Source organism: Poecile atricapillus, chromosome Z, assembly GCF_030490865.1.
Source record: "Poecile atricapillus isolate bPoeAtr1 chromosome Z, bPoeAtr1.hap1, whole genome shotgun sequence".
Taxonomy (NCBI): Eukaryota; Metazoa; Chordata; class Aves; order Passeriformes; family Paridae; genus Poecile; species Poecile atricapillus.
Window position 1 is genome coordinate 98,504,742 of NC_081289.1, and position 122,134 is coordinate 98,626,875.

Below are 122,134 nucleotides of genomic sequence, written 5' to 3' on the forward strand. Positions count from 1 at the left end.
TCAGCTGCACCTCTCAGCTTCGGGTCATCTGCAAACCTGCACTTAATGCCACTGCCATTGTTGAAGACATTTAACAGCACTGATCCCAGTACAGACTCCTGGGAGACACCACTTTTTCACTGATGTCCCTCTGGACATCGGGCAGTTGACCACTACCCTCTGGATGTGACCATCTGGTCAATTCCTAAATCAGCAATCAAATTCGTCTCTCTCCAATTTAACGAGGAGGATGTGGTGGGGGACTGTGTCAAAGGCCTTACAGAAGTCCAGATAGATGATATCTGTAGCTCTTCTCTTGTCACTCCAGCAGAGAAAGCCACTGGGTTGGGCAGACAGGATTTGCCCCTGGTGAAGCTGTGCTGGCTGTTTAAAATCATCTCCCTGTTCTTGTGTGCCTTAATACACACAGCTTCCAGGACATCTGTCTTCCCAGGCATAGAAGTCAGCCCTCACCACCATCCACTCTCCCTGTGCCAGACCCTGAAATGTAATTTGTGGTTCACAGCTGGTGGTTCTTTGCATTGGTGTGATCTTTTCTGTGAATCCTGTAGGATCCTACAAGACAATCACAGGAGACTGGAAGAAGGGGAGTACTTCCAGGACTGAGTGGCTCCTGTGTGGTCGTGGTCATTCTGTTACAGTAGTGCCTGCAAGCAAGAAGATATTCTGCCTCCCAGGCAAAACAGGCAGGATCTCCAAGTTGCAGTCAAGTCAATTACCACATACAAAAGAGTATTTGCCATTTACTTGGGATGAATTAAAAGACACCCTTGAATGCTTAATCAGTATTTATGTTTTCATTTCCAATCTCATTACAGCTGCTACTGCAGACAGACTGTGTGAAAAGGCTCTAGACAGGTCCCACACACCTTCTGTACAATCTTGCCTTAATCTGAAGGCCCAGACCTGAGCTGAAAAAATGCTCACACAGATGAGGTGAAGAACTGGAGGGGAGAGGGGTGTGAAGGAAGGCTGCTCAGGTTCCTCACTCTCTTTCCATGCACTCTCCCTTCCCAGCAAGGGCTGTTACTACGTCTCCTAGAGATCTGCATCGGAAGGCTGAGTTGCTGGGAGTTGTAAGGGGCCACAGATTCTCTAGACAGGCAAAGTATGGCTGCATGCAAATTGCTCTATTGTAAAGAAAAAAAAAAATCCCCTCCCGAAAATCCCATTAATCACTGTTAACCTAACAGACTCATTTAGAAGAGAGACAGCCGTGTGCTGAAAATGTCATTCCATTACAACACTGCCACCTCTTGTTCTTCTGCTGGTTACGTTTTTGCCCAGCTCCAATCGGTGGGGGATCCACCGCCAGCAGAAAGGCATAAAGTCTCCATTGCTTTTGTTAAACTGAAACCTTACAAGGAAGAGCAACTGGCTGGATGCAATGTCATGTACTTCTGTACAAGTTGTGAAAAAGTAGAAGGCTTGAAAACATCCACATATTCTATCAATGAGTGTTGATTAGTGTGTAACTATTTTCTCTGCTAACTCAAAGAAGAAAGTCCTGAAAGAAATGGGGCGGGGAAAGCGGGGGGAACAAACCCACCTTAGGAGAAAATGTCATGGGATTTGTCCAGCATAAGTGAAATACATTTTATTCATGCAATGTTACCTCCAAACTCTGTGACTTCTGATGTGTACCTCAGTTTTCCTCTCAGTACTTGTGCAATTTTTCATGGTGTCTCCCATGTTTCAGTCTTCATGTGCAGAGTAGCTCAAAGCAGGGCTAATGTTTTAGCCAGATGCAAGTGCCTGGTACCTGCCAGGAGCCTCCAAAACTGGTGAATAACCCAGGCACACAGCACTGATTCCCTGGGCTGTGGGGCCAACTGAAACTGCTGGTCAGCCCACCACACGGTAGGAAATGACCTGACAACCAGCCCTCCAGTTTCAGTTTTCACATCTCATTCTAGCTGGAAGATCCAGTCAAAAAGAAAAATTTGTTCTTCAAATGGAGTTGGCAGGAGGCAAGCAGAATTACTGTGGTTGATTTCTAATGCAACAGGACTTGAAGCAGCTGGGTTTTTCTACTTCATACTCAGTAAACACATTAATTCTGAACCACAGTTATTGATTCCAGACTTTCTTGCAACCCTCTCTGGTGTTCAAATCCACTCAAGATGAACACTCAAAATCCGTTCTTCTTGTTTTGGACATGTTGTGTGTAGGGCCCACCTTGGAAGTGTTAGCAAGGTGAAACCAGGAGATATTTTAAAACTAAAAATTGTGTCATTTCATGTAATTGATTTCAGGAGTGAAAAATACACAAATGCCAATTCTATCCTGACTCTAACAGCAGAAGTTTCTCTCCTCACCTACTGTTTTTTTTAATCTCTACAACAGAAATATCTGTAATGTCATGTAAGTGGTCATGTGTATAATCAACATGCTGAGAGCCCTCAGGTTAGTGCACACAATATTGCAGAGAGTATTGTCATAGTGCCAGTATCATGAAAGTAAACCCGAAATCCTGATTCCTTAAGTTAGGTTTTAAATTTATCTAAACCTCCTTTATAATTTCGAGTGCTATAATCAGGCAGAACAAGAACTAGAAAGTCAGCACATAAGCTGAATAGTTCTTGATATATTTTAGTCCAATATTTTATGGTTAGGTCCTATTCTGTGTAAATATATCTTCAATAAATGCTACATGTGGAGTCAATCTACACGAGCAATTCATTTAGATGACTGTGGTTCTTGGGGCTGGACACAGTGCTGATGGGACCATCAAACAGCCAGAGTATAAAAAATACCAAAATATAAGTCCTTATTAAGGACTTAATTAGTAAGTTATTGTTTGTATGGAAACCAAACGGAGATGCTACAAAAATGATTTCATTATTCCTTGAGAGATTATGGATTTCTACAATATCTCTGGGAAATACCATAAAAACATCCACAAGCAGCTACAAGTTTACAAAACCTGACACTTGGCTCCAGCCCTGCGAATGCACAATCACACCTCTCCCCCACAGGCATTACTCACCCAGTCACAAAAGTTGCATGCAGAGCTGGCTGCCACCCCTGACTGTGCTATTCCCGCTCACTACATATCCATTTCTCTCTGTCAAGTCCTCCCTGAACAGTATTCCCACCAAATGCACCATGGCTCTTGCTTTAATTTACCCCTCCCCTCCTGACTCCCCCACATACACAGTCCCCCACCCCAAAATACTCTCTTGCCTATGAATGGCGTAATTCAGTCTCGTGGCCCCACCTGTTAAAACAGCTTTCCCACTCTGGGTGTTTTCAGCTACCCTTTCCTTTGTCCTTCTCCAGGCTAAGAAGAGCTCATTCCAGTCCTGGAGAATAATAACTAACAACAACAATAAACCCCAGCAACTACAGCAATAATAACAGTAGTAATGCTGCTAGCAAAATGAGCAGTGGTGAGTCTCTTTTTGAAGTCAGCTTCTCTGTATCTCAGTCAGAATTGCTTATGTGCTCTTACTGTTTAGGAGTAAAGCAAATGCCTTACAGAAGTCTTTTCGCACAAAACTCTGGGTTTCTCACCTAGACTGGTGCTCTCTTCAGCAAGAAATATGAAATTTCCTTGTATGTCTTTCCCCTTTGTCTGTCTTGGCTCATGCAGCCCATCATCTCCATGCCGATAGAATTAAGAGCTGGTTCTTGCAAGGACCAGACACACAGATGAATTGTGACAAAGGAGAGGCAAGAAGTTCCTTCAGTGATCCATCCTTTAAGGGAATCAAAATAACACAGATGGTCCAGCTCATGTTGGTTGCCCTCCATACACTGCCTCCCCAGACAAGTCCCTGCAGCTGAGATACACCCTGTCCTCTCCCAAAGAAAAACCTGTGGTCCTAAGCCTCTGTGTTTGTCACAGTCCTTCTGGGTGTCTGTGGGGAGGCAGCAGACATCAGCTGAGCAGCACCAGAGGGATGTTATCCTTGGTTTCTAGTCCAGTGCTGACCTGGCTGACAGCCTGGCTAAAGCATACAGTAATTTGCAGTAGTTTTGGAGATATCCTTAGCCTCTCCCTCTGAGTGCTAGGGATTCCCACGTGTGAATTTAAACACCCCAAACACCGTCATCAGAACACTGACTTTATTAATAGAGACAAACAAAGGATTAAAACACGTCATGAGTTTGCTGAAATACACAGTGTACCTGTGGAGAACAGACATATTTATATACATCAGTTCACTGTAGAAATGTGAGCCGTTTGGTCTAGGTGACTTGGATATCCCCAGGTAGTTTGCAACGAATCCAGACAGCTTTCTCTCCGTGGTGGCCCTGGTAAAGCAACCGATTTCCCCCCAGCCCCACCCCAGCCAGGCTAGTGCCGGACCCTCTGCACACCGTCAGTGTCTCTTGCCGGACTTTCGACGGCACAGGGTGAGCGAAGCTGGGGCTTGGCCTGAGGCCAACGGTGCGGGTGAACCCCATCGAAGGCTGCGGGCTGCTTGCTCTGGGGTGTGCCGACCTGGGCCCTTTCAGCGGGGAAGCAAGAGGGAGTGGGCCAGGGTGATCTGGACACAGCCGCATCCCGTCCCTGTCCCCGCTACCCCCACCCATCCCAGGGGAATCCCCTGGCCCCAGCTCCTCCAGCCGGCAGGGGGTGGATGTTTCCCGCCCGAGGAAGGAGCCGGACAGCCCGGGGCACGGCACGGGGCCGGTACCGCTTCCCGGCATGGCTCGGTATTACTCGGGTCCGCGCTGGGACGGCACTGCAGCTCCCGGGACCGGCACCTCTACTCCCAAGGCACGGCCCGGGATTTTCCTGGACGGACAAAAACAAGCAGGGGAGGAGGGGAGGGAAAGGACGGGGTGGGGGGGGGGAGAGAAAGAAAACAGCTCCACGGATGTCGGATGTCACGGACGGCGTTACACGGGCGACGCGGGGGCTTCTCGCTGCGTCTCTCGGGCGGAGAAGCTGCGGGAAGTCGCCGGCACGTCGGGGCGGCCAGAAGTCAGTGCCGGCGCTCCCGGCGGCTTGTCCCGGGGCGCCTCTGCTTACAGGCACTTGAGGAGGAAGGAATTGCACGACGTCCCCCGGGGGCAGTCGCAGAGCTTCCCGATGCGAGCCCCCTTCCTCACGGCGCACTGCTCCCCGGCGTCGCACTGCGGGCGGAGGCCGGCGGTGAGTGAGACCGCCACCAGCGGCAGCCAAATAGTCCCGTCCCGTCTAGCCTAGTCCTATTCCCTCCCGTGTGGTCCCGTCCCGTCTAGACTAGTCCCATTCTGCCCCTTCCCTTCCCTTCCCTTCCCTTCCCTTCCCTTCCCTTCCCTTCCCTTCCCTTCCCTTCCCTTCCCTTCCCTTCCCTTCCCTTCCCTTCCCTTCCCTTCCCTTCCCTTCCCTTCCCTTCCCTTCCCTTCCCTTCCCTTCCCCGTCCCAGACCCCATTCCGTCCCCATTCCGTCCCCATTCTATCCCTTTACCATTCCACCCCTTCCCGTCCCTTTACCATTCCATCCCGTCCCGCCTCGTTCTGCTCTGCCCCCTTCCCCTTCCTTTTCACTCCCTTCCCAGTCCCGTCCAGACCCGTCTCCTCGGGATACCCACCATGGGCACCTGCCCGAACTTCTTCTCGTAGTGCGGTCCTCTCTTGCTCTTGAGCTTCTCCAGCACCTCCTGCAGCGCCTCGATCTGCCGAGAGACCACAGAGCCGCCGTCAGACCGCGCCCGCCCCGGCGGCTCCCCCGCTCCCGGCCCCGGCCCCTCCGCACCAGCTCCTTCTCCCGGGAAGCGCCGCCGCCGCCGCCGGGCGGTCCCAGGTCGCGGGCGCGGCGCGGCGGGGTCGATCCGTGCCCGCGGGCGCTCAGCAGCAGCGCGGCGGCCACGGCGCACAGCGCCAGCGCCCGGCAGCTCTCCATGGTGCTGCCGCCCCGCCGCCGCCGCCGCCGCCTTTATAGCGCCGTGCCCGCCCCGCCGTGCGTCAGCGCCCACCGCACGGCACGGCTGGGCTCCGCGCCCCCCACCTCCCCACGGCCCCAAACCGCGCCCCAAAGCGCCCGCCGTCCCTGGCCCGCGGGCCGAGCAGCGGATCCATCTCTGAGGGGGACCCAGGGGAAGGCGACCAGCCCAGCCGCACCCTGCCCGCACTTCCCTGTGCTCCTCCACTGCCGAGGGCTGCGAGCGGAGTGGGAAACTATGTCCTCGCCCCGAGGCGCTGGGATGGTTGAGGGAGAGGGTGGACATTGGACACACAGAGATGAAAGTGGAAGTTGGGCTTGCAGACTACGGAGACTAGGCTTGGAAGTCAACACAGGGATCTGACAGGAGGGAGAGTAAGTACCCCGTGGGCTAAGGAAAAACACGATGTGCTGGAAGGAAGAGCCATGTGGGAGGATTAGCCTGAAGGGGTAGGGGGATGGTGGGATAGTGATGATCTGTAACAAGCTGTTGAAGATGTGAATGCTTGAATAAGGACAGGTGGGAACCAACCGTGTGGGGAGGGCCCACTGAGAGCAAGGTTAGAAGCAGAATCAAAAGGCCCAGGATAAAAGTAACTGCTGGTACATCAAGCAGAGCTGTGAATGGTGCTTGAGGTCAAATATCATACCACTGTGCAGGTTCTTGGGGAGCATCATGCACCCTGTGTGTGAAATGAGGCCACCTCCATTTTGGGAGAGAAAAACTGCAGTTGCCAAAGGGAGACCTAGCATTAGTGAGCACATGCCATTCAGACCTTCCCATTGACATTCGATTCTGAAAACCCAGTGTCCTTGTGTCCATGAATACTCTCAGTGAAAAGATCCCTGTCAGGTCAAACCTGCCCAGGCTTCATGGCCATGGTGGTGGCAGGGGAAGCTCTTCCCATTAAGAAAAGCAGTGGCGTGCCAAGAAGAGCATGCAAGATGAAGGACAGTGCTCAGCCTTCTCCAGCCTCCTGCGGGCCAAGGCTAGGGTAAAACAGGGTCTCTGAGCAGCAGATTGTTGGCATGAGACCTTTGGCCATCTGGTTGTTGGGACAAGGAGGCAGCGAGCTGGGTCTGCCTGTGAGGAGGTCTGACATCAAGCTCATGGCTCTGAAGTGGCTATGGGGATGCTCCTAACTGCAAGTCAACAGCAGCAGAAACTGGGTTGTGTTTCCTCAGGTGAAGGGAGGATCATTTGGAGAAGGAGGACACTGGGAAAGCTTGTTAACAAAACTCTCCCAGCTTGTTAACAAACTCTTAACAGCTGGTCATTTGTAGGGAAACTACGAAGGGGAGCTAGGAACAGCTTGAAAAGGCAGTACAATGTGAACACACACACAAAGTTGTTTAAAGAAAAATTAAACACGTCCAGGCATGTATTTTTCCAAGCAGGCAGGCATTTTTTTCAAGGGAACAAAAGGAGAGTGGTTTAACAAGTAATTTTCAACAGCAGCATTTTGTTTGAGGCAATAAAAAGGTTCTGATCCCTCTATCACGCTGCTTGCCTCCAGTGCTGCATGTTCACCTCTTGCTGTTACCTCCTCCCACACACTCCTATTGATCATCACATCCAGCAAAAGTCTCATTTATAATTGCTGGTCAGAGTATGGATCCTCTGTCTGCATGGATCCTCCAGTTCCATTTAGCCACAGGGAAGACTAAGATTTCAGATGTCACACTGGTGGTAAACCACTCATAGCAAAATCCAAGCTTTGTTCCCAGGCTGGAGCAAAACCACAACCATGCGCAGTACTGAAAATGATGGGTGTGCCAAAACAAAGTTTCTTAGAACAGAAAAATAACCCAGGCTATGAAAAATGCAACACTTCATACAGAGAGGCAGATATATGGCCTATTCAACTTTAAAAGCAGCATCTGTGAAGCCTGACCAAAAATTCAAACCATATTTTATAGTATGAGGATTACTCATGCAGTGTTGAACACACCAGAGATGCTCAGAAAACATCACTGTTTTCTGTCTAACTTGCATTCCAGTAAAAGGCTGAATTTAATGTTAGTTACTCCAGTAAAATTATTGTTGAGTGTGGAGACAACTACAAATTTCTCTTTCCAAAAGTCATTGTATTTGTCTGGCTACAGAAACTCACAGAACTGTACAAGATTCTGTGCCTGTTACTGTCTGCATCACACTGTCTCTGCAGACATCACTTGTCCCTTGTTCCCCATTCAGCCATTCTTGTACACTTGGTCTCCAGCACTTGGTGATAAAAAGTCAGCAGGATTAATATCAGCAGGATAGCTGAATATTAAGTAAGTGTCAGAAGTACCAGGTCAAGGAGTAGAAAAGGGTCAAGGTACAAAACCACTGTTTTACAATTACAAAAAGGTACTTTCCAACAGTATCAGTAGCCAGTCATAAGACAGCTGGCTATGGAATGAGGGGAGCCTGTGGCACTTCAGAGCTCAGCTCTGGGTAATCCACATGAAATGTAATCACACCCTGGGGATGGATAGCTCTGTTGTACCTAAGCACTAATTCAAGTTTCTCAAAGCTAACTTTCTCTATGCAAATTTGATTGCACACAAGGTACAAACAGAACACTACTAATGTGCATTAGCACTTGTATATCGAATAGATAATTTTGAAAGTCACACATGCTTTTCATAATCACACTCTTCCATCTTGATCAATTAATTAAGTGTACTTGTAAAAGTGGGGGGAAAATGGAGGTTTATGTTGATGCTGGTGAACAGTTCTGAGGCATTTGTGTGTGTTCTAGTTTTGCCTTGGCATAGACATGGAGTTGGATGGATTTTAGGACCACTAGACTGTAGAGCTTAGTGTCAAGCATTTGAACAAGTGCTCTACTGAATCAGAGACATGAAAATGGACACCTGACTCTAAGTGGATGCTTTAAGGCTTTGCAGGAAAACAGCAGGCTTTTATAACTGCCTTGTTAAATTGCCTTAATTTATAAACCACAGTTAAAAAAAAAAAAAATACCATCATTGGTTTTCTGAGTCAAGACTTTTTTTTTTACTGAAACCTTGAACAGTGAGGAAAATCTAAGATAAATCAGAGTTCTGCCGCACTTGAAGTAATAAGAGTCCAGAGGCATATTTGAAAGACATCTATTTCAGCAGGAGATAGCAATCCGTCTTGATGAGTAATAGATTGGAAAAAAGCCATTTAAATAAAAGATGGGTTCTCAGAACAACAGTACATAGACCAATGCCCACACAAACAGTGAAGCTACAAACTCCCCAATAAACCAATGCCACATGGGTGGACGAGCAGTAGCAACAGGTCCCCAATGGCTTCTCCATTTCTGCAGGCAAGTTATCACAGAGACTGTGCACTATTCACATCTCATTTCAGCCCTAGAAGCAAGCTTTTAAGGATTGTGTTCCTGAGGCTCTACCTCGATGTTTGTTAAAGAAACTGCCACCAATTTTGATTGAAGACCAAATTGTAGCTCCCAGGTTCCCAGCACCTTCCTAGCTGCTATGAAAATAAAAAGGAAAATGGCAATGGGTACATTTTTAGAATCCATTCTGAATTCACCATCTCAGCAGAGGTAATTTGAGAAGGAAACTCTTGGTTACTGCAACAGTCTCTAGAGACATGAAGGAAGCTTAGCCCACCTCCTTCATGGTTTCCCATTTCCTTCTGTAGCGGTTCCTGAAAACACCCTCAAGGTCACAGTATTGACACTTTTAAATTCCTTGCAGTCAAGTATGAACCTCTTATTAAAGAAACTATGTCTAACTATCACCTAGAAACAGAACCAGATAACCTCTTAGCCTCCCCTCTTCTCAGGGGCTGGAGGGATGCACATAGCTCAGAACAGCTATGCCCAAGGCAGGACTAGCTAGAAGCAAAGGTTCTCAGGAGGTCTAGAGCAACCAGTGTGATGTCCTGGTCCATCACAGCTTGTGTGCTTGATATGGCACAGCTATTTCCCTTGTTCCCCAACCGCCATTTGAAAAGTCAGTGTCATCCCAAGTACCACCCTTTCCAGCAAGGAAACAGATTAGTGGCAGTGAGCTGCTTCAATACTACAGTGAAGAGGTTACATGTACCAGTGACAAGTAGGAGAAGTCTTGAAATAGTCACCCACAGCTTTTACATTGTGTCTGCCATCATGAATATTATGTTCTTACAGGGGAAACTACCTTTAATTAAGGTTTATTTAAAATTTCCTTTCATTCCAAGAGAGATTCTACTGGTAGCACAATGCCAATGAAAACTGAACATTACTGTTGTAATGGCATCCATGTTAAACCTAAAAAGAAGCTGCTACTGCAAAAGCATGAGACTCCTGGTGGCAGACAAAATATGAGAGCTCTGGGTGATTATTTTGAGACAGCATGAATATATCTACCAATATCATCAAATGCGGTACAAGCATGGGGTCCAACTCCTCACTCCTGCAGACTCCACAGAAAACAGTGTTTTTCAGCAAACCTTTGGGCAGCAAGAGACAAGCTCAGCGATGAGAACACCATCACACGAGGGGCACTGCATACCCCTCACAACTAGTGCCCCATACAGAAAGCAGCACAGTAACATACAAAAGCTTTTCCAAAATAGCTGTGTAGTGGAGGAGTGAGAACCACCAGTGGCTCTCTGAAGTGCTGCTCTGAAGATCCTGCTCGGTAGCGACTGCTAACCAGACCACACTGATAGGATGCTAAACCTGTGATGATTGATTTCATTTGCTTAACATGTTTCCAAAGCTAAGTATTATTAAGGCAGAACACTCCTATTTATCAGACATGTGTTTTGTCTTTGCTTGCACACGTATTCAGAAGAAGAAATTTTGACAAATGTAAAGAACTGTCTTTTCAAATGTAACAAGCAACAGGGAATTACCATTCTCAGAAACATCTTTCCAAACATACCTGCTTCTATCACCTGTATCCCAGGATTAGTTGTTACTGTCTCCAACTTGTCATGATTTAATTACCAGTGTAATTGAAAGAATATATTCACAACAAAAATATTACTAAGAAGAAATCAGACTTCTTAGCAGAAACAGGAAGTACTCCTCATGGCTTTGGAAGTGACAGGCAAAAGTGACCCCTGTAATTAAGAACAGAAAGTCAAGTGCCTAACTGATTATTTAACTGGAGTAGAAGAAAAATACAATGCATTTCTTCTTAATGGTCCAGAACTCTCTTTCTCCTTCCTTATATTATATATACATATATATACATATAATAAATCTGTATTTAAAAGTAGGGTATTTTAAAATGCATTTCTGAAGCCTACTAACCATAAATAATTTCACTTTACTTTCAGGATCAAGAAATCTTGGGTCTATGCCAAACATTCACAAATGTGTGTAGTGAGACAAGTGACTCAAAAGCACAGCTAGTGCCTAGTTGGCAGTATTTCATATTGTAATTCTGTTAAATATTTATTTAACATACTAAGAGCAAGCATGAGAGTGCAGACCTACAGAAGTAATCTTTCTAGTCGTGCAGAACACACCAGGCTTTGGATACATTTCATCTCAGTAAAAACAGAGGGAAAACTGCTCTTTTAGTGCAATATGGAAGTGCACCAGAGACCACACAGCTCAACATATACTAGGCTGTCTACATTGTCTATATCCTACATTGAAGATCCACATTCCAAACAATTATTTCACGTTATCTTTTGCATCTGTCTGAGACACAACTGGAAAGGCTGGTAGGTAGCAGACCTTCAATCCTCCTCCTGGATCCAAGGAGAACTCCACTCCACACAAGCCTAGGAAGATTACAGCTAGCACCTAACCCCAGGTGATCATTCCTCTTAGCAGTCTTTCCCCACAGGCCAGCACAGGATAGGAACTCTATTCATGTACACTGTCTCTTCTTGGATTTGACTCTCAATAAAGGATTTCTAGCAATGGCTATCTGCGCACCTGTAGAGCAAGCTAGATAAAATAAAATCACCTTCTTGTTCCCAGCTAGAACAGTATGTTGTTTCTACAAGATGCAATGTTGCCAAAGAGAACAAATTAAATGACAGACACTGAACTATTGAAAAACTTTACACTCCCAGCAAATAAATAAATCAGAATAACCAAAGCACTCTACCATCTTAAAATTTCTTAAGTCAGTGGATTTCAGGCTTCTGCTCTAAGCGAAGCATTGATCCTTGTGGAAAAAACACTCTGTCTTTGTGAAACCAAAATTACCAGAAGGACCTCATGCCAAGATGTTTAAACACCTTTGCAGTCCTCACACATGCTCTCAGCAATCTGCTGATTTCACAGATACCAGGGCACACCTCCCCTCTCTTCCAGAAAATATGCACCCCTCAGGTTCAATAGTTGTTTTGACTTCAGGGAACCACACAGGAAAGCTTCTTATTTTTGGATGAAAGCCAGAGACAGAACAAGATGACAACAACTGCATGAAATCTGCAATTTCATGCTGTGTTGAAATCCCTGGCTGCCCTTACAGCACTTCCCTTTCACAAAAATTATTTATTAGCAAATGTGGGTTTTCTTTGTTGGACTGCAAAAGTACTTTGCATTTATAGGAGACATACAAAAAAGAATTAAACACAGGAGCTGATAAGCACCAAATATATAGCTTATTTTGCACATTTATTTATATAAGACATAGCATCACTTGTTTCTTGTCAAACATGAAGTATAATGCTAGAACCTGCAATTTATTAAAGCAATGCAGTAATATAAGCACTTAAATGACTAATATCAAATCACCATGAAAAAACTGAAGCACTTTGTGACAATTACAATCAGTGAAAATAATGATGAAAATTTCATTAAAAATACCATCTTACAAATCTTTATTTTTAATCACCACAATATTGTAGTTAGTGTGCTGCCCAGCCCCAAATCAAATACACAGAGGTAATTGTGATGATCACTTGTTTAAGTTTACATCCTGAAAACTCCAAATTCTGTCTTCTTCGTGGGTGCATTTAGTGCTGCGCTGAGACTGAGGCCCAAAACCAGTCTTGTATCAGCTGGATCAATAATTCCGTCATCCCATAACCTAGAGCAAAACCAAAAATATAACAAACCAAAACATTAAAGGAAATCAACAAATCAACATATACAGCTGGTATACTTTCACACCCATGAGACTGGAAATGCTCCATATTAAAGAAAGAGGAGTAAAGAGCTAAATTATACTTTAAAAAAAATGGAGTCAATTCACACTCTTCTTCAATGCAATATACTGGTGTGCATTCCTCCATGGAATTGTCTTCTAGAACAACATATACATCTTAGGTAAGTGAAGAATGTCAGACATTTATTTTTAATAGATTCTTCACACTTAATCATCTTCTTCAAGAAAAAAAGCCCTCTTTGCTTGTTAATGTTCACATGGAGAATGACCATCTGTCAATGACCTAATTCTATTAAGAATGCTTGCACTTTAAGGATTATATCACATCATTATTTACACTACTCAGGTTAATTCAACTGCCAGATGAGGATGATACAAGTGTTTATTCTATTGCCATTAAAAAGCCTGAATAAATGTCAAGTATTTTCATTACTTCTGTGGTGAGTTAACCTTTGTTGGATTCCAGGTGCCCATGGGGCTCTCCTCATTCTGAGCCAGACAGAGGAGAAGAAATAAGATGGAAAACAATAGGTTGGGATAAGACAGATTACTAAAGTGTAAGTTTGCATGTGCACAAAGAGAAAAAAAAGTTAGCAAATTTATTCTCTACTTCCCATCAGCAAGCCATGTCCAGTCACTTACCAAGAAGCAGGGCTTCAGCATGAACAGCATTTGCTTGCAAAAGCAAACACTGTAAATAACCAATGTTCCAACTTCCTCCTTCTTTCCTTAGCTTTTGGAACTAAGCTGAAGTCATATGCTATGGGATATTCCTTTTGTTAATTTGTACCAGCAGACCTAGTTGTGTCCCCTCCCAGGATCTTGCCCACCCCAGAATAGTGATGGGGGAAAATGTTGGAGAAAGAGAGGCTGGTGCTGTGACAGCACTGCTCAGTCAAGACAACACCGCTGTGCTGTCAACACCTTTCCAGATACTAATGTAAGGCACAGCAGTATGAAGGCTGCTCTGGGAAGATGAACTCCACCTCAACAGGACCCAATACAATTTCTTTCATTTATTTTATCATTAAGTTCATTTCTAGACAACTGGAAGATCCTACCCTCCTTTACCCAGGCCTGAAGGCAATTAAATTATAAATGAGAAATTGTCAAATTCCCAGTTACCCAAAATCACCAACAGTTGTAAATTGTCTCTTTGATATTATGCAAAAATTAAGGTCTTAGTGGCATCAGTTCTCAATGACAGTTCCATCCTACCTAAATTAAAATCCATGTTGAAATTTCCAGCAGGCCATGAAACTGTAAATACTGTTATTTTCCCAGCAAGATATTTAAACAAGATACCACACTGCTCATTGAAAAACAGTCTCACTTAAACAAACACATACTTTAAGCAGCATCTGCAGAATAAATGCACAGTATCTTTGGTTAAGAGAGGGATGCTCCTCCTCCACCCCATCTTTCCCTACAGAGACTTATTTTGCATTCTTTGTGAACTTACTTCAGTGTTGGCTAATGCTTAATTCTTTGTGGAAAATTTAAAAATACAGCAACAGTGAATAGGGAGCAAAGACTGACTCTACCAAGAGAAGAAATAGCCCTTCCCTTCTAATTGAAGTTCCATCTGCAGATTTTCTGTTGTTTGGAGATAAATTTAGCAAAATCTATTAGACAGGAAACAAGACATTTTGCACTCTACTTTCAATCCTAAATGTGCCAACCTCATCCCCAAGAGCACTGCAAACTGTACATAAATACATGCTGATAAACTCAAGGCAGCAGCAGACACTTGAATGTTTTCCATATTTGCTTTATTTTGCCATTTGCTGTGAAAGCAATATTGATCAAATCAGACAAATATACTAAGAGACTGAGAATGTATGCTTTTTATTTTACAAGGTGTATCTATTCTAAGATGCACAAAATTAATTGCAGCAGAAGACACCTTTAACAAGACCAGGCACAGGGGTTCAGGTGCAGCTGTAGGAGCATGCTTTCTAACTATTGAATAGAGGAGGAATAGGACACCTAGCTCAGACAGAATACTCTACTATAAAAAGATCTTATCATGGTGCAGCTTCCCAAGCAGGAGACTGTTAAACTAAATGGGGCACAAGAGCAAGACTGAATTACAGAAGAAGAAAGGGTTTGGAGAAGGGAAGACTTTGTGCTAACTAGGCAAAATCAGGCTCTTTCTTTTTTGGGAGTGAAAACCAAATTTTGATTTAAGAAGTCTTGCACCACAGTAGTTGTGGCACTCACTGACCTGGCTATCAGTTCCCAAAAAGCAGAGAACGAATTCTGGACAAATGAAAGAATCATAAAATGGTTTGGGTTGGAAGGGACCTTAAAGATCATCTAGTTCCAATCCCCTCACTATGGGCAAGGACAACTTCCACTAGACCAGGTTGCTCAGAGCCCCATCCAACCTGACACTGAACACTTCCAGGGACGGGGCAGAGGATTGATTCTCTGGGCAACCTCTTCCAGTGCCTCTCCACCCTCGTAGTAAAGAATTTCCTCAAATGTAAAAAGGAGAAAAACTTCTGGCATGGCAAAAAAACCCCAAAACAACTCTGCTATAAACCCAAACCACTAATATAGGAAAACTGTAGCTCTGTCTAACTTCTCATTTTAGGATTCTCAGTCAGTATCTCCCTTCTAGTGGGCTACTAACTCAAGGACTGGAATATTCTAACAGTGACACTCGCACCTGCATGGAAGTTACTAACAGCAAATTCTGTTTCAAGTGACACAAGAGCTATCTGTATTGTAATGTGGATAAAGTGCAAGGTCTAAGCTCCTGTTGTCTGACTCCTGTGAGTAACTTCTTTCCTAACTGTATCTTTAGATATTAAGTAGTAACTCATTAAAATATTTGAGCTTATTTGGGCAATACTCCACTGAAAATACTCAGAGAAAGTGCATCTTACCATACAAAAGCAAAAGCAGTTAGAACCTTTTTTTTTTTGTTCAAAATAGCTGAAGAAAAATGTAATTTGGTTTTACAGAGACTTACTTAAGACATGTGTGAATTTTCTTTATTTTTCTCAAGACAGTGGTTGTAGCTCTTGATATAATCTGTGATGACAGAATGGCCAAGAGAGTATTTTTTATACTTTCAGCTTCAGAGAGTATGCATTACCAAAATTTAATGCATATGCTTTTTTTTCCTTCACCTTGTATTTATATTTTGATTTAGTTATGATGAATATAGTCAAATTAATCTGACAAAGGAACAGAGAAGATCCTCCTTAATAATGAAGATAAAAGTAGTTTTGTGAGGTGAAATCAATCCCAACCTTCTGTTTTCCTTAGACTATGAAAAAAACCCCCAATTTTATGAACAATCTCATTTTTTATGAACGATCTCTATTTTTAAGCAAATTTTTGGGTTTTTTGACTGCTACAAGTTTGTTTGCTCTTCATATCAACTCTTTTTTTCTTCAGTAAATACCTGCAATTAACTTTCTTACTTATGAAACACACTGAAACAGAATGAGAGAATTCATAATACCTAAAATGTTCAACACATTTGCTCAAGGCCTGGAAATGGCAGGGATAGACTGACTCCAAAAGAATCACCAACTTAGTGCAGTACCTTGCAAGTTGCAACTTCATAGTGATTACTGCTGTAATAAATATCCAAACATGAAGCACATTTTAATGTCAGATTTAGGGTTAGTTGTTTTTTTGTAACAACACGATTTATATTGACAACTGTAGAGATTTTACGTTGCATGGAAGTCAAGCTGCTTTCATATGGCCACTCCTGGCTTCTACATCTCTTTGTTTAAAGAAAACTGCATTCTCTACTGGGATGTAACATCAATAATTAAACTATCTATTAAAGCCCCATTGCAGGAACATGAGTCACACTACACTCATAAAGTATCTGCAACTGAGATCGTGTGAGTAAAAGAAATGAAGTTGCCTAAAGTAAAATGCTCGTGTAATTTGTTAAGATGCAAACCATTGAAATCTTTGAAGAAACCTGTGAGCAGATTAATATAACTCATTAAAAAGGGTGCTGCCTAATGACTGCCATTAATTAAGACTGCTCATTGTGAAAGGTTCTAATCAAAAAATTGGTTAAAGTCTGATTAGAAAACACAACTGCAGGGAACAGTATTGACATCCTGTATGTATATCAAGTTATCACTTATAAGCAAAATCATATAACAGAATAAACAGGGATATTTTCTTGTCTTTAAGATTGTTAGGGCATTTTCCTTTTCTCTCCTTATTACTGCTAAAAGCTTGATTCAAAGCCTAATGAAGTCAAGTGGAAGGGTCACATCAATCTCAATGGCTATTAAGGGTGAGGCAGACATTAGGCAGGAGGACAGCATGAGGAAGCCTCCAAACCAGCTGCACACAAGCAGCAACAAAGACACAAAATCTTTATGCCATCTATCATTTCTGTTCTTTCAGTTTCCTTGTTGACCTGTTTGGTGGAGGGATCTTACAAAACAAAGGCTGTCTGGATTCAGTTTCAGTGTCCTGACATCTGTTTGACAATGAACTGGGCTTTTACCATGCTTGGAGCCACACAGGAATGGGCTGCAAAAGGGACAGGTTACTCCTCCCTGAATTACAGCAAATGCTTCTCATAAGCAGCTGCTGATGCTGGCTGAGGAAAAGGCTGTCTATAAGGTGCAAGGTGAATGGTACATCCTTCCCCCTGACTACAATTGCTGCAAAGACTGTAATCCATTTAATCTCATTGTTTCTGCTTGGACAGCCTATTCCACAGTAATGAAAACTTCTGTACTATTGATCTGACATCTTGCTTAGGAATTAGTTAATTCAAAGCATGAAAGGGCAGGAAACATGAGTATATCCACTGAAATACCCAATTAACTCTACAAGAGAGCAATTAAAAGCTCCTAGACAATGCAGACTGCACCTACTTGAACTGAAAAGCGAGAGAAACCAGCCAGGACTGCTTTGACCTGAGCCACTCACACACTGTTGTCAAAAGCACTCCTTTGTGAAAAGAGGCATTTCACCTTCATTGCTTATAGCCAGATAAGCCTCAGAGGGATTTCAGCTCTGACATTTGACTTCATACCTCAGCTTATTATCTTGAGTGTGGCGTCACATGAACACAACTACATGCAATCCAGACCCACGCTAGTTCTCAGCCAACTCACATCTGTGCTCGTCACGTTTCCTTTCCAAGAGGACACAGTAAGAAGTGCATAACTACCCTGCTTTTGCAAATAAATGACACACCACCTAGCACTAAAAGCACTTGCTAAGGCCTAGGCTGGGAGAATTCACGCTATTTGCTGGGGTGACTACTAGATTTGCAACTTAACTTCACAAAATGGCCAGATATTCTGAAAACGTAAACTGCTAAAAGTTGCTCATCAGAGAGCACAAAGTTGGTATTAAACACTCAGGTTTCATGTCTAAAAATCAGACATTACTGAAGATTTTAAATGTGGTATTTTTTAATGCTAGTTTTAACTTTACATGTAAAACTGCTTTCTTACAGATTAGTAACTTACTGTTGTAAATACTGACAATCATCAGTCAGTTTTTGGGAAAGGATAATTTTTTTATTGCTAATATATCTAAAGTATTGAATGCTAAATAAACCATGAGTAAAAGAGTCTGACTGTTTCCAGTGAACATATGAAAGAAAATGTAAAAAAAAAAAGCATATTATTCATCTTCTCTGGGGTAGAGATTAACTTTAAATACAGACAGTTTGACTCATTTTTTTAACATTATTATATAAATGGATTATTTTTCTCCTTAAAATCCAGTAATAAAAAGTGATACTTTTTTTTTTTTTTCATTTTTCCTTCTTGCCTTAGAGCACAAGGTCAGCTATTAAAGGTCAGCTGTTAAAAACTTTTGTACTATTTACTACCCTTTAAAGATCAAGCCTGATGAAGGTATTAATTTGATGAAACATCAGAATTAATAACAATTTCCCAGGTATAAGTATCTCAGTTAAGTATATTCCATTATCCCTACAGAAGAGAGTAAAAGTTAACAGTAATCTCATATCTTCTAATCACAAAGAAGGAGCTCTTCCCAGGTTACCTGTCCCTGCTTCCACAGTGAGGACCTTTCCTTCTTACTCCTCAGTTTGAGGAGAAAATCCTTGCTCAGCCACACCAGTTTCCAGCCTGCCAAGCCAAATTTCCTACACATAGGAATAAAGAGCTCTTGTGCTCTAAGGGAAGTTCCTTTAAAGAATTGCCAGCTCTAATCAGCTCCTCTGTCCTTAAGGAGTTTCCCAGGTGATCTCATCCACCAACCCTTTAAACAACTGGAGGTTCACTCTTCCAAGTTTTAGGGTCTGGAGTTTCTCTTTGCCACCTCGTGTTCCTTGAGATCCTGAACTCAACCAGGGCGTGCTCTCTACAGCCCTGGCTGTTTCCAACCAGCACCTCTTTAATGAGCCCCTCTGCACTCGTGAGCACCAGGAATGCCTCACCTCTGGCTGATACCTGGACCACGAAGTTGTTTTCTACCTATGCCAGGAGTCTCCTGGGTTGTTCACTGCCAGCTCTGCTGCTTTCACAGTTGACATCTGGGTCACTGAAATATGCTACTCTCCACCATCATTAGCAGCTGAGAGCCTGTGGAAAATTAGCTTTTGGATACCACAGAAACATATACAGCAGAAACTTTAGCACTGGCAGGATGAAACTAATGTAGAATAACCATCCAAAGGCCAAGAAAGCCCCCAGACCACTTTCCAGATGTATCTGGATCACTTCACGGTGCCACCTTGTTTCATTAGCCTAACTAGTTCCTAGCCATTTACTATGATTCCATCAGCCTGAGCATGAAATGCTGCAAAGGACTTCTCAGCAACCATGAGTATGCTGCACCCACCAGCTAAAGCTCTACACTGTCACTGCTACCATCCAATACAATTACCTATCATGACCATGACCTGAAATTTGCCAATGGCTACAGGTCTTTTTCAAACTGCTACCTGCAGATACTACACTGAGGAGAATGACACAAAACCTATCCAGAATAAAACACATCACATAGAAGCTCCATGCTACTATATAATTTTTACAGAACCAGCAAAGTAATTGCTGAAAGTGCATGCAGTCTTCTGAAACAGTTCATGGTACCAGGTCCCAGAGATAAGACAGACAAGACATTGGTTTGATTGCAAATCAAACACAATTTTTGATTCTGATTGCTCTGTTCCGCTGTTCTTTGATACTAAGAGTTAGATGTCAAGTCTTGTGATTGCAATTAAGTTTTAGAATAGTTATTTGCATGTTACCTTGCACTGGAATAGTAAGGGTTTCCTTCCTCCTCGAACCGCCTAATGATTGGCTCCTTCAAAGCTGCTTCATCTGCTTCAGACAACTACAAAACGACATGAAATATTCTTTAAAATCTTCTTCTCCAATGACAGCAGAGCTTATATACAGCATCAACCTGAAGAAAGTGCCTAAAGTATCTGCCCAAAGTCTTTTTTACTCTTTTAGCACACAATTGTCAATTTTACATGTTTGACATCAAAATTAAAATAGCACTTTCCAAATCAAGTGTGTAGAAACACAGGAGGACAAACATATACTTAACTGAAGGCAAGAGTAATTGGTGACTAGCACTTGACAAATTACTGAAGCTAGTGTATTGGAAAAAAAAATCTGGGTTGCCTTTGGCAAGATTTTTTAATAAAGTAAGTCTGTGCTATTCTAAGACTGGATTTCTCTATGATCCAGACTGGACACAGTAATTCAAAAAACTTTCAAGTTTGACTGACATTTAACTACCACTGATTATTGTTCTTGAACTTCTTTCTGGGTGTCATGGATCTGGGAATTTAAGGCAGACAGAGATAAGGGTGAGTATGTTCTACCCACAGAAATAAACAAGTGTTGAAAAGTAATGACATTGAGAAAACATGTTCATACTGCTTCATTATTCTGATTAACTATTCCTGACAAATATGAACAATTTTAAGACATCACAATAAAACCAATTTGTATCGGATCAAGGCAGTAGTATAACCATAAACTTTGCAGTTAAAAAAAAAACAACTCAGCAGGAAAGTGTGCGCAGTGAAACTACAAAATATTATTATAAGATTTAATAAACTATGTTTATTATATAAACAATATACCTCTAATTTTCAATTAAAATTTTGAAATGAGAAGGAACTTTTCCAAACCACTCCAGACTTCTGCTGTTACAAGCTTCGTAATTCTTAATCAGTGAATCATCTGAAGATCAGCTTTCTCTAAAACTGCTACCTTAATAATAATTGGAAAGACACTTTATCCTGTCATATTCCTTTTCATACTCCCAAACCAAGGAGGATTCCCGGTTGCTCATCTTGGGTAGAACTAATAAGTTGGTGCACAAAGCACAAAAATACAATGGTGTATGAAATACTCCTCTTTTTAAGCAAAGATATGAAATGTTATGAATGATCTTCACATTTCAAAGAAGTAAGCAGTAACATTTCACAAATTCATGTTTGTCAGTGCCCAGTGGCACTGGGCTAGTTCACTGGTGTCTCACTCTCTTCCTCCCCTTCCTAGCTCACAACATGACCAACTCCAGTGAAAGAGTAAGGGATAAAATAATAGATATGAAAGAAGAAAGGCATACCTGTTTTCCCTCCCTTGCTTTTTGGTCCTTAGCTATTGTAGCTAGAACAGTTGCAGCTTGTTCCCCTCCCATCACTGATATGCGAGCATTTGGCCACATATATAGAAATCTTGGACTGAAAAAATACATATTAAACACTAAGGTAAGTCATATTTCCTGGTGAAGAACTAATTCTCACTCAACTAAGAATATGTTTTTATGCATGACAATTTTACAATATATCTTTTTTTAAAAGGTACATTAACATACTTCAATGCTTGCAGCATTGCATTTGAAAATGTAAAAATTCTGTTAATTTCCATTATTCAAACACCTCTTTTTTAAAAATCTCTCTTTCTTGAGTCTCTTCAGCTCACATTCCCAACACACGGGAGTTTTTCTCCTAAACATCCTAAATAACTTAAATAGTATCAGGAACCTAGAAAAATAAAATTAGAAAAAAACACATAAGCTATGTCCAAAGGGTCAACAAAAAAATCTTTAGGGGTTATACAAACCTTACTCATAAAAACAGGCTGATTGAAGTGAATAAGGCGTTTTTACACAAGCTGATATATTCTCCCTAAGAATGCAGAGTAAAGGACCAGACTATCTTGCCCAATGGTTGTTTAAGACTTCACAATTTTTCCACCAAGAATTGAAATGGGTGAAAAGAATGTAAACAGGTTTACTACAGGTTTACTTTGCTAGAAGGTCTCCTCTGTCACCTAATTCAAGGTGAACCATGAGCCTTACCAGTCTCTACATATTTCAGGCGATTATTTACTTATGAACATACTCATTAAGAACTCTTTTCTAAACAGCACAACTTCTTCAAGAGTTCAGGTGATTCTTCAGAATGGTACTTCAAATTATTATGGCTCTCAAAGTATTTCAGTCTGCTATCAGTCTGAAGCAACACTTACCTATATGCTCTTCCACACATCCCATAGTTTCCAGCTCCATAAGAGCCACCAATAATGACAGTTATTTTAGGTACACTGGCACAAGCTACAGCAGTTACCATCTTGGCACCATCTTTTGCTATCCCTCCAGCCTCATATTCTCTGCCAACCATGAAACCTAAAGAAATACAACATGAACAAAAGGCTCACCAGCTTTATATTATAATACTGTGCCATATGTCATACTATGTGCTTCACAGCACATGCAGAAAGAACTGAATCATAAGACAAATCGTACGTCAAGGCCTTCACCAGATGCTGACAGGCTGATTTCCAAGCAGGCTGGAGATGTAGGTACTACAAAGCCCACAAGAAGCTGTCTAGAACACAGCCTCAACAAACAGCAAAGTCTACAACAAAGTGGTATCTCAAAAACTCGATCTCACTCACCTGTAATATTTTGCAAAAACACAATGGGAATATTTCTCTGGCAACACAACTGGATAAAATGTGTACCCTGTGGAGAGATAAAAAAGAAAAGAGTAAGCCATTAAAATCTGGACAAGTTAAGCTATCCCTACCAGCATTCTGAAGTCTGTGCTAAATCCTTCCACTGAAGTCCACCAAAGTATTTCCACCAGGAAGTGCTATACTATCTCTCCTTCACCCAAAATTAACTGCAAAACATGAAATCACCGTAGCAGAAGTAAGAGACCTCCAAAGATGTGTGAAACCATGGGTAAAACAGAAATAATATCCTTAAAAAGCATTCTACTAACACTGAAAAGCCCAACTGCTGTGACTCGGCCAATATGCAGCTAAGCCATGGACAGTGCCAGTGTAGCATGTGACACTGAGTTTGGCAAGACTCTGTTAGAGAAATCTAGACAATCTTCCCAAAAAACATCTCTCCATTTACTGTACAAAAGAAAAGCATCCTCTAAAACTGGGAAAGGCCCCTATACATAATTTACTCATGGCCCTGCCAATTGCTGTAACATTTTGTCCCTTTTCTGAAGGCAGATGCCCTCTCCCTATTTACTAGCAAAAGACCAATTTCCTAGCAAAGTTACAAATAGTAGATTCCAAGCATCTGTTTCAACCAACTAAATCAATTAAGTTCCTTGGCTTATTTAGACACTTGTAGATAAACAAAAAAAACCAAGGTTATGAAGCACAACAACTATTGAAAAACATCTAACCTCTTGATTATATAAAACCTGCAAAGGTTATAAACAGAAAAAGAAGAGAAAAATAGTTAAGTATAGTCCTCTTAAGAGAAACACATGAATAGCAAGGGGATGGTCGTGGGAAAAATGTGCACTAACACATTACGAAAATGCAAAGGAAAAAAACGAGTATTGCTAAGGTATGTTGCTTATGGAACCAACATCATGGACAAAGGCTTTTCTAGAAGTGAATTTCCTTTTACAGTACTGATATGCCAATGAAAGTCAGAAAATGAACATTCCTTACATTTTTTTCATTGTTAGGAAAAAATATTGTAGCACTAAATTGCTAGAAAAATAATGAAAGTATTAGAAATACTGCAAGTTATTTTCTACCTGGAAATAACTGTTAAAACAAATGTCAGATGAAAAAAATTTCATTTACTTCAGTGCTCCAAGTTGGAAGTTTTCCTTCAGCACATGAAACTAAATTTTGTATATTATTTTATAACAACAATAAATACAGTAAAATTACTTCCTTTCTCCACTTCTCCCATCAATGCTTCCTTTTCCTGTATATTCTCAGTAATAATTTCCTCACTGTTAGCTCAAGAAGAGTGCTAGAACAAAACTAGCATATATAATCACTTCTACAAAATATTCAACTGGCAGTTGTTTCTTGAAAAAATAAACCAAAGCAAGCAACCCAGACCAAGGTAAACACCTTGCAATACCCAGATACTCTTTTATCACCATCATTCCCTGAGTCCAAACTCAAAGCACTGTTAATAAAATAATAAAATCACATTATTTCTTCACATACAGCCTTTCATTCACAAAACAGGTGTTTTAGCTCACACATATATATATATTTAGCTCACAGATTTGAGAGACTGCATATTATTTTTCTGAGGCAGGAGATGCTGCAGCAAAGTATGAAAATTAGAACCCTGGTAAACCAATGAACTGAATACTGGAATCCAGCTTTTAGATTTTCCAGTTACTACAAAAACAATTATGTGACTTTCCATAGTACTTCATGGTTTAGAAGTCAGAAATACCCAACAGGGTATTTGATGTAACAAGGATGGACATATCTTGTAAGAGATATAAGTTTCAGGATATACTATTTCAACTACACTGTATTCACACGAAACCAAACCCTGTTCTGCTGTTTGCCTATCTTCTTCACATCAGAATAATCTACCAAGCACTTTTTCTGAAATATGGTCATTTTTTTTACAGCTTATTAACAGCTTATACCTGTTCCACATTTTCATGACAAACGTAGAGCCGTTCTCTTTCATTATTTAAAAAAGTTCTTCATCTCAGGAGTAAGTTGTCCACCAGAAGTTTTGTTTCTCAATGGCAAAGAAGCTAATAATCTATAAATTTACCTTTTTTGCCGACTCTGAGAAAAGAACTCCATTGTTTCCAATAATTCCTACTGGGTAACCAAAAATTCTTGCAAATCCTAAAAGAGAGAGATTAATTTGTAAAATTCCACATGTATTTATTTTTCCATAGCATATAAAGGTAACACTTTCTCCCGGTAACAGAAACTGCTACTCTTCTGATGATAAACATCATTAAAAATATCAGTGAGTGTGCCAGAATAAATCCAACTATAAATCAAGTGGAAACATATACTTATATATATAATTATATTTCTACTTACCTGTAACTAAAGTATCTCCATACAAAGCTTTGAATTCATCAAATCTGCTTCCATCTACAATTCTAGCAATGACCTCAAGAAAAAATGGAAAAATAACATTAAATTCCTAATCCTTCAAGGTTTCAAATTTGTTTAGAAAGGAAGACAATGATAACATATAACTTAAAATCCTTCCATTTATAGAACATCAAGCAGCCCACATATAAACAGGTTGGATGGCAGGCAAAGCCCATTTAGTTTTTTATGTGTGATTCATCTATGTGTTTGTGAAAAATGGGATTTCAAGATTAAAAACATTCTAGCCAAATAGCTAAATTACACAGGAACAGCATTTTCCTGATTAGCTGAATTTCAAAGAAAAACCTCTGCTTATATTAAACATTAATCAATAGCCTCTCATTTGTAAAGAAAAACACATATAGACTCACGATTCACTTTCTTAGAGATATGATTATTTCTAGGCTTGCTTGAGTTTGCAACATACAAAAATAATGAAGATCTGATTTGAGGTTCCTCTGTGATGCAAAGGAGCCATTTTTATAAATACAGATCCACTGCTAGCAAGACATTTGCCACAAGATATTTATTTCAAGTTTAGAAGGACATAAATCTGAACTATTCCGACTTCTGAGAGTGAAGTATGCAACTCAGTAAAACTCTTCATCTTGTTTTCCCCTTAATGCACAGCAAATCCTAGTAATTCATGCCAAATATTTTAAGACATAGATATATATTCAGACTCTTCCTAAAATACATACTTGGCTAGTAGTGAAAAAGGCTCTGAATGTGAGATTTGTGCAAAATATGAAAAAGCATGTTGGTTCAGATGAAGGTTCCATGGCAGATAATTACACCAGACCTACAGTAGAGTACAATAGTCTTTGTATGCAGTTGGGAGAAGGCTCAGTTGGTTGGTGTGCTTATACTCCATAAATATTTAAACAATTCATCTTTCACAGGACTGACAGAAAAAGAAAGCCATCAGATCCCTGGCCAAATATTTTGCCAATGAGGAGTTCCCGAAATGGGAACTCAATGTTCCAACAAATGAATGTCAGCTTTTTCAGAATGTTACCAATCTCTCATTCTTGCTCATCCTTCTTAAAAGTATTACCAAAAACTATTATACTTTCAACAAGTCACTACTATTGCAATGGGTCTGCTGGACAAAAATATAAAGAAATATATACCCAAATCAGATATTACCAATTATGACAATATAGAGAGTGATTTCCTACAAGTCAATGGATGCATGTATGTATGGACATACGGATCTTTCATTAATACTCATACCTCTTTGACGTCAAAATTTCTTTTTAGCTGGTCACCAACTATTCCATATATTTCATCAGCTGGAAATAAAGGCTCTTCTGATGGTTCTATAGTGACCTACAGCAATTTAACAAAACAATTCACACAACAAAGGAAGTATCAGCTCACATTATGACTTAAAAATTCAAACAACAATCTGTCAACTTCTTTGAGCATAGCCTTCTCTTCACCAACAACATCAAAATGCTTGTACTGGCTTGTCATTTTGCATAAAGATAAAATTTCCTAAACTGAAGGTTCATAACAGTTTCTCACTTACTGTTACCTTTTTCCTACTCCTGCATATACCTCCACACATCCTCCACTTCTTCTATGTTATAAAAAATTAGGTATGTCCTCCTATTTTCTTACTTTTCCCCCCATGCCCTCCAAGGCAAGCAGCATTCTGAAAAATGGGTGAAGATTTTGTCACATAACTGACTACAACATCTTACCTTCCCTGAGCTTCCATTCACCCTCTCATATCTCATACTAAAATAAAATACTGCAATTCCACCCCCCATATGCTAGCCATCCCATGTACTACAAGGAATTGTTAAATCAACACAATTCATTATCAAGATTTAGGTCTATCCCCTTGGTTTTCAACTCTTGAATAATCTCAGAAAATGTCTATTCAAAAAGATCCTTTAGCAGGTATCTCATTTAAAGTCGATGGAAACGATAATGTGGGTTTAAAATTAAATTAAGTATCTTGCAAGACTGGATTAATCTAAAAGTGCAATTCTATGACTCTGAAGCACTCTTCTAGTTCTTTCACTCTTGCATATAATCCCAGCAGTTTTATTAAGAACAACGCAGCAGGAATGTAATTGCAGAACTGAAGCATCAGAGAAATCTTTAAGGACAAAAACCATAACTTCCATTTTCAAATATGTAAAGTCATAGACAAAAAAAATGTGTTCTATAAAACAAGTGTTATATCAATCAGGCAGAGAAAAGCATTCATAATTTCAACAATGCAGTGTTTTCAGACTCTATACACTTACATCTACTTTCTTCTGGAGATTCAAACTCCTTACAACTTTCCTTGCCAGATGAAGTGCATGATTGTCATCCAAGGCATAATGATCTGTTACACCAGATTTTCTGTATATAAACAACAATGTCAAGATGAGTACTTCAGGGAAAAAAAACAACATAAATCAGGCAATGAAAACTTGAAATTTTAAACCTTCTAAGACCTTGGAAATATAGATGCAACAATCCAGCTCTCTGTGTTTTATTATGAAATCAGTTTAAAAATAAAACCCATGCCTAACCTTTTCTTCAAAATAGTACATGCAAGTTATCCTACATGAAACATGCAAATGCAGGAAACAAAAAATCTAAATGACAATATAAAATGTAACAAGCATTGTTCATATGCAGCAAAAATTAATTTCTATTATTAAAAAAAACATGTTTACAAAAATGCCATGAATGCCTTTTAAAATAATTCTTTATTCACTTCTAATTGGAGTAACAAATAAGCATTTATCATACAGTAATATGTAACTTACTGTGCAATACCTGATTTTGTTAATTATTAATTGCAGAAATTGAAAGTGCAAAGAAAATTTTTTGGGTTTGGTAAGAAGTATTTTTTACAAAAAGCACAAGCTATTTTGATCTTGCTTGCAGTGAATTCCACATGGCAATAAGAAAATACATTTTGCAGATTGTGTCTATCTTTCTCAATACATAGTATTCTGTTAACACTCAGTATTAAAGTCCTCCATATTATGCATGATGCTGCAGTACACTAGACATGTAAGTATTTTAAAGCAGTAAATAAAGGAGACAGTGCTAACTAGAGTAACACAATGTAACTCTGATATTCTAACAATAAAACAATCAGCACTGAATAACAACACAGAAATAATTTTCAAAAGGTAAACACAATTTAACAAAGAGCTAAAGCCAAAATAAAATAAAATAAGGGTAGGACAGGGAAGGGGGAAGGGGAAAGGGAAGTCTTAATTCTGGGAAAATATTTCTTTAAACCTGCAGTGAAGATCTGCCCCTCCAAGTTCCTCTGCTGATACCTGTTCACCTGTTGCTGCTTTAACCTAACACAAGGAAAGGAAAATGAGCTTCACAGTTGACACTTGTCTTGCATTAATATTTATACCATCTTAGGTACAGTAATAACAGAGATCTTTGCAAAATGCTTCTTCATTGATCATATTTCCCTGTTTACTATCCCTCAGAGCATCAAAATATGACAACACAGAATCTTGTAAAGATTACTTTTTTCTTCAACTTTGCATGCTTATTCTAGTGCTAATATGCAGTTTTTATTTACCAAGATACTCCCCACAGTTCTACTTACTGCTGTGTCCATCATATGTGTGCATACTCTTACACATCCTTCAGATTCATAAACATTCGTTTCACAAAAATCTTCTCAGCACTCAATATGAAATTTCAAATGGGATATTTATATGCACTGTTCCAAGCAAACAGTACCCCAGCTGAAACCTAGAATTCTTCAATTTTGCTTTCTCTACATAAACACTTCTGTGAATTTTAACTTACTCATTTAAATATTAACCATAAAATATTCATTAGAGGTTTTTATTTTCTAAACCTTTCAGTAAATACACAATAATTCAGTAATAATGATTTTCCTTAAAGAGCACATCAATGGCACGTAACTGCTTGGATCAAGTATGATGTCTTTATAAAAGTACCTGGACTCCACAATCCTAAACCTAGATCTGTGTAATCTTAGACCTGAAAGGGTAATTTCAGAGTGAATGGTCTCCTTCTTAGAAGACAGCAATATAATTTACTACTGGGGTTAAAAAAAACCCCAGAAGACTTCTTGAGGCATTTCTACTCAACAGTAAGTGCTTTGAAAAGGATTCACTGAAAGCTGTAGAAACCATTATTCATCACCCACAGAGAGTATAGAGGTAAACCACAGGCATGGGAAGGGAAAACTATCATCATCTCCAAAAGAGATTTCAGTTTCCAAGTTTCATATCTAAAAATGAAGCACACTAATTATATATATGCATATGTACACACACACACACACACATATACACACATATTCTCACACATACACTTCCAAACTGTCAAGTTTAGAAATTTAAGTTTAGATATTTCTTCAACAGTGGATTTTTGCTTTGAAATTTGAATTACCCACGGAATATGAAGGTGTGGCATACTAATTAATGGAAAGTTTCTGTCAGAGACTCAATTAACTTGAATCTTCATTAAACAGTGAACATACCAAGATACTTTCAAGAGAAGTGAGGAAGATTTCTTCACTGGAAGGGTTATTCAGCATTGGAACAGGCTGTCCAGGGTACTGGCTGAGTCACCATCCCTGGAGGAATTTAAGTGCCTACAGATGTGGCATTTAAGGGTTTAATACACAGTTTAGTGGTGCATTTGGCATTGAGGTTATTGGCCAGACTCAATAACCTTTAGGGTGTATTACAGAGTAAGTGTCTCTATCATCTGAATACACCATTTTATTCTAGGATTCTATGAAATAATTACATATATCTGTCATTATGCAACGAGTTGTATTATTAACTGCAGAACTTGGCACAAAGCTGAGCAGCACAATGATTTCCATTGACACAGAAATCCAGAGATTAATTTTAAAATATTTTTCAAAATTTAAAAAAAAATTTAATTTTTTTTATTTTTCCAGAGATGAAGTTTTCCTTCTCCAAATCACAATATTTGAGCTGTAGATTCTATCTGCCACCATATGAGATTGCAAAGTTTAACTCCTTTGCTCAAAGCAGGGTCAATGAGAGAAGGTTGCTAATGACATAACTGATGTAATTACCAGGAGTTTTGAACAGCTCAAGAATGGAGACTCCATAAACACCCTGAACAACCTGGATTGACACGACCATCCTTGCAGCAAATGTTTTCTTACAACTAAACAGAACTTCCTGTATTTCGGTTTGTGCCTGGCAGCCTCTACCTATCACAGGGTACCAGTAAGAAGCTTGGCTCTACTACCTTTACTCCCCTTGCAAAATATGGATAGATTTGCCCTAAGACACATTTTCACCTGATTGAAAAGTCTCATGTCTTTCACACTCTCCTCATTTTACAGACGTCACTCCTTTCATCATCTTCATGGACTTTCACTGGCTCACTCAGGCTTATTCTGGAGTGCTCAGAGCTGCACCCTGCAGCCCAACTGTGTCTTATTCTGTCAGAGCAGGTGAGAACAAGGATTTGCACCATCACCTTTCCAGACATAGAAGTGAAGCAGAGCATTCTACAAACTGTAGATTTAAGTAACAGTTAAAGTTACTTGGAGTTAGTGGTTGAAGTTACCTTAAAGTTCATTTAATTCTAACAGACTGCAAGTAAGAGCCTCAAGAAGATATGTGGGCATTTTCTAAGAAACACTGCTCAAGCTACTTCAGCTAGACATTATTAAAAGAAATAAACATAAACCTTAGCTGTAATATGCGTTTTCCACAGCAGATGAGGCCAATATGTAACAAAGTCCCCAGTACATAAATACACACAAATCTGAAAAACTTGTTCCCTCTTTTTACCAAACTTCTGTTCACCTCTGAGCACAGAAAGTAGCAAATCTTCCCTCAGGAAGGAAGAATCGGAAGTTCCTGGAACAAGAGCCTATAGGTCTACATGGCATCCTGAACTATTAAGCAGTACTGCCGAATATAAGGATAGAGATATGCCATTTGAGAAAAAGCAGAAGAATGGCCCTGAATATTACTGCTACTGTGACTTGTAGCACTTGTCCTCTTCTATCGAGATCTGTTAGTTTATTAAATCATTATTCCTCACCTTTCCAAAAAAGGAGGCCAAGGGAACTTCCACTTTAGACAGTGGACTGTACTACAATTCACTTTTTTTTTATCATACACATCTCAAGACTAATTACAAGTAACACCAGGGATTTTTATTTTTTCACTTCCTTGGGATGTTTTGTTTTAGGCAGGTAAGCAATAAAATCCAATCCAATTTTCTTCATATAAGAAAGACATTTTGGGGAACAGAGCTTACTCAATAACAGCTACAGTATCTGTTACAGCATGGAACAGGAGTTTGTCTGCGAGTCTGAAGTAGTTTTGACACTTAGAAGAAGGCAAGTAGAATATTTTCAGTGAGAATATGAAAAGCTGTACAGAACAGAAAGGCTGACAGGTGGAGATAATAAAGTTTGATCTATACGCACAAAGATAAGGATCATTACATCTGCAGGTTGCTAAGAAACAAATTAAATTGGAGGACAGCTGTGAAATCTTCCTCTGAAAACGGGGAAAGATTTTAAAACTTCCTAACTTCACAACACCCTTGCAGTCACTGACTTGCCTAGTCAAGTCCTCCCCTTGAGGCCTGTCTCGGGTCACCCTTTTCCAGAAGTCTATCCTGGCAAAAGTCTCATGTGCTACATCTCAGTGGCACACATGTATGATCTAAATTTCTTTGTGATGTTAAATGATTCCCATTCCCAGAAAACAATCATCTAGCTCTCTTTTTTATATCTTCCAAGCCAGCTTTCTGGGTCACACTAAGTATTAGATGTCTTACTTGAAAACCTTTGAAAAAGTTTTTACTTGGACAGCTCAAGTGTTCCTGCCAAACAGGGCAGTTATTCTTAGTTATGGCAACAAAAATACCAACACTCTGATGTATAAAGTTTGTGTCTTTCATCACACTAGTTTTCTTATCTCAAAAGAAAGATGTACAAGTCACATGTTGCTCACTCAACTAATATTATTCTCAAATAGTATCTTCATTCATGTTTATGCCATTTTTCAACAAACAACTCCAAATATCTAAATTACAGTGATAAATGTATAGAGAATTACTTTTTGAGCAGGATTTGTCAATATTTACCTATAAACAAGTGGAAAAAGACTAATACAAGATAAAAAGGAACAGAAACCTAGGTAGGACAGTAGAAACAATTACTGTCAACAAAATTCTAACAACAAAATCCTAATGAGCTGTAAATAAATTACCATTACATTTCATAGTTGTTATTCATTACTTCATCTGCTTTTCCTGATTACTTTGTTCTTCTTACAAACTTGGAAATCTTCCAACAAAATATTAAATTATTTCAAACTAAATGCTTTTTTTTTTTAAGGTAGACAACAAAGTATCTTTATTCTCTCAGGTGTGTATCCCATGCCCCTGCTTTCCATTTGCCAGTTAAATTCTAAATTTATCCAAGATGTACAAATGCAAGACCTTTTCTTCTTCCTTTTTTCTTTTTATTTTTTTTTAACTGCACAAGAATTTTAAAGCCATCTTTACAGTGAACTTTCCGAGAGGTATAATGCCAAATCTACTTTTTTCAACAAGATGATGCAATGGGGAAAAATTCATTCTAAAGGAAAAGAATGCAATACAAAAATATGCTGTGGAAATGAGAGGAAAGCTATACAAGTAAACACTAAACCACATTAAAGGATGAGTCCTTCATACTTTTAATGAGAGTAACACAATCATGCCTTAGGAACTAGTCAACAAATAGATCTGTCAGCGGCTGTTCTCCCATAGTTTAATGGGACATGCTACATTTTCCCAGTATTTTAAGTGTTGAAGGAAGTGACTTCCAAGAGACTTTGCCTTCGTTTTTACTAGAGCAATCAATGGAGCAGTATCTGCATTAACAGTGCTGTTACAAAGCAATTTCTCCATTTTGGCATGCTCAAGATGGAAAGACTCTTGAGAGACATTTGATTTACATTTGGATTTGTCACAGGAAGCACACCTGAAAGTTCCCAAAAGACTGTAACCAAAAGAGAGCCATTGTGCTGCCTCAGACCAGTCTGTACAAAAAATTTGACAAATATTTGACTATTTCAAATAAGCAAGTTTATCCAGCCATGGCTTCATCAAGATTTGAATACTTGTGATGAATGATGCTCTGTTAGTTCTAGCACTAGCATTTATTACTAAAAATTATTTTTTTCTCATAAAGCTTGCGTTAAGTAGAATAATCTTTGTCAGCAAAAGACTGATATTACTGTATCATTATTTGTATTGGTACAGAACTGAGCCTACACTAGAACATACAGTTATTTCCAAAATAATAAACCACATGTAAGCATTCCTTTTCTGCCAACCTACTGTAAACTTAAAGCTATCTTATACTGCAGTACTTCACAGTCACAAATGCCACTATGAGTTCCACAATAAAGCAAGGTTTAATTCACCTGAATTCTTCAGGTCAGTTTCCTTAGAAACAATTTCCTTACTAAGAAGGAGAGGGAAGGAGAGGGGAGAGGGTGAGGAGGGAGATGTGTACAATGCACATGGTTGTGATTTTTTCCAAATTTTGTGTCAAACCTAAAGAGTACATAATTGAATATAGAAAAAAATTTTATCATTTAAAATGTGCACAGCAATCTAAAAGCAGTACTAGAAAAACACCTTGAGACAGTCTGAATTATATATATATATACCTCTACTGAACAGAAGAGATTTGATTTAAGATAGAAACATTCAGATATACTTAAAAATACAAACTAATCTATAGAGTATCTAGAAATATCTCACCAAGAAACATCTCAATTGTTTAAGGTGTAAAATTATCACAGCATGATTTGAGGGAAGGGGGAGGAGAGGGGCTATGTCACTAGAAACTTCCGTATCCTTACCAGTGGTGGCCCTCCCAGGAATATTGTTCCCTGTTTGCCAACAATAATACTTTCATCAGCCATTGCAGGTACGTATGCTCCTCCTGCTGTACAGGATCCCATGACTACTGCTATCTATCAGGAAAACAAAAGGCGTAAGTTAATGAACTGTCCAACCCTTAAAATAGCAAAGGCACGAGATATTATATATTTTAATGCAGGTCACTGGATAGCACTGCGAGATTATTTTTGTCTATCAGAGCAAACTTATTAGGTTTTAGCATTTCTTTAAAATGTAAGGAATCTTCCATTTTCAATAGTCTTTCGAACTATGATCTTCAGACAACCCTACTGGAAAATTCATATATGAAGTACCATGAGCTACATAGGTAATATGTTTGAAGAGGCACACATTCCACCATTGAATTTGGTTTTGCTGATGAACAGTAAAGGTTAAAACCTAGAGGTTTCTCTTAAAAATTAAGTCAGGGCTATAGTTACTGCTTATTGGTATGACTGCATTAGTATTAACATCCTCTGAAGGAAATTTCTCCCATCTCCTAGAATGCTACTTCAGGTCTTCAATGGATCAACTAATTAATTTTGCCCTTTTGAGATGTGTTGAGCACCTCATTATGGGCTTCAACATGAATAATCCCTGCTTCATCCTTTTGCCTAATTTAGAGATGAACACCTACCCAGTGAACATTTTCTACCAGTAATATATTGGTGATACTTTTACAAAACTGACTTGACCCCCAATAAAATGAATACAGTAACTGCAGACAATTGTGGAAGTTAAGTTTCTCAACTCATTCTTCACAGAAGCATATTCAAAGATCCTTTCAAGACACTTGTAGAGGAGAAAAAAATACTCATATGAAAAAGGTAAACACTTTCTGTCACAACTGCACATATAGACACATATAACCCCTAAAATACCCCCAGAAAACAAGGTTATTTTATGTTAAAGTATTTCTAAGGTGATATTAATTTGTGTTCTCTGTTACATGATAATTTAGAAGGAGAGAACAGCACAAAGGAAAAAAAAACTTCCAAATCACATTATGCATATCTAAAGCAGGACTACATGAACCATGTCAATCTGCTACCATCATATCGAACAGCCTTTTCAGCAGTTTTCAGGATCTTAAACCATATTCAGAGTCACACGATGAATCTGCAGTATTTCTCTTGTACACTTAATAAATAACTCCTGGCAAATTTAAGAATAACATAAGTCTCTATAAACGGGATAAACTTGGTGCAAGTAAGTTTATTTCATTTTTCCCTCCAGAATTTGTGCATTTTTTACTATTCTTAATTTCACCATGCTCACACTGAAAAAAATGTGCCTGCACTTTTAGCATAAAAACTGGAATATGTATCTCCTGGAAAAAATAAAACCTACTTGTCAAATTCCCAAATAATGTCCTACCTCCAGACTTAATTTTCTAAATAGCTAGAAAAAAATTCTTGATGTGTTCAATAAAAGTCAACACTTTTCACTGTTTACATACCAATACACTGTTTCATACCAACTGATCCATCCCCCATTGTATCCATGCAGCATACGAGTGTGAGAGAGCTCAGGAAGCAGCTAATGAGGAGCTAATCACAGCTTTCTGATTCACACCCATACAGACAACAACGTAATTTAAACTGTAGTGGGTGAATAATAAATTAGTCACAGGTAAAAGTGGAGGGGGAAATTAAAAGCATTATCAGCAACAAAAAATAAAAACGGGGGAAAAAACCAAGCACTTTAAGGGCCAAATTGAGAAGAACTAATGAACTGATGAACAGACCTTCAAGCAGGCCACAGCATAGAACATCAGGTAGCAAACTAACAATATCCAGACTCCCACCTCAGAAGAACTGACTAGAGTGGAGATCAGAGAGAGCATAATTTCCTAAACCCATTTTCTAAAGAAACGTGTTCTCAGACAGGGAAGACGGTTCTAGCTAGCACAATCTATTAAAGGACCAAGAATATATTTACAAATGCAAGCGGTGCATCTTTAAAATAAAACAAAGCATAGATACATCTCCCAAACAAAATGCATTCTTATTACATCCTTTAAACAAAGGAAGTGCTTCAGCAAAACATTTTTCCCAGTCTTCCATAAATACTTAAAGAGAGATAAACATTCATCAGTGTCATACTTGGAAAATTCAAGTCATCAGTGTCATAACAAACAGAAACGTGTTTTATTAAAAGACTAATCTTTCTTATATTTAGTTTTTATTGCATATGAATACAATTACTCCTAATACAACACCATATGATAATTGAAAGAAAAACAAATTCAACTTTTTAATGCAACTTTACAAGTATGTAAAATACTTTTCAAGACATACTGGAAACAAGAGCATGACTGTAGGGTCAAGCTTTTCTAGAAAGGTCCCGCCCAACATCAGTAATTTCAGCCTTGCAATTTGGGTATACATATCTATCTTTGACATAACATCTAAAAATCATTACTCCCATAGCAGATTATGACTGAAGTCTTTAGCAAAAATAAGGTTTTCCGAAGTTTCTCCAAAAAAGATAATTCAGCAAAACATCACTCCTTTGACACTTGCTGTTCCACAAAAACACTAGTACCAATCTAGATCTATCAGGAAGTCTTATATGATGACCAGCTTACAAATTGTCTTTTTCTCCTACGTATTTTTGTTCTAACTAAACTCTGTTTTTCTCTGGAGATATACCTAATCACTACAACTGGTCCACTTCTACTGCTGGAAAGAACTGCAGAAGGTAAACTATGTCATACTTCCTAAAGAGATTTAGTGTGTTGCAATCTTCAGCCTTGGATATTTATAGAGGCAATGGATCTAAGGATTCTTTGGAAGAGTAAAAGGTAGTTGAAAATTTGAACTCTGACTTGCTTCCAGAATGTGCCAAAAGGGTATCAAGGTAACACAAGCAGTTTCCTCAAAAATCCTGCAAAGCCAGTATCTGTCATGTAAGAAGTCAGACTGAATACTGTCAATCTATCCTTGACTGGTGCATATGCTTTGCCCTCCAAGTATTGGCTTCTACTACCTCCTTCCCCCAGGAAAACAGCCCTGTGAAGGCCCCATTGGAGTCTCTTCTGTGAGTGGTTGGAATCATGTCCCCCTGAGCCCCAGGGCAGGAGAATCCAGTGAAGATGGTCTCTGAAGGGTTCTATTCCTTCTGAAAAAGAACACTGGATAAGTGGTATTATGGTGGGATTTGTGTCATAGCACTGCCATGGGCTTTGGTTGTGTGACAGCCCAGCCTCAGACAATGTGGGGTGAAGTAACTGCTATGACTTATAACTTGGGAGAACTTCATGGCACATGGCAGGTACTCACAAATTAAACTGTATCCCAGTCCCTCACCAGAATAATGACCAGCTTTTTCAGGGTTTCAAAGTGTGGTAGAGAACTTCTTTTCCTTGAAAATAAATATTGTCATCACAAGTTCCACAGTATGCATGACCTGTTTCTCACTCAAAATAGATTTTGGTGTTCACGTTGTACAGAAAACAGAGATTGAATAATTTTTTAATGTGCTGCATTCCTTAGCTCTTATTGTAATTAGCTGTAGGTTAATCTGTCAGGACTGTATATATCACAGGCCTAAAAAATAACCTGGATTTATGACCATAATTTCTTTCTGCTCTGATTACTTGCAGATGCTGATAAAGAATGCGGGTTTCAAACATCTTTATATCTTCTGTTAATTTATTGTTTTGTTGGAAGGTTGTATGTACTTTCCCCTGGTAAACAGAATGAGTTCTGCAGGATCAAATGAATTTTGCTTTGCCTCAGTGCTAAATGAGGAAGCTGTCTGCTCTCCCATGGGATCAAAGGGAAAAAAAGATTCATTCTTAGAACTGGTGCTCAGAACTAGTAGTTCTAAGACTTCCACACAATTTGTGGTTTTTTGAGTTGTTTTAAGGACTGTTGTCTCCTACACGTTAAAAAAGGTACAGTAAGATCAGGAAAAGAAGATGAACTAGGTCCACCAAAGGTGTGGAACACTGCAGGAAGAACAACTTAGCTTGAATTTTTTGGTCTGCAAAAGGGAGTATAAAGCAGGTGGGTATAAGAGAGGCCTATAAAATCATACAAAGAGGTGGTAGGTGACTGAGCAGACAGCAACTCTGTAGGAATTACCCAGTTATTTGCTCTTTGGTAGTGTTGCAGGAAGTTATCTTCAAAGATCATGGATTTTTCCACCCTTCCTGGCAGCTTCCCACAGGCCCCTGCTAACAATTCCCTTCAAGCCTTTTTTTTGTTACCTGTCTCAACTCTACTGGGACCATACATCCTACCCTTCATGGTCAATGCAGCCATAGCTACCCATCAACAATCCTCAAATATTTTACATTCTTCATGAATAATAGATACAGCATAACATGGTTTTGCTTCCCTAGCACACCACCTGCACCAAAAAACAGATCGATCCCTATGTATTACTGAGTGAACCATGACACAGAGCCACTTCTAAATTCAGGAACTATGACTAACAGTAATTCTATGCATCATTAACGCATTAGAAAATAACCTTATTATTAGGGCTGTTTCAGCATAATGCACATCAGGATATAAAATAGATATATAAATATACACATACTCCTGTTAGTGGAAAATATGTCTCATTTACTAGCCATCCTCAAAGGGGTCCTCACCTTTGCAGAACTGTTCCAAGAGATTTTCTAGTGCTTTCTCAAATAGCCCTACATACCATGTTCCCTAGTCCATTTCTCTCCTACTCCCAGACAGGACCAGGTAGGTCAAATCATTAACACTAAGACTAAGAAAGTCGACAGTTTCTTCAAAACTATAATGAATTCTTGTGGACAGTTACTGTGTTTACAGTGCTTCCAAGCCCCAGACTGGGCCGTCAGGTTAGGACAACACAATGCCGTCAGAAGCAAAACATGGGCACAAGCTTTGAAAAGAGGTAATGGCAGCAAGCATAAAAACTATTTAGTACATTTAATTCTTAGATAAAAGCAAATTACCTGTGGAATTCCTTGTGAGGACATGACTGCTTGATTATAGAAAATACGGCCAAAATGATCTCGATCTGGAAATACTTCTGCTTGCCGAGGTAAATTTGCTCCTCCTGAATCAACTAGAATGAATCAAATTATATTAATGTGTTTTGAACAATGTTACATACTTGGTAAAGTATTTGCACGTTACCTAAAATACACATCAATTACTATCACTAGTACTGTATCTATTTTCACGAATGTAGGTATAATAAGACATTCCTTCTAGAAAAATAAAGAAGCAAAACAGTAAACACCCCTCTCCAAAATAACATCCATCCAAATGATTTTTATGGAAAATAAACTCAGACTTGCTTAAAGATGCAACTATACCTTCCTAAACAAACTTTTAAACTCATCTTGCTGCAAAATATTTAAACTGAGAATACTTTTAATGTACAATTTTAACTCAACTATTCTATTGCAATTCTGTCACAAACTCCAGAAAAAGGCAGAGCTAATCACCACAGAGTTCAAAAGGTGCTGCCTGTGTATTTTCATAGCTTGATTACACTTCACAACAAAATCACTGAACTATCCTCACAAGGATTCATTTATTATGTGCCCTTGCCTCAGGATACGCCCTCCTGCTTACAGGCTGCCAACAGAAGCTACCTCTTTGCTTCCAATTAATAAAAATAAAACCTGTCATGAGAAGTATCCAAAGAAGGAGGGAAGACTATGAGGAAATGCACAGGGAGGTAAAGCATCTCTGAGAACTCTGGCTCCTAGAAATTAATTTTTACCTAGAACCAGCAGTCTGTATGCACATTTTCATCTTACATGACTGCAGCCAGAACAAAATGTCCACACCAGTGACTGACTCAGTGACAAATGGCACCAGGTGTCCACATGAGAATTAGCACCTAGACAGTTGTTACCACTGGTGGAAAAGGCAGATTAAACAACATGAAAATTACATAGTCAGCACAGTGCTGACTAACTACAAAGCGTTTCCTCTTATTGAACAGCTCAAATCAACTGGGACAAGTCCAGGTACAGGAAGTGCAAGGGTAAAGCAACTCACCAAGTATGAATGACATTGTACATTCAAGGACTATACGTCTCAAAGATGGAATAAAACCCCTAAACTTTTCTTCCAAAGGCATAGCTGTGTCCCACAGTTCCTCATTCAGTAAGATCTTAAAACAGTAGAATTACCCACAGTTGCTCACCTGTACTCACTGAAAAAGACTTCTCTGAACAGACAGAACTTGTTGATAATTCAGGCAAAAAAAATTGTAACAGCTGTTTTGCAAACAGCAAAGCTAAGCTTCTTCTGGTTTTTTAACAACTAAGATAAAATTTAGCCCTCTCCTTCCCTCCAGGACTCTTTCTACCGCAATCCACAAAATCTATACCCACGTTGTCCCTGTATCCACCTCACCAACAGTTTCAAGTTCACACTTCTCCTAAGCCTTCTATTGGTCTTATTCACATTTGACTTATCAGCAGGGCAAGAAACTTCAAACACCTGTGCTGGCCAGAACCTGTATTTATATTGACTATTGAACTAGTACAAGCATCCAGACTGGCGAACAGCTGCTATTTAAGTTGCTAAACTTAAAGCCGTACAGACAAGGAATATCCTGCCCTAATTTTTAAAATGGTTTCTCCTCTGATGCTGACATACACAACATCCACAGGAATATACGGTTTCTTGCAACTCTCTGTCAAAGCTGACTGAAACTGGTTAATATGTTCAAAAGTCATTGGACTAGAAATTCAGGCTGGATGGAAGACATTGGCAAAAAACCTCTTGTATTTGTATAAAGCCCAGCTAAGAAAACACTACCAGTAATCTATTTACAGGTATGTGCCATTGTGTTATTCATCTTTTATAATAAAACCACACGTAAGTAAAATTTACATGAAGGTTTGGCTAAATACTGATCTAATAGACTGAATTCAAAATGTAAAACGAAATACAAATACAATTCTGCTTCCAAAAAAATTCAAGCCAAATCCTAAAAATCTACTGATGCTAATTATTTTTGACAATTTTGTCACTCTTACTATTTTTATTTCCTTGTTATGGTTTCTCATACAGATACATCCTCCACTAGAATAGACTATTTTTTTTTAAACTGTAATTTGAATTGACTGGATAAGTCTACAGAAAATATTGTTTATCCATGACAGAAAGAAGAGATACAGTATAACAGCTGCATCTGTATTTTACAAACCCAGCCCTACAGCAGAGCAGCAGATAGTGCTGAGAACCTGGACATACCATCCAGTTAAGTTGTGCCACCTCCCTGCAAAGATAATACATTATTGATGAAAATACATTTGAATAGATGTACTTTAAATACTTTCCCAGTTAGTCAGATCTGTAGACACATCAGCTGCCTGTAACACAGGACCTTGGCAATTTCTGCAATGGGACTTACCCAAATAAAGGCAAGGGAGATGATTTTGCATTGCAATTTCTTGAGCACGTAAATGTTTCTTAACAGTGATGGGATAATAGGTACCACCTTTGACAGTTGCATCATTAGCAACAATCAAGCATTCTGTCCTAAAAATAAAAAAGCTTTATGAGAGAGAAAAGTATTTCTAATGTGCAAGTATGTATGTCAGTTAAGAACTGCAACATGACAAGGACTCTCGAAGCCCTGATGCTCGAAGAGAGCTCTTCTTCAAAACTAATTTTTAGGCTAAAATACCACCCTATTTTTTAAAATTGCTTTCCAGATGCACTAATCTCTTTCCTTCATTGGACACCTGAAACTCCATGTGTGTTTTGTTTAGTAAATGGGACACACTTAAAAAAACCCCAACAAACAAAAAACAAAACCAAAAACTTCACTTCCTTTTAGCTATGACCAAAGTGAGATACTAACTCCATTGATTTTTTGAGTGTCAGAAATAAAACACTAAAAACACTAACCACCCAATACTGGAAACTGAATAAAATGATACCTTCTTCCTTTTCATATCATAAGTAATGTAGATGACTGTAATCTCTCACCCAGATACTCGTCCAATGCCGGTGATAATGCCTCCTGCAGGTACCTCTTCATTACCATACAACTGGTAACCAGCAAACTGGGAGAACTCCAAAAATGGAGATCTGAATAATGACAAATGAAATGAAACTGTAAAAAATTAATAGTTTGATCTGCCACTGAAACTCATTTAAACAATTAACTTTTTGAATTTTTTTTCCGTAAAAAAGAGATCAGTATTTAAAAGAATACTTATGTAAAATTTCAATCATGTTATTTGCCAGTGTTTATGGAAGCTAAAGAGAAAAGAAGCGTGTTGCAGTATTTACGTGAAAAAGACAACCTGAAATGTTTAAAAACAAAGGAAGTACCTACCCAGGATCAATAAGCTTGTCAATTCTCTCTCTGGGTAACAGCTTTCCTCTTGATGTATGAAGCTTACGAGCTTTTTCTCCGCCCCCTGTGATACAACAGTAAATTGTCACACTTTCTATGGATGCGGATAAGATAAATCATCAGTTATATTAAAACTTTGAATGGGAACGCTGACCAGTTCCCAGTTTTTGAAGTATGAACCTTAATAATAAATTTAATAAATAATAGTTTCCACCTCAGATTTAAGGTACTGATAAAAAGGCTTGTTTTTTAGAACCTATTTTATTTCCCTCCTCATTTTTTACAGTTAGTCTTGAGGTAAAGATTTTAATAAACATTGTTGTCTGAAACTTTCCCCCACCGCTTGGCAATAAACACAAGCGCAGAAAACACTGATACATAGAAAGCACAGCAGTAGAACTACAGAAAATACTAATCCCTAGAACTCAATTCAAAATAGCTATGCTGAATGCAATCTTGAATGACCCAGCACCATCTGGATTAATTTCCTTAGACCATGCCAAAACTGTAGGCAGAATTCAGACATACAGCATTTAATATCAAGTTTATATTTGTTTCATTTCAACCCTTCACTGGAGGTCATCCTAAATCATATCTTTTGCTCTCTAGAGCTTTGTGTCATTCAATACTTCAAGATTTGTTGACACACCTCAGCCTCTTTATAACACCAGCTTATATAAACATTGTCTCGCTGTGTAGACAAATCACTGATCCACCTCATCACTCTAAAATTGTCTCCCTGTCCAAAATAAAGAAGGTGCTGTTTTGCTGACATTTCTCCTGAGACTCCAGGATTTCTCTGTCAGCTAGGCATCACTGAAACAGAGCTTCTACGCCTACCTTTGAAGTCCTTTCTCCTACCTCCTTCCTTGATCACTACACACATAATTTCCTACCTGTTAGGCATGCCAGAAAGCCCACAATTTATTTTCAGTTCAGCCAGTTCATTACGTCTATATATCCAGCCTAAGCCCAAACCTTGTAAATTCTTTCTGTACAAGTTTCTTAAGAAACAACCTCTCATATCCATCCAGAGAGATACTCTCATCCATGTTCTCAAAATCTCACATCATAACTGCATTATCTCAGACCTCTGAAGTCTTTCATTTATAGTGTGTGATGCTACAAAAACAATTTCCATCCAGAGACTTTTGTCATCTCTGTGCATCACAAATGCTTGCTTCCCAGGCCCTGTAGCCAATCTATTGAACATTCCTCTTCCGACATCAAAACACTCTACCCTGCACTGACCTCCATTCTGAGAAACAGTGTCCTGAACAATGAAACAAACTTGGAGGCATTTAATTTGAAACCTCTTAATTTCTCCTTCATAAGAATGCCTACACCACTGTAACTGCTGATGTGCTATGATCAGTCATGGAAGATTAAAGGTATCTCACCTACTTCTTGTGCTTCCTGTCAGAAAAACACCAGCTATAAAGGGACAGAGACCACTTCCTGTTGCACAGCTGGGGATTACTCAGTAGTGTAATATGTGGGACATGAGATCAGAAAAGCCCTACACACTGAATAATAGCTAACAAATGAAGCATTTATTACAAAGACCTATCTGGACAGCTGGGCCCAGAGAGTGGAGGTGGCTGGAGTTACATCCAGCTCATGGGTGGTCACAAGTGGGGCTCCCCAGGGGTTGGTTCTGGGGCCGGTGCTGTTTAGTAAGTTTAATAACAATCTGGACAGAGCATTGAATGAACACTCAGTAAGCTCCCAGACAACATCAAGCTGTGTGCGAGTGTTGCTCTGCTGGAGAGCAGGAAGGCTCTGCGCAGGGATCTGGACAGGCTGGATCAATGGGCCAAGGCCAACTCTTTGAGGTTCAGCAAGGCCAAGTGCCAGGTTTTTATTCTAAAATCTATCATACTCACCTAACCTGATTTTTTCTGCTTGTTCTTGTAGTTCAGTTACCAGTGCTTTCATTCGTTCATAGTTCTCCTAAGTGGGGAGCAAAACAGAATTTTAAATTCAACCAAGTGTGACTACATTAATTTTTAATAAACAAACATAAGAAATAGAAGCCTAATTTCTCTTCCAAATCTTCCAAATTTTACCTTACTAAATATTGTCTCTGTATTGTCTTTAAAGTAGTAAGATTTCTACCTATACACTGGCTTCTCTCAGTGAAATCCCAATGCATTTAATAAAAATGCTTTACAAAAAATCTTATTGTGTTAGGATAGTAAAAGACTAGCTCTGAATTTGATAAACTAAAATAGAACTAATCACTACACAGTTAAAATGCTGTTTCTCAGCTTTTGTTTATTTTTGGCATAGGTTTGTTTGCATTTTAAATCTAATTTTGCAAAAAACGCAGATTCAAATTAAGTGCTCTTATGACTAGTACCAAAGGATGAATGACCTAGGTCAAATGAATTTTGGTGAACACTTTTTAGGTTCTTGCTGTTTCAGTTGAACAAAAAGATAAAACCATATGGTTTGGTTGTATTTTTGTTGTTTTGTTTTAAGCTGGTGTTCTTCCCATCATACTTCTAGAAAAACAAACTCATATTCTAAATATGAGTGAATCAGTACTGAACTCACAATTTCTATCAGAATTATCCAAAACTCCGTGTGAGCATTACAGGTTGAGAGTTTCTAACAGTTTGTTAGGAATTTAAAGGTATTAGTCAAGCTTAATTTGTTGGGGTTTTTTTTGCAGACACATTAAGAAGTCTACTACCTTTTTGAAAAGTACAATTGCAATAAAAGAACACTCTGCACAAAAAGATCTTACTGCCTTGTGTAATTCTCATTTCTATGATGTTTGAGTCTACTTTGACAGAAAAAAACAGCTGGTAACTCTGTGTTCATACATAATTGAACACTCAGACTTAAGGTTTCCCTTAAGAAGAAGCTGCAAATGCTGCAGATGAGTTTGTTCACATAGGCACTGAGAGACAAAGAAGCAAAGCAGAAATAAAATAAAAATATGTACAGATTCAGCTCACATTTGAAGTGCTTTGGCTGTACAGTGACTTTCAAAAGAATATTTTTTTTTTGCCTTTGTAATTACTACAAATAAATTAAAAATATTCTCTTGAAAGGTAAAAATGTATCTCATAATTCCATACTTTTAAAAGCATGCAGTTGTCACAACACGCAATATTACTCTGCAACAGTGTTCAGCTTGAACGGCTGGACCATTTTGCAGCTTTACACATCAAAAATTTTCCGTTTCTCCTTGTTCATTCAGTCTGCTTCCTCTAAACACATGCACCTTTTGCACACAATACTGTGCTTAAAAACTCACATTTAACAGGGAAAAAAAAGGAAAAAAAAAGCAGCTAAAAACACAGAAGATATTAACACAGGAACAGTAATCGCAATCCCAGACTTTCTCATTAGATTTTGACTCAGTTAGTAGCTAGTTTAGCTACTCTACATGAAAACCTGTGAAAGAAAATTTTAGATAAACTATAAAAAATACTGTATAAAAACATCTGAGTTGCTTAAATTCACTTAATTTCTATCATGATCTTTCATGCCTTAAACCAGAATAGAACACTGTTATAGTTTATCAAAGAGAAGTAAGGATGTTTTAAAATAATTCCAAATGCATACAGATAAGACCACTCCCAGAAATAAATGTCCTAGTTAAACCATGTATTTGTGGGCTCTTTATCATTGTCATTAAATAATGAAGAAAAGTGCCAGTGAACTGGCACCAAGTTTTTTTCTGGATGCTGGTCCTCACACCAGCAAGTTGTGTAAAATTCTGCTGTTAATATGAGGATTTATACAAATTTTAATGCAAAATTAATAAGTCTGCAGATTAGTCCTACAGTTACTGTACAAGCTACATGAATTCCTGCTACATCACCGAAGTGGATGTAAGAGCTAGTCCCTGGAATCTTCAAAGCGACTTACTTTCATTTTCCAGAATTTAGACTCACTCACTTTTAAATTACCTTTTTGCCTATCTGGTTCAAGAGACAGTTTGCATCATGAAAGCCAGCCTGTCTAGCTGAATTCACAGCCAGAAAGGTAGACATTGGCCAAAGAAGGCAAGACCCTCATCATGTATCATAATGTCTTCTTGTGTTTGCACTGCTATTCCCTGTACTACTTTTTTTTCAGACGGTTAAGTGCCTCACAGCAGGGACCTCAACTCTTTGTGTTTGTAAATCAGTGCTTGCACTTGGAGCGTTCCATAAATTATTTCTACCAAGTACAAACACTATTAGCCATTTTACCAAGCCTTACTTTTCTTTTGAGGGTGAAAGGTACCCAAACATAACGGTGAATCTGGGGACAGCCTAGATGAGTGAACACCCTTATTAAAATACTACCATTTTTTGGTACACAAAATATGAATTTTTACACATACACTTCACATACACAAGTGCTGTATGTATATATACATATATATACACATACATGTGGACAAATCCTGAGAATACACAGAAGCTTCAGTCACCTGATTTCTGTCCCAAATTTAGTTTCTTCAAAACAAAGCACAGAACCAAACACAGAACCAATGGACCTTTCTCAGTAAGAATACATGTTGTTGCTTCACGCACTGTTTTATATTTTACGTGAACAAATATGAAAACAAACACATGCTCTCCTATGAGCCTTGATACACACCTAAAGCCATGCTTTTCTCAGCCTAACTGTAAACATGACTTTTTAATATGACGGCGTTAATAATGCGCCACTAAAAAGAAATCTACACCAGATGCAAGTACTGCCCTCTCTTCGCAAAGACAACTGAAATTACACCTAGCTCTCCTTCCCAAAAGATGATGTTTTTGGAAGCAAGCCCACGACTCTGTAACAGCTATTCCACCTGTTTTCAACTCGGGAATCAATCTGCAAACACAAGGCAACATCCAACTTTGAAATCATCGGGCTCCATCTTCCACTGACTACAAACCCCGCCTCCACCTCTTTAGCACAGTATCGATCAGCCAGAAATGCAGCAAGAGCTGGCGTCCTGATTTAAAATTGTAAAAATATCCATGACGAGGCAGACGACTGCACCAACCCACGTTGTTTTCACACGCTATCTGTAGGCTCAGCCAGCAGAAATGGACAGGCCTGGGCGCCCGGGAGCGGGGCGGGCCGGGAGCGGGCACATGTTCGTCAGGACCCGCGTTCCCCGCGGCTCCGGTTCCTCCACGGCGCCGCTGCGGCCCGCGCCGCCCCGGGCCCTGCCGCCCCCGCCCCGCCCTACCTGGTAGAGCGCGGAGCCCGCGTCGGGCCGTGACCCCACGGCCGCCACCGCCTCGCCGCGGTACCCGCGGGCGAGCAGCGGGCGCAGCAGCCCCAGGCAGCGGCCCGGGAGCCGCGGGGCACCCAGCAGCATGGCCGGGCCTGGCCGGGCCGAGCGGAGCGGGCCGAGCCGAACAAGCCGAGCCGAGGCGGCCGTCCCAGGCCGGCGCCGCCGCCACTCCCCTCGGAGCAGCCAATGGGCACGGCGGGGCCGGGCCCGGCCGTGGAGTCCTCGCCCGGTCCGCCGGACAAGCTAATGCTGCAGAACGCCCTTCGGAAGAATTGTGTCGGGACGCCCCACATTTCAGGCAAGGTTACATGCTTGTGCAGCCTAGGAAAACCCTTGCCCTTCTTAGAAACTTGTCATACAGTAATAGGGACAGATCTTTTTAAAACCCAAACGATCTTTGGTCGAGTTTCTCCCTTGCGCGAGAACTTCGCTGCTCTTCAGCATTCCAGGTTTACATTAAGTCGAGGCCGTTGTCTTCAGGGAGAGTTAACACCGGGGAGTCTGATATCAAGTAAATTAAGCTCCATTCTAAAACAAAACCAGGGAACAATACAACGCCCCTGTTAAACCACGCTCAGCCTGTAACCAGCAGGTCTGGGTGCAGCCCAACTTCAGCCTTTCCTTATTTCACACTTACTAGCTTCGTGTACTTACAAGTATTTAAAAACTGCAACTGACAGTTTAAGAAATAGAAACACAGGTAAAAGAAAATAATTTATTCACATAATTTACATATAGAATCGGACTACTGCCTTTGACACAGAAAACTTATATGTGATGATACACGGTGTCAGACAACTCTGAGCAAAGCAGTTTTATGCCACATCTTTGTAAAAATGCTACTCATACACATGGAGATTAACATATTTTCTTACATCCTTCATCATTATAAAACTTCCATACACAAAACAAAACACAAAACTGTCTTATTTCTATTAAAATTAAATTTGTTCTTAAAAAAAAAATCCTCAAACAAAGTGCATGTAATTTGCTGCAAGGAAAGAGAAAGTATAGCCCCAGTTAACAATGCGGATAAGGCACCATAAATCTTAGTAATGAAGTAGTTCATTTTTTCCCCCTTGTAACATGAATGTAAGCTAAAATGTATGCAACTAAATGCAGAATGATTATCCCCTCAGAACTCACTCAGAAGGTACTCACAGCAATTATTTCATAGCCACTCCCCAAGAATCTATTTTTAGGCTCTATGAGTGCAAGTGATATAAACATGCCACACTTATTCAGGAAGTAAACACTTGCATACTTAGTATCTACAAGATATACAATACATAGAGTTACATGTATACATTAATCTCTTTCATAATGTTTACAGTAAAACAATACTTAGATAAACATTTCAAGTTAAACGGATTAGGCAAAGCACAAGATACCATCTGAACAGAAACTGTTGGTGTTTTAGAGGGTTTTTTGGGAGGTGATGTGGGTTGATCAGTAATGCTTTCAATTAAATTACTCTATTTTGGGACCATGAGTCGCTTTTCCATCACCTCAAAGAATACTGCTGCTAGTAACATTTCATTGGCTGAGGCCAGCTAACCTATCAGTTTGCAGTAACAATAGCTTTTTTCTGTGTTTTTCCTCTCTGACAAAATTTTAAAGGTTCCTTCTGAAGCCTTGCCAATAACTTCTGAAAAGAAAAACATTCTCAAACTTCATCAACTATTTCAAAATTAACTACATGCTTACATTATTTACCTGCCATTAAAGGATTACCCAGTCCAAACCTGATGATAGGTTTCTGAAGAGCATTACAATATCATTTAACATCAGTTTCACCTTCATAATAAATCATTTTGCAAAAGTACCTGCAAATGTGAAGTAATGGGAAAAATTTTAAGACTACTCAAGCTCATGCAAGCAGGAGTTTCAGACTAAATATTGAACCTTTCATCAGTGACCACCTGACTTTGAGAGTGCATAAACCTAATTACCTCATCATGACAAATTTCTTGATGAGGTAAGTAAAAACTTAGACTAAAAATCTAAAGCTACACTAGAATTTTATACCAAGTTACAGTACAAGCAGACATGCAACATGAGAAAACTATTTTAATTCAACTGCTTCAAAGCAGCAAATCCTCAAAAGTGACATTGTATAATCACGGTTTAAATCAAATCTCTTTGTGCTACTTTGCACAAGGCTAACCAAGGAAGTCAGAAAATATACAAACAACTGCATGTAAAAACAAGGAAAAGAAACTCTATCTATAGCTTTGTTTTCCAATTTAGAAGAAAATAAGGATTTATACTAAGAAACATCAATCTCTTCCTCCAAGTGATTAAAAAGTTTGCAAACAATAACCTCATCCGAGTATTATCATCTTCTAACTCTGTTGAAAACTCTTTTTGAGTTTTCAACATATTTTTAAGGAACCAATCCTATTGGGCTTTTCAGGTTAGGATCTTTTAAATTATGTAGTTTAAAAACTCTTACAAAAATACATAATTTGGAGATTCTAATAAAAATACAAGCAGTGCTTGACATATGTATGTATGTACTTACTACACTACTTCCAGTATTTTCATTCTGATCTTCAGATAATACATTGTACCCAAAAGGTTCATTCCTCCTTCTAACGTAACATACTTCACAAAAAGAAGTAAAGAATTTGAATAGTCAGTACCAAAAAGCTTTAGCATTAATACGGAAAAGTATACTTGTTGCAAGATTAAACATTATTTCATTGCACTTTTCATGCACTGCATGACAGGATAGTCATGCACCCACTATCAGTGTCTAAACAAATGAAACCATAAGCCAGCAGTCAGTAGCCTGGTCCAATGACATCACTGTAGTGATTTAGACTATGTCAGCATTTTGGAAGTGCCCGGGGTTGCTTCAGAAAGAATCCACTTCATCTTCACATCATTAATTAACAAGAGTAATTAGTTGACAGTAAGTGTGGCAAAATTAATATCAGAACAAACTGGAACTTTTAGAATACTCTTTTCTTGCTGCAGTATATTCTGTGATCCTAGGTTTTTATAAAACCTATTTGCTATTCTGAATCATCCACTTCCATAAAGATGTCACTAAAAAAGTACTCAGAGATTTTGGTTGGCTCCCCTTCCTTCTCTTGATCTTTAGCACAGAGACGTGGCTTCTCAGATGAGTCGTTACTTGGAACCTGATAAAGTAAGCAAAGGTTGCTCTTAACAGTTTTCATTTTATGTGTAAATATATTTACATATATGTATATGCACATGCGCTTTTTGTAAAGGTATCTTATTTATGCAGAAAGTTTTTGCCAAAGGGAAAAAAAATAAACAGAGTTGACTGAAAATGAGAAATAAATAGATATCCATGCAGAGAAAGTTCAGCTTAATTCCCTTACAAGTGTCCTACACATGCACAAATCAGAATTTGTCAACCGGAGCAGATACTGCTCTCAAAACATGAATGCTGCATACCCATCTACCCACTCCTGAAACAACTAATTCTCTGTGCTTCACACCTCAGAAATACATGGGTGTTCAACAGTAAAATCATACCGTAACTGCAGCATCAGCAGCTACATGCTCCTGCTCCACAGATGATGAACTAGAGGGAAAGGAACAAGATTCCCTGTCATCCTTAGTGGATGGAGTGGGTTTCTTTAGACTTCGTTTTGGAGTCACAATTCGAGGCTTTTGGAGCTTCCCTCTATTCCCTTTGGTATCTTCTGCTGATTCAGAATTACTTTTTTTGCAAATTAAAGATAAAAATCCCAACGGTTTTCGTCCACCCCTGTTCAAAACAGATACAGTCAGGATGTCATATGATTGCTTCATAAAAGGAAGATATAAATAGTATTGCAGGAAATAATTACACAGGAAACAAACACACCCACAGGACATATAAAAATTCTAAGGAAAAAAACCCAAAAAGTCATTCTGAGAAAAGCTTTTGTATTACTGAATATTCTGAACTGTCACAGAGATTCTTGACAATTTTTAACTCTGAGAACAGGAACCTATTATTTGCTGCTAATCCACAGCCTGTATGTAACAAGCTACCACTTTTAGAAAGTGGCTCCAAGAAGTATGGAGACAGACTCCTGAAGAACAAACTGAAAATTCTGAGCATCTTTCATGTAACCAATGTAAAACCTGATCCCCAAGGATGGGGCTATAGCAGTTTACCTGCTGCAGGGTTTTAGCCTACTTACAGCATCAAACCCAGACCAGTGAGCTTACAGAAGTCATGGCACAGAGGGAGGTACACAAAGCATTAACTTTTCATGTTGTTAAGTTTACAAATTAGAAAGTAAACTTTAAGGCAAGGATTCTGATATTAATGCATCACTATCCAATTGCTGTGGATGTCCCAGGTATAAATAGCCAGTATTGGCACTCACACAAGCATAAAGAAAAAGCAAATGACAGATTAGAAGAGGCCAGTGGAGCATTACCATCAAAATAATTGAGCATAAGAGCAACAGAGACCAGGAACTCAAAACATTTAAACAAACAATACAGAAAGGTATATTTAAAAACTCAAGTCAACAGATAGATAAGAGGAATATCCTCTGAGCTGCCAAGATTGAAACTCCTTTGGAGAAATTACTTAAGTTAGTCCTAAAAATTCAGTGTGCTCAGTACTGTACCAGTAACAAATTTTACTGGCAGGACAAACACCAAAACAAGTGGATAGGTATATATCTCACAGTATGAGACTTTTCTGTGGAAAAAACCAAATTATCCAAAGTTTCTATCACAGCCAATGGATGTCTGCCTGACAAGAGGCATCTATCAAGTCTAACTGGACATGCAATACATCAGTAGTGCCCTCCAGTTGTTTTACTCATCTAATGAGTAAAATAATGCAAATTTGAAAGCAGACAGTTTGATCCTTTCTGATTTGAAGAAGATAATAAATACCATATAGATACTTAGCTATGCAGGTTACAAACAATGGTACTGAAACGATGTCAATATAGAAACATGATCTTTTTTAACAGAACAAGCTGACAAAACATTATTGCAATTATTGCATACCTGAGTAATGGAGTTTTTGAAGATGATGCTGGGCTTCCAGTATGTTCCAACTGTGCAGATTCATGCACATTATCCTGCATTCCTTGTCCACTTATTTCTGCTTTTCTGTTGGAGGTTAATCTAGACATAACCTCCTCTTCCTTTCTCGATGCTGGATTCTCAAGTGATGCTTTCCCTAACAACTCCAAAGTCTCAAGCTGGCTTCTCTCAGCTATTTGTGAGATAGACTGAGACACCAACACAGAAGTAAGTACTTCCTGCTTTGTTGAAGACTCTGTTTTTTGAAAAGGATTGTCTGTAAAAGGAGTTGAGAGTCAATGACTTCAGTGATAACACAAGAGCCAAAAAATGCATATTAAAATGGATTACACCATTTCAACAGAAGAGCTGAATTTTTGTTTAGTTTTATTTGTCCATTTATTTTCATGTCACCACTACGAATTAAAAGTTCATGGTCTACTTTTAAAGCCTGTAAGATCATACAGATATTATGGGGAAAAGCTGGTAGGAGTGTAGTTTTAAATTTTATAGCACACTCTTCCCCCCTCATCCTTTACAGTACAACACAAAACTTAGTCTAGTCACCTAACTGTTTAAGCTTCTACAACTTCCCTTAGCAGTCTTTTACAGATCCAAAATTATAGTTCACCAAACCCTTCGCAGGCTCAGATCAATGAAGACTGCATTGTCAGTAGTTCTGCTTTTTCTCTGTTTCTTCAGAGGCGGATTAAGCTCCTAAGCAATTACATTCTTCTTTAGTAAAAATGCAAAACAAAATAAACTATTTGGGCAGTGTGGTTAAAATGCCACTTAATACTTTTGATTATCAGTGCTCTTTAACAGGTGGAAATATTTGCTTAAGAGAAGATTATATGTTTAGTCAAAAAATCCCTCTCAAATTTCACCAATAAACTAGCTACAGCAATGCTTTTAGAACCATTATTAAATTAACAACATTTATGAAATTCAGCACACCTAATTTATAGTAGAAAGCATGGAATGGTGGTATTAATGTAGTACCAGGAAAATTTGTTTCTACTTTTGTATTAGTTCTCAGACAGAACTATTCAGCATGACAACCAGTATTAAGTTGTGATGTGTTTACATTCATTATACTTTGGTTTACAAGTTTAAGTGTACCTACCAGAAGTTACCACTGGCACATCTGTGGATTCAATTGAATAACCCTGTATTTAAAAAAGAAAGAAAAAAGTTTTTTTATTGCTTTCAATACAGAGGAGACAACAAAGTTGATAAACTTGTATCATGCATGCACAGTTCTAAGAGCATGACTGATACAGAAGACATCATTCATCACTTAACTCATTTCCTGAGCAGGCTTTTCAAGGTGTTCTTATGACAAAGTACTCAAGACAAGGATATTGAGAGAAGAGATCAAAGAAGGAAGAAGACTGTTATGCATCCCTTCCTAGAAAAGCTCTCTAAATCATGTGGGGAATTACCACCCATTCCTACACAAAGGTACACTATACAATCTTAGCCCACTTAAAAAGATCAATGGTAGTTGCTGCCACAAACTTGATCATATTGTAAAGAAAGCACAGAAGGCAGCTGGAAAGATGGTGGCCTGTTTTCACTGGCAGATTGCTCCTTTAAACTATTACCTGCTATGTTAAGAATCAATAGGAACGTATCTATCTAATAGCTTCTTCATGTAACAGACACAATGCAGATTCAAAACAACATTTGGTGAACCTAGACATCCTGCCAGTCATAAAATATACCTCCAGAGTTTCCTCTGCTGCAGTGCCGTTGTCATAAGGGTGATGTGGAATGAGCCATGTAAGACATAGTACCAGTCTGTCCACTAGAAAGTCTAATTTAAAAATCCTGAGAGCCTACAGTTTCTCAAAAAGCCCTAATAATAAATAAACAAACACCTAAAACCTGCTGAAGATTTAAAAATTAAAAGCAAACTATATATAGGTGTTGATTTTCCTTTTAAGTTGTATAGGTAGTACATACTTAAGCAAGTAGCACCATTAAAACTAAACAAAATTAACATGCTCTATTATGTGTTATGCATCTACCCCATGCATGAAAACTCACCAAATCTTGATCTCACCTTGTAAGTGGTTTCCAAGTTATCTTCCACTGCAACAGTAGATGGAATTTTCTTGGAAGGAGGAAAATCATTTTCTTTAAGCTCAGCAGCCAACCGTTTTTGAGCTGTCTGCAACTTTGGAACAGGGTCTACTGCACTCTCTAGCTGTTTCGTTTCCATACTGCTGTTGAAAGGTGCAGCAACTTCATCAGCTGCGGTTGTCAAGGATCCAACACTGTTTATATAAATATATATATAAAGTCATTATTGTGACAGTACAAGAAGCCAAAATTTACTTTGTGTAAGGTTTCTGTATGGAAATTACACATGAATCTATGGTGATACTCTTTCTTGCTTAATGTCAATATTAACTTCAAATGTACCATTTACTACCAAGAAACAATTTGTTGCGCTATCTGGAGTTAGTTTTTCTAGTCATATTGAATGTAATTTAGCTGTTCTGTTTGAACTCCACTTGTTCTTTTCATACGATGCAAAAATATGCAACTTATTAACTGCCCCAGAAAATGCTAAAATACAGTATTATTCATCTGCACAGTTGAACCCCTACAAGCTGTAAGATATCAAAAGATGTACAGACATATATATAAGACATACAGAGAAGCAGCAGCAACTAAGAAAATATGGTAAGCAGTACAGGAACAGCAAGACGCAACACGCACTCTAACTCTACCTGTCAGCAATTCTGTTTATCATCAGTAGTTCCACAGGAGTTAAAATTCTTACACTGTGTAGCCAACATTCACTCAAAGACCTCTCCTTTCAAATGAGGAATGATATCAGCATCTGATATCACAGGGCAAGATTCTCCACAATTATGTGGAATTGCATCACATCTCTAGTTATAATCTGAGGACTTACATTAGTATACAATTCCATTTTTTCGTAATGTCTTCTTTGACTTTTTTTTTTCTCCAAACTGACTAAGAGATTTACTTCAACTGTAATGTTGACATAAAAATTTTGTTACATTGCATTCAGAGGTGCTCTTTGTAAAAGAAAATCAAACCCTTTCAGATAGCAGTAGACAAACCAAGCCATTATTCTTTGGAGATTAATTAATTAGTGTTTTAATTTTGTCTGCCTTTTGAACAGAGCAAACTCATGAGAATGATAAAAGAATTTATATCTACTACTTATGTTTTCCAGAAGACCATCTACATCAAAAATCTGGAAAAACAATTAATAAGCAGCTACTCTACAAAACTGTTAAAAGTACTATAAAAATGCAAACATGCTTAGACTGTTTCATTTCAATTGCTTTGCATTGTAAGTTTCCACAAAGCAAAATAAGGCTCAAGCTGGGAAAATAACTTCTGCTAGAAAGGAAGACTTGCTCTAAACGGTAAATCAGAATTAAGGTGACACCAAAATCCCAGCCAACTAAAACACTAAATTTAAAACACCTAGGGAATCTTCCTCAAGTCAGATCAGAGCCCTTTTTACTTTCTTAATTCTCTAAGCAATTCATCAAAATTCCTTCCTCTTGCATTCCTTCTTTTAAGAAGTTCTAATCTGTGCTGCACATCCAGAGAACAATCAAGGTACACGTAAAGTGTTTCACTTTGATAAAAAATAAAGCATTTACCTCTCCACTTCAGTCACAGTTGTTTCACTTGCATTTATTGAGCTGATAAATATTGGGGCTGGTAGTACTGGTTCTGAAGTTTGTTCCACCATAGCAGATACATCAAACTCTTTTGAATCAGCTGGGATTTCCACCAATGTTAAAATGAATGTTTGTTCTTCCTCGGGACATCTATGATCATCATTCACTACTATATTTTTTTCAGAGAAATAAACAACAAAAAACTATTAATCAAATATGAAATTATGCTGTTCTCTTCATGTCCTCCCTGCATGGAGTACTGAAATTTCAGGCAATCATTTCTCCATGGAGAAAGGCACTGGGTATATTCTTGAGACAATAAGCTTCCTGTCTTTTCAGATGAGATACACATCATCATCTCCTAGTGCTTATTCACTGCAGAGGAATACTAATTACTATTCAGAATGAGGAATATTAAAAATGCCTAGTAATGATGAAAATTTTAAATGGGTGTTCTAGCATTAAAGAGCAATTTTCAGTTTTATTAAAATTATGCCAATGTTGTTTATGTTTATGATGGTCAAATGGCCCTCTGTCTTTAATTGCAAACATCAGGTATTAAGAGTTACTTCTTTAAATGGTAGATGTCTGCTGTTTTGAAGGTAAGCACAGGATTTTTCCCCTCACTGCAGATTGGCTAAACAGTATCTGAGAAACATAGTCTTGAATTTAATAGATGAAAAATATAGATAATTTAATCAACAAACAGACATTAACAGATATCTGCCAGCTGCCATCTGTTAGAATTTAAGGAACAAACATTTGTAAAGTTTTCAAAAGATGGAAAACAACAATGGTACACCATTATTTAAGCCAGCTCTCAATGATGTAAAGCTGTTATTCCAACCTCAATTTTCTTGGATTCTTCATCTAATTGAATATGGTTTAAGATGCTTCATCCCAAGATTCTTGCAATAGTAGAGCATAGTAACAGACGTCTAAGAAGAAGTATTAGCCCAATCTTTTTCACAAGCTTATGTGTTACAGCTTTGGACTGCAGTTTCCATGTAAAGTAAGTATTCTGGGTTTCCATCACTGTGACTATTCCATATATTAGACAAGTAGTGGTTCCAAACCAACCATTTCAATTTGTTCTACAGAAGACATCACCTTTGTAACTTTCATCACACCTGATTAGTTAGGCATTAATCTGTTGACTCAGTACAGCTAAAGAAGAAAGATTGATTGTCTTACAGTTTTTCTCTTCTTCTTTCCCTTCTGCTCCACACTTGCACAGTACAGCCCTCCTACTCACACAACTCTGACAACAGCATTCACTTGATAACTTCATGAGCAACTATAACTCACTAAGCCAGAGGAAAACTACACAGTTTCTCTCCTTCTGTCGTGTTCAGTTTTTGACAGGTGAGTCAGAGGTGCATAAAGGGCTCTAAAAACTGCTATACCTACCACAAGGTAAGCAGCAGGAGCTCACAACAGGGCAAAGAGAACAAGTTTCCTTCCACTGATATTTAAACTTAATGAAAGACTATCCATATAGTTTCCAAGTCTAGTTTCTGTTAATGTAATGTTAAGACAAGAGGGTAATGAGGGGAATGTCACTATGCCATGGATCATTATTCGTGTTAATCAAATAGATTGATTAATCATGTCAATGAAAATTTTAATTTTTTTAAATTAAAATTTTAGGTTTTTAGTTCATCTTTTAGTAACTGCAAGATACACAAATGTGGGCTTTTGCTAATGTTGAATATTAGCACATTATACCTGAAGTTTCTTCTGTGCTGCTTACACACTGTTGTTGAGCATCCTGAGAACAAGCTTCATTCTAGAAACAACAGTTGAAATAAAACAACTTAATAAATGTGGGAAATTACTCTAGGAAACAGGAAGAAACAAAGCATGTCAAATGCTGAAGAGCCAAAAAATCCAGCCACATAATCGTTATTTCACTTGTCAGTTTTCACTTCTAGCTGTTCTAGGCTGAAGAGTATTAGCCTATCAAGGACAAGAAACATTGGGGAAATAGAAAATTTATATGCAGCTTGTTGTCTGTATTGATGGTTTGTCAAAATAAATTTATACTTCCTACAGCATAACTCTGTCAGAGATGACTCACACTATAAATTGTTCAGTGGGACTAAGGAAGCAGATTCCTACAACCCTTAATAAACCACTGAGTGCCAAAGAATAACACCAGGCTCTACAGCTCATCTATCCCTTCCCTTCTATGGCTTGTCCCTTTGATAAAACCAGGAATAATCTACTGCAAGCTGTCTTTTCTCATACTCTCTGCCAGGCCTGTCAGAGCAGCATCGCTCTTGCATGTTGTCCTAATATGAAATCAGCCTTGACACAGCAACCTGCTGCACTTGGGAATCAAGCCTCTATGTATCAGCTGTTCCACTGTAACTATGCGCTCGCTGATCTCAGACAACACTAGAAACCCTGAGGGAACTGCAAATGAACCTTTCTCTCATGAAGAAGTAAGGTAACTCTCATTTATACTAGAACACAGATACACAAACCACTGCAAAGAAATGGATGTGAGAGACATATTGTTTGTCCCTGACAACATACAAGATGATGATATAAATTATATAGATATATGTAAAAATATGAAAAATTTGTGTATGTCATATATTAATATGCATGTGTAGATCTTATTTTAAAATAAATGAGAAAGAGCATAACAAAGGATGCAGTTTGTTTTAAACAAAGCAAATGAAAGTGACAATGAACATGCTCCATCCAAGCAGTAACATTTTAACTTCATTTAAATGTCAACAAATAGAACAGTAAGAGGTCACACTGAATGGGTACATGAATCCTAGATAACCTCTTCCATCAAGACTTCTCAAAAATTCCTCACAATTTTGCTAATGCGTATCACTTATTACTGAAATGTTCTAAACAGAATTTGCAAGGATTAAATTTGTCCGAAAGATTGTTTGGATATACCCCTGCTAAAAAAGCAAGTTGCTCAGGACCCTGGTGTAGTGTTGGCATGGAGGGAAATGTCCAAGGCATAATGCAAAGAAAATCCCCATAACCCAGTCTTGGAAAGGAAATAAGAATTAGTGCCTCCTGAGACTGGGGTAAGAGAGGCGTCTCTCTCACGAATCTTTGCAAACACATGTAAATAGTTCTTAAGGTTTGATGTTCCATTGGTTGCCCAAGTTGGTATCATCCTAGTTCTGCCTCTGTTCACCTTATTTGTACCTTCCCTAGAATGTTCTCCCTTCCCTGTTATCTCATTGGTTCTCCCTCTCCCTACCCCCGCCTAGGCACCACTTTGTCTTATCCCTATTGGAGCCTGACCCTCTGATCCACCCCCTTACACCTCTATATATTCCTAGACACGCAGGATACTTTTGTCTTTGTCCCTGGACCCTTTTGTCATGTGGATGTAATAATCCCCACTGGAACTCCATGCAAAGACCCTTCTTGTCTTTTCACTTGTCAGTTTTCTCCAGCTATCCGTGGCTGCTGTGCTTGAATGTGTAGCTGTGTGCCCGCCTACCCGAACGCTTCCTATTGGAGACACTTTCAGAAGGTAGCAGCAACTTAGCACCATACATGCTGCGACAATTTGCCAGCTTAAGTACCAGGACTTTAGAACTGGTGAGTACACTTGAACTGAAAATGTCTTTCTTTACTTAATTTCAAAATCTGGGCACTTCTGGACTGTAATTAAGTTCTTGTTCTTTACCTGAGTAAAGTTGACTGTACATATATGGTGCTCAAGAGTACAAGGACTTTGCTGAGACAATTCATCCATGGAACTTGGATTTGGACAATCTTCTAGTCCAAGGCGTGATTTTTCAGGTTTTGGTGATGCACTTAAATGTCTTAGATCTCCTGAATTTCCACAAGCATCTCTTATCTGCTTTTCTGTTCTGCAAGGTATATATCTAGTTAATTTGAAACCAAATGAAAATACTGTGTGCAAACACTAAATTCTATGTTACAATGTATTTAATATGAATCATATGTAATTGCAGAGAAACAAAGCACCTGTTTAAAAACTACATCATTGTACTAAAGAGAATGCATAGTCTTCAAACAAATGAAGAATTTCAGGGAAAAGCCTCTTTAACTCCACTAATGGAGACATTCCTACTGAAAGTACAACCAAGCAGGAAGCCTTATTATAAGCTCATTACATTTCTAAATGAATCAACTCTTTAACATTTCCTTGCAGTTTCATGAAAGACAATTAAGCAGCAAGGTAATTACTAAGTTCTGAAGTAGAGAACAAGAAGTTAACGTTCGGTCTCCAAAAGCTGTAGCACAACATGCAAGGGAGAAAAACCTGAAATGTAAACTGTACACTATCTGTATAAATATACACAGTGTCTGTGAGCACACTGTTTCCATTACAGTCGCATACTACACCTGAACTTCAGCTGCATATTTTAATAGACAGTAGGAATAAAGCCAGTATTAAACGATGAGTTTTCCTACCTCTCAGTTTTGTCTACTTGCTTGGTGAGTTCCATACTTCCAGTTGCAAACTCATGAAGAACTGAAGAATTATCTGCAGCTGGTCTGATTGGTTCTGGTTTGACCTGCATTTCTGCATTACCCCTCAGGGTTGTAGGATCTAAGTTTTATAAGAATAAAAAAAATTAAAATAATGTCTTTTCAGTCTCTGGGTATATATACATATTTATTTGTATTACTTTTTACATATAATCTTGCATATATTTTTTATATTTTTTCATAAGTTTTGTAGGATGCTTATATAGACACATATACATGAATGTGCACATGTATACTTTTGTCTTATATAATTAAGGCACATAAACACATCTTATCTTGTCTTTCCTATTTTGCCAGTGGTATGAAGATAATTAAGAGTTTGAAGACCACCTTTACTGCAACTGCCCTAAGAATAGAAAAGCAGTTCTTTCTGTCTCTTCTTCTACTTTTAATGGAAGGAAAACACAGAAACAATAGAAAAAAGTACACTGTATTAGACTGTATTTCTCTACAGTCTAATTTTTCTAGCAGTCCAGTAATTGAAGTGCTTTCCAGGTAATTCAATACCTCCAGGAAAAAACTGTTACTCAAATTTCATTTAATTTTATCCTAAAAGGTATACTTATGTATAAAACTGTATCACAAATGGGTACCCCTATGTTACAATGGCAATGTATCATCTGTGAACATGAATAGAAAGTGAAGACTTTCAGCTTTGTTTCATTTCATGAATAGATGTAAATTTATTTAATAACTATTTTCAGGGCCCTAGGATAAGAAACAAGCTTACCAGTTTGAATTTGTTCCAGTTGTTCCACAAGCATATTTGCAGTAAGTATCTCCTGCATTATGTTTTCATTGGACCTTGATATTCCAGAGGCTGGCTCAGGCTCCAGGTGTCCACCTCCTGTCAGTCTCATATTATTCACCACAGGCAAATAGCTACCACTGCAAGTAAAAGGAGAAATGGCATCCATGGAGTCCTTGATTTTTAATAGTTAGTAAAGAGAAGACGTAAGATATATGGGGTAGATCAGATAATGAAGACCTGAAACGTAGGCTGCAACTGGCAGAGAAAACAGAAAGCTATCCAACAGGATAAAAAAAATAAAAATCATCTGTGAATTGAAACAGACAGGTATTCTGCAAACTAATATGTTTCTATTGTTAAGTAATTAAAAAAGAAAAAAAAACAGAAAAATTGAAATATTTACATAACAAGAGAAGATCAGAAATCTAATACACATGACATGGCAGTAAGTTCTGGTTTGATAATGTAATTAACCTGGAGGCAAAATAAATCATCTTGGATGATGATTTTTCACAGAGTATAATCTCATAGTTTGTTCAAGCAATCAAGAAGTTAAATAATATTTCAAATAATGCATAACCACCAGCAGATGTTTATCTGGAAAAGTGTCCCATTAAGCTGTCTTGTAATTCACAAATGCAAAGTTATAAAAGATCAATCACTAAAAACCATAATGATGCACTATAAACTGGTTTCTTGCTATCCCTTGGCTCTAAATCTTTGATCTACACCCCCACAGCAGCAGTGACACTTAAGCAATTTGCCTTGGTCTGATTAGCTGCAGAGAACTTTGCAAAAAGAGCTTGATAATTAACAGTGATCCAGTACATTATTTGCATATTTTTTCTCCCCCCTTCCCCGGGTAAACTTAATTTAATGAGAGAAAACTAGTAGTAGATACTAAAAATTATATACAAACACTTCATGAAAGTAGTAATAAAGAGACAAAAGGAGTTTTTGCAGATTACATAGTAAATTACATAAACTGAGAAACCTTTACTAAAGCAAGACTGCTTGCAAATCAATCAAAATGATTGAAAGAACCTAGCAAAAGTAAGCAGTGCCAGAGAATCTCCCTTACTAAAGAAAATGAAGTAGTAACTTAACCTGGTATCAGTAGCAGCCATCTCTGAATATTGATCTACACCTATTCTCGTGCCAGTGATTTGATGCTCTACATTGATGTTGCTTCCATCTTCAGAAGGCAGCAATTCCTTGATAGAAGCGGCTGAAGCAAGTGAATACTGACTAGAAGTTCTGTTTTCTTTTGAGTAGGCATGAATTACAGCACTATCAGCTGTGTCCAAGTCATTTTGAGCAGGTGACATATGTGTCTGTTCTGGTTGTAACAATAAACAGAATGGGAAAACTTAATTTAAAACACTCAGGTTTGTCATGTATATAAAGCTATATAACTTCAAGCTTCATTTAACAAAGTTTGTATTCTCCAAAGACACAGATTCAAATCCCAGATAAATACAGTCCTATGGGAACGCTTTTTGTAGTAAGAACACAAAAACTAACTTTTAGCAAATGAAAGCAGATAATAAATGCCACACCAAATCAATAAAAAAATCCCAAGTAATTTCAGGTTGCAGCTAATTATAATGAAAAGGCTATACGTCACATTGAAGGTCTGAAAAGATCACGGAAAGTGACAGTCATTTAAGTTCGATCCCTTTCTTTTGTCCAGTTTATGTGCCCAAATCAATTCAAATATGTGCTTTGCAAAACAGATCACAGAAACAATTTCCTAGCTGTGATAGAATTGGCAGTACTCAGTAAGGTGCCCGCCTCTTTCCAGCCAACCTGCATTGGCTGGACTCACTATGTGTTACAATGCAACAGGACTAAAAGCATAAAAGATTCTTGACTTCCTGCTATGCAGGAGCATCTGGAAGAGCTTTGCAGCCTCTGCTCCATCCCTCCTTAGGTAGACCCACAAAGCATGAGAGCAAGGCTTTGTCCCATAAATCAGATCATACCTTCAGTGCTTGCTTTCAACTGGAAATTTGGATCACCCATTGCAAGTAAAGTCATAGCAGCTTCAGTGCTTCCATCGTTAATTCCTGTGAAGTTGTTCACACACATTAAAAGTCACAAGCACATAAACGAGAAATCCACTTACCCACATTCAAAAATTATCTGACACTACCACCAATACAATGAAGTACATATTTTTTTTGATTGACCTTATTTATGGATCAAAATGCTTGCAGACAAGCAGCCATTTTCATCCAGCAAATTCAAGCTGCTGTTAAAACACTGAGCAGCAACATGACAGCCTTTAATGGTGTACTGAATACAGGTGGCAAGGTTTTGGCAGCAGGGGCCTGCCCTGGACACAGCCAGTTCTAGCTGACCCACTGCAGGACACAGCTGAGCCTGTCAGCCAAGATGGTGGCACCTTTGGAAACACATTTTAAGAAACACATTTTGAAACATTAAACACATTTGGAAACACATTTTAAGAAAGGAGGAAATGTATATATCAGTAGTGAGTTAACAGGAAATACATGAGCAAGATGGTTTCATATCTACCTTTGTCCACATCTGGATTCTCACGTATGGCTGTTTCCTTAAATACAAGGAAAAACAATATCAAAGTTCTTTATAAAAAGTGACTCCACGATTTTTATTTAATGCTTACATGTAAATTCCGTGCCCACAAGTTACCCTGGTTTTAAGGCTAACAATATTTACTAACGTAGTTTTCCCACAGCTGTGCCTCACATCTGTGTGGGACACGTAGCAGTCTAATAAGCTACACAGTTACATTCAGACATGGCAACAAGAGACTGCTGAAATAGTTTTGTATGACCAATGAAATAAACAAAAGACATTCTTACAGCTGTTGAGGTGCTTACTTTTTCTTCCCCCTGTACTACTGGTTGCATTGAAGCACAAGAAAGACTTTCAGCATCAGTAGTCACTTGCATATCTGGGATATTCACAGGTATTTCCAGCTGTAAAAGTAATTTTACAAGTATTTCAGTTCATCAGATGCAAAAGAAAATCTGTCTAATGCAAAATTTTACAAACCTCACACATTTGACAGATGTTCAACATCTACAGGGATCCTTCACAAGAATCATACCTTCTGATTTGAGAAGTAAGTAGTGGTATCAACAGAAGGCAGAACAGGTACTACTACCTGTAGAAGCAGACAACCTAAGGCCTTGTTTCTAGTCACTAATTTCTCCGCCAAACTAAGTTATGGAGTTGAGATCTTTTATAGTGACTGTTTACCTCAAATGAGTTTTCTTAGTTTTTAGTCTTTTTCTGCTTTTTAAGTCTTCAGGATGAAAAAACAGTTTAGACTTATTTCCAAAGCAAGATAGGGAATAGACATGCAGACACATAGAAACACACCCACTCACCATTTAACCTATTTTTTTTATTTTCTTCAGTACTGTATTTTCACTGAGCACTTCAGACATTTGACATTTTCAGAAATGAGGACTTGAAATTTGACAGAAAGTTTAGAATATTTCCAGGGAAGGTCTCCCAGAAACACTGCTCAGTCTGGGTTGCTCTCAAAAGCTTGCAACTTCACAGACTTTCAACTCAACTGTTTAAATTTTACAACAGCTGTGCATAAGCACATCCCTCATTAGTACTTATGTCTCCTCAGTGTTAAACTAGGCAACTTGATTGTAATCCCCACACATAATATATATTCCACATCTCTGAAATCAAGGATTTAGCAAAAGTTTCCATGTAGTAACTTTGCTGCCCATTATTGTTTTAGAGATCCCTTGGTCTTTTGACTGAGCTTTAAATTATTCTGCTGTTTCACCTGGAGAAAGAAACAGTGTGATTAATTCAGGAAACAATAAAAAGCAGGATTTCAGTGGACAAAGAGAGGAAGAGGACTAGCAGTAGTAGTAAGCAAAAAACCACTAGAAAGCAAAAAGCACTGAAGTGAATGGAAAGTAGCTATGACAGGGGAAAAAAATAGAAAAATGTATTGTACTGGATAGTGTTAAGACCTAGGCATGATACAAATGGTATGAAATAAAGGGTGAAGATTGTACTGCACATGGCTGGGATGAAGTTAACTTTCTTCATACCAGCCCATACAGTGCTGTCTTTCGGACTTTTAATTACAAAAGTGTTGGTAACACGCCAGTGTTTTTGCTATTCCTGCATAGTGTACAAGTTTTTTTCCTATTCTTTTACCCAGAAAGGAGGCCGGGGGTAATCAAGAGGTCAGGAGAGCACACATCTAGGACAGCTGACTCAAACTGATAAAAGGGGAATTCTGTATCATTCTTGCAAGATACAGACAGTCAGCAATAAAATCTCAGGGAAAGGAGGGAGAAGGGGAGGCCATTTGTGATTAGGGCATTTGTCTTCCAAAGTAAACAGACTGAGGACCTGATTTCCAGGAAATAACCTGACAGTGGAAAGCAGCAAACAAATTCCTTACTTTGCTTTACATTTACATGATGATTTTCCTTCATGTATGTAACTGCCTTTATATCAATAGAGAAATCTTGCCCTCCTTCTAATTTCTCCTTGTCACACAAGAAAATGGAGTGAGCAAGCAGATGTGTATGTCTGGCTGCTACTACCTGACAAGTCAGCCTACCTGACAGTTAGAAGTTTCTTGGCAAGGGGGACATGACAGACAGAAACATTTTCCTCATACCCTCATTTCCTAACATTGAAGTATGAAATTGAAGTGCTCCATTTTATCCATCTTGGGCCTCAAAACACAAGGATGAACATCTGTCTGGGTCTATATCCAATCCCAATAAACAAACTGGTGAGTACCCTGCAGACCTGATGCAGTGTTAAGTTCAAAACCAAGTATATGTGCCAAGAAATATCCCTTCTGCTCTCAGCACCATTCTTAACTTGAACTTGGATAAAACCCAAATACTCAGAGATACAATCGGAATAAAAGCTTTTTAAACAATCAGAATAAAATTACATATGCAGAACTCAACTACACAATACCTCCTCCATGGTTTCCTGTATCTGCACGATTGGTTTCAGAGATCGAAGACCTATAGGAACAAACACTGGAGCCTTGTTTACTTCCTCTGATGCAAAGCATTGATCTTCATCATCAAGCTCAAAGTCATCTGCCTCCTCATCCTCCTCCTCCTCCTCGTCCTGAGAAGCCCGGAGGGTGACAAAGGTTATCTTTGAACTTCTGGGTTCCTTCCCAGATTTTCTTCTCTGTGTAGTTTTCAAACTTTTGTCTCTGGTAACACTCAGTTTAGCTTCTTGCCTTTGACTCCCCTTCTTACTGCTATCAGCCCCAAATTCAGAGGCAGAAGAAGTTCTTGGCTCCAACACATGTTCTGGCAGTGCTGTCTGTTTTGATGATCTCCTCAACTGCCTTCTAAAGTACAGAATAAAAACAATGAAATCCAAGACCTTCCAAAGAGAGGGATACTACAAATCAAAATAAATCAAATTTAAAAAAAAGTTATCGTTGTGACCAACAATGCAAACTATTTACTTAACTTAATAGTGACAAATATGCATTTTATCAGAAATTTGATTTCTTCCTGTGTACATAAAGTACTGATTGCAAATATGTATTAAGCAGTTTCAGGATGTTGGAAATCTTCACAGTTTAACTTGCAAGATACACAATTCTTTGATTAGAAAAGTATGAAACCATTTTAATTTTGAGAGATGTGGAAATCACATACTTTTTAAGTAATGGGAACACTTCCAGTTGTCTTTTGCTAAAGAAGCCCCAAACTATTTAATTGATTAGACTATTGTTTACAAACTGAAACTTTACAAACTCTTAGATGACAATTACTTATCTGCTTTGGTTTCTCAGATAGCATTCTCTTCAATAATCAGTTACCTACAGTTTCCTTCCTCAAAATCATGGGCACAACCACTTAGAGTATCAAAAGTAATGACAGACTTCCTCCCCCAGATATTCTCCTTGGTAAACTGGTGGGGAGTGGAAGCAAATGGCAGCAGAGGACATTTACAGCACGAAGTTTCTTTTAGGTTAATCCCACAATCCCTGTGCCCCCAAATATGGATACTCTCAAGTCCTCCCCTATAAAATGAGGAATTTCTGTTAAAACCATGGGATGGATTGGTGAGAGTGCTGGCTGTGTTCACTGTATGACAATACAGGCAGAACAAGAGACAAAGGAGTATCTGCACACATCTACTAAGTTCAAATGGAAGACACAAAAACTGACATGCTGCAGGCACTCACATAACATATGGCAGAACTATAGCAAATAATTATCAATCAACTGAGTTTGGTTTACAAAGCAAAACAGTTGTTTTACCTTGTGAGATTGTCTGAATGCTTTTCCTTTGAGGTTGAAAGCTGAGAATCATTATCTTGCTCTACTTGACTCTCACTCTCTGATGATATGCCTGGAGACTGCAGTATGATGTCCTGTCTGATCCTCTTACAAGATACTTCAACATTCTCTGCAAAACTGTGTTTCCTTGTAGCTTCTGAGAAGGATCCAGCTTCCACTTCATTACTGGAATTTTGCTGAACAGAGGAGATAATTATTACCATACTAAGTGCCAAACATCTGTAACTGGTTTTGGTGACTTAAAGAACTTAGTTTGAGGATCTTGAGAATGTGCACAGCTGTCATCTCTGATAATTTAGCATATTCTTCCTCATTGTCTTTAATTTTAGGCTCTATAGCAGAGGTATCATTAACTGGTATTATCTGTGATACTTGAATTCCCAGTGCTGCTGGTAGTTAATAGAGCAAGACCATGCTCAATTTATCAAAAGCAACAACTCTTTAGAAGCTGAAAAGATGAATCATTTTTTTAAATTACCTATTAATTTAAAGAACAATTTGCAGGAATGATTTTTTTTTCTACCTTGGGAACGAGGTAGGAAGAAAAAAATATCATACTTCATATAAAAGTATTTAAATATTATTCAACATATAGGGAGACAAACATCAGCAACCACAGTTCTGTCAACTATAGATATTTGGCTAAAATAATAAGTTAACTGGAAGTTTTTAGTCATCCATATAGAAAATAGGGAACACCAGATAAATTTGACTCAGTTATCACAGCATCAGACACACATGGAACTTGTCTGGGCTAAGTTAGGTCTGCTGACCAAATTTAAGGTCTGAACTTAATATTAACACTCATTTTCATTTCCAAGTATACTAACAGATTTTAGGTAATATCTGAAATTAGTTAACTGCCTAATTTTCCACTGTTCAGTGAATAACAAACAGTAAATTATTTTTTAACAATGTTAGCATGTATTTATTATAATGCAAATTTCTGATCGTATAAACCACAGAACTTAAGACATCAGAGTATATTAAGTATTTCCACAGTTTTTAAATTCTAACTCCATTTGTTCAATATGGTTTCCAATCGTGAATTACAAAAAAAAACAAACAGATAATCACATATTATGGCTTTTCCAGCCATATCCTGAATTTCTGTGCCAGCTATCTTTCTAAGAACTTGGGCAAAAGGACTGAGGTATAACTGGCTCAAAATACATGATCAGCACTTACCCCTGATACACCTGTTTTTAATAATGCAAAAAGCTCTTGTTCATTTCTCTCAGTGTTGTCTTCTTCTTTGTTTTCACTATCTTCAGGATAGTCTCTTTTCCTAGTAAGTCTCATTAGGTCTGGCCTTGGGTTCCAGTAGGGTTCCCTTGCTCTCTGTTCACTTTCTTCTCCAGAACATAATTTATCATTAGACCTACAAAAACATGTTTCAGCTTTTACGTCTAAAGAGCTACAAAGTACACTCTATAAGCTTAGCTTACTATCAGATATTTAGTACTTTTAGCTAGAAATGAACTTGTGTTTTGAATTTTTATTTGCTTTACATGTAAAAAAAAAAGAAAAAAAGAAAAAAACCCACTGGATAAAGGAGATAATTCATCTGCAGCAGTAGATCTTCCTGATTACTTTTGGGAAAGATTTTTGGAAGGAAAACAACATTAAATCAGATAGATTGGAAAGTGTCAGCTATACCAACACAGATCTCCAAAATTAAGCAGTCATAGGAACATTATATTCACTAATTCCAGTGCTCAAGGTTCTAGTGCTTTCAAAAAGGATACAATTCTTACATCTGTTCAAACACACTCAGATCAGTAAGACAGAAATCTTGCCTTCTAAACTCATGACTTGAGAAAAAGGGGGTAAGAGTAATCCAGAATACAGTTTAGTCAGCCTTATCTCAGTCCCTAGGACCGTGATGGAATAACTAAGGCTGGAAACTACTTATAGACACTTGAAAAACAAGTTAACTTGGACTAGTCAGCATAGATTTGTAATGGGGAAGTTATGCTTAGTCAACTTGGTAGCATCTTTTAATGAAATTACTGGCTCTGTAAATGAAGGGAGAGCAGTAAATAGTGTCTGCCTGGACTCCAGTAAGGCTTTTAACACTGTTGAACACTGTTTCTTCTAACACACTGATAATAAGGGAGCTGATGAAGTATGGACTGAAAGTGCACTAAAATCAAACTGAGTTGTCAGGTTCTGAGGTTTGTGACCAGTGACATGAAGTCCAGCTGCAGACCAACAACCAGCAGTGTGCCCCACTGGTGAATACTGAATCAACTCCTGCCCAGTATCTCCACAAATGATCTAGATAATGGAGCAGGGTGTAACCTCAGCAAGTCTACAGGTAAACCAGATCTAGAAGGAATTGCTAAAACACCACCCAAAGGTTACACTGGCCTCCAGAGGGACCTGTAGAGGTCAGAGAAATGGGCTAATGGGAACCTCAGGAAGTTCATTCAGCAGGGGGAGATGCAAAGTTCTGCACCAAGGGAGGAGCAACCCAAGGCACCAGGACATGCTGCAAGCCACCCAGATGGAAAGCAGCTTTGCAGAGAAGAACCCGGCTGTCCTGGTGGTCTCCGAGTCGAACACGAACCACGAAGGTGCTGTGGCTGGACAAACAGCTAATGGTGACCTGGGCTGCAGCAGGAGAAGTGTTGCCAGCAGGCCAAGGGACAGATCCTTGCCCCTTGGTCAGCACTGATGAAGCCACACCTGGAAGACTGACCAGTTCTGGGCTCCCTGGTAGGAGAGCCCTGGGCACAATAGGGACAGCCCCTCAAAGGGTCACCCAGATGGTGAAAGAGTGGAAACATGCTATGACAAAAGCTCCTGAGGGAGCACAGGAACTGTTCAGCCTGGAGAGAAGGCTCAGGGGGATCTCTTCAACAGTTCCACAAAAATCCAAGGCAAGGGTGCAAACAGGACAGAGCCAGGCTCTTTCCAGGGGTGCCCAGTGACAGGACAAGAGACAATGGGTAAGCAATGCAAGACAGGAGGTTCCTTCGAGCACCAGAAAATCCTGTTTCACTGTTGGCGTTATCAAGCACTGGCACAGGTGGCCCAGAGAGACTGTGGAGTCTCCATCCTTGGCAAGATTCAAAAGCTGTCTGGACACGGTACGGGGCAACCAGCTTCAGCTGCCCTGACTGGGAGGTTTGACCAGAAGACTTCTAGCAGACCCTTCCACCCTCAACCATTCTGTGAATCTGTCAAAGTCCACCATCATAGAAGACAAGAAGATGGTCAAGTAAAGCCCTTGCCTTGTTAGTACAAAGACTCTGGGAGATGATTTCAACGTAATTCATGGAAGAGATTTTAGAGAATTTTAGAGTTTCAGAGACAGATGCAAACCAGAAGTTAATTTCAGGAAACAGCAAAATTGTAAAATAAATTGATTTGGGGCTGCTATGTGTAAGTGAAGACTGAACAAAAGGTAGCTTATAACACAGCCCAGAGCTGTCACATGTAAGTGGCACTATTTGCCTCATACTGCACATATATTTTAAGCATCATTACAGGAAGTTCTCCTACTAGAAAGAAAAATTGAAGGTACTCAGAATTTATCTTACAGAAACATAAAATGAGCTTGCTGTCTTCTTGCCACTTCTCAATTACAAAGGAGTGCGAATGGCACTGCTCAGTCTTTGGTACACATTCATGGTGCACTGTACCCCAATAATTTATTAGTGAGAAATTTAGACAGCTAAACCCTGATTACTTGCTTCTACTCTCACCCATGAAGTACCTTCTAAAAAGGAAGACAGCCTTGAAAAAAATTCCCTAATCCTGTTAAAAACTCTTATATTACTTAAGAATGCCACCTAGTGACTTTCACAGCACATGGTAGGTAACAACTAATACAGCTCAGAGCCTGTGCTTCCAAAGCAAGTGCTGTATGAAAACAACTGGACAAATGCACAAAATTTTTGAAGTACTGTCACGGCTTAACCCCAGCTGACAAGTGCCATGCAGTCAGTCATTCCCAAACCCCAAGGAGGAGGAGAATTGGAAAGAAAAGGTAAACTTTGTAGGTTTGGATAAGAACAGTTTAATAATCAAAAAAAAGTAGAATATAAAATAATGAAAAGGAGAGGCAGACACACAGACAGGAGAATAAAATGCAAGGAGAACAAGTGATGCACAAGTGCTCACTGCTTGCTGACTGATGGCCAGCCTGTCCCCAAGCAGTGTTCAGCAGTACCTGGCCAGGTCCCTCCAGTTTATAGACTGAGCATGATGTTCCATGGTATGGAACATCCTTTTGGCCAGTTGAGATCAGCTGTTCTGCTGTGCTCCCTCTCAGCTGCTTGTGCACCTGCTCACTGGCATACCATGAGACACTGAAAAGTCCTCAAGTCAGGTAAGCTGCTCAACAACAACTAAAATGTCAGTGTGTTATCAATGCTATTCTCATATTGAATCCAAAATGCAGCAGTGTACCAGCTACTAAGAAGAAAATAAACTCTATCCCAGCTGAAACCAAAATGAGAGATTTTTGCTTTGCCAGCAGGTAACTTTACCTTTCTGTGGTATCCTGAATGCTTCCTATAGCATCTGTAGACAAACGCTCTTCTTGCTCTCTTTTGCTGTTGCAGTTTGGTGATTTTTTAGAAGAACAAAGCGTTCCTGATGTCATGGTTCTCGAATTTATGTCTAGATTGTCATTCTCAGACAAATTTCCCACAAGCAATACCTCCATGTCATCCTTTGATTTGAGAAAAAAAACAACAATAATATTAGCACAAAATATATCACCTGTAGAATAAAGTACTGCAAATTATGATGAAGTTGTTAATCTGAGATGAAACTTCATTTAAAAACTTCCAAGTAGTCTATGGCACCATCATAGTTCCTTATTACTCTAAGAAGGCATTTAGCTAATAAAAACAGATACTTTAACCAATACAGTCCTTCACGAGAAGCCCCCAAGGAGCTCTGAAGAAACCCAGCATGCAGAAATACAGCACGCAGGTTTCATGTATCATGAATATGACTGAAATGTCAAAGTTCAAGTGAAGTCTTTATATGTCTTGTCAATGTGTCACTAACAGGATTTTGGAAAACCCTGTAATTGCATGCAAATACTGAACAAAAATTCTTACTATGCTGAAATTAATTCATGCATTTATTTGCATGAATGCAGCTTATATAGATGTCTTAAAAACAGCTAGTGTGGTACTAAGCATCAGAAAGTATAGTCAGAAATATATGAAGAGAATCTCACTTTTGAGGAGAGAGGGTTTTCAGATTCATCTGCCACAAGCAGATTCTCTCCTTGATTCATTTCTTCTTCATCTGGGACAGAAAGTTTTTGTACTACTGGAGATCCTTTTTTGCTGTATGTTCTTTCTAGGTTTCGTCTAGTTTTCAGAGAATCAATCCTTATGAATTGTCCTGGTTTCAGAGCACTCAGCTTGCCTTCTTGGGAGGTAAATTTTTCAGTACTGGTGAATTTAAAGCAAAAAAAAAAACAGAAACAGAAAAAACACACTTTACTTTGGCTGGGAGAGTAAAAAAGCACTTCTGCATTTAAATTTTGAATGAACACTTATACAAGAGATTAACAAACTGCTTTATTTAAAATCAATAAAATTATATTTTCAAATCTATTTCTTATTTATGGTTAACTTTGGAGGAGAAATAACAAAATGTCTTTGCCAAGGCATTTTTAACATAAAAAAACAAGTTGTGTTGCTAACCAGACCAATGTCAAAGTATCAGCAGTCTAACACACACTTAAGATCTTATTTTAACACTTTTTATTTAAGAGGCAGTAAAATAGAAGAGCACATGGATGGATCAATGAAAATCAACTCCGACATTTTGCAAGATTTGTATCTTACGTATCTCATATGCTTGATTGCTAATTGTGCAAATACAGACCCGGTAATAAGAAATCTTGGTCAAGAAGAGCTATGAGCTCATACAGATCAAGTATGTACGAGATAAAAAATGACATGAGTGCAGCTAAAAGAAATGTGCTCTGAAAACCCTGGAAGAAGCTGTTTGTAGGCACTGAAAATGTAATACTGTAGAAAGACAAAAGACAAGGAACAGAAGAACTGACATTTGCAAAGATGTCTCTCATTATGCACAGAGAAAAGCTTTTCAAAGACAATTTTGCTAAACTCAAACCTCACCTGCTTTGTTCAGACACTGAGGTTTCAGAAACAGAGAACACTTGAGGCACCTCTTGTTCCTGTTCCTCTTTGTTCAATACATTCGCTTGACACAATACAGCTTCATTTTCACCCTTTAATTTACAGTAAAAGAAGTATGAAGAAAAATAGAAGTATGTAAGCTTTTAAAACAGACATATAATTTATATACAAAAATAGAAACTATGCTATTTTCTCAATTGGAATAAAAGTAAGAATCATGTTATCATAATTAAATTTATATGCAAAAAGGAACAGAAGTCTTCATACTCCTGGGATACCTAGAGTTAGGATTTTAAATACTATGTGCACCCAAGCATTATGGGAAACATTTGTCTATTTAGTATTCAATCAATTCCCTAACACATGAAGCACTGTGGAAACAAGATACTTCGGCAAATGGAAAACCTTTGAAAACTGGACACTGCAGAGGGCAGGACAGACACACCCAAGCCACAGTAACATAGCCTCAAGATCCAGAATGCCTAATAAGCTCTACATCTGTATTTGCCACACTGGTTTCACAAAGAAGCCACTCAAACATATCCTTCACCACTTCAGGCCTTTGACAGCTTGATTAGTAAAGAGAAGCATCAGACTTACTCTGCTTCTACAAATGTGCCCAGTACAGAGCAGATGCATGAACATGGTTCACATGCCACAGGTCTAGAGTAGCCAAAGCTGAACCACAAGGAACTATCTCAGCTAGGGGTGAGCTGACTGTGCCACTGAAGGGAGGTGAGAGATTAATGCAGGACACAAGTACTTTTCATACACTCAAGAACAAGACCAAGTATAAGCACTCTAAATCATCAGTCACTCTCACAAAGTCTGGCTGTTTATTACTACTACTATTATTATTATTATTATTATTATTATTATTACTGTTGCTATTACTATTGCTATTACTATTACTGTTATTTAGCTGTTTATTATTTATTATTCCAAATCTACAAGTATACACAAATATCCCTGCATCCATGACATGATTCATGTGCAACCCACAAAACGGTTACGAGGAACACATCACACTGTAAATGGCTTTCAAGGATTTCCACACCTTTTACAGTCCCTAATGAAGTGTCTGTGGGGATCACAGTGTCAGTTACTCGTATGAAATAGAGGAGTATCAGGTACTGTAGTGATGCCAGTTAAAGCTTATTAAACTAAAAAAATCCTTTTTTTTTTCATAAAAATAGGTGTCCTCTGCTTTCACTTGAGCCATTATACTAGATTGCTCAACACAGACTTGATTCATCCAAACAGGAAAGATGAAATAAGAAAAAAACCTTAATTTTTATGCATTTTTATTCTAGAGTTTGTATAAATGTGCATAACTTTTTCCTATCAAGCAATCCAATCAACAGCAGATCCTTTGTAAATAAAGTAATTAATACTTCAAGTTGTAGACCTCACTGATTGCAAACCTACAATACCTCGGCTTACCAGGGTTTGGGAATTTTTTTTTCATTTAATATATTGTCTCAGCTTCAGGCAATGCAACTTCAGTGTTTTCATTTAACTTCATAAAAATGAACATGCACTTCAAACCAACTTTTAAGGCAAAGCCTTACTCTTATTAAGGCTTACCATGACAGTATTGTCAGGCTCATCTTTTTGCTCTGCTTCAGGCTTTTTCTTCCTCTCATTTACTGGTATTTGTAACTCCTTCTTTCCAACAGCTCTTACCAAGTTTGGCTTGTATCTCTTGTTCCGTGCCAGCTGGATAGGTGGAAGAGGTGCTTGTTGATGTTCTTGAGTGCTGTTTTTGTCATCAATGTAAAATTAAGACAGAAAAAATCCAAAACTGAGTACAAACACATATTACAAATACAAACACAGGTCCATCAGTATTACGTTCAAAATCACTGAGTTTTTAAGAAAAATCCTGTGAACTAAAAGTTCAGCTGAGTTTAAATAACAAATGACAAGTTCCAGCAAAAAGTTGGAAGAACCAGTCTTCTAAATACTTCCAACAACAGAATTGACTAACTCACTGAAGGTATTAACTTACTCACTACTTGTTGCTATAAAACCAAAGCAATTTTCATATGGTTTCTCTGATAAGCAAACTCGTATTTCCCTGCTTACATGAAATGAACCCAGTCTTTCAGATGATGGAACAGTTATAAAGTGAATGCTCATTAATGTCATGCTTAGCGTAGAAGCTGCTGAAATTGCAGTATCACTAGTGTTAAACTATGAGAATGGAAATTTTGTGCAGTATTTTCATTAGATTATGTTTGCGAGATGGCAATCCATTGGCACAGTGATTTCCTTGTGAAATTCTTTCATTGTTACAGTCAAGAATGAAAAGTAGCTAAGCCCTTACCCTGCAATAGTAGTAGAAATATCGTCTTGGCTAATTTCAGGTAGACAGAACTCCGGTTCACCATCCTCTGATCTTGAAAATGTTTTGGGGGACTTACAACTTGGACTCTCAGAAACCTCCTGAGAGCAAAGTGACTTCTCCTTTCCCAAGGATTCTAGGGCATTTAAGACTTCACATTTTCCTTCTTTCTGAAAAACGTAAACACAAGAACCAGAAAAAGCTGTAATAAAAATAAACCAGAAGGAGACTTTATGATACCTATGAAGCTTGGTACTTACCACTCTGAAAAACTCAGGGGGTTTTTTCCACTCTCCTATAAAACTCCTCTGTAAATCATTTCCTAGTCTTTCCAGGACAAATACATATTTTTTTATTTAAGACAAAATAGCTTGAAATCTATATTTCTTCTGTGCCTGCTTCTACTAAAACTTTTTCTGTCTTCCCTGTCAACTCTATAATGCCACCCTGGGTCAGAAAGACATCTGGACACATAAGATTTTCAGACATCCTTTTCTCCTCACATATGACCAAGTGAAAAGCACACGTTTTAATGTAGAAAACTATACCTTTTGAAAAAACTTGTTTCAAAAAGTTAACTTAGTATCTTTTTAAATCATCAGTATTTCATTTCACATAACCAAAAGCTCCAACATAACTAAAGGAAAAAGCCAAAAGCCTTACGTCTGTGTCAGGAGGGACGCTACATTCACTGTTGCACTGTGTTACATTTTCTTCCTTGTTGGTATCTTTCTGTGATGCACCTTTACTATTTACATCCAGAACTTCCTTTCTACTAGTTGTTCTTAAATTTGGCTTCGGTCTCTGGAATCGTGTCCTCAGCAGACGAGTTGATGGTGCAAGGGTTTTCTCCTCTTTCTGCCGAGGATGAGATTCCCTACAAAAACAAGCAAAAGAACAATCAAAGGCATGGGACAATATGGCATACCTGTATACAGCTCTCACAGGAATAACAACATTAGTGACATGAAAAAGATCGAATAAGAACATAGTGATCATCACCAAAAGCCTTCGTATCTTATAAATAAGTAAGCAGAGGTAAATTAACTGCCACGTCTACTTGAGACCTGGAAGACGAGTTGAGACATTTTAACATGATATATATATTCTACAAATACCTTCCTCTAATCATGTTTAAAGCTACCCAGCAGACTTGCAGAATACCTGTGATTGGACTATTTAAGACACTTGAATAGGAAACCAGACCCAGTACTCAAGGATTTATATAAGCACACTGGGGTGCACCAACATGGAGAAGACAATCACAGGGACATTAGAGCATTAGAAAGGTGCATTTTTTTGAAAAATTAAGTCAATAGTCTAAAGATCAAATGAACATCCAACAACATGTGAATTTAAAGCTTTCAAGCTCTTGGGGTTTTGTTACTTAAAGTCTAGTATTGTCTTGATTAAATATGTCTTTCATATATACAAACTTGTTTGTGATGCTGGGGTTAAATGTAAAATGGTATAATACCTAGAGATACTGATAGCTTTGAACCATCCCTTCTCTCCTTTAAAGTGAAATAACCTTACCCAGTATTGGAATCTGAAACCTGTTTCGAGACATCTGACAATTCCTTTTCACTTTCATAGCTTTCTGCTTTTGAAGAGTTTTCTTGGAAACACTGTCTTTTATATATTGAGTTCATCTCAGAATCTGTAGAAACATCTTCTAATGTCACACTGAATGGCTGATTGTTTTCATGAACTGTTAAATCCTAAAACAAATAAAAGTTCCACTCTGTTAAGATTAAATATTTACTCAATCTCTCTTCAAAGAGAGCAGGAGGAAAATGAGAAAGTTTTAGTATTTTCTACAGAAACACCAAGATTTCTCTTGCTTCTTGTGCATCCAACTAATATCAATGTCTACTATGAAAGTAAAAAGTTATTTTTCTACATATTTTCTATTTTAAGTGGTTCATCTTCTGTGACATTTATTTCTTTGCATTTCTCTTTTCAGATCTGGTATCACAATATGACAAAGTGAGATATATTCCATTTCCATGTATGCTGGTTTTGACTAGGGTAGAGTTAGCTTTTTCAGTGCCAGGTATTGGGCTGTGTTTTTGGTTTGTGCTACACACAGGGTTGATAATACAGAGATGTTTTAATTACAGCTGAGCAGGGCTTACAGAGAGCCAAAGTATTTTCTGCTTTTCATATTGCCAAGCTGGAGAGAAAGTTGGGGAAGCATGGAAGGATGGGAGGGGACAAAACCAGGACAGGTGACCCAAACTGACCAAGTCCAGCTGACATGCAGCTCAGTATACAAACTGGGGAGGAATGGCTTTTGTCTTCCCAAGTAACCATTATGTATGATGAAGCCCAGCTTTCCTGGAGATGGCTGGACACTTGTTCATGGGTAGTAGTAGAAGAGTTTCAGGTTATGTTCTGCACATGAGCATAGCTTGTTTTCACTATGAAACCTTAAATCCAGCACTCAGGGGTTTATCTCAGCCCCAGTTTTCCAGCTTTTAGCCTTCCAGGTCTGTCTCCAGTGCTGCTGGTGGGGCAGTGAGCAAGCAAGTTGGTACTTGGCTGCTGACTGGGGTTAAACCTGACACAATGGAAAATAGAACCCAAGTGCAAAAATGAGGAAATTTTATGACAATTTACTTCATTCTGAAATAATAAAGAATTAGAAGAATAAAAAAGGGATAGCATGCAAAGCCTATCCCTACCAACTATGTGGTATGTACCTAGGCCATTGTTACTAAGGCTTTTACTAAGGACCCAACAAAACAGCATGCATAAGCAACTGCTCAAGAAACTTACACTTATGAGGCAGGGATCGTTGTTTTCATCTTGATGGTATGTGACACCTTTTTCTGCTTCTCCACCTTCAGTTGTCTCCTCTTCAAGATCTTTTCCATCTATCAGTTCTTTTTGCCTTCCAACAGCTCTTCCTAGATTTGGTTTTGGTCTCTGTATTCTACCTCTCTTTAGAGGTGTTTGATTCAACATGATCTGTTTGCCATCTTCTTTTAAACCAGCTGTCTCATTAGACCTGGAAAAACATGTATGGTCCATGAAGTACATGCCACATCTGAAAGTGAGAGGTGACTTTAGGAAGTGATTTTTTTTTTCCCCCCTCTTTTAAACAGCTATTAACATACACTTACCTAAAATGTATTACTAGCTTCCTGAAAGAATAAAATTGGAAGTGTACCTACTGGGGAGTGAAAGTTTAAACTTATGTTTGCCCTGTTATTTTCCTCTTCCCATTGGTGACAGGATACCACACTAGAGAGAGCTTTTTCTGATCCATAACGGACCTCTTTGTATTCCTACCTAGCCTAGAGGCAGATGGACCTAATTTAATAAAGAGATAAAAAAATATGCAAATATTCAGAGTTTTTCTTTAGTGTATTCAGAAAATACATAATCACTTTTTTATCTTACTAATATGCAAAAATATTTTAATGCAAAAATATCATTAGTGCATTACTAGAACTGTCAGATTCTTCTACACCTTTCTACACTAAGTATCAAGTTACAGAGCAGGTTAATGAAAGAAATAACCAAAAATATTTTTCTGGCAGATTATTACACCCAGTTTATCTCTGTCCATCCTCTTCAATTATCTCCCTTCAAAAGTTTGAGATTTTGGGTTTTTATTTCTGTTGTTGGTTTAGATTGTTTTGGTGATTTTTTGTGGGGGAGTATTTGGGAGAAAGTTGGCTTTTTTCACTTTTTATTCATCTCTTCCATAAAACATTATCCCTTTTTCAGCTGCCACTTCACTGAAGAAAAATGCAACACTTAATAAATACGTGCATTACATTGCCCACATACTGGACTTTCTCTTCCACTTACTTGACACCTATCACACTAAGAATACTTACTCCCATTGTTTAAATATTTAACCACTGAAATGTGTGCATTTTACTGTTAAAAGTGAGTAGCTAAGGCTTGTCTTAGTTTTCAGCTTTTTTACACTTACTATGATTGACTTAAAATTTAGAAGTACCACTTTAAAAATGAAAATACTTAATGTAGGTTTCATAAATTAATGAAGATTCCTGGTTTTGCTCAATTTCTGTACTGCAGAAGTTTCTTCAAAAACTTCAGTAATAACTACACTACAAAATACTACCAGAAGTAACAAGAATGGTAAATTGCAGGACAGCAGCACTTATCTTCTTATGTTTCTCATACTTACTGAGACATTGCCTGTGGGATTTTGTCATCTTTTCCTGCAGCATCTTCACTGGTAACATCTGATCTATTACCTTGGTCATTATTCTGTATAGAAACAGAGTACTGTGAAATGAACTGTCTGACATTCATAAAAGTACAGCATCACCTAAGTGATCAAGTAACTGTAAGAGGAGACAAAATAGATTGCTTAACACAAACAATTACAGGGTAAATTTCACAAACAGGTGCAATAAAAACTAGAGCAAACACCTGAAGTTGTATTTGCTGCAGAACATGAAAGACTATTGATATCTACTGTTTGTGTAATAACTTCTCACCATAGCTGAGGTTACTAAGCAATACTACACTGTTACTGAAGGCAGGTTAAGTAAGTGGGTACTTCCTGGTCATACTCAGGAGCAAAAAAGTAAAGAAAAAAAAATAACATTACTATTGCATTCAGCAACAACAGCAGCTTTTTAGCTAACACATTATCTTCAGTTATGTCACTTTATTGAATACCTTCTCAGTTTCCCCCTTAGGCTGTAGATGGGATATTTTATCATTTCCTGCATCTTTTCCAGGCTCTTCTTTCCTTCCAGGTGCTCTTGTAACATTTGGTTTAAATCTCTGTCGATATCCTCTAACTACTGTCTTTGCAATTGCAGTTTTTTCAGGTTCCCTGCACAAAGGATGCACAACAGTGACATTTACTCCATGATATTCATGCCTATCTAACCATACAATGCCTTGCACAGATTTCTTTACTGGAATTGTGTTGTCTTCAGAAAGACTTGCCCAAAGTTGTGCAAGTTGCTTCACACAAGAAACAAGACTTTGTTTAGTCTTACAATGTGTGAAAACTCAATTTATCTATTTTAGAAAGAGATTAATTTGTCACACAGGAGAGGAACCCAACTAGATTGCATACCACAGCTGCTTCTGCAAACTCCAGAAGCAGAGCCATCACCTGATAACTGAGACTGGGAGGAAAGCAAAGCCATAGTTATCACTCTCCCCGTCTCAAATTACAGGCACTGTTGGTACAATGCTTTCAGCAGCTTTCCAGAAAAGAAGTACATACCTTCTGCCTTTGTACCACCTGATATCATCCAAAAAATGCTAAAGTCGATTTTGAAATTTATATTACAGCTTCACAGTTACTGCTATCTTTTTCTAAGAGAACTATATAGAATAAATTAACAATTGTAGTCAGGTAATACCAGACTGGAAAAGTGATCTCAGTACTTACTGAGATGCAGTATTCAAATCCCTGTTCTCTACTTCTGTGGCTTCATTTCTGTTTCTTCTACTGTCCTCTTCAGAGCACTGGAATTAAGGCAAGGAATATTAGTCTTTGACAAGTGTGAAGGCAGCATAGTAGTAGCTCCCAAAATGCTATTTCTAAGACTGTCGCTGGCCTGCAGTATCCCCATTGAGCAAAAGAGATGCAGCATCAAGAACAACATACTAAGTAACAGTCCACTTTCTGACCTTTTCACCTGCATTTGCAAGGGTTTGAGAAGTTTTGGCCTCCATTTTGTCTTGTGTTGCTGTCTCCCTCCTTCCAGATGATCGCACTAAATTGGGTTTAGGTCTTTGCAAGCGCCTTCTATCTGCTGACTTTTCCGTTTTCCTTAAGATAAAGAAAGGTGGCATACATTATTACCAAAGAGAAACATTAAGTCTTATATGGTTCAAGATGTACTTCAAGAGTATCACACACTGCATGAGTCAAGACACTGCATGCAGCAAGACAATCAACAAAAAAAAAGTTCTGATATTAAAAGACACGGTACAAAGTTATGAAAAGAGCACCAAGTAAACCTTAACAACTTTGCTGGCTTTCAGTGGAATCTACCTCAAAATACTTGGAAGAAGTATTTCCTGCTGTTAAATAAATAGGAATATTTCTTCTCCTAGGGATCCACAATTCATGTCAGTGTGATTAATTTTACATAAAAACAATATAAATCTGCCCTATACACAATGTTTTGCATCTGCCTCTCTTATCCCCCCATCCCCTTTCAAAGCTATCTCAGTCATGGAAAACCAAACTTTTTTCAAATATGTTGTCCTACTGCCAACATCTACATCTTACTGAAGAATGGGGTACATATATCTCTCTCTGTGTCCTTAACCATTGTGACGGCATGTCCTGGGATTCACACACTGAATTCACTGGATTCACGCAGCCCTACATCTTATCAATAACCTTCAGATTGGGAACTACTACCTTTTCTTATATTCTCATTAGAACAGGACAAATAAAGCTTTGACTGTCTTTATCATATAGAGTGAGCTGCCCTTCAAAAAGGAAAGACAGAAGTATGAAAACCAACTTAGCATTAACTAATACCCCATCTCTAAATCACCTTTAAAAAATTGTATCATGAAATAAGTCGATCATGCAAAAATGGAAACCTTAGGCACAGACTTCGTTAAGTACCTTTTCTCAATGTAAGAAATGGTCACCAAAATTAACTTCATAAAGGACTACAGATAAGACAGACATTTTGGAGTATCTTCTATCTTAGAAGTTGTCCTGGGGTGACTTTATGATACTGGTATCCCCAATTGTCTGGTTTATGTTACATATTAAGTTCTGCACCTTTAAGACTGGCTCTGAGAGCCAAGGGGGAAAGAAGAAGCGCCCAGTTTGTGTTAAAATAAAACATGACTCCCCCGTATCCTGCTCCTGGACTGTGTTGTCTGCAGCACGGACAGACAGCGGGAGAGAGCTTCTCTTTTATGATTAGTTAGTTTTAGCTAGCTGAGGCAGAGGAGTTCCCTGGACTTATTTTTTCCTTTTTTCTTGGATCTGTTCAAAGCTGCTTTGGACTGAAAAACACCCAGACAAACCCCAGGAGCTCAGGCCTGTGGCCCACCGGGGCCTGGGCCTCGGCACTATCTGGCACCGAAGGGACTGATAAGAACCTGAGTGAGCCAAGCTACACCACATGAAAAGGACTTTTTTTCCTGGATGTGCCATCTCATTGAACAGCAAGAGGTTTTATTATTTAATATTATTCAATTTCTGTTAAATAAATAGGTTTTTTCCACTTCTCTCCAAGGAAACTTTTTTTTTCCCAAACCAGTTGTGGGGAGGAGCCGTTTGAATTTTGCTTTTCTGGGGAAACCCCATTTGGAGGTTCTCTCCCAAATTTGTCCTAAACTAGGACAGAAGCTTGCACCAAGTTCCAAGAGGAACAGTTTCCAAATAGGAAAGAAGAAATACACCATACACATGATGTGTACAGCTAATAAGCTCTGATTGACAACCACGAATGTGAAGGAATTCAGTGAGGCCCTTACATTAAAAAAACAAAAATAAAATTTCACAGCCATTTACCCACAGTATGGCAGAATTTCCTCATTCTCTTTCTCTTGCTGGTATAGAAAGACTAGGTTTTTTTTCTCAAAGTTTAGAAAAGTCTTTCCCCCTATTCCCATCTACCATCTAAATCTTCGCTAATGCACTGCTAAGCTATTATTACTCAATAATCAAAACTTCTACCTAAAAGCTTCACTGAATATGGAAAACCAAGTTATCACAATCTCCTGACTGGTTCAACCTCCTGTGGTCAATTGGAATTAAATTGAGCAGATACAGGTTAAGTTCAAGTGCCACCACAAAGTAAATTAATTCTACTTACATGATTTCAGACTGTGAATTACCTTCTGATGCACTCTGATTTCCAGCTGCTTTTTGTGAATGATGTGTATCTTCATTCTGAGGAAGAAATATTATAGAAAAGAAACAATAAATTTAGATGATCTTCTGCTGTAATGTAAAGAAAACAGAAACAAGAGTGCCACAGTGGTTTGAGAGTGGAAGGGTCTGCAAGAGGTGTTCTGGTCCAACCCCCTTGATCAAGTGTAGTGGGTTAACCTGGGCCAGATGCCAAGCACCCACCAAAGCTGCTCACTCATTCCTCTCACAGCGGGACAGACAAGAGGAAATTTAACACAGGGTTCACAGCAGGAGATAAGGAGCAGGAGAGAGATGACTCAGTAAATACCATCACAGGCAAAACAGGCTCAACTTAGAAATACAAAATGAATGTGTTACTAACAAATCAGAGCAGAGTAATGAGAAATAAACCCTTAAAAACACCCTGCCCCACCCCTTCATCCTTCCAGCTCTACCTCCTACCCCCGCAGTCCAAGGAGACAGGGAGTGGGGAATGTGGTCAGTTTATCACCCATGACTGCTCCCACTGCTCAGGGAGAGGAGTTGTCCTCCTGCTGCACCCTGGTGTCCCTCCCACAGGAGACAGTTCTCCATGAGCCTCTCTGACGTGGCACCGTCCCGTGGGCACCAGCCCCCTCAAACTGCTGCGGCGAAGGTCACTCTTTCACAGGTGCAATCCTCCAAGGACAGACTGCTCCAGCCTGGGAGCAGGGCCCCTCTCTCCACGGGTCTCCCATGGGGTCACAGCCTATTCCAGGCATCCACCTGCTCCAGCATGAGCTCCTCCACGGGCTGTGGGTGGATCTCTGCATCCCCCGTGGATCCCCAGGGGCTGCAGGGCACAGCTGCTTCACCATGGGCTGCACCAGGGGCTGCAGGGGAGCCTCAGCTCCAGCACCTCCTGCCCCTCCTTCTCCACTGACCTTGGTATCTGCAGAGCTATTCTTCCCACATGTTTTTCACTCTGCTCTCATTGCTATTACAACTGCACAACTCCTTTCTGTTCTGAATTCTTCTTAAATCTGTTATCACAGAGGCATTACCATCAGTTCTAACTGGCCCAGCCTTGGCCAGTGGCATGTCCATCTTTGGAGCTACCAGGGATTGGCTCTGCTGGGAAGAAGATTCCAGCAGCTTTTCACAGAAGCCACCCCCTAGACACTTGCTACCAAAACCAGCCCATGAAAAACCAATATATCAAGGCACCTGAAGCTGGTTGCCCCATACCGTGTCCAGACAGCTTTTGAATCTTGCCAAGGATGGAGACTCCACAGTCTCTCTGGGCCACCTGTGCCAGTGCTTGATAACGCCAACAGTGAAACAGGATTTTCTGGTGCTCGAAGGAACCTCCTGTCTTGCATTGCTTACCCATTGTCTCTTGTCCTGTCACTGGGCACCCCTGGAAAGAGCCTGGCTCTGTCCTGTTTGCACCCTTGCCTTGGATTTTTGTGGAACTGTTGAAGAGATCCCCCTGAGCCTTCTCTCCAGGCTGAACAGTTCCTGTGCTCCCTCAGGAGCTTTTGTCATAGCATGTTTCCACTCTTTCACCATCTGGGTGACCCTTTGAGGGGCTGTCCCTATTGTGCCCAGGGCTCTCCTACCAGGGAGCCCAGAACTGGTCAGTCTTCCAGGTGTGGCTTCATCAGTGCTGACCAAGGGGCAAGGATCTGTCCCTTGGCCTGCTGGCAACACTTCTCCTGCTGCAGCCCAGGTCACCATTAGCTGTTTGTCCAGCCACAGCACCTTCGTGGTTCGTGTTCGACTCGGAGACCACCAGGACAGCCGGGTTCTTCTCTGCAAAGCTGCTTTCCATCTGGGTGGCTTGCAGCATGTCCTGGTGCCTTGGGTTGCTCCTCCCTTGGGGCAGAACTTTGCATCTCCCTCTGCTGAATGAACTTCCTGAGGTTCCCATTAGCCCATTTCTCTGACCTCTACAGGTCCCTCTGGAGGCCAGTGTAACCTCTGGGTGGTGTTTTAGCAATTCCTTCTAGATCTGGTTTACCTGTAGACTTGCTGAGGTTACACCCTGCTCCATTATCTAGACCGTTTGTGGAGCAGCAGAAACAACCCAATGCACATTCCACTCAAATCAGTTTCCAGCACAGTGCCAGTAAGCATACGCCAGGAAAATCCTGCTCCAAGGCCTACCTGTTCATATTGCACTCCTCCACTTTTGAATAAACTGTTCAGCTATTTAAATTGTCTATGAGGTAAGTCAGACATGCACACATTTAGGTTAACAGTCAGCCCATTAAGCCCAGGATAGTATTTCAATTTTGGTGATGTTCATAGGCCTGTTGATTGTTTTCCACCTGGTGGTGAAAACATCACAAAAACAACCAAGAAAAGGCTTTGATTTACAAATCACTTTTAATGATCAGGGGCAAGACCTTGAGAAGAACTACATAAAAGCAAAATAGTACCTTTGATCCTGTAGTTTCTGCAGATTGTGTTTCCTTGCTTCTACTATTTGAAACTGGTAACTCTGGAATCTGGCTTTCCTGTGATGTATCATCTCTGATATCTCTGGATCTCAATTTGGCAGGTTCTGCTTCTAGTATAACATCATTGCAATCTTCAAGGCTGAAATAAATAACAGCATACAGTAACATTAGTGGACTTGCAGAAAAAAAGCTGTTTCTGCTTACAGACAGAGGAAGTTGCAAAACAACGCAATTTTGACACTAAATAACTACCCATGTTTCAGAGAAACTCACGAAGTTTTGGTAAAATTTGTAGACTGAGCTTTAAAACATCTTTTATACTTTTGTACTGCAAATATAAGATGATGTTAAAATCTCATCTGGTTATTCTAGACTGATTGTTTTTAAGAAAATAAACTTTAACATGAACAACTGTATGCCAATGTTTTTTTCCTCTGATCTTTTGTAACAATCTAGGTTGAGTCCAAAGGCAAGTAACTGTTTCTTCATACAATTCCAATTAACTATTAAAGAAAATTGAAGTTGCGAATCTGTATAAAATAACAAACAACTACAGTACATCTAAATACAACAAATTAACATACAAAATTCTGAAACAGCACTCACAGTATAGTAATAATGTTTTAGATTTACCATATTCATATATAACAAGTTTAATAAACAATCATTCACTTTCTTTTTGTAAAAGTATGCCCAAGACTGAACCCAAAAGCTTGCCTCTTAGCCAAATTCTGCATATATAAAATCGAAGTAACATTTCTTTTCCACAAGAATGATTTTATTACAGATAAGAACTCCAAGCATATAGTAACTCAGTTTTGCAATGTTATCAAGCAGTGCTTCAAGAGAAATATTAGAAGTTAGGATAAACAATGGTCTCCCAAAACACTCTTAAAAATGAAATAACTTTTGGATGTGACTTTGGTAATTATATACATTAATTTTATAAGGACAGCTCATTAGGGCAGAGAGTATTTTGAGTATGTAAATCATACACAACTTATTAAACCCCAGGGCAGTTCTCGGAAACCTACACATTCTGGGGCAGTTAAATGGTGGTAATCAGGAATAAATAGAACCAATATTAAAACTTTAAACTATTTTTTTGTTTTGCCTCAGCTTTCCATTATAAACATTACCTGCATAAATTGACAACACCTTCTCTCTCCATTTGGTTATTCACTGGTGAACAGGACTCTGATCTCTCTTCTTCTGTTATAGCAGTCTCATTTTGTTTTCCTTCAATAGCACAATCCACTTCTTCTTCACATGTAGGATGACCATCACTGCTTGCATCATGTATCACTTTTTTCCCTAATCATTAATAGGAATTAAATCAGTTTGGACATTCTGAGAAACATCTTAGAATTCCAGTATAATCAAATCCTAGCTGCAGTGAAGAAGAATTAATATAAGACTAAAAATCCTTGTAGAAAAATCTAGGAATTAAGATTTAAGAGAACTGTTCTCATCTAAAACAAAGAATGTTTAGATTTAGAATGAAAGCTGGTTTTAAAAGGCACTGTTCCACAAACTCCTACAAGACTGATCAGCAATATAACTCAAAGACCAAATTCTGACTTTTAAGTTTGCAATGAGTATATATAAAATTTCTATTTGAACATTTGAAAGTGAGCGGTTTTGCCTCTTACTTTTATTAGAAGACTTCCCTTCTTCAGCAGTTTTTGAAGGAACAGGCATTTCTTCTGGAATATTCTCCACTTCCTGTTCAAGATCATCTTTTCTTTTCTTCTTTCTCTTCTTTTTTGCTAATGCTGGTTCTAATGCAACCTGTTCTTCCGCCTGTTCAGAAATGCCCAAAGATTCCTCATTTTCTTTCTCAGCTGTCACACCATCTACTTCTGTTTCTGCATCAGAAATTCCAGCTTCCTGAAGTTCATCTTGATCATTAGCAGCATCTGTGCTGGCAACTTTTGCTATCAAGACAATATGTCCCTTCGTTAATAGACTGGTGGAGTACTAGGAGCCACAAACAGCAAAGGCATTTCTACTAAAAACATTTGTGTACTCATGTTTCACTGCCAATGTGCTAAAGTGTATGAGCAGGATGGGGAATGACAGTCAATGACATTAAGAAAAGCTTCAGCACAGATTAACTTCAGCAATTAATACAAAACACATTCTGTATGTGGGACAACACTTCACCAGGGGAAAGTCAATACGGGATGTAAAGCCATTTTAGTAAATGTTACTCTGTGCCTGTGCTTTTTCGCAGTTTATACAGTCACATTTGGATGCAGGGAAAACAGACATTGCTATTCCTATACAGAATTTTTGTATGTATGCAGAAATAGGTGATGATGATTACAGAATGTATGCCATACAAAAGCAATCTTTCATCAAGAAATGTATAGCAGTTCATCATTCTAGCTTACATAAGAAAGCTGAAATATTATCTAGCTAATAATTAACAAGTTATTTTCTCAGTTTAATAAATTCCTAAAATTTTTCTCCCCCCTATATTAAGGACATTTTGTCTTGATCCTGTATTTAATCACAAAGAACCTTTCCTTTCCTTTTTAGTTGTCTTAATTGAACTTGTTTCCCTGTAATTAAGAAGTCCAAAATGCAAGAGAAGTAGGTAAGTGTAGTCACATATCTTTACACATGACATACCTCTAATCTACCACTAAAGTGTAGAAACAAGGTTTCTCTACATGGTTTTAGGTCCTAATACACAGGATATTTTACTTAATCAAATCCAAAACCAAGGCTATAGAAAAGCAGCAACTATTTCAATTTTAAGAGATGTTGCTTCCTAGCTAGCATCCCCTTCAAAAAGATGTTCACTTGTTTGTTTCACAATACCACTTACAAAAGGATGGGTCCTTGTGGAACAAACAAGTGAACACCACAGAATAGGCAAGAAATGTATAAAAGAGTGTAAGTATAACTGTTTTTATTTAAAGTACTTCTGTCAAAGGTCCTTTCTCAGGTACTAAGGTAGTAAGACACAGTCGTGATTAACAGTAATTAAATGCAATCTTCATTTTGAAGAGATCAGAAAGATAAAACAACTTTTACATGATTCCCTGAAAAGAATCATATGCCTCAGACTCAGGAAGTTAAACTACTATTAAAGGTGAAACAGAACCCTTAAAAGAAGGGGATTTTAAATGCAAGAAAACTTTCAACACAGGAGAGTTTGCCAAAAATACAATTTTGGCCCAAAAATTCTACAACTGAATTCATTAGCAGCACATGGACATACTTACCAACCGGTAAATTAGAGTATCAGCGCTTCAGATTGTGGAAGAGCAGCATTTTCACCATGGTATCATGTTTCTGCTCTGTTACTAATTATTACCATCCTGTACATCAGTAAACTATACCTGAAAAAGTTATACTATGAAGCTAAGATTTTCTAGTCCTGTCCACAACAGGGAAGGAAAATGTGATGTCCTATGTGATTCTTCCTCTGCTAGCAACACATTACTGACCACTGCTCTGTAATGCCATCTCAAATACTCTTTCAAAGTACCTTTTGACTTCTTCTGTGGCCTTGGAGATGTTTTTTCTTTTGGCCTCTGGCTTTTAACAGTCCTTTGTTTCCTCTTTTCCTCATCTGCTAAGACCTTCTCAAGGAGCTGGGCAAAGAATTCAAAATCAAAGGGTCGCTTTTCTTCTATCAGATTAAAGCAAAGAAATAAAACATATTTCAAAACTGATTATTTTTTCAAGTTTCATCTTTGTAAAATAATCAGTAATACATGATATAATATTAAAGAGCAAAGGTTAAACAGAGAGTTCTTGAAAGCATTTTCTGTATCACTTGAGTAGGGGCTGAAGTTGACATAAAGGTGACTGGATTACAGTAGTTTGGTTCTAAAAAGCACCTTATAAAACTAAGTAGCTGAGAAAACTTAAGAACTGACAAATACATAAACTGTACCACAGTACCAAATAATGTATTAATATGCTGCTGGAGGACATATGTACCCCATTCAACTAAAAAAAAAGTCTTTTAGGAGTCTCAAAGCAGTTTATAATAAATAGTTGTGCTAGAAATTCCCATTAATAAGAAGAATTATCTTCAACTGAATATACAGGAAAAAGTTGATATTAATCTAATTTAGCAGATATCTAGAAAAGATAGAAAACAAATCTAAAGATAATTATTGTGAACTATACTTGTTATGAAAACTTAAGATTCCACAGTTTCTGGATTCATCTATGAGCAAAAACTTTCTTCTAAGTAATTCAAACAAGACAAAGTCCAGAAATTACCATGAAAATAGATGGCTACCATTTAATGACTCATTGTAGGGTAGGGAATAATTACTTACTGAAAGCTTTGTCTATTCTCCATGCATTAGCCTTTTCCTCACGTTTGAACTTGTTCTAAAATCAAATGCACAGTTGTGTTTATCATCAAGCAAAAAATGCAACAATATGTTGTACAAAATGGCAGCTCAAGCTAAGCCTTCAGTGCAACAAACCAACTAAACTTGTTGAAATTCACATGCATAGCCACAGAACACAAGTTTGTGATTAATTTTTAAATATAAAATCTGTTACAATAGCTATCACCAGCTTTACTTTTTTATTATTTTCTACACCTTTTCCTGACTTTTAATCTGAGCAAAATCTGAAATATCAAAGACTTTCCCAGCTGTGTACAACAAAAGCAGTAACACAGAAGCTCCTCACTAAACAGCCATTTAGGTGCATCAGCATTCTTTAACTAAAAACAAAGTGTGTTTAAGTATACTACATTTACTAGATGCATTCACTGAAATTCAACCAGCATTTTAATGTTTCAGACAACCTCTTGAAAGGTACTTCTGAAGGTATCAGAAAACAAGTACTACTGTGAAAAAAACTTGCACCAAAATTATCAGCTCTCATAGAGGAAGCACAGGAATGTAAGTAAGAAAAAGAAAAGTAAAATCAGATGTTTAATGGCTTTATTGAGTGCTTTAATTTTTTACCTTAATTTCTGCTCTGGCTCTGTGAGGAAACAGCCGCCCAATCAAGGAGAAGTCAGTTCCTACCATACTGATAGCTAAAAAGAACATGTCTGTTTCTAGAAGGAAATAAAAAGAAAAAAATATACACACTTAAATATTTACTAAACCATCCTTCTTGCTATCAGAAGTAAAAACACCTTGCAAACTTAATGTCATAAGATCAGAAACTTTGAGGATATCTACTATAGCTGCAAGTCCAGCTGAGTATATATGGAGTATACCTGTTATTTTACCTAGGTCCCTCTAAAAACATTTGCTGAATGAGCTATCAACAGAAAGAATCGTTTCATCTATTAGAAAACTGCAGAAGTGTGCTTTCTAAAGCTAGTAAATCAAAGCTAACCAATTCCAAATTACCATGTCCATTTTATTATGAACACAAACACAAACAAAAGAAAAGCATCATGTAAATCTACTGTCTCCATTATTAACAGGAAGGGAGTGAATTCCAAAGAGAGCACAGTGAATTCTGAAGCTCTTTTTTCCATCTATAGCTATAAAAGGTAATTTTCAATTGTAAAGTCTTGCACAGTAAGCCTAGAGATAACAGTCAATTCACAACAAGAGTAATGAAGAGCCCAACCCACCCACACATAAGAACACAGCTGTCCACACAGAGATACCTTATACAATCTATTCCTTCCCATGCTGGAAGAATACTAGTACTAGTTAAGTACCATGTAGAACTCAAATACCTGTAAATCAGAATCCAAAATTATGCTCTTGGTAAAGCAGACTAGCATTTCCTCAGCATCTAAACATCCATGGAGAGAAAAAACACAGGTAGCCTGCATTTAAAAGGCACTAGATTCTTTAAAAATGTTCGTTTTCACAGTAAATACAACAGCTCTGCCTGTTTCAAGAGTGGAGGATTGAGATGATATGAGATGACATGTAAGCAGATCCATTTAGTCCACTGGGGATGAAAACTGTCAAGTATGAAGCACAGGTGAAAACTAGGACTTCTCTGCAGACTCAAAAACTTGAAACCAAAAATATACTCACCTTTATTTGACCATGGTTTTGTGTAAAAACTTTTCCTGAAGCTGGAATATGTAGTTGTAGAGCCACGCTCAAAGATGGGATCATTTTCTTCTACAACACACGGACCTTTTGTTCTTAGAACTTCTACAGTTAAGCTGGGAAAGAAAACACACAGGACGACTCACCTCAAAATATTGCTAAAACACATAGTAGACATTTATAATAGACAGCTTTTCAAATTTTTTTCACATGTGAGCATTTCTACTGTGTAATTAATTTTAATAATTACACTAACATGTATTTTAATGGGAGAATGCAGCAAGAAAACACTACCCTATTCACCCTCTGTGAGTAAATTTGCTTTTTCTGTTTTATAAGATATAATACAGACAGACATAATTAAGTAGCTTTAAAAAAATAAACAACGTTTTAACATTTGAGAAATCTATCTTGTAAAACCATGACAGCCTCTCAATATCCTTCTACAGTACTTTCAAATTCTTTTACCAAGCCCTTTTTATCCTTAAACCTTGGCCTAAATCTCCTATTAATACCTTTGGGGAACTCAGAAATCTGATAATCTACTTTTTAAATGTCATATTCTAAGCAAAGTTACTGAAAACACTGACAGAAGAATAAAGCAGCAACAGGCAAGATGCAAAGCCGGAGCAAATTATACTGATAATCAAATAACAGTAAGCATGTTAACTATGAGAAGAAAAAACAGAAGACAGCTGGAAACTTGACAAATCTTCAGTATTCATTCACAGTACTAAAATCATCTTCCTCTCTACCTCCTTCCCCAAAAACATTTCTCATACAGTATGCCACTACAGAGATGCAGATTACTGCTGCTTGTATTTTTTCCACATCCTTGCACTGTTTCCTAGGTCAGCATATCTCAACCCTCAAAACATAAATACACTCATTCTCGTCCCAGTCCAAAATGATCCGCTATTCACAAACTGAGTAATGCAGTACTGTCCATGAGCCAAACACAGAATATGTCACCTTTCTTCATCCAGAATGATTGAGCCATCTTCTGCCACTTTCACACGAGGAACAAGAAGTGGGCCATCCTGACTCTCTTCCCCATTCTCTTCTTCCTCCTCCTCCTCTTCTTCATGATCAGGAGTACTTTTCTCTCCCTGTCTACAATTTTTAAGACAGCAAACAAAAATACAGTTATGTGTTTTGAATTACTGCTCAGTATGTCAGACTTTAAACAATTTGATGAACCACCCAGCAATGCAACACACCAAGGAATCAGTGAACTCTGAAGCCTGCTTTTCATTCTACTGTAGAATGGAAATATGCAAGACTTAACATTGAAAGCAGAACATTCTTTAACCACCCTACTTGCCCAAATTACACTTTTTATAAATTAGGCTGTGATACAGAAACAATAAAAATATATACCTACATTGTTAGTATTATCAGTTGTAGATAACACTAAAACAGTAACCTAGTATTATCACAGAAATGCAGGTTTTTTTACACCTGAAAACTTTTTGACTATACTTTGCAATCAAGACTTACTCTTTCATTTGACTCAGTGTAGAACTTTTTTCTGTTCTCTTCTCTTCTACCAATGAAGACCTAGAATGTCATAAAAAGCTAGAGATGATTGTTTGTACAGACACATTTCTGCTTTCTTCCATGAAACTGGCTTTTATTGGACAATGGACAAAAAAACACAAAGCTTTTTCCTTTTTTAAATTCTTTGTATCACCTCTAGATTGAGCTACACAACCACCACTGCTTAGTAAATTTTGCCCTTTTTTTGTACAAGCAAGGACAAAAAAAGATATTCTAAGCAGAAATCCATTGTAATGATAGAGGGAATGTGAGACCATCTTTACCTCCTTAGGGACTATTCAGTGTAAAAGAAAATATAAGGGAAGTGATAAATAAAACACAAGCACACAAACATTAACAAGCACGTGATAACAGACAATACCAGAAAACTCATTTAATACTGAAAGAACTTCTATTCATGTGATTGCTTTTGGTAGTTGCAGGATAAAGGTCCTGCTCTGCTCTGTCTGCGGCAGTCTGTGCAGCCAGCTGTATTAGCGTTCCCTGTATGCACCTCAGCCTTCCTACTGGTGAAACACGTCAGTGGAGCAGCAGCAGCTACATTCATCCACATGGAATGAAAAGACCTCAAGAGTCTTACAGTGCATTTTGCACTTCAGCACCTAGAAGGAGAAATGCTTAGCTTCCTGAGTTCACTGGATCTGGTGGGCAATTATAACACCCCTAACAGCCACAACTAAAAAATTCATAGCAGGCAGTTGGGAAAAAAAATAAATTCTGCTATTCTGTATTTCTGCAGAGCTAAATCAACACTACAGACAGATCCATGTTTGTGAATTTCAGCAAGTACACTAAGCTCCATTGTCACTTCTGTACTAGAATTACGCAGACATGAAAACTAGAAGCTAGTCTAGAAGCTTTTGTTGCCATTGCAGCAATATTGTATCAGTGCTAATACTCCATATTTAAGTATTATAGAGGTTGAAAAGTAATTTAACCTAAGGAGAGAGAAAAAAAGTCATACTTACTTCATAGGATTGTTTTCTGGCAGATAGTATATCAAGTCTCTCATGGTCATTTTAGAACGATCTGGTGGAGAACGTCCTTCAATTACTGGAGGCCTATGTTTCAACTTCTTCTATATAAACAAAAATGAAACAAAAGAAAACAACAAACATTTAGATTCATCCCAGAAGTATTTTGTATTTCACAAATTATTATTACTTTTGTTTAATTTTGTTGTTCATACATGCACACACATACCACCCCCCAGAACCAAAGCAAGATTATCTTAAAAATGTCCCTTTCTCAGAGAGGGCATGACAGACCCTTTAGCAACTTACCCTTTCAGAGACATTCAATACCTGGCACAAATATGTTAAAAGTTATTCAAAATTACAGAACTCTGACAATGATCAACTTTAAAAAATATGAGACACCCCAAATCCAAGCTCCTTGCAGCACACTTCCCTGCTGTATAAAAAACTGTGAAACTTTGGAAATTGGAATGTTGACTATAAAATAAAACCAGGTGTCATGTAAAATAGACTTGTGGTCTAATCAAATAAAGAGATAGGCAATTCCTTGTCAAATCTGTATTATTAGGGAACAAAGTGCTGCTACAGCTTATAAACAAAATGAACACATAGACAGTTATGAGTTATGACAGACTACTAGCAGTAAGCAGCTGACGATCATCAAAAAACTTTACAGCAATAAGATAACGTCCACAGGATGAATCACATGTCTTGCCCTTCACCTATAAGCACTGCTCAATGCAGAGGCCTTACCATTCGCTCCTTCTTCAGCTCTTCTTTAAGCATTTCTCTTAATTTCCGAGCTTTGAGGATCCTTTCGTGGTCAGAGCACATTCGTCTGACTTTCTCGGGGGAAGGTTTCACAGGTTGCTTCTCCTCCTGTGTTCGTGATCTTTCCTGTGTTGGTCTCTCCTTGAGAGGAGAGGGTACATTCTTCTGAAAGCTATCATCATTTTTTGGAGCAGCTACACCAACAGCTTGCTCTTTGTTCACAGATTTTTTTAGTGGTGAAAACTGTGGCACTTGTGGCACAGGTGTTTTCTTCTCAGGAAGCATGGGAGACTTTACAGAGCTTTCAACATTACTCTTTTCTGATGGGGAAGGATCTTTCTGAAGTGAAGTACTGCCATCAGAAGCCTGTGATGTTCGCCTCTGCGGTTTTGGAGCAGAACGTTGAGCAGACAATGGTCCAGCTCTGGGTTTGACAAGATTTGGCATGGTGGATATACGTTTTCTTCTCTGTGTAAGCATCTCTACAGGTTTACTAGCTTCTCCGGCGTCACTGGTATTATCCGCCTTGCCATCACTGGAAAATTTAAGAGAGTATTCTGAAGTTCCTTGCAATGACATATTTGTTAGTCTTACTTTCAAGATGTGTTTATGGGCCGATCAGTATAAACACTAGGATATAGGAAAGCTGTTATACACAAGAAGCCATGCAAAGACCAACCTGTAGCTGGTACTTCATCATAAAATAATCAGCTCTAAGAACTGGCATATTATTCTCTAAGACTAATCACTGATCAACAAGTTTGCAACAGTACCACGTTCCCACACCCTACCTCTTTTTTTGGAAGGCTCTCTCTTTTCAGCTGAAAATACCAGCACCATAAAGCTTTATAAAAAAATTACCCATGTAACATAGGCAACATATTAAAAACACTTTAACAAAGCAGTATGTAACAGTGGTTTGATGACTTTTATTACAATAAAAATGATCGTTCCTCTTACACATTTGCAAGTAGATGATACATGACTTCCACGTGAAACTGTGACTGCCAGAAAAACTTCAGCAGCCAAACTGCTGCTCACACTTAACACATCAATAACTCCTAGCTTCTCCGGAAAACTTTGTACGTAAGTACGTTTTCTATCACTCATGCAGAAATAAATTTCAAAGTGCAAGTAAAATTGCCAACCATTATGATCATCCCAAATCTGCTGATTCCACCAGTGTTCAGCTTCATGATTGTTGCTCATAATAAGACTGCAGTATAATTATAACTGAGTCATAAAGAGAGGGTTTTTTTTAATTTTATGCTGGAACTATGCCTTGTTTCCATATGTAAGGACAACCACACCCATGGTTCACTTACACATTTTAAAAAATGCTCAGAAGTAAATGCTTTCCAAGAAATATAAAAAAAGTATAAACACACAGTGAAACTTTCCAAAATTCTCTCCAGCTACTGTCTTTTATTCAGGCAAATGCTGCAGATGACATGTTTGCATTTAGCAGCCTCTGTTAAATGGCTGAATCAATTTGTCCCACACTGAGAGTTCATACACATTTTTAGTACAGAACACCCCTGGATAAAGAGTTTAGAGGGTTTCTTACATGGTGCCTATTTATGTGTTTTGAATGAGATCCTTGAGAGCTCCACTCAACACCTACTGTTTGTACAGCAGGAGACAATGGAAAGTAATTCTTCATTCACCATCTCCATACCACGTGTATTTTGTGGAGTTTTTAATCAGAGTACAGCACTGGATTTCTGGACAGTTAAATACAATTTAACAGAGAGTGTATTAAAAAATTAGAATTCTCTTCCACTTCTAAAATTTTCACTTCCCTGATAATTAACAAATTACCCAGCATATAGAAAACAAAACAATGTAAATTGACTGATGCTACAGACACACATTTGAGCAGCTGTGAGTGAAGAAATCAGTGCCTGCCCCTCCACTACCCCTCATGAAGAAGTCGTAGACTGCAATGAGATCTCCCCTCAGTCTCCTCCAGGCTGAACAGACCAAGTGACCTCAGCCACTCCTCATATTTCTTCCCAAGGCCCTTCACCATCTTCATGATCCCCTCTTTGGACACCCTCTAATTATTCTAAATCCTTCTTATATTGTGGCACCCAACAGTGTCCCCAGCACTCGAGGTGAGGCCGCCCCAGGTCAGAGCAGAGCAGGACAATCCCTCCCTTGCCCGGCTGTGCCTGATGCACCCCAGGACACAGGTGGCCCTCCTGGCTATCAGGGCACTGCTGAACCATGTTCAACTTGCCATTGACCAGGACCCCAGTCTCTTGTTCCCCAGTCTGTCCATACAACCAGGGTTGCTCCACACCAGGTGCAGAATCTGGCACTTTCCCTTTTTGAACTTCATATGCCTGGTGTTTGCCCAGCCCTCCAATTTGTTGAGGTCTCTCTGCAGGGCTTCCCTGTCCCTGAGGGAGTCAATAGGTCTGCCCATTTCGTATCATCTGTAAACTTACTTAATATTCTTTTGAATCCTGTGTCCAGGTCATTTATGAAGGTGTTGAAGAGCACAGGGCTGAGGATGGAGCTCTGTGGAACCCCACCAGTGACAAGTCACTGGTTTTATGTCACCCCATTCACTGTAACCCTTTGTGCCTGACCCATGAGCTACTTGCTCACTCATCACACGATGTGTTCATTTTTGTCCCGAAGGAAGGATACTGTGAGAACCAGTCTCACAAGTTTTACTGAAATCCAGAAAGATTACATGAACTGGCTTCCCTTGTTTAGCTAGGTGGGCTGTCATATAACCCTGACAGGTTATATGGAAAAGGCCTATTTTGAGGCTATGAGAATAGATCAGAGTGCCTTTCAGAGTCACACTGGTATCTAGTTTTGAAACTTAACATTATATTACACTGATGTACCTGTTAAATTACAAACATGAAAGTCTTTAACATATCTGCTGAATCAGCAACAGTAGCATCTAAGTGAAAAATAATAAATGTTTTTTCATTAAAAAAAAAAATCAATACAGCAAAAGATCCAGTAAGGTGATCCCTATAACATAAAAATTTTATAAATACAACTTGAAAGAATTACACCCTTGAAACACAATGCAAAACAAGTAAAGATGTAAGATACAAGCTGAATAAAAGGCAGCATGGTTTCCTAAAGACATGCCATGCCAACTAGTCTGATATGTGAATTTCCAGCCACTGAAACAGAAGACTCTAGCACTGTTTCATCGTACTGTCATAAGGAACAAGCTTCAACTAAAAGAATAGAGGTATTTATTAAAGACTCAAACCCAACTTTACAAAAGAAGTGTGAATTCCATTCTGAAGAATGATTATCAAACTGAGGAAATGTCCTGAAACACTGATCTGAGCTGCCTTTGGTGGGGACAGAGTTAATTCCCTTCACAGCAGCTCACGTGGTGCTGTTTCAGATTTGCAACGCAACAGTGCTGACAGCACACCCATGTTTTCAGCTAATGCTGAGCAATGATTATGCAGCACCAAGGTCTTGTCTCACACCGCCCCATGGCTGACCACACTGGCAATGGGCAATAAGCTGGGAGGAGACACAGCCAGGACAGCTGATCTTAAATGACTGCAGGGATATCCCACTCCATGTGGCACCATGCTCCTCAGTAAAAGCTGGGGGAAGAAAGAAAGAAGGACATTTGGAGCTACAGCATTTGTCTTCACAACTGTTATGTGTGATGGATCCCTTCTTTCCCGTTTCAGTAAAACAGCTGTGGGTAGTGGTGAATGAATTCCCAATTCTGCTTTGCTTATGTGCACAGCTATTTCTTTATTTATTGAACTGTCTTTATCATGACACGCTTTTTCTTGCACTTCTGCCATTTTGATTTTCATCCCACAAAGGCTGGAAGGGGGAGGAGTGTGGGGAAGCAAGCAATACTCTGTGGGATTTAGCAACCAGCAAGGCTTAACCCAAAACAGGGAGGTCCTCAGGGAGGACCAGCCCTAAAGCAAAGTTTACCATGTGCTTCCATCACAATAAAAAACACTTTAAAACCAAAACAAGCAAAAAGTCCTGCAAAAAGACAGGAAGTCCTCATTTGCCAATGCATGAAGAAATTAATACAAAAGAGAAAATGATGCAGGAATGCAAAATCAAGCTCATCTGGTTAAAGAGCACAAAGAATTGCTGCACACAGCAAACCAGGGCTCCTGGCTGCTGTGGAGCCAGAAAAAAAACGAGCGTCAGGCCACACTGGGCCACACCTTTGCAGTCTTAACTTAGAGAATCACAGAATCAATTAGGTTGGAAAACACCTCGAGATCGTCGAGTCCAACCTATGACCCAACACCATCCTGTCAACCACACCATAACACTAAATGCCACGTCCAGTCTTCCCCTAAACAACTCCAAGGACGGTGACTCCACCACCTCCCTGGGCAGCCCATTCCAATGTTATTCCAAGCTTCGCGGCAGTGAAGAAATGCGGGTTCAGCTTAGGCTGCGAACGCGTCGAACACCCAGAAGTCCTGTCTGACAACCCCGAACACGCAGGCACCGGGCACCGATGGCACACGTCTTTGAGTAGGTCTCCAGGACGAGCCAGCCCCCAGCCATAGCACTGATAACCAGACGCTGACAGGCCACGATGCCCAGAGCTACAGAGCCAGAACTACGTCCCGGGATCCGCCGGGTCCCGCCCTGCACAGGCCCGTCCCGCCCCCGGGGATCCAGCGGCCCAGTGTCGCCGGCTGCACGACACCACTGCCCTGCCACGGCGAGCTCGACGGGACTCACCTGTCTGCACGCCGCGCGTCCGCCGATCCCGCCGCGGTCCCTGCTCCGTCCGCCGCCGGGGTGTCCGAACCTGGGGGTTCCGGCGGCTCCGGGTCCACCCCGCCAGTGCCGGTGGCGGCGGCCCTGCCCGGGGGCCGCACATTGGGCCGCACGGTGAGACGGGCCCGCCGAAACATGGCGGTGGCGCCGGGAGAGGCGCGCACCCGCGCGCCCGCCCGCGAGCTCGGCGGCGTCAGCAGCGCGCGGCGGCGGCCCGGTGATGCCGCGAGCCCCGCCGGCTCACGGCGTGCCGCCCCGGCGGCGCGCCCCGTGACGTCATCAGCGTGCGCCTACCGGGAGGGGAGGGGCACGAGGGGGAGCCCGTACGGGGCAGCCAATAACTGCGCCGTAGCCGCCTGTAACGCCCCTGCAGCTCCTCAGCCGCGTAGGCTTCGGTTCAGCCGGCTCTCAACAGCCCCCCGAGCGCCCGCTTTGCCCCCGCGCCCAGGCTGTTACACCAACCCCCCCCCCCCCCCGCACCTCCCCCTCACAGCCGGGCCAGTGCGGACGCACCGCAGGAACCTCGCCGGACTCCCGCCCCCGGGGCAGCAGGCACCGGCGCGCATCCCGCTGATTGGGCCGGGTCCGCGCCGCGCCGTGACATCAGCGACCAGCGAGGTGCCATAAGGGGCAGCGGCGGCGGGCGGCGCCTCAGACTGCTCCGGTGGTGGGAGGCGTGAGCGGTGCTGCTGGGCAGGTGCTGGCGGTAGCGGTGCTGCGCGGCCTGAGCGTCTCGCCATGACCCGTGAGTACCGGGGGGCTGCTTGGAGCCTGTCGGGTAGCGAGGTAGACGGTGGGACTTGGGCCGGCCAGTCGGGTCCAGGCGCGACACCGGCGGGGGGTCGTGCCTGGGCCGGGGTCCGGGAGTCGGCCGCTGTGTGAGGCTCTTGCCGCGTCTGGCTCTTTGCGGCCTTGGTGTTCCACCAGAAAAATGTCGTCAGCAGTGAGTGGGTGCGGATGAGACTTTTTCCCACGTCCTGCCTCCGTTGGAAGCTGGAGGCGAAAACATCCTCCTCCGCCCTCTGGCGTTGCAGTGGTGGCGGGACCGGGGGGAGAAATTAAGGTGATGAAGGGCTGAAACAACAGCCACGCTCCATTTCACTCTCGGCTGTCGCCCAGACTGAAAATAAAGGACGTTGTATTAGTGCTCAACACTGAATGCTATGCTGCCTAACTTGTGGTTGTTGAGGCTGTTGTTGAAAGAGCAAGAACAGTCGGTAAATGATGACCGTGTTCAGGTCCGACGAACGGCAGTGTTGGTACACCCGCTTTAAAATGGCGGAGAACTGTGAACCGGACCCAGGATGCTCCGGCTTCCTTGACTGCTGCGAGTGCTCCTGTGCCTTCTGCCTGTTATGTCTGGCACTACAGAAACTCCTTGTGTTTAGCTGAGGTGGTGCTTTCACATTCACTCGTAAAAACTCGGTGTTTTGAGGCTGTGCGTTCACATTCATCTCGAAAATACACAGTTATGAGGGCACACTGCTGCTAAAGTGCAGCTGAAGACCTGGAATGTAAACGGTTTCCACACAGAGGAATAATAAAGAGGTACGTTTAGGATTCTTGTTGGCATTTTTCTTCTCCTGGAGTTGAAAGAGCAAGGACAGGTTGAACTAAAGCGTATGTCTTGCACAAACAGGCCAGGATGGGGATGCTTGAGGAGGAATGTATAAAAGTGTATAAGCAGGAAGGGTGTATTGGTCTTTTGTGGCAGTTCATGCTTGAATTTCAGGAAGCTGAATTGTCACCTGTTGGGACAATTTCATGGAAGGTTGAAATAGGTTGATATTATAGAATGTAGAAAACGCCAGTGATTCCCTTGAAGATAGGGATACTTATTTAGCATTCCAGGTGAAGTAATGGGGCCAAATAGCCCATGGAATGTTTACTTGGAAGCATTGATAGTACAAGTAAATTTCTTTTCAGGCAGTTCTGGTTCTGTATGCTTTCTGTGCGTTGTGTGTTGCCCAGCTTTTTTACCTTCTCTGTTTTGCTGTGCCAGCTGCTTTTCAGTGATACAATTGAGTTCTGTTCCTAAATTTAAAACCGTACTGTGTGTATGGAAAAACTCTGCAGAGCTCGTGCTCAAGTGTTTACTTGGAAAACAGGAGACAGAGGTTAAGGGTGGAGAGTAACTGCTCATAAAGAAGTACGTGAGGTTTGAGGTGGAGGATAATTCTGGCTTTAGCAGTTTGTTTTGACTTCCTCTGTTTTCTTCATGATAAAATAAGATTATTTTTTTTTAAGCACTGTGGAAGAGCTCTCTAATTGCTGCCCAGTCGTAATACATATAATGTTCCCTCCTCCTGAGCACCACAAAACTCAGGAACCATTTATGGCCTGGAATGTGTCATCTGCTCATGAGTCATCAAGTTCTAATCAACACTAGTACTGCCAGAGACATCTGGTTTGCTTCATTCTCTGAAAAAACAGCTGCCTTTCTTCTAAATGGACTTTGGGGACAGGATGCTAGTGAAGAGGATGAGTAGAAGTTCTCTTAACTTTTCTGAAAGGTAGTATTTAATGCCCTGTAACAGACAAAAAACACCTTCCAAGACAAGAGCAGCCCTTGGGAAGCAGCAGTCACACAGTACTGTTTTCACTTGAGCTTCTGGCATCTCTTGCCAGGCAGTCCATAGGCTGTTGTGAAGAGTGCACAAACCCCCACTTCTGCAGAGTTGCTCTTTTCTACTTCTTGACATGGCAGATGTTGGAGGTTAATTTTTCACAAATGGGATGGGACTGCTGGGTGACACGTCACAAGCTTTTATTTCAGGCACCAGTCTCAGCTGCAGATACAGGAGATGGCACAAGCTCACGTCTGCCACAAGCAGCTCAAGATCTCTGTTACAGAACATTTCATAATTTTTTCAGCCAATAGCATATTGCTAAAGCTTGCAGACAGTTGTTCTGTCCAATCACTAGAAACACACATACGCCTTCTTCAAACAATACTTGCTTGTTTGCTTTCTATTAACAATACACAATACTCTGTTACTAAGCTTAAAACTTTCTGTTATCTTGGTAAGGATATTTTTCTGCAGTCTTAAGGTCTATCTTGGCCAAGCCTAAAAATTCAACTGTTGTTTCATGTCCTTGCATACTGTGTTATTGCATTTCTTTACTTTCAGCTGCAGCTAGCTCTAAGTCCTCTGCTTTTTCTTTCTGATGCCCATTTTCACAGGTTCTGAAAGTGTTATTACCTTTACTGTTTCCCACAATTCCCCCTCCTGGTACAACCACAAAGAAACTTTGTTGCTTATTGACTACCTTGCGTTACATAGCTCTACTGCAATACTTTTTCTACCTAAAGGCACAAATTTAAAGTCTTTTAATACTTAATGTATTCCTCTTTGCTTGTTTAAGGTACTTCTCTTACTTGCTTTAAGCACTGCTATTTTAAACCACAGCAATTTCAATGCTGTAAAAGATCTGGTCTATTCCAAGGATATAAGTCAAATCTAGTAGCAATTGTCATTTTTTATTCAAATAAGTCTTGTCTGTTCAAGGGTATTAATTCAAAGCCTTCCTCTATATCTATACTTGGATGGCTAAGGCAACCCAAACATTTGAGTTTGGTTGTTCTACAGGCAAATCTGCTCTGCACAGAACAAGCAAGACCAGCAAGTACCAGCATAATACTTCATTCAGCTCCATAGTTTTCGTGAGCTATTTTTTAGCACAAGACCTTTCCATATATCTTATTTCCCAAATTCTACTCTTGTACTTTCTCAAATTTGCTTGGGGACTAGCTACCTATAACAAAAAATAGAAGGGGTAATTTCACCTTTGCAAATTCGATAGGATATACTCTCTATAGCACAAAAATACCATGCTTTTGCCGAAGGAGTGCATGAAATCAACAATTTACACATTTTTCACAATGACGCAAAAAGCAGGGTTTGCAGGTTCCACAGGTGAACAAGATTTGTCAGGCAGGACTCGTGGGCTCTGTTTGGCTCACACCTCTGTGCTTGTCTCTCTGCTCTTGGACTCATCAGCCTGTTCTCGTGTGCAATATGGTTTGACGTTCTTTGCTGGAACCCACTTAGGTCTGGCACTTGTGGAGATACAAGCATACCCTTTGCCCCAAGTTAGTGGACAAAAAGGGCCTTCAATTTGTCCTGTCTCAGAGTTTCTAATTAAAACAGGGATTTTCCTCCAATTTTGCCCGTGTGTTATTTGAAAAATGCCTAAAAAGTGGTGGAACGGGTTCTGCAAAAGAGCTGTTCAAGAAATTAAAAACATGTAAAGCTTTGCTCAATGTCATCTGTGGTGTCATCTCTCCTCCCCCCTTCTGTTGATCTAGAACACATTTTAGGCTGTGATGTGTCCTTTCTGTAATTGTTTGGCTTGTGGGGGAGTAGGGAGTTCCAACAGAGTGGCAAACACCCCAGTCCATCAAAAATGTGGCCAATTTTTGGGCTACATATGCAGGGCCATTGTCTGTTTTTACTTCTCAGGGTACCCCTAGTGAAGCAAATACTTGCAAAAAGTGTTGACAGGCATGATTGGCTGTTTCTCCTGCATGGACACAAGCAAAAACTGCATCTGAAAAGGTGTCAACTGATACACGAATATTTTTAAATTTCCCAAAGGAAGGGTGCTTAGTGATGTCTGTTTGCCATGGCTGCAGGCTTTGCAAACACTGTGGGTTGACAGCTCCTGTAGAAACAGGGGGTTGCACAAGCTGACAGTCAGGGCAAGTACTAATGATGGCTTTAGCTTGACTTTTGGAAATGTGAAACATCCACACAAGTGCTTGTGCGTTTTGGTGAAAGAAGGTGTGACTTGTTCAATAATGTTTGGCAAAGTATTAGAAACAACCATTGCCAGCTTATCCGCTCTTGCGTTTCCTTCTGCTAAAAATCCTGGAAGCAAAGAATGAGCCCTAGCATGGCAAACAAAATATGGATTAGTTCTGTATTGTAAAATTGTATAAAAGCTTGACAGCAAACAATACAAGGCACCATTTCCAAAATATTTTAAACCTGATCCTTCTATTATTTTAACTACATTAGCAACATAAGCAGAATCTGTAATGAAATTAAAAGGAAAAAGCTGAAAGGCCCTGACTACAGCAGCTAATTCAGTAATTTGGGGAGATCCCCTCACTGTTTGAATATCTGATTCCCATGTTTTTGTTGTTTGATTTAGCCGTACTATTACTGATTTTTGTGTTTTCCCTGATCCATCAGTGAAGAGAATTATAGCACTTAAAGGCTCTTCACTCAGCGTGGGTTTTTCTCTAAAACTCAGTTTTACTTGCAACAATTTATTGGCTGGGTAATGAATAGAACAAACACCTGAAAAATTCAACAATGCATTTTGCAAATCATCTGAATTTTGCAATGCCCAATCAAGGCTGTCATTTTTCAGAGGCAAATAAATAACTGCAAAATCTTGGCCTGCTAAGGTTAACAACTTTGTTCTGGCTCTAATTATAATTTGTGCTGTCATCTCCGTAGTTGTAAAAATTGTCTTTGGGGACCTGTAAGGAAGAAAAACCCATTGCATTATTAACAAAGGATCTCTTTCAGAAGGGTCCCATTGAAAAATGAGACCATAAAGTTGCAATTTTTCTCCCAAAACTGCAAGAAAAAAGGGCTTTTCTGGAGCACATTGATGGGCTTGTTTCCTTTGGAAAGCTTCTGTGACATTTTCAAGGGATTCTTGACCTTCAGGTGTTAAAGTCCTAGGAGATTTGATGCCACAGTCTCCTCTTAATAAGTCAAAGAGTGGGGCAAGTTCATTGTTGGTAATTCCCAAAATAGGTCTGTCCCAATTAATTTCTCCCAAAAGCTGTTGTAAATCTTGCAAGGTGTTGCCACTGGTCCAAAGTTTTATTTTCTGTAGAGTAATTGTTTGTTCAGTCATCCTCCATCCCAGATATTTCCAGGGCGGGACTTTTTGAATTTTGGATGTAGAAATTTCCAGTCCAGTCTTTCGAATTTCGGTAACAACACTGTCACGAATTTGTTCCCTTTCTGTTCGTGTTGGTGCTGCAATAAGCAAATCATCCATGTAGTGCAGAATCACAGATTGTGAGTGCTTCTGTTGAGCTGGAGACAGAGCTTGTGCAACAAAATATTGGCAAATGGTGAGAGAATTTTTCATCCCTTGAGGCAAAGATTAACAGTGATATCTTTGCAGTGGTTCTCCTCTACTGATAGCTGGAACTTAAAAAGCAAACGTCGGTGCATCCTCTGGATGGAGTGGAATGTTGGAAAATCAGTCCTTTAAATCAAGGATAACGAGAGGCCAGTCTCTTGGAATCACTGACATAGAGGGGAGTCCAGGCTGCAAGAACCCCATGTCCTCGAGTACTTCATTGATCTTCCTCAGGTTGTGAAGCAGTCTCCAGGAATTAGAAGTCTTCTTGTGGATGACAAACACTGGTGAATTCCAGGGACTACTTGCAGGTGTAATGTGATCTTTTTGCAACTGTTTTTCACTAAGTGTGATACTTATTTTTTTTCTCCGATAAAGGCCACTGATCAATCCAAACAGGGTTATCAGTTTTCCATGACAGCTTTAGAATGGTGGGCTTTGGTGTGGTCCCCGTCAGGGGTCCACTTGTAGTTTTGCTCCCCACTGGGACAGTAAGTCTCTCCCCCATACAGCGAGAGGCTTCTGCACGAGGAAGGGACATACTGTTGCTGTCTTCCCCTCAGGACCTGTAACAGTAATCCTGGATTCACTTCGCAGACACACAGTGGTGCCTCCAGTCCCTGTGAGGGTGCCCAGAGGTGACACGAAATTCCAATCACTCGGCCAAAACCTGTGAGATATCACAGTGACATCTGTGCCAGTGTCCAGCATGCCTGTGATATAAACTGTTCTACCAAGATGAGTCAGGCTGCAAGTCGGTTCTGGTTGGTCAAGGCCCATACACTCTACCCAAAAGACATCAAAACTCTGGGTAGGATTCCCAAGTGGCACCTCTGGGCGCACAACTTGATTAGCTGGAAGTGGAGTCTCTTGATACGTATTTTGTCTGTGTGTATCCATAGGTAAAACAATGCAATAGCTATAGGTGGTATTGAATCACAATAGGGATACTGAATGCAAGAGCTGAAATTATTAGCTCTTGTTTGCAGTCTGCTGAAACAACAGCTGGAAAGAAAGTCCAAAAATTCTGTTGCTGTGCTTGTCTATAATTAAAGTCTTGTCTTTGTCAAGAAATGCCAGTAATTTCTGTGGGGATACCTTCATAACAGAAGTCTTTTAAAAGGCATATTTATTTTGAAGTTGCCAACTCAAACTTTGCCCCTGGGGGTAGTAGGGTGGAGCCACCTGAGGGATGGGTGGCTGGGACATAAGTAACATCTGATTTGGGTTCCTTCCAGGTAAAGCCGAGGTAACTAAATTTTTCGGCAACTGGGGTTCCACTACTTGTTTCATTGTGTGGTGGCCCGTGCTGCCTTTTTGAGTTTAACAACAAGGGATTACCATTGATGTCAAAACGAGAATGACAATTCTTCATATAATTTTTCCCTTTCTGACATTGAGGGCAAACAGTAGATGGCTTAGCTTGTGTTGCCAGTACAGGACAATCCTTTTTCCTGTGACCAGGCTTTCCACAGTTAAAACAAAGCTCTTTGGCTTTTGTACCAAATTGCATGGTCTCAAGAGCTTTCAAAACCTTTTTGAGTTTATCTCCCAGCTTTTCTCCCAATAAATCTTGGAATTTTAGAATCTGTTCCCCAAGAGCATTAGCTTGTACCCTAGCAAGGTGCTGTGGGGGCTAAGTTTGCTGCAAGCTGAAAGCATTTGAGGAACAGTTGGGGGCCGGTCAGGCAAAGCTAAAATAACTTTCTTGCATTCCTCATTTGCATTAGTAAAAGCAAGGCTTTTAAGGATATAGGGGTGAGCTTGTTCATGTGGGCATTGCCTTTTGACAGCTTGTGTTAGTCGCTCTAAAAGAGCACCGTAGGCCTCAGTTTCGCCTTGCACTACTGTAGAGTAAGCATTTGCGTGACTACCTGCGGGTTGAACAGTGAGCAGGGCTTTTCTTGCAGCATTTTTTATATCTCGGAGCACAGACCTAGGCAGGAAAACTGCCTGATCCTCCGGCCTGTCATTTGGTGCATCACCAGCTAATTGAGCAATGGTTAATAGAGCATAAGGCCACCCACATAAGCTTCTATTACTCATTTGAGAAGTTTTCTCCACTCTAAGTCCCATAAGATGTACTGCGAATTAGATAAAATCATAGAAGCCACGTTGTGGCAATCTGCTGGAACCAGCTCGTAAGAATTAAAAATACTTTTCACCACATTATTAAAATGTGGAGAAGTCAGCCCACTATCTTGTTTTGCTTGTCTGAGTTCTTTGATATCATAATGTGTTTCTATTGAGGATTTTGATTATTTTTACCATACCTCACCGGCCTGGCTAGAAGCTGACCATTTAAAGAGTCAAAATCATTATCCTGTCTGAAATTTCACCTAATATCAGACCAGTCAGTTAAGTGTATTCAATTAGTTTTCAAATTGGTCCCTGGAGGGTCCCCAGCTGTTGCCAAAACTGAAGCAGTCTCTGGGTTAGACTGAAAAAATTCAGGATTCCGTGTTAAATTTGTGTGACCAGAGTTGGACAAAGCCAGACCATCACCTGAGCAGTTTCCAGTGCCAGGTGTTTGTACAGCGGCACCGGCAGGCTCCTCGCTTCCTCTGAGCTGCGAACAGCGGCGGGCGCCTGTGCTGGGCGGGCTGGCTGTGCCTGGGCTCTCCGTGCAGCCTGAGGCTCTGGACCAAGCTGTCGGACCTGCCCCTCACCTTTACCGTAGCAAGAACCGGCCGGCACCGCTCCAACACCAGAAAAAGTTGGGAAAGTCCCCGTATCACCAACAACGACTTCTCCCCCCGCGTCCGAGGCGCGGTAACAGACTGATCAAAAGCGGGAAGGCAGGGACCCCGGGCTGGGAAAGACGGGTTAGGTTTAACATTGGAAGAAATGTTCTCGAAGGAGGCGGGGGGGTTCTCAGGGGATGGAGGAGCAGGAGCTCTCGGTGCGGAGGGATCCCAGCCGAGCGGGGCGGCGATCGGTTTGGGAAGTTGGAATAAGGGTCGGGGTTGTTTAAGGGACTGAGGTGGGGCGCGAAGGGAACGGAGGGGCTCACCGAGGAGTCTGAATCGGGCAGGGGGATGGCTGAGGGACGTGTTGGAGCAGCGGAATGAATTGGAAAGTCGGGGCAAACCGCGGAAGGCTATAGGGACACAAGGGGGATCTGAGAGGGGACAGAAGCCTTCTGGGGGGATGCTGGGGGAGGCGAGAGATGAGGGCGGGCTGGCTGTGCCGCCTAGGGGGACGGTGGGGGCGAGGTCTGTGAGCAGGGATGAGGAGAGAACCTAAGCAGCGGGCGGGTTGGGGATTCCCGGCGCAGATTCAGTGACGCCAGCAGTTTGAGAGCAAACCCGGGAGCTAGCAGGTCCGGCACGGGGTAGGGATGGGGGGGCTGGAGGGCCGCTCTGCGAGAGCAGAGGGGCCGAATTTGCATTTGAGAGCTTGCTCTGGGACGCCGGAGAGACGTTCTCTCTCGCGGAGAGAGGCGCGGGGTGGTTTTGACACGCGGAGGAGTTCTTCGGAGGAGCCGCGGAGTCGGTCTTGAGCCCGGGAGGGGCCACGGGTCCGGTCTTTTGAAAGATTTCTAGTAGTGATCGCCATACAGGACATAGTTTGGCTACTGTCTCATCTCAGTTAACAGAGAGGGCATTATACAGTTTCCAGTTCACCAGATCCCAAAAGTCATAAGTTAAAGCAGACTTAGGGTCTATATGTTGAAAGTTAATCTTTACCCAAGTCAGCAAGTTTTTAAATTCATTTTTCCCAATCTCTGTCTGAGATTTATCTTTTAGAAGAGTGTCAAGCTGGTGATAAACGTCCCATTTCTCTTTGGACAAGAAATGTCGTCCCATCCGAAAGTTCCCCAGAGATCCCTTCCTCACCTCACTCTGTCTGAAGTCCAGGAAGGTAGGGAGGGAGAATCTCTTGTTTCAAGAGAGAGTCTGCTTCTTTTCAATGGTTTCACCAGATCTGGGGCTTCCAACACGACAACCAGAAATAGTCCACTGAGGAATTCTAAAATGAATTCCCTGCTTCTTGGGGCATCATTTGTTGGAGGTTAATTTTTCACAAATGGGATGGGACTGCTGGGTGACACGTCACAAGCTTTTATTTCAGGCACCAGTCTCAGCTGCAGATACAGGAGATGGCACAAGCTCACGTCTGCCACAAGCAGCTCAAGATCTCTGTTACAGAACATTTCATAATTTTTTCAGCCAATAGCATATTGCTAAAGCTTGCAGACAGTTGTTCTGTCCAATCACTAGAAACACACATACGCCTTCTTCAAACAATACTTGCTTGTTTGCTTTCTATTAACAATACACAATACTCTGTTACTAAGCTTAAAACTTGCTATTATCTTGGTAAGGATATTTTTCTGCAGTCTTAAGGTCTATCTTGGCCAAGCCTTAGAACTCAATTACTGTTTCATGTCCTTGCATATTGTGTAATTGTATCCTCTTTACTTTCAGGCCTTGCAGCTGCAGCTAGCTCTAAGTTCTGTGATTTTTTTTCCTGAGGTCCATTTTCACAGCTTCTGAAAGTCTTCTTACCTTTACTGTTTCCCACAGGCAGGTACCTTTGTCTGCTCAGAAATGGTGTGGATACAAAATGGTGGATCATACTCGCAGGTTGCTTAAAACTGACCTAGTCCTAAGATGTTTTTGTATACCAACAGTTAGAGGCATTGAAGACAGAGATCTCTGGCTTTGAGGCTGAAAGATGGCATAGGCAGTCATAAGACTGTAGAGAGACTGAAAAGAGACACAACAGAAATTATGAGAGATGGAATTTTCATTTTTGAGTTTAAAAGAATGTGATTGTGTTAGTTCAACAGCACAAATGATTATGCCTAGTATATCTGGAACACTGTCAGTCCAAACAAAATAGAGCAAGAGGAAGTAGCAAGCCAGTGAACCAGGTCTGGCAGGTGGGAGCAAAATAGAACTACAGAAGAGAATACTGAGGATTGACATCTAATGCAGAAGAGTTTACAATCTGTGGCCATTGCCTGGAAGACCCTGAGTGTTTAGATGGAGAGTCAGTAGTTTTGATGTTGTGCACTCCTGTCTTGTCAATTTGTTGGTTGGTAGTTGTGGGGAAAGCTGTCTGTTCCCTGAAGAAGTGTCCTCTCTTCTGACAGTGATGTGGGTTTGTGTCTTTACATGCATATAGAAGTAATGTTACTCTTCTCACTTTTGTTGGAAGTTGGAAGCACCTAACTGCTAAGGTGGAGGCTTAGGTTTTGCACTTGATTTCAAATTAAGGAAACCTTTGAGATCACCTCTTCAATAGTATTTGAGTGTAATCAATTTCAATGCTGTTCTTTCGGTTAAAAATTAATTCAAAAGCTATTTTGAATGCTGGAATCTGAGAGTGGATTACTTCTCTTTGGATGAGTTACAGACGTGAATTTACCCAGCCTACTGGTGTATAAACTATATTTTGTTTCTATAAGGAGTATTAGAATTTTGGTAATCTCTTGAACATGACGTACAGAATTGAAAAAGTAACAACTATGAGCCTTTAATTTTTCCTGTTGTACCCTGGGAGAGGACACTGAAATAGAAGATGTGACCAGCTCTATACATTGTGCCAAATTGTACTGCCTTTATAACAGACTTTTACACAGGTAGACCTTTGGGGAAAAAAACAAGTGGTAATACTTGTTTAACTGTATATTATCTTGCAGGTGGGAACCAGCGTGAACTTGCCCGCCAAAAGAACCTAAAGAAAACTCAGGAGATCCACAAAGGAAAAAGGAAAGAAGATAGCCTGTCTGCTTCTCAGAGGAAACAGAGGTAAGATCTAGTAAAGGTGAATAAATGTTTAGGCAGAAAAAGGAGAGGAAAATGGGTCAGGAAGAATCTAGTGTCTTGGCTGAATACTTTGTTTTTATTCATTGGCTAATCACTTGCCAGAGCATAAACTGTGGACGAAATTTTGCAGTATCTGCTGTTGAACAGATATATTTTTATTAAGTCCTGTAAAGCTTTTTAATTTTTTTGAGCAGCTTTTTGCCTACTGCAAAAGGGAAAAGATTGTGTAATGCTGTCTTGAATATGTTCAATCCATTACATCCTTTATTTCTAAATTTATTTATACTCTAGTAAATTGTCTGCCTCATGGAGTAATGCATGCACTGAAGAAAACAGGGTAATAAAAACACTGTGCTCGTGGCTGAGAAATTTTATACTGATTTTTTTTCCTTCTTCAGGTGGGGGCTATTAAAGAGAAGAAGCTCTGCTTAGAAAAATTGTGACCCAGTGTCTGATATCCAACTGTTTTTCCTTCACAGGGACTCTGAAATCATGCAGCAAAAGCAAAAAGCAGCTAATGAAAGGAAGTCTCTGCAGGCAGGAGCAAAATGAGCTGCCGCTATGGAGAATATAGAGTGCACCAATGGAGCAGGACCTAGAAGATCATTCATAAAAGTGTCCAGCCATTAAATGATTAAATTTTTATTGTGCAGAGTTGTTCAACTAGCATTAGTTAGAGTATTTTCTGGTTACTATAGGCCTAGTTGTCTACAGTGCTCTTTCAAAACTGACTATACTCTTCTGCATGTGTATGAATAAAAGTACCAAGCAATAGCTTCATTCTAGCTTTTGCTGCATTTGTTAGTTTTACGTAGTGGTTCCAGTAACAGAATTTCTGAATCTACAGTTAGACCAGATTTCGTTGCCCAAATTCTTGAAAGTACAGCTTCATTCAGAATGGAACACACTTGTAAAATGTGCTTAACCTTGCAGAGGTCTGAACTGTAAATCTCAAAGTATTTTTACAATAAAATGTTGCATGAAATACTGTCTAATCTGAAATGGTAATGCTTCATAATCAGTTGATTTCTAAGTTACCAAGAACATAAGGAATTGATAATCTTGTGAAGAAATGCAGTATAAGAATGTAAGTGTAATATAAAGCATAAGTAAAGTTTATAAGAAATACATATTATAAGCACTGTTTAAGTCTGCCCCATAGGAAAAAATGCCTCTTGAGTTACAGACTTTGATGGTGTACAAAAGTGACTCAATCGAGTCCTGATCCTAACACAGAGAAGCTGTAGGCTTGTTGTTAATGAGTTCCAGTGGAAGCAGATCTCGAAATTGTCATGCCACTAAAATGATTTGAAATCACTGCTTACACTGCCTCAGGAATAAGTTAGTGTGGAAGAACTCAGCCTTTGCTTCATAGGCATGCTTGAGGATGTTGTGTATTGACCAGGGGAAAACTGTTGAGGAAGCTTCCCTGTCTGACCATCCAGGAGGCACTCTGGCAGTCACATTCACACCACCTGAGCTGGGAATGAAGCCCCTTCACACTACACCACTCACAGCCCAGGATTCCTTACCAGTTCAACCCCAAGTTTCCCATAGCAGTGTCAAAGATCCTGATCTTTAATATAATTTCATCTTGGTGCAGTAACTGACAGGTGCCTCTGTGGAGGGACCCTAAACAAAAGCAACCCCTGGGATTTTATACCCTCATAGTCCAGGGGGTGGGTCCTGGCTCCTACCATGCCTCAGGTCCCTGGCTGGTGCCACAGATCCCTGTGCCCTTTGTCTTGGCAGTGGGTTGGCAGTTCACAGCCTCTTGCCTTGGGCTCCCGCGGCAGCTGCACTTGGAGCTGCCTCCACAGAATGTGCTCCTCAGCAACTGATTTAGTCTCTAGAGACAGCTTTTGAAGCCTTTGCTTTTTAAGCTGTGTTCCATCCACGTGCGTTCATTTATTGGTAACAGGCCCTGGCGCAGCTTGAGGAGAACTGGAAGGAAAATGTAGCTGGTGCTAGCAATGTAACACCTGCAGACGCTAAGAAATTAAGCAAATTCACAGAATCACAGAATTTTTAGGGTTGGAAGGCACCTGTGGAGATCATCCAGTCCAAGCCCCCTGCCAAGGAATGCACCCAGGTGCGGTTTGCATGTCCCCAGACAGCGAGACTCCGTGACCTCCCTAGGCAGCCTGCTCCAGTGCTCTGCCACCCTCAGTGAAAAGTTCTTTGTCATATTGAGATGGAACTTCTCGTATTTTAGTTTCTTAAAAACGAGATTCACTTAATAAATTATAAAAAGAATTTAATATAAATAAAAAGACAATTAGGAGACAAAAGGAATAAAGCAAAGGGTTAAAACGGCCGGGTGCCCTGGCCAGTTGCCAGGAACACACCTGGTATCTCAGAGACTCTTCCTTTTATCTTCCCCTGCTGTGAGGGGTTAATGCATATTCAAAGCGTGTTCCCTCCCCGGTTCCGCTTTCTTAGGATATGTTCTTGTACAATTTTATTTTCTGCTGGTCAGTACTATTTTTGCTGGTCATCATGATTCATGCTGATCAGCATTACTTTGGAGTTTGGTTTCTTCTCCTCTGGAAATGTTCGATAAGGGCATAGGCCCCTCATCCTTCTTTTGAGGGTAGCTGGTCTTGCTGATAACAGTTTGGGCTCTATTGTTTTCCTGATAACAGCTTGGGCCCCACTGTCCTTGCCCTCTGGGGTTTCCTTGCATTGTACCTAGGAAATTCTTTTAAGCTTAAGACTTGTTAGTAAGAAAAAAGTACATACATAGCTAAAAGTATTTAACATATAAGATTCATCCGCGAAAGCCAATATCACAATACAAATTTATAACAAACCCCTCCTCTTCTTTTTTTATAAATCATTTGGCTTGAGCAATAATTCTTGTTTTCTAGCTTCTAGCACTCGTTCATTTTTTTTTTTTTTTTCACAAATCAATTTAGCTTCTTCCAACGGATCTTTCACATTATTTTGTTTTCTTAATACCATGATTTTTTTGTTTTTGCCATTCCAGATGTAGCTAATTTTAAGTCTGTAGGCATTTGCTATGCCCTAAAATATACTGGTGATCAGCCAATTTAAACAGGGGATTAAACAAAGAAGAAATATTAAACCAGCTGTAGCACTGCTACAAGGGGAAGAAACTTAGCTTCTTCTACTACTTTATCCCCAATACATTATCTCACCCATTAGTGGCTATTACTGATTTTCATTTTTGGACTGGCACATGGGCCATTTTTCTGATACCTTTGGCGATATCTAGAATGGCTTTTTTTTTTTTTTTTTTTTTATTGTCATTGAAAACAACAATCTTATGTATTAATTTTCTCACAAAACACCCCTTCTTTTAGCCAATAAATAGTTTAAAGCCAGCTTACTCTGATATATTGCAGCTCTGGCTTTTCATCTCTGAAGGGCTATTAGTTCCATAGCCCCAGCTGTTTTATTGGTTATGATTTCTACAACAGCTTGGAGTTTCATAATGCAAAAATTAGGGTTTGATATCCCCAACTTCCATCTTGTGCTCAAGAATGTTTCCAATATGTGTTCAGGGGCCATTTCTCATCTCCCCATTTTTGAGGTGCTCAAAACTATTCTCTTTTATTTCTTTTTAGGACCTCAAAAACCAACACCCCCAATTGATTTGTCTCATTCTGACAAAAGGAAAAATTCTGGTTGAATCATTCCCAGAGTACAATTCCCCTTCCATTGCGAAGGGAGCTTTGGGTATGCTCTTTTCTCACATATCCCAAAATAAGACATCTGGTGCTTTCTAATAGTCATTTTTCTGTTGATTTATATTTCTCTAAAATTTGGCTATTTCTGGGATTCCAGAGTAAGGATTTTTCCCTGTACTATTGCACTGGGAGAATCTGGTTCTATTACCATGCACACAATTTTTCTTTTACTTTCTTTTGGGTTTAATACAGAGTTGGTTTCTCTGGAACTTACTATGTACAAGTTTTATTACCAACTTTATACTTTTTACTAGGAGTATTTCTTACTTCATGAAGAAATTTTCTCCATTTAATTGCTGTTTGAGCTTTGCTTACAGGTCCTGATATGAGGTTAATACAGGTCTAGGTTGCTGTGTTGGCTTTATCTTTTCACTTACCATTTGCTCTCTTACCAAATCTTGGTTATTTCTCCTGGCAACAACTGTGAAGCAAATCCATCTTTTTCTCCTTTTGGGCAGTTGTTTTCTAATCTGTTACTACTTGTTCCTAGATTTTCTGTGGTCTAATATTTTCCCTTTTATGCATACAGGTACTTAATTTGGATGGGTTATAGCAGTGATTATTGATACTGGTGTGGGTAATAAGAAAGAAACCCCGGTGTCTTTCCATGTAAAGCTTTCAATAGCATTTGTAACATGGCTTTGCTGGTGTCTCAAAAGGGAAAAGGATAAGTGACAGAAGAAGGAATAATAGGGGTCCAGTATGGCTTACACTCCCACCCACTCTGCCTATGAGGTTGCAGCTCACAGCAGGTGTTTATATTCTTCTTGGTGGCGAGTTGTAGTGGTCAATCTGGTCTTGCCCCCTATTTCCTTGTCACTTCCTCTTTTGTAATTTCCAAGCAAATTTCTTTCGACACCTTTTAACAGCAGTTTCCCACAGTTCTTCAGGTATTTCTCACAGTTCCTCAGGTATTTCCCACTCAACACGCACTAGTAATTTCCCATCTGTAAAAAAAGTTATTATTTAATAGATTTGGCACCTAACACTTCCTGCAATGAGAGGCTTAACTTTGTGAACCACAATACCTATTATTTTTTTTTTAATTTAAACACTTATATTTAATCTAGATAGCATGTCTCGTATTGGGATTTAGACAAGGTATATGATGTGGCACTGATGGAAGTTGTGGTTCTCCCCCCTGCTTTATACAATTCACAGGCAAAAGCAAAAAATATACGAGGATTTCCCCACCAAAACAGCCCCAGTTCTCCTGTTTGGAGTGGAAGTTTTCCTCCCACCAAGATCGATATCGAAAGTGTCTCAGAACTTGTCCAGGCAGGACTTGAAACCACTGATACAGGCTTGGTCTCACTTCCCAATTAGTCGTGATTCTTTGCTCATTCCTTGGATCCTGTGGATTGTCCCAATTCATTACCACCCAGCCCCCGCTTTAGAGTCAATTTGGTATCACCCGGCTCAGAAGTTATAGTCCACTCCTCAGGTCTTTTCACAGGTCCCTTGATTCTGTTGGCGTGGATCCAACTTCACTCTTTGGTTTAGATTGCAGCTTCTCTGCCTTAATTATCAGTAGTACCTGAAAACGATTTCTTAATAACACAGGGAGAGTGAAAACATCACATTAAAATTTTCCATCAGTATTCTTTAAAATTCTTGGGTTAAACGAAATTTAACATTAAACCTAGGAGCCAGTCTCTTTCTGCATGTTCAAATTAGTTAAACAAGAAAGGCTAGGTTAGTCTTAACTTCAAATAAATTACATTTATTACCTTTTTATTCTTTAGTTAATATTTACTTGTTTAGCTTCACAAACTTCTTTTATCAGTTTCTTAGAACGAACCCCTTCCTTTTAACAACAAGAGTAAAAGAAAGGAACGGGAAAAAAAGAAAAAAATAAGAGAAAAAAAAGAGATCTTATTTCAAGAAATTAAACACCTTGATGAGGTTTTCAGAACCTAACAAGCAAGACTGTTTTTGCTTTGGTCCTATCACACCGGTTTGTTTCTCGGCTTTTGTTCTGTTCTTTCTTTCTCATTCACAGCAGTTTTTCAGGCTATCTCTCTCCCCCTCTGCTGCCGCAGCTCTGGGCTGAGCAAGTTCTATTCAGCCGCTCGCTCTGCAGGGAGGGGCCCATAGGCTGTCACTTGCGTGCTGACCCTGGGGCAAAGCTCGTGTCCCCTCTCTCTCCCCTGCGCCATCCCTTCACACACAGGACTGGCATTTTTAAACACTCAGCTCCCACCACAGCCGAGGGGCAGAGCTTGGAGTCCACAGTGCTCTGGTGTGGGGCTCCTCTGCTGTGCCAGCTCGCTCCTCAGCAGCAATCCTCACCCAGCACCGCTGCCGGGCCGGCGAGTGCTGCCGGCACCTCGCACCCCTCGAGACCCCGGCACAGACACGGCGGGTCCCGCTCCAGCAGCGCCCCTCACGAACCGCGCTCTGCACCCTTCACATCGGCTGGGAGAGGACCGGGAACCACCGCTCCGGGCCCCGCTGTTCGCCACTCACAGGGACCGGGTCCTGCTACAGCCGCTTTTACATAAAAGCAATAAAACAACACCTAAACCCAGCGCTCCAGATGTTCCTAACATCTCTTATTTCAAGCACAATTCTCACCTCTAATCGCACTTGAAAGTTTCTCTCCTCACAAGCCAGTGCTCACTCTTTGGAGCCAACAAGACACTTTTCGCTCTTTTTCTAAAAATCTTTACAACTCTACTGAAAGGGATCGCAGAGTTCTCTCTCTCTCGGCCACTATCATCTCGCCACTCTACACCACATCCCTCCAGAATCTCTACTACACAAATTACTCTGCTTCAGAATCAACTACAGATTCCAACACCTCCTTTTGGGGACCCTCCCCAAAGCCATCAAAGGCGCTAGACACAGAGACCAGTCAGCTAGCCAGCTACCTTTACTAACTAAAACAAACCTGCAGTTACTATTTCCACTCCCTTGAGCAGATCTTCCGTCAAGCTAGAAATGAAGACACAGACATCATTCTTCTCTAAATTTTCTTCTACAAGTACAAAGGAGTCTATTCTCACACAGCTGCTTAATGTGAATAATTTCTAGGGTAACTTTTCTCATGACAAGATATGATCAGGTCTTTTATTTTTATAGGCATTTAGATACATTGACAAGTTTCTGACAATACCTTTATGTTTCAACAGTACTTGCAGCTTATATACTATGAACCATCTATAGCAAGAACCAGTCTTACAATTGTTTTCAAACTCTTCTTTCACAAAATAAGACTCATTTTTAAATTAACACATGTATTTATTAAAATAGACTAAGTTTAGAGTCTTTATAACTCTCTTCTCAATTCAAAACACCAACAATCTTAATTCTAATCTTTTAACTGGGTCTACTTCTGCTTCTATAATAAGCACAGCTACAAAACAACAAAAGAACTCCTAGAGACATGTGCACCCTCTTGGCAAATTCAAAAGAACAAGAAATCATGGCAGTTCTGAGCCTGATCTTCAACTAAACACACCATCACAAGAACTTTTTAGAAATCATCAGAGAGATGATCAGCATTTCATATTGTGAAAAGAGAGACAAAATAATTTTCAGCAGCAGAAAAAAGATTTACAACAACCTACAGGATTTTGCTTTTAGGCTGGCACCAGGTTCTGCTGTTAAGAACCATGGGCTGTGCCCATCAGCACGGGACACAAACAACATTAGGGTTAACAGCTCTAACACTTATTGACACACTGGTAAGTTTCCACTTTAAGGAGTGAGTACTATGCAAATTACTGTAACTTGCCTTTAAAATTAAAATCAACCACAAAATTCTACGATATTCACTAAAGTAAAGAAATTGGAAGGCATACTAAGAAATTGGTTTGTTTCTCTACAAAATAAATATTGCAGTCACTCAAGAAAAAAAACAAACAGAGCTTATTTCTTTTTCTATTTTCTCCCAGGATGCATTTCTTGGAATTCTTCTAAGCACCCCTCCAAACTTCTCTGTTTTTCCTGAAATTTCAAATTTCAAGCACTGACACAGCTTACTGCTGCAGAAGCCCACAGCACAATCACACACGGAATTCTCTCAGAACCCGGTAAAACAAAGGCTTGCAACTTGCAGCTCCCTTGGTTTGGAGCTGATACCATACGCCAGTACTGCTCCATATCTCACTCACACATCTGGCTAAGAAAAATCTCTCTGAGACAGTTTTACACCAGTTTTTACTCTCGGAATCACAGAACTTAATGTGCCCGAGGTCTCATAAGACCCCGGCCTAGAAAACCTGGGTCCCAGAGGGACTCACCCAGCTCTCTCACCATTGGGCATGTTCCCGGCCTGTTTCACAGCTTCAGGAGGTTCCAGGAGTCACTGAGAGCTCCTCCGATCCCCCTGTGCCTGGAGCAGGGAACCCGAACCAGCATCTGTGGTTCAATCCAGCCTGCCTGCAGCCACCAGAACAACCCAAACACAGCTCTGCGGCTTGAAAGCTCCAAAATAAGTTTAAACGATCCAGGGGCACCAAGACCTAGACGGCCTTTTGCTCTTGCCTTACTCAAAATGGACGGGCTGGGCTCATCCCCTCAGGGCACCCTCCATGCCCGGATCTTATCAGGGTTCGGCCTGACTCACCGCCGGCCAGAGCTCCAGGAGTTCCCCTGCACTCCTGAGGCTGACCCGCCACTCCGTCTCAATAGCTCGATGGGGAGTAGCTCTGGGAGCACGATCTCCCAGGAAAACCTTTCACAGCCGCCACAGTGGGGCAAAAAAAAAACTTCTAAAAAAAAAACAAAACAAAAAAACCCTCCAAAAAACCAAAAACCAAACAACTCCAAATGCTGAATCACATACCAAAGCGACCTACCCCCACAAGCAGCTCTTGTTGCCCAGGGGGAGGAAAGGCGCGAAGATCACCACTAAAGATAACCTTGGCTCTGCTCTGAGACCAGAGCTGCTATCCTGCTGAGAACAGATTTGATACAACACCCCCGCGGCTCCTGGGTTACAAGCCCCAGTTCTGGTTTGCCACCCTGGGGCTCCAATACAGGAGCTCGCAGGGAGGAAGCGAATGTGTCCCCACCGTGATCCAGTCCCTGTGGAAACATCGACTCGTGTTCACTCTTACTCCAGCACAGCACAGAAAAACCTTTCCTCTTTAGCAACACAATTAAAAAAAAAAACCAAACTTTAACACAACAATCACACCTATTTACGCATTCTCACATCTGTTCATTCACTCCACCCAGTCACAGCAAGACAATAAGGTGCTCTTTATTTCCCAGTTACTTGTTAATATCCCCCCATGGGCACTGTAATATGTCAAATATCTCAAGTTTCTTGGATTATTCCTCAATTTGGCAGTTTTAAGTCTAAATTTCTTGGATTTAATCCTCAACTTGACAAAGTTTTAGAAGATCTACATTTTACTCTGTTTTTCCCAGTGGATTGTGCCAGGAAAACCTTCGGCTCCCTTTTCCGAGGGGCTAACCCCTCCCCTGAGACCCAGTCCCAGTAACCCCGGGGGTATCTTGCAACCCCCGCTTCCCGCTCCCCCAAAGATTACTTACAATCCGTTTTCTTCTTTGGGTCTTCGTGCACAAGAATTATGGAGCAAAAATACCGCGGTTTAGGGAGCCTTTTTCCCTTTTCCTTTGCTTTATTTCTTCTCCTTCTTGT

General features: G+C 39.6%; 4 protein-coding genes across 4 annotated transcripts; 1 reads left to right on the forward strand and 3 right to left on the reverse strand.

Moving 5' to 3' along the window:
* Positions 1–4,794: 4,794 nt before the first annotated feature.
* On the reverse strand, positions 4,795–5,843 carry CARTPT (CART prepropeptide). The gene is made up of 3 exons (XM_058827105.1): positions 5,694–5,843; positions 5,530–5,613; positions 4,795–5,088 (listed from the first exon to the last, which is right to left on the reverse strand). Exons 1-3 carry the CDS (start codon positions 5,838–5,840, stop codon positions 4,981–4,983), a joined length of 339 nt encoding a protein of 112 aa, XP_058683088.1. The 5' UTR covers positions 5,841–5,843; the 3' UTR covers positions 4,795–4,980.
* Positions 5,844–12,432: 6,589 nt separating this feature from the next.
* MCCC2 (methylcrotonyl-CoA carboxylase subunit 2) lies at positions 12,433–47,969 on the reverse strand. The gene is made up of 17 exons (XM_058826880.1): positions 47,742–47,969; positions 44,434–44,500; positions 42,527–42,611; positions 42,175–42,276; positions 41,594–41,721; positions 39,168–39,280; positions 34,186–34,299; positions 28,565–28,629; positions 27,568–27,667; positions 26,540–26,635; positions 25,247–25,319; positions 24,966–25,042; positions 22,850–22,916; positions 22,421–22,577; positions 21,516–21,630; positions 20,176–20,261; positions 12,433–12,866 (listed from the first exon to the last, which is right to left on the reverse strand). Exons 1-17 carry the CDS (start codon positions 47,871–47,873, stop codon positions 12,749–12,751), a joined length of 1,695 nt encoding a protein of 564 aa, XP_058682863.1. The 5' UTR covers positions 47,874–47,969; the 3' UTR covers positions 12,433–12,748.
* A 521-nt stretch (positions 47,970–48,490) lies between these two features.
* BDP1 (B double prime 1, subunit of RNA polymerase III transcription initiation factor IIIB) lies at positions 48,491–101,187 on the reverse strand. The gene is made up of 42 exons (XM_058864087.1): positions 100,878–101,187; positions 96,135–96,687; positions 95,373–95,482; positions 94,345–94,404; positions 93,817–93,957; positions 92,827–92,960; positions 91,783–91,877; positions 91,138–91,192; positions 90,333–90,476; positions 88,483–88,767; positions 87,970–88,144; positions 86,810–86,969; positions 84,349–84,425; positions 82,187–82,328; positions 81,945–82,021; positions 81,215–81,374; positions 80,715–80,797; positions 79,328–79,559; positions 78,083–78,267; positions 77,210–77,423; positions 76,529–76,716; positions 75,787–75,958; positions 74,179–74,291; positions 73,263–73,482; positions 72,559–72,743; positions 69,248–69,440; positions 68,021–68,235; positions 66,705–67,095; positions 64,607–64,705; positions 64,281–64,317; positions 63,725–63,808; positions 62,847–63,078; positions 61,719–61,876; positions 60,911–61,049; positions 60,156–60,342; positions 58,211–58,271; positions 56,462–56,651; positions 54,874–55,087; positions 53,932–53,974; positions 52,788–53,082; positions 51,303–51,537; positions 48,491–50,938 (listed from the first exon to the last, which is right to left on the reverse strand). The coding sequence occupies exons 1-42, from the start codon at positions 101,051–101,053 to the stop codon at positions 50,810–50,812; spliced, it is 7,038 nt and encodes a 2,345-aa protein (XP_058720070.1). The 5' UTR covers positions 101,054–101,187; the 3' UTR covers positions 48,491–50,809.
* Positions 101,188–101,253: 66 nt separating this feature from the next.
* On the forward strand, positions 101,254–113,789 carry SERF1A (small EDRK-rich factor 1A). Its single transcript, XM_058864092.1, has 3 exons — positions 101,254–101,661; positions 112,678–112,786; positions 113,284–113,789. Exons 1-3 carry the CDS (start codon positions 101,655–101,657, stop codon positions 113,354–113,356), a joined length of 189 nt encoding a protein of 62 aa, XP_058720075.1. The 5' UTR covers positions 101,254–101,654; the 3' UTR covers positions 113,357–113,789.
* The last annotated feature ends 8,345 nt before the right edge of the window (positions 113,790–122,134 follow it).

Excerpts from the sequence above, each read along its gene's own strand:
- SERF1A (XM_058864092.1), top strand. Across the intron at positions 112,787-113,283 it reads GCTTCTCAGAGGAAACAGAG|GGACTCTGAAATCATGCAGC; the intron begins GTAAGATCTAGT and ends TTTCCTTCACAG.
- MCCC2 (XM_058826880.1), bottom strand. The coding sequence starts at position 47,873 with ATGCTGCTGGGTGCCCCGCGGCTCCCGGGCCGCTGCCTGGGGCTGCTG. Across the intron at positions 21,631-22,420 it reads ATGTGTGGAAGAGCATATAG|TCCAAGATTTCTATATATGT; the intron begins GTAAGTGTTGCT and ends GTATTTTTTCAG. Across the intron at positions 20,262-21,515 it reads AAGCAAGGGAGGGAAAACAG|TTGTCTGAAGCAGATGAAGC; the intron begins GTATGCCTTTCT and ends GTCGTTTTGTAG.
- CARTPT (XM_058827105.1), bottom strand. The coding sequence starts at position 5,840 with ATGGAGAGCTGCCGGGCGCTGGCGCTGTGCGCCGTGGCCGCCGCGCTG. Across the intron at positions 5,614-5,693 it reads CTTCCCGGGAGAAGGAGCTG|ATCGAGGCGCTGCAGGAGGT; the intron begins GTGCGGAGGGGC and ends GTCTCTCGGCAG. Across the intron at positions 5,089-5,529 it reads AGTTCGGGCAGGTGCCCATG|TGCGACGCCGGGGAGCAGTG; the intron begins GTGGGTATCCCG and ends CTCCGCCCGCAG.
- BDP1 (XM_058864087.1), bottom strand. The coding sequence starts at position 101,053 with ATGTTTCGGCGGGCCCGTCTCACCGTGCGGCCCAATGTGCGGCCCCCG. Across the intron at positions 80,798-81,214 it reads CTAAGGGGGAAACTGAGAAG|AATAATGACCAAGGTAATAG; the intron begins GTATTCAATAAA and ends GTTTCTATACAG. Across the intron at positions 56,652-58,210 it reads CAGCACAGAAGAAACTTCAG|TAGTGAATGATGATCATAGA; the intron begins GTATAATGTGCT and ends AAAAAAATATAG.